Source organism: Leptodactylus fuscus, chromosome 3 (assembly GCF_031893055.1).
Source record: "Leptodactylus fuscus isolate aLepFus1 chromosome 3, aLepFus1.hap2, whole genome shotgun sequence".
In the NCBI taxonomy this organism is placed as follows: domain Eukaryota; kingdom Metazoa; phylum Chordata; class Amphibia; order Anura; family Leptodactylidae; genus Leptodactylus; species Leptodactylus fuscus.
Genome location: NC_134267.1, coordinates 155,846,451 through 155,990,629, shown reverse-complemented (window position 1 = coordinate 155,990,629; position 144,179 = coordinate 155,846,451). Strand labels below are relative to the sequence as shown.

At 40.9% G+C, this 144,179-nt stretch overlaps 1 protein-coding gene across 5 annotated transcripts; it reads left to right on the top strand.

The window, feature by feature from the left end:
• The first annotated feature begins 48,296 nt into the window (after positions 1 to 48,296).
• Positions 48,297 to 140,194, top strand: ATP11B (ATPase phospholipid transporting 11B (putative)). 5 transcript variants are annotated; one of them, XM_075268602.1, is made up of 32 exons: positions 48,297 to 48,562; positions 69,585 to 69,701; positions 73,951 to 74,040; positions 76,235 to 76,315; positions 77,517 to 77,624; positions 77,764 to 77,892; positions 80,002 to 80,105; positions 81,633 to 81,680; positions 83,738 to 83,802; positions 86,407 to 86,488; positions 88,559 to 88,709; positions 91,145 to 91,342; positions 98,644 to 98,802; positions 99,143 to 99,318; positions 100,749 to 100,817; positions 104,029 to 104,102; positions 104,834 to 104,937; positions 105,058 to 105,239; positions 105,459 to 105,662; positions 106,830 to 106,983; positions 107,171 to 107,273; positions 107,452 to 107,597; positions 108,927 to 108,986; positions 109,930 to 110,057; positions 111,152 to 111,290; positions 112,703 to 112,726; positions 116,644 to 116,709; positions 117,353 to 117,456; positions 121,982 to 122,147; positions 123,210 to 123,295; positions 132,788 to 132,910; positions 135,805 to 135,929. In XM_075268602.1, the coding sequence occupies exons 1-31, from the start codon at positions 48,512 to 48,514 to the stop codon at positions 132,870 to 132,872; spliced, it is 3,453 nt and encodes a 1,150-aa protein (XP_075124703.1). In that variant the 5' UTR covers positions 48,297 to 48,511; the 3' UTR covers positions 132,873 to 132,910; positions 135,805 to 135,929. The 5 variants fall into 5 exon arrangements, with proteins under 5 accessions (XP_075124703.1, XP_075124698.1, XP_075124702.1 ...); XM_075268597.1 differs by lacking the exons at positions 123,210 to 123,295; positions 132,788 to 132,910 and adding an exon at positions 139,782 to 140,194 and having other exon boundaries at positions 48,298 to 48,562; positions 135,805 to 135,938; XM_075268601.1 differs by lacking the exons at positions 112,703 to 112,726; positions 123,210 to 123,295; positions 132,788 to 132,910 and adding an exon at positions 139,782 to 140,194 and having other exon boundaries at positions 48,299 to 48,562; positions 135,805 to 135,938.
• The last annotated feature ends 3,985 nt before the right edge of the window (positions 140,195 to 144,179 follow it).

Genomic DNA, 144,179 nt, shown 5'->3' with positions numbered 1-144,179 from the left:
GTGTGGTTCTATTGTCTTATAGACAATGGTAATCTTCTGTAGTTCTTGCACCCATTTGTCTGTACCTGAAATATCGTCCTCCAAGTTAGATATTCTCTGTTCAGCTAAATCTTTGCAGTAGCAAGGCTGTCAGGCGACATTGTAGTAAGAGGTGTCATATTGGGAAGTTGTGTTAGTTCCACAAGGTCAGCCATGCGGAAGGATTTTTTGCCGCTTCCTAATATATAGGGATCCATACACAGAGTGAGTCAGAAACAACTTCCACCTCCTTCCTGGCAAGTTTATAGTATTATTCGTCTCGGAGACTAGGTTAATTGATACGCCATGGGAGTGGAGCGCTCTTCCTTGCAACTTCGTTTACCAGCACTGGAGCCGGAAGTCCCTAATTTTATATTTTATAGTTTAGCCATTTTCATTTGCAGTGATGCTTAACAGTCCCAATCACATCTAGCTTGTGTAGCTATATCACTAAGTATTAATAATCTGGCCTGCCCTAATATTATTTTCATTTTATTTTAGGTCTTTAAAATTCATTTATACACGCCTTTGATAAACACATCTACAGTACCTTAGAATAAAATGGAAATAATATAAGGGTGGAGTAGATGGCCTATGTGGCCTTTTTTGCCATCATTCTTCTATATTTCTATGTATAGAGAGAGAGCGGGGAAGCAAGAATATTTTTCTCTCGGGATCTATGGCAGGATTTTCCAGTATTTCTTTCATTACAATTTCATAACAATACAAAGTCAGAAATTACCTGGAAAATTTACAAAGGAAGAACTGAAAGACCATGTCTTGAGATTTCAATTGTATTTACAGCGGATGACATAAATGCTCTGATCGGCTGTTGTACTTTACAGTACCTGTGGCCTTTTGAAGAGACCACTATACGCATTCCAGAGCTATACAAGTCACCAAAGCAGCATTCCTTCTAAGGTATTCTCACAGCACTGGATTTATTCTCTGCTTTAATTATCAGATTCCAAGATATATTGTGCTGCATGTAGTGATAAATAGAGATGAGCGAACACTAAAATGTTCGAGGTTCGAAATTCGATTCGAACAGCCGCTCACTGTTCGAGTGTTCGAATGGGTTTCGAACCCCATTATAGTCTATGGGGAACATAAACTCGTTAAGGGGGAAACCCAAATTTGTGTCTGGAGGGTCACCAAGTCCACTATGACACCCCAGGAAATGATACCAACACCCTGGAATGACACTGAGACAGCAGGGGAAGCATGTCTGGGGGCATAAAAGTCACTTTATTTCATGGAAATCCCTGTCAGTTTGCGATTTTCGCAAGCTAACTTTTCCCCATAGAAATGCATTGGCCAGTGCTGATTGGCCAGAGTACGGAACTCGACCAATCAGCGCTGGCTCTGCTGGAGGAGGCGGAGTCTAAGATCGCTCCACACCAGTCTCCATTCAGGTCCGACCTTAGACTCCGCCTCCTCCGGCAGAGCCAGCGCTGATTGGCCGAAGGCTGGCCAATGCATTCCTATGCGAATGCAGAGACTTAGCAGTGCTGAGTCAGTTTTGCTCAACTACACATCTGATGCACACTCGGCACTGCTACATCAGATGTAGCAATCTGATGTAGCAGAGCCGAGGGTGCACTAGAACCCCTGTGCAAACTCAGTTCACGCTAATAGAATGCATTGGCCAGCGCTGATTGGCCAATGCATTCTATTAGCCCGATGAAGTAGAGCTGAATGTGTGTGTTAAGCACACACATTCAGCACTGCTTCATCACGCCAATACAATGCATTAGCCAGTGCTGATTGGCCAGAGTACGGAATTCGGCCAATCAGCGCTGGCTCTGCTGGAGGAGGCGGAGTCTAAGGTCGGACCTGAATGGAGACTGGTGTGGAGCGATCTTAGACTCCGCCTCCTCCAGCAGAGCCAGCGCTGATTGGCCGAATTCCGTACTCTGGCCAATCAGCGCTGGCCAATGCATTCTATTAGCCCGATGAAGTAGAGCTGAATGTGTGTGCTAAGCACACACATTCAGCACTGCTTCATCACGCCAATACAATGCATTAGCCAGTGCTGATTGGCCAGAGTACGGAATTCGGCCAATCAGCGCTGGCTCTGCTGGAGGAGGCGGAGTCTAAGGTCGGACCTGAATGGAGACTGGTGTGGAGCGATCTTAGACTCCGCCTCCTCCAGCAGAGCCAGCGCTGATTGGCCGAATTCCGTACTCTGGCCAATCAGCGCTGGCCAATGCATTCTATTAGCCCGATGAAGTAGAGCTGAATGTGTGTGCTTAGCACACACATTCAGCTCTACTTCATCGGGCTAATAGAATGCATTGGCCAATCAGCGCTGGCCAATGCATTCTATTAGCTTGATGAAGCAGAGTGTGCACAATGGTTCAAGCGCACCCTCGGCTCTGATGTAGCAGAGCCGAGGGTGCACAAGGGTTCAAGTGCACCCTCGGCTCTCCTACATCAGAGCCGAGGGTGCGCTTGAACCCTTGTGCAGCCTCAGCTCTGCTACATCAGAGCCGAGGGTGCGCTTGAACCCTTGTGCACACTCTGCTTCATCAAGCTAATAGAATGCATTGGCCAGCACTGATTGGCCAGAGTACGGAATTCGGCCAATCAGCGCTGGCCAATGCATCCCTATGGGAAAAAGTTTATCTCACAAAAATCACAATTACACACCCGATAGAGCCCCAAAAAGTTATTTTTAATAACATTCCCCCCTAAATAAAGGTTATCCCTAGCTATCCCTGCCTGTACAGCTATCCCTGTCTCATAGTCACAAAGTTCACATTCTCATATGACCCGGATTTGAAATCCACTATTCGTCTAAAATGGAGGTCACCTGATTTCGGCAGCCAATGACTTTTTCCAATTTTTTTCAATGCCCCCAGTGTCGTAGTTCCTGTCCCACCTCCCCTGCGCTGTTATTGGTGCAAAAAAGGCGCCAGGGAAGGTGGGAGGGGAATCGAATTTTGGCGCACTTTACCACGCGGTGTTCGATTCGATTCGAACATGGCGAACACCCTGATATCCGATCGAACATGTGTTCGATAGAACACTGTTCGCTCATCTCTAGTGATAAATCAAGAGTGCCACATAGTGGCATTTCTATAGCAAGCATGCCTGCAATGAACAGTGTATAATAGGTATTTTATGGAGTATGAAACATATCAAACATCAGTATGTTTTTCCATTCATCCAATGAACCATTTTCTCCAAGAGGTTTTCTCTTGGTACCAAAAAAATCTTTTAAAAAAAACCAACCTAATATTGTGTAGGTATCTCTCATTCAGTGTATATACAGTATACTGCTCAAAAAAATAAAAAGAACACTCAAATAACACATCCTAGATCTGAATGAATGAAATATTCTCATTGAATACTTTGCTCTGTACAAATTTGAATGTGATGACAACAAAAAAACAAACAAAAATCATCAATGGAAATCAAATTTATTAACCAATGGAGGCCTGGATTTGGAGTCACCCCCAGAATTATAGTGGAAAAACACACTACAGGTAGATGCTTTAGTCCAGGTCTGGGAGGAGATCCCTCAGGAGACCATCCGCAACCTCATCAGGAGCATGCCCAGGCGTTGTAGGGAGGTCATACAGGCACGTGGAGGCCACGCACACTACTGAGCCTCATTTTAAGGAAATTATTTCAAAGTTGGATCAGCCTGTAGTGTGTTTTTCCACTTTAATTTGAGGGGAGACTCCAAATCCAGGCCTCCATTGGTTAATAAATTTGATTTCCATTTGATAATTTTTGTGTGATTTTGTTGTCATCACATTCAACTTTGTACAGAACAAAGTATTCAATGAGAATATTTCATTCACTCAGATCTAGAATGTCTTATTTGAGTAATATACATATATATATATATATATATATATATATATATATATATATATATATATATATCCTATTAATATTATAAATGTGAAAGTCTGTGGGTTTGTGAGTTTGGATGTTCGGATGTTTGTTCCTCAATCACGCAAAACCCGCTCGACCGATTTGGCTGAAATTTTCCACAAACATAGTTAATACACCCGATTGTGCAATAGGCTACTTTTCGTCACAATACCGCACATACGTTTGTGCCAGGACCCCCACAAAACCCAAACTCACACCACCATCTCTGCAATCTCACACACTTTGGACCATAGCAAGCCACAAAATTCATATTGCCCTCTGGAGCCTAGCCCCTAACCCCACACAATCACATATACATAGACTTTACCACTTTGCCCCTCACCTTAACGATACTCCAGGAGGCTCTCTTTAACGCCCCGGAGCAGCCATATTTGCCGACCCCCACCGTTCTGACAATCCGCGACACCGCCCACCCATGTCAATACCCCTAGGCGGTCTAATAAATGCAAAAAAAAAGTTTAAAAAAAGTAAAAAAATAAAAATAAAAAATAAAAAGGATTAAAAATTCAAATCACCTCCCTTTCCCTAGAACACATATAAAAATAGTTAAAAACTATGAAACACATACATGTTAGGTATCCCTGTGTCCGAAATCGCCTGCTCTACAAAGCTATACAAATATTTTTCCTGTTCGGTAAACGCCGTAGCGGGAAAAATGGTCAAAAGTGCCAAACCGCCGTTTTTTCACTGTTTTGATTCTGATAAAAATTTGAATAAAAAGTGATCAAAGCAATAACATTTCCCGAAAATGGTAGAACTACAAAGTACACCCAGTCCCTCAAAAAAAGACGCCCTATACATCCCTGTACACACACGTATAAAAAAGTTACGGCTGTCGGAATATGGCGACTTTTCAAAAAAAAAATTTGAACACAGTTTTTTTTTTTTTAAGGGGTTAAAATGTAACTAAAACCATATAAATTTGGTATCCCCGGGATCATAACGAAACACAGAATACAGGGGACATGTCATTTTGGTTGCACAGTGAACGCCGTAAAACCAAAGCCCGTAAGAAAGTCGCAGAAATGCATTTTTTCTTCAAATCCACCCCATTCTGAATTTTTTCCTTGCTTCCCAGTACAATATATAGAATAAATAATGGTGGCATCATGAAGAAAAATTTGTCCCGCAATAACTAAGACATCATATGGCTATGGGAGCTGAGAAATAAAAAAGTTATGGGGTTTAGAAGGAGGGGAGTCAAAAACAAAAAACGAAAATCCAAAAATGCCATCGGCGGGAAAGGGTTAACTTCAAATACTTCTGTCCCAAAGACACTATGTACAGTTTCTCACAACACCATATATATAGCAGCTCAAATACAAATTACATTCAACACAAAAGTCTCACGTATTCTTTGAATTACAGCAACAACAAGATACAAAGTTACATGTCATATCCCATCCCTTATACACAGTACGAAAGCCTTACCCGCGCCTGTATATACCCACTTCTACAATCACCGCAGACGAAGTCGCGGGTACCAGCTAATATATATATATATATATATATATATATATATATATATATATATATATACAGTGAAACCTCTCTTCTCCATCTCTTGGAGAAGACCACCTCCTTGCTACTACATTTTCTGTGGCGGATTTTTAGTTTTGTATACTAGCCCTCTGCATTGAAGAAGCCATATCTCTACAAGACCACTTTTTATGCAAACTTTGGTGGTTGTCTCATAGAGGTTTCACTGTATATACATAAATATTGAAATTATTTTTTTCTCATGACTACTTGAAAATAGAAGTCAACTCAGTGAGGCAAATTTATGTATTAACTGTATCTGTGGAAGGTGCACTTCAAGGTGATTCCTCATAAATCAGGCATGCCATCTGCTTGGCTCTACACTGGCACAAGTTTTCAGTAAACTGTTTAGCAAAATGAGCATAAATCTTTTTTTTTTCTGTAGATTGTGAGTCAGTATGTCTTTGTAGAATGGGAGGAAATCCATGCAAACATGGGGAGAACAATCAAACTCCTTGCAGATGTTGTCCCTGGTGGGATTCGAACCCAGGACTCCAGCGCTGCAATACTAACCACTGAACCACCGTGTTGCCCCAAAATCAGCACAAACCTGGTGATTCCTGTGTCCTTGCTCATCTCATGCCACTTACCACGTCCCTTTTAGAAAAGTAGTGAGGGTAGCATAAAAAACATAAAAGTCACAATTTTTTTGTGCAAAAACAATTGTGAAAAATGTTAACACTAAGGGTCTCTTAAAGTTTTTTCAGGCAGATTTTGACGCAGAATCCGCCTGAAAAACACCTCCCCTTCATTTCACTGGGAGTCGCTAGCAGTTTTTTTTTTCATGACCTATCTTCAGGTGGATTCCGTCTGGAAAAACCCAATGAAGTCAATGGGAGGCGTAAAAATAATAACGTGCTTTTTGATGCGTTTTTTTTAAAAAAAAAAAAAACACTTCAAAAACTGTTAGCTTTTTTTAAAGAGAAGTTTCCAGGTCCATACAGTGTGCAGGTGCAAAAAAATGCGATGAAAAAAATGCAACAAAAACGCATCATGTAAAATAACGCTTCAAAAAAAAAAAACATTTCCCAATTCCTGAAGCAGATTTTTTCAGCTTGCAAAAAACTCAGTGTGCATATGCTTATTAACACAGGCTCCTAATACCACAGGCTCCTATTATCAACAAGTAAGTATGCTAATATGCTTATACTGGCGATTACAAAATTCTTCACAGTCACCAGCTGGGGAAAAGTGATGAAGGAGAGGGACAGAAACAGACTAGAAAATAGTAAAGAGAACCGGCAGCATACCAGGCTAACCAGCTTCTCACTGACCATCGAGAGAAGAATCCTGGAGAAATAAGAATCTATGGTGTTGAACCCAACACAACCACAGAACAATCCAGCTAAGGTAACTTAGAAGTTGTGCCAGTCATTTGTACCAACTACCATCAACCTATTGATTGTGAAGTCCAGTAGGAAAAATAGGGAGACGTCCATGAACACCTGGGTGCAGCCCAACACTAGTGTAGGAAGACAAAAAACCCAGTCTGTATAATGATGTATAATGATGCAGATCCCTGGTCTGCGAACTACTGACTTACTCTACCCGTACCCTTACATCTATACATTTCCCACCAGCCTACCCACCCTACACTACCTACCAGATTGTAATGGACTTCATCATGCACTGTACTATATCTCATTGTATCTCATTGTATTGCATTATATTGAATTCAGCTACTGCCATGGCAAACCAATATTCCCTCAGGTAGCAGCCCTGACAGCAGCTTGCTCTTTCTGAACATTACTAGTTGGTGATATTGCTGCTTTACTACGTATGGTTTGTAAGGACAAACAACTTCCTATACATTTCGGAGGAATAATTCTCCTTCCTCAGGAGTGGAATTCCTTGTCCTTTCTTCTATTTATGTAGACATCCATACAGACTTCATCATGTATGCCTGTATATGCTTCTGGGTATTATAGTTCCAAAGTGTATATTAAAATGCAAAGGTTCGATCTCGCTATCCAATCCTGCTGACATACAGGTATCTAAATTGAAAATCCAGGAATTTTTTATTAACAAAATCCCAACTGTTACAGTCATGATTACCTATTTTCAAGCGATTCACGCTTGATCCTGTGAACTGACCTTTATGTATGAAGCTTTATCATTATACATATATTCATTACGTCCCCTGTACATCAGACTCTTTGTATATAATATCCCATCTTATTACATAGAAATTTCTGGGAGCAGGTGTGGACACTACACAGAGAGAAGGTGTAAAGGAAAGACTTGTACATGTTCGGTGTTTTCTTGAAAAAAAAAAACACACAAAGAATTCTTTCAGTAATACTTCTAGCCCAAAGACCAACAAGGCCATCTCTCAATGCACTTACACTTAGTAGAAGGCCAATTATAACCACCCTGCAAAAAATCTGCTTTGAGCGCACAAAACACATTTGTTGGAACCCACTTCAGTTCTGAAGGGGATTTTGAAGGACTATATATACCCCGAACAGAAACCAGAACACAGGTGTGAACCTAGTGTAGGGAAGTTAAAATGAAAAATTACTTTCTTCCCAATAAATGATCACTTTAGTCCCAAATTTTTCATTTTCACACGTTGATAAAAACTGCTATCTGAGCACACAGCAGGCCGCAAAAAGGCGAGGAGCGCCAATAGGCTTTGAAGGACAGAATAATTTGCAGAGTCAATGTAAAGGAACGTACTAAGAAGTTACCTCATTTTGGAAACTGTACCCCTCAAAAATGTATCAAGGTATATAGCGATCATTTTGCAGCGAATAATGCAAAATGATCATTTAACTTTCCCAGATATCTGCTGTTTCAGGGCCCGATATGTCATGCCCAGCTTGTAACCCTGTGAGAAGTTAGGTCTCCATTCATCATGTCTGGAAATAGGACAGGGTTCAGAACTGAAAGAACACTGCGCATTGGAGGCCGACTTTAGACACTGACACTGTATTGGTGGGTAACTGCAGAAGCAGAGGTAAAATTAAAAACTGACCCCCAAAATATGAACCCATTTTGGAAAATACACACCTCAAGAATGTATTAAAGGATATAGTGAGCATTGTAAGTCCAGCAGCGCTTCCTAAACATTGAAAACTATTTTTTTTTTTTAAAGAAATATGCCATTTCAGTGCACAGGACACACTCCAAAAGCTCCAAAAGCTGTTAGGTGGGATATCCTAAATACAACAGCTTTTGGAGTGTTCATCATGCTCATCACTGATACTAGCTGGGCACAACACATTGACTACTGAAATGATGTACTTCTGGAAAAAATGCCATTTTACTTTTTCACCATCATTTGTACATTCATTTTGAAAAATAAATTAATTCAACACTTGAGGGTTAAAGCGGTTGTCTGGCATAAATTGAAAATTAATCTCTAAACTAAACCCCTTGCCCCACTTATCTTCTATTTGACTTCATTTAAGAAAAAATTATATTATATTTTTAATATATATATATATATATATATATATATATATATATATACAGTATATATATATATATATAATTTATATTTACCTACATAGCTTGGGCGGAGAAGTGTCACCTCCTCCCCCCAACCGTCCACACACACACACACACACACACACAAACACACCCCAGCACATTTTCTGATGTACCGGTGACGTTCCGTTTCTGCATTTCCGGAAACAAAGCATCACCAATATTCCCCGACCCCAACATACTTACCTATCTTCAGTCTTCTGACATGAAGCGTCACTTCCTCCGCTTTTGACGGCGCCTGTGCAGTAGAGTTTTATTACACAGTCACCAGCAGAAGTGAAGAGCGCTTAACACGCATATGCAAGAAGTCCACAAAAGAAGATGCGGGACCAAAGAAACTGAAACGCAAAATCAGAAAATCAGTGTGGCTTAAGGGGTTAAATAATTGTCACACAATACAAAACATTTTGCCAACCTTTAAATCAAGGCTTGTTGCAGGGTCAGATAGCAGTTTATTGAATGCAGAACAGAAATACCAACACAACAGGAAAACTTTACAAACGCTGCAACAACATGCAGGATAGAAAGAAACTCAGGCTGGGTTCACACCTGCACCCTCCGCCTGGGTATTTTGTTCCCCATTCCGCTTTTAAAATGCAGAGAGAAAAGTCCTGCTTCTCTCTGCATTTTTCCACCCTTTTCGGGCAAAAACTCAGCAAACCCTATTATTTTTTATTAGGTTTCTGAGAGGAACCCCCGAATGGACCCACAAAAGCAGGTGTGAACCTAGCGTCAGTGGTTGTTAAATAAAATAGATACTTCCCATCTTGTGGCCTTGAGTCAGTTTGGGACAAAGCCTGTGATCTACAGTGCTGCTCAAGTTTTGTTTTTTTTTTTGTCTGCATTGGCCTGGATTTTAGAAAGAGTTGTGAAAGTGAAGGAAACATTATTACTCAAAACCTCCAAAGATTGAAATGGAGTTCTTCCATTGCAGATTCATCAACACAGAGAAAGTATAAACATGTAATAGATCTGCTCCTAACCTTCTTCTTACTGTCACCCCTAATGAAGCAATATGGAAATCTGGAGAACTCACACAAATTAGTACACACTTAGATTAGCACAATGCAGTTCACCATTCAGCCACAAGATGGCGCTGCAAGCCCAGAATCAGTATTATAGCAACTAGTAACCATTATTAGATTGAGGGGAGCCATGCAATATCTGAGAATAATGAATGTCAGGAATATACTGCAGAGGGAAGGGTACATTTATTCACTAAAAGAATTTAGAGAAATATATTACTTTTTTTCTAATCTGTTTTTACTGTAGATTTTTACTTATTTAGCTCCATAATATTCCACAGCACTTCACATATATTGTCAACACTGTCCCATATAAGGGTCATAAACTAAATTCCCTACACAAACTGAAAGCAAAGTTATCAATAGTTTGTACCCTAAAGAATCAAACTATCACAATGTTTTTCTGACAATAATAATGTTGTGGATCTTGGAATGTGGTGAATTTTGTGAAAGAAAAATGTTTTTATTGTACAAAAGTAATAAAATCTAAGAACTAGTGGTAACATTACAGTGAATACAGTGAGTAACATTTTGTGGTGACTTACTTGAGGCATCCCTGACTAATCGCTCACATTTCCCGTCTCTTTCCTCTGGACGGCCATGACCATTTCTTCCAGCATGTGATTTGTCTCTGCAAAGTTTGCAACACAGACATCTTTGACTCCTCACTTCTCACCCATATTGTCCTCACCTACACAAAGCCCCTTAAAGAGGATCTTTCATGACTTGGGGCACATTCGGTTTTATACACCGCTGGAAAGCCGACAGTGCGATGAATTCAGCACACTGTCGGCTTTCACAATCTGTGCCCCAGGTGAAGAGCTATCAGTGCCGGTACCGTAGCTCTTCACCGTCAGAAGGGCGTTCTTGACAGTCAGTCAGGAACGCCCTTCCTCACAGCCTATAGCGCTGTACTAGCGCAAGTACATGTCTATGGACGAGCACTATCAGGAGGGGAGGGGGCGTTCCTCCCCGCTCTCACAGTACAGCACTATAGGCGCTGCTTTGAAGAACGGCGTTCCTAACTGACTGTCAGGAACACCCTTCTGACGGTGAAGAGCTATGGTACCGGCACCGATAGCTCTTCACCGGGGGCACAGAACGGGAAAGCCGATTGAACTCAGCGCACTGTCGGCTTTCCAGCGGTATATAAAACCGCATGTGCCCCAACTCATGAAAGGTCCTCTTTAAATAGTGCCCCTTATTAATAATACCCCCCTTATATTAATAATGCCCCTAATAGCCCCTATATAAAGTCGCCATATTCTGACACCTGTAACTTTTTTATACTTCCTTGTACGGGGATGTATAGGGCGTCTTTTTTTGCAAGGCCGGGAGTACTTTTCAGTTCCACCATTTTCTACTTTCTACCACTACACCTATTTTTCCGGCTGTTATTCAAGACCTACCAGTGAGCGCAGACCCCTGCCTTCCAGTATTCCATTAGTTCCACCATTTTGGGGACTATTTATTGCTTTGATCACTTTTTATTCAAATTTTTATTAGAATTAGTAGTGGTTCTATTAACCCCCAAGTGCAAGAATCACAAGTGGGTGGGAAAAAAAACAGTCCTCAAGCCCAAGGAAGGGCTAGACAGACATCCAAAAGCCCCCCTCTCCCTTCTCCAGCACCCCAAACACCCCCTCCCAGCACTCCAACCCCACCCATCATCATCAATATAGTATTTATCCTCTAGGGCAGGGGTAGGGAACGTACGGCTCTCCAGCTGTTGCAAAACTACAACTCCCAGTATGCATACTTACTCTGCTGTTCTTGGAACTCCCATGGAAGTAAATGGAGCATGCTAGGAGTTGTAGTTTCACAGCAGCTGGAGAGCCAAAGGTTCCCTATCCCTGCTCTAGGGGATAAATACTTGAAAATCACTTTATTTTTTTCAGCAGAAGCTTACCTGCTTTCTGCCCTTCAGCCTGCGCAGCGGTCTTGTAACCGGAGGCCGCGTAGGAGTGCAGGCACATGTCGGGTGCGGGCCTGATTACGTGGCCACGTCACCCGACATGTGGGGAGGAGGGGGTGGCGTCAGCAAGCAGAGAGCAGGCAGGGAGACCTGCTTTCTGCTAAGGATGAGGGGCGGCCGCTGCAGCAGCACTGCAGCTAATAGGTAAGAGATAAAGCAGCGCTGCGTCCACAGAGCCGCCCCAAGCCAGCACTCGCTTCCCCTGCCAGGCTGCCATAATGCTAAGCCAGTCCAGGACAGTTCGCACGCAACTTGTCCTGGACTGGCGTAGGTCAGTAAAAATGCCACCCCCCGCATTTCGCCACCTGAGGCAGTTGCCTCACGTCGTCTCATTAGAGGTGCAGCACTGCACTCAGTGATTGAGAACTATTTCTGTATGCACAAGCACATAGGAAAATACAAGTGGGGCTACTGACTGGACTTCTAAGTCCACAACTAGAAGGATTTTAGATTATACTATGGAAGCAGTGAACAGTAGTAGCAGGAGGGATCTTCAAGCAAGAAGGGGGCGGTGATAAACATCCAGGTTGATGACGCCGTGGTGCTTGGAGCACAAGGGTAATGCCCCCTGTGCTCCCTGAAGACTAATTAGCATACAAATAAAATGCAGGGATCAATAAAGGAGAAGTATGCCATAATATCCTCTCTAAAGGCTACATTAATATAGGCTTATTTAAAAATGCAGAATGGCAATGATACACTCCCTTAATTCATCCCCCTTTCCCTAGATTATATACAAAGATAAACAAATTTATCGGATATCTCTGCATCAAAAATGCCCATACTATTTAAATATAACAATATTTGTCCCAAATGGTGAACGCTGCAATGGGAAAAAGAATCTAGATGGTTATATCGCTGCTGCCCCCAATAAAATATAATAAAAAGTGATCAAATATTCAGACAGTCCGCAATAAAAACTAGATTTTGGCTCACAAAAATGGCCACTTATACATCTCCATTTATAAAAAAAATATTTAAAAAGTTAAAAAGAGTGTGACAATTTGACAATGCAAAGAAATGTTTGCTATGATTTTATTTCTTTTGTATGTATGAAAAAATGAAAAAAAACAATATAAATTTGGTATAATAAAGAATAAAGAGTACCCCTGAATCCCTTACTTGACACTTCTACGGGTAAGTCCCACATCTCGTATGGGGCGTTGAATAGGGTTAGAAAGCAATTGAACTCCATGCTCCTCTGTGATGCCTGGCGAATCCTCCACCCCTCTGATCGGGACTATTCCTTTTTCTCTTCTCCCCATGGTACATATAGTAGACTTGATTACATCCTTCTCTCTCACAGTCTCCTATCCTCTGTCTCTTTGGCCAAGATTGAGGTTGCCTTCCTTTCCGACCATGCCCCTGTGACCTGCGCGTTCCGGCCGCCTGTTATTAGCCCGCGATCTAACACTTGGAGGTTGAACGAATCGCTCCTTTTAGACCCCCAATGTCTGGAGGATTTGAGACTTTCTACCTCCCACTTCCTTCAGGATCACTCGTGTGACTCTACCTCTCTACCGATTCAATGGGAAGCCTTAAAGTGCGTCCTCCGCGGAGTTCTGATGAAGCACGGTGCTCGCCTGAAGAGAGAGGCAGGTCAGAAACTTCGCTCCCTCCTGACGGATCTGGCGACCCTTGAGGCGCAACACAAGCGTACGCTTCAGCAGGCCACTCTAGCTTCCCTAACTGCAACGCGACAGGAGATCAGGGCTCTTATTGAACGGAAACAACAGAGGCTTAGGCAACTGGGGAAGCGCTCGTTTTATGAATGGGGTAATAAAGCGGGTCGTCTGTTGGCCCGTGCGGTCCGGGAACGTCATGCGGCTCAACATGTAATGGCTGTCAGGAAACCTTCGGGCTCCGTCACTCATGCCACTTCGGAGATCGCTTCCACTTTTCGCGACTTCTATAGTTCCCTTTACCACCTACCCCCCCCCCCCCCCCCGCACTCAGTACACCCGGCTCCTGTCCCTACTCCCTCCCTCTCCCAGTATGTTGCCAATACTGCTCTTCCTTCTCTTTGCTCTGAGGCCGTGGCTTTGCTTGAGGACCCTTTTTCAGATAGGGAACTGGAACTGGGTATTGCCGCTCTCCCAAGTGGGAAATGCCCTGGTCCTGATGGCTTTACGGCCAGGTTTTTTAAGGTGCTGAAAACTGAGCTTTCTGCACCGCTACTGCGGGCCTTCAACTCCATTTCTTCCTCTACTCCTTTTCCCTCGGCCTTTCTTCAAGCCCATGTTACTGTCATCCCCAAGGAGGGTAAAGACCGCCTCCTCTGTGCCAATTATAGGCCAATTTCGCTCCTGAACACAGACGCTAAATTGTATGCGAAACTGATTGCCAACCGCCTGAGTCCGTTCATGGAAAGCCTTGTACATCCTGATCAGGTGGGCTTTATCCCCTGTAGGGAAGCCCGAGATAATACCCTGAGGGCCTTTTCGGCGATACATCATGCGCAACTCGCAAAGACCCCTTTGCTGCTATTGTCTCTAGACGCGGAAAAGGCCTTCGATAGGGTTGACTGGAAGTTTCTTGAGGCTACGTTAGCCCAAATAGGCATAGGCCCCGTCATGCTTACCCGTATCCAAGCCCTTTACAATTCTCCCCAGGCGCGGGTCCGAGTTAATGGTATGCTTTCCCCTCCCTTCTCAGTCCATAACGGGACTCGACAGGGCTGCCCGTTGTCCCCACTCTTATACGCCTTGGTTATGGAGCACCTGCTGGTTGCCCTTCGGCAAAACCCCGATATTCAAGGTTTGCGTGTCCGTAATAGTCATCTGAAGGTATCTGCCTTTGCGGATGATGTACTCCTCTTCATCACTAATCCTCTTATCTCACTTCCATCTGTCCTCAAAGAAATTGGTACATACAGTTTCTTCAGTAATTACAAGTTGAATTTGGCAAAGAGTACGGCCCTGAATGTTTCCTTGTCTCCGTCGTCTCTTCGCGCCTTGCAAGCCTCTTTCCCCTTCTCATGGTCCTCTAACTCTATTCGGTACTTGGGGGTACAACTCCCGCGCTGTCTTGCGGATACCTATGCCCTGAACTTTCTCCCGATCTTGCGCTCTTTGAAGTCGGATCTTGAGCGGTGGGACACTAAGGGTCTCTCCTGGCTAGGACGTATCAACCTCCTGAAAATGAATGTCCTCCCCAGATTAATAATAATAATAATACATTTTATTTATATAGCGCCAACATATTCCGCAGCGCTGTACAATTTATAGGGATTGTTGTATCTTTTCCAGACGGTCCCTATAATCTTGCCCTCATCCTTCTTCGTGACGGTCAATAAGGTATTTGGTAAGTTCATTTGGTCCTCGAGACCTCCACGTATAGCGCGTACTGTTCTGTCTAGGTCGAAACGCAATGGGGGTCTGGCTGTCCCGGACTGCTCAAACTATTTTCTAGCGGCGGTGGCTGCGCGTATTCTGGATTGGCATCATTCGGCGCGTTCCAAACTTTGGGTCGCTCTAGAGGACTCTGTGAGCCCTACCCCCCTCATGGCCCTACCCTGGCTTCGAGAGAAGTTTTGGACCGATGATAGGGATCATCTGCTCCCCTTTGTGGCGCGCCAGACTATGGGAGTTTGTCGTAGGTACAGTGCCATGCGGCTACTCTTCACAAATGATGGCCCGTTGACTCCCGTCACAGGCAACCCTGACTTCCCCCCGGCGTTTGGATCCCGCTTCTTGCTTGGACGAGTAGACTCCCCTATCCTTCGTTTTCAACATGTCACTTCATCCACCTCGCTCATTTCACGCACTGACCTTCTCACCCATCTGTCCTGTCCGGACACTGCTGCCTCCCGTTGGCAATACGCTCAACTGTCTCACTTCTACCTCTCCTCGAGATCTTCGCGGGACTTGCACAGACCTCTACGGCCTTTTGAGCGCCTGTGTGTTTCCCCTTCGCCTCCTTCTCATACTATTTCCCTTCTATATGGTCTTTTGTCGGATGGGGTGGGGGACTCGCCTCCTTCCTTTACTGAGAGTTGGGGTAGGGAACTGGGAATCTCCCTCCCCCTTGAGATGTGGTCGCAGGCTTTTAGTGCATGTCATAAGTTCTCTGTGTCGTGTAGGGCCCAGGAGACTAATTATAAGATTCTCTCTAAATGGTATAGGGTCCCTGCTCTGCTCCATAGTATCTACCCCTCGGTTTCTGACAGATGTTGGAGATGTCTTAAGGAGCGTGGCACGATGACTCACATATGGTGGGGCTGCCCCCTTTTGCGTCCCTTTTGGTCTGGAGTCAGGAGTTCTGTCGATCCGCACAATGGAGTCTCTGATTGCTGAACTGCATCCAGAGAATTCCAGGCATCACCAGACCTGGCTCCTTTGGAACCATTTCTATTATTCCGCTGACTTCCGCTCCCTCTTTCCCTCTGTGTCTCCTGTCTGATGTCTTTTTGTTTGTCTTGTTTGTTTTTCATTGTTCTGGTATAATACTCGCATTTTCTTATTGTTTATGCTCTATCTTGTATTCTTATATTGTATTGTTTCGTTTTTGATTTGTTGAGTCTGCTGCGCCAGACTCCCACACTTGGTTCTGCTGTATTATTTGCATTGATATATTGGCTCTGCTGCGCCAGAGCCGTCCCCCCCCCTCCCCCCCTCTAGGTCCCTTCTCCTTCCCCAACTTCTGTTAATGGCCCCTTGGTTTCCTATTTCAGAGACTTGCTCCATTCCAGCGCCCTCTTTCCTACTCCCCATACTCCCCCCCCCTTTTTCTTTTGTTTTTGTCTCTTTTTTTTTTTGTGTGTTTTGTGTGTTGTGTTAAAATTTGTTTGAAAAATTTCAATAAACTTTAATGTTAAAAAAAAAGAATAAAGAGAATGGGTAATTTTTATCACACAGTGAATGCTGTAAAAACTAAAATGTAAAAAAATGACACCGCTGCATTTTTTATAAAAAATTCCACCTCATTCTGTTTTTTTCCAGCTTCCCAGTATAGTGTATGGAATATGAAATGGTCATATCATCAAAAAAAATCTGTGTTTCCGCAATTGGAGCCTTACAAAACCTTTCTATGTATGTATGACAGATCTGAGAGATGTATTTGGGCAAATGTCAAATTGTCTTTAAAAGCAAGGTGCACATCTACAACACTTTTTTTACTATAGCAGAAAATTTCGGTATATATGAAATGCAAGTATATGTAGGCTACTATATTATCTTTATCAACACCAAATTACTACTTTATGTCATTGAACTCGTGTGTGAATATTGCAAAAAATACTTAGGTTCAAAGCAATTATTCCTAAATGCACCTCCTTTAAAGAACCACTAGGTGGTGCTCTTTGCAAATATTTAGAATTATAGTCTAAATTCTATTCAATATTATCTCACACAAGATAAAAACAGATAGGGCTTATTCACACATGTTGATCATGGATAGCACAAAGCCTTGTATTTGTGTTTTTGATCCTCTTTTGAGTGAAAAACTTATCAATGTTTTTGTCAATGTAATCTTTTCCCTTCTCTTTCTGTACAGTAGAAACACTTACTCCTAATCCATACAGATAGGGGCATAATTATAAGGGGTGCAGCAGTAAAAAAGTTGCTACCAGGACCTAGAACAGACAGGGTGCCACAAATGTCCCCCTGTCACATACCATATACCATTATAAAAAATGACATAGGGTAGGCAGATTGCAGATTTTGCATTGGGGCTCTTAAGTTTCAAGTTACTCCTCTGAATACACAGTGGGGTTACTGGATTGCTAGATGAATTCTACACTATAACAGCTATTTCTGTGGAGTGGCATATACATAGTATTGCATACATTGCTGTTTTACAAACATAAACAATCAGGGGCGGATCCAGGGCCAGGCGAGCCGGGCAACCGCCCGTGGCCCCGCGCCTAGCGGGGCCCCGCGGCGCGGCCGGGACCTAACAAAATGGTCCCGGTCGGCATGTCCCGATTCCAACTGAGCTCAGCGTTAAAGCAGGAGCTGACAGCTCCTGCTTTAAACGCCTATGTATTCGGCTCATCGGCGGTAGGACGCCAATGAGCTGAATGCATAGGCGTTTAAAGCCGGAGCTGTCACAGCTCAGCTCCTGCTTTAACGCTGAGCTCCGGGCCTCCGGCATTTGTAGCCGTGATGTGATGACGTCATCACATTGCGGCTACAATATGTGTATGAGAGAGGAGAGAGCTGCGAGGGAACGAGGAATGGTGAGTGTGTGTGAGAACGGCATGACACTGGGGCAGATGGAGGGGGGAGAACGGCATGACACTGGGGTAGATGGAGGGGGAGAACGGCATGACACTGGGGCAGATGAAGAGGGGGAGAGAACAGCATGACACTGGGGCAGATGGAGGGGGGAGAACGGCATGACACTGGGGCAGATGAAGGGGGGAGAACAGCATGACACTGGGGCAGATGGAGAGGGGAGAACGGCATGATACTGGGGCAGATGGAGGGGGGAGAACGGCATGACACTGGGGCAGATGAAGAGGGGGAGAACAGCATGACACTGGGGCAAATGAAGGGGGAGAGAACAGCATGACACTGGGGCAGATGAAGGGGGGAGAATGGCATGACACTGGGGCAGATGAAGGGGGGAGAACGGCATGACACTGGGGCAAATGAAGGGGGGGAGAACGGCATGACACTGGGGCAGAGACGGGGGGAAATGAAACTGTGGGCAGATAAAGGGGGAGAATGGCATGAAACTGGGGACAGAGATAGAGGGGGGGACATGAAACTAGAGGTAGATGAAGGGTGTATATGAAAATGGGGGGGAGATATAATTTACGAGTGACTGTAGGAGGATTATACTGTGTGGAATCACATGAAAATTGAATGAGAATGGGTGGAGTCAACATAAAAGTGGGGGGGCCTAATTTGTTGCGGCGCGCTGCTCGCGCCGCACGTTTTGTTCCCTCTTTCTAGTCTTCAACAGTTGGGAAGTACAGGTTAGAAGTGCAAGACCCCCAGTAAGTAGGGCCCCGCCAAAGTCAATTGCCCAGGGCCCCGCAAACCCTAGATCCGCCACTGTAAACAATAATAAATGAGTTTTGTACATCAAGGCCAAGTGTTATAGAAATGGAATGTCTCTTTCATTTCCAGGTTGCTTTTCTCTAAATCATAGATATGCATTCAGCAGAAAGACTACAGTCCTTGATAAGGGTGTACTGAAAACAAGGGTCAGACAACTTGGGTCAAATATCTGAAAAAGGATTGTTTGTCTATAACTTTCTGTAGTTCATCCTTCAGCTCAGGTCGGGATTAAAGGAGCTCTGTCATTGGGAAAAGTCATTTTTAACTAAGCACATACTTACATAGCCTTTAGAAAGACTATTCCACACATAACTTGTATATGTAAATTGACTCAGTAGTTTTTGAATGAGTCCGCTTTAATTTATATGCTAATTATCCTCCAGCGTGCACCCGAAAGTCTCAACGAGCACTCTCTCTCTCCTGTGTGTAAAGCACAGACTGCTGCTGCTGATGACTCATCTCCCTGATCTCACACAAAGCAGAGAGTGCTCGCTGACACTTCCGGAGTGTACGGTGGAGGCTAATTAGCATATGGATAAAAACCGTCTCCTTCAAAAACTACTGAGGTGATTAACATACAAAAGGTACTTGTGGAATAGCCTTTCTAAAGGCTATGCAAGTATATGTTTAGATAAAAATGACTTTTCCCAATGATAGAGCCCCTTTAACACTGCTTACATCAGCAGCTGCACTGCTTCTTCCAATGTAGAACAATGGGTCCCAGCAAACCTCGCAATACGTAGCTCTTAGGACTAATATGCTTTGATTATGCAGATGAGTAAGGGGTGTGTTAAGATACCCGTCCAGTCAATGAACTATTACCTTTTTTTAACACATGCTCTGTTACAATTGACATTTATTTTATTTATTTTCCAGTATTAATATACAGTATTATGATATTTTTTAATAAACACAACTTACTTAACACCCACTGCGTGTGTCAGGCTACCTCTCTCATATACAGTGTATATATATATATATATATATATATATATATATATAAATTAATATATATATATATTTGGATTACAAAAATTTGGTACCTCTTGACAATCAGAATTTTGAACCCGATTTGGGTTTCGATAACACATAAAACTTATGTAACAGAAGAAAGTTTACTATAATAAATTACATGTGATGTGATATATTTTAATTAACGTATCCTGTCTTAAGAGGTTTGTGTCTACAGGTAGAGATTGTCATGATTGAATATCTGTGTTGATAGATAAAACATAAAAGTATAACACATAGAAAGGTGTCGTTCACATCTGCGCTGGTATTCCGTCCGGGGAGTCCACATGAGGACCCCCCGAACGGAATGCCGAATGTAGTTGCAAGTGCTGTGCAGTTGAAAGCACACAGACCCCATATACAATAATGGGGTCCGTGTGCTTGCCGCCAGATCTCTGCAGGGATCATGCGGCCAGGAAAGTAGTTCACAATCTACTTTCCTGCATGTATGATTCATGCGGGCAGCACATAGCAAACACACGGACCCCATTATAGTCTATGGAGTCCGTGCTTTAACTGCACACCTGTTAGGGAAGTGCAGACAGCAGTTTCCCAGTGCTGAAGATGAACCCTGGAGGAAGGGGCACAAGAGACAGTGAGCCCTAAGCTGAAGCCCCCCACTGTCCCTTCCTGCTTGCCTAGTCCTATCCTATGTAATAGGCGACAACTTGGAGACGATCCCTTCCTATATACATGAAACATAAAATGCAGACAAGACAAACAACAACAAAGGGAGGTCAGCTAGCCAGGGGTGAGTAACAGATGAGCAAAGCAGTGTCAAAATCGATATCCAAAAGAGTAGTCAATAGGGAAAGCCAGAGGTCAAGATTCAGAATACATGAATAAACAGCAAGAGATAAAGCCAGCACACAAGAGCAACAGCAAGCATCAATGTGAATGTGAGCCAAGAATAAATAGGGAGGAAGAACCCGCCCTGAACCTGATAGGAAGGCAGGCTGTCAATCACAGGGCAAAACAACTTAACTCTTAGAGGAGCAGAAGGAAATGGAGGTGAAGGAGACCGGCGTGGTGGAAAATCAATTAACAAGGTGAAGGAATAGGACAGTGTTCAGACAATGCAACCAAAAACTCTAAGCAAGTTATCAAACTGCACACGCCTCCTCTGCCGCAGCATGCGAGCAGAGGGTGGCGCAGAGACCAGAACAGGCAGAGATGTTACAACACCGCTTGCAGTTGCGTTGGTATTCCATTCAGGGGGGTCCTTATGCAGACTCCCCCGGACAGAATACCAACGCAGATGTGAACCAGGGGAAAGCCAGGGGTCAAGGATAAAAAAAATATTTTTATTATTATTAGTTATTATTATTATCTTCTAATCAGAAGTAAAGTAATAAAAATAGATATAGCAGAAAATTGCTTCAGCCCTACAGGTATCCTCTGGCCAGGCAGCTGCTAGATAGAACAAATAGGCACACAAGAGTACAAACATATAATTGTTTTGCTAAAAATAAAAATGCTTTGGTGGAAGTCACCTGCACCTGGGTGCATGAGCAGCAGGATACTCACTCTACATATATTTCCATATATATATATATATATATATATATATATATATATATATATATTACTTTTCCTCCTCCTGTCTAGAATTTCTCTTTAGAAAAAAGTATAAAAACCAGAATTAATCTAACATGAAATGTGTAAAGTGCACCAAACAAAAATAAATCATTTGGATGAAATTTCATAGGTTTCAATCTTGAGAATAAGGATCGGCCAACTCCATCTTGCCACTGATGTGGAGAGGAAACCAAAATGAATTTCCTAAGTTTCCAATTTCAAAAATGGTCCAATTTCAAGCCTTGTCTTACTGCCACTTTGAGTAGAAAGGGAGAAAGTTCATGATATTAAATCCAAATTGACCTGAATCTGACTACTCAATATTTTGACCATATGGAAGAAACCCATATTGTAATTCATTCTGATGTGGATACCATCTAAGACACTGGATTGAAATGCCACTTCTGGAACCTATGGATCTGCAATAAACATCCAATATGTGAATACCCCTTTCCAGCACTGCTAAATATTTCCCCACAAAAAAAGACAATATCAAGAGTACAACAAACACACTATAGATCACTACAGTGTCCTTACTGTATATTTATTGATAGGGACATCAATGGATCCCTCCGTATGTTGTAGAGGTCCTAATTAGAGATTAGATCGCAGGCCTGCAGAAGTCACACACACACAGCTGATGGTGTACCAAGTGAATTTTAATTTTATTGTAAGAAAAAGGTAGTTTAACTACATTACAGACAAAGAGCTGGCTTGGCTATTCTAATTAGTATAACATGATTGGTCATAGAGATAGAAGATAAGCCTGGCACATGACTATTGGCTGAGGCTCATTATAATCTGCATCTCATTATAGCTTTCCAAACTGGGATGGACTTTCCCATGAAACAAAGAAGGATTCAAAATACTTATGTGTGAGCTAACATCCCAGACTGTCTATATGTATATATCATGGCAAAAGAGACAAGATGACATGTTCCAACTTAATTAACAATGAGCTACATAGATTCTGTGTCTGTACACACTCTAAGTGACCTTCATATACCATAAAATATGACAAAGTGCCCAGATACCATAAGATTAATACTTTTGTTGGTTATGTGTCCATACATCATGTAAAGGAGGTAAGAGATATACAAAGTCAGCTGCATCTTCTCAAAATGAGGCCCTTGAGAGATAAGGATTAGCAACCTATGCATTAACGTTCATTATCACATTCCTTAAAGTCTAACAAAGGGCCTCCTTGACTTAAGCAGAAAAATACATACTTATACAGTTTATATGTGAAAGAGTACAAGATGGCTGCCAAAATACAAGATTAGAGGATTTGACTCTCACAGTTCCCCCATTTTGAGATGGTTGAATACAGAAATTGACATGTAAGTACTTCAGTGACCTAATGTCCACTGCCGGATTTCCCAGATTCCCTACATGTGTTTTTCTGCATTTCAACCTTTATCTCAAAAAATCCTTATTAGGGGTCTGGCCTCTCAAGTCTTGTATTTGTCATCCGGTTGCATAAGTATTGTAATAGTTTAAACAAACAATAAAAACATAGGATTATTACTACAATTTGTATTATATACTATAATATTCCCATTAGCCATCCTCCTATTCCCTTGAACCAGTTTGCAGGATTTAAGAAGGAGAAAGCATTATTCCACCATTCAGCTCTATTAATGTGATGTTCTTTCAACCATTTATCCCTGAAGTTGTTAATCTGTTCAATTTGTGAGTGAACTAGCAAATTTCCATCAGGGTCAATGTAATGACAACACAGCTTTCCCACTATCTGACACATTCCTCCCTGAGCAGCAGTCACATAATCTAGCACTATTGTATGTTGATTAGTTACTACAATCAATTGTCTCTGTATGTAATTTGAAGCATTTACCACTTCCAAGACAAAATATATCTGATCATCTAAGTAATCAGTGGCTTCAACTAACTTATCCCATGTCTGCATTAACATAGGCCATACAAAGATAGTACTAACCATCTTGTTTCCTACCCCCATTTCTACTACACGACGTTTACCTTTTTTCGGGGTCTGTTATCTGCTGCTCGTTTGAATAATGTGTGATATGGGATACTGCTTATAGGTACTTGGTCATGTGACAAGATTATAGTTGCTGGGGTTAATCCTTCCAGGGTACAAGAACCGTTACTTGCTACAGGAATCCATTTATAAGCATTTTTACCACAGATCCAATAAACACTAGATGGTAGCTTCCATAGTTGTGAATGTCCCATACTAAATCGGTGTGCATAGTGAACTAGTCTTGTTACTTTGGACACTAGACACCATTTACTTTCTCCCATAGGCCTACAGTATCCTGTAGAGGTGGTACATCTGTTAAGATTTGGCGCATATGACATGTCAGACTGATTGTAATTTGGGCATACAGTATCAATTACATGTAAACATGAATTATTCCCCACTGTAGGAAAGAATTCTGCCCATTCCCAAGAGAAGTTGTGTATCCTTCTTTCTAACAAGACAGGATTCCATGCCATGGAGGCAGTACCCAATTTGTTGAAATTTCTCCCAAAACTAATTTGGATACCTTCATTAGGGACTTCTCCTAAGGGTAAACTCTTACTAAGAGTTCTGGGTACCCAACTACCCCCTTTGAAAGTCATCACTTGTGTACCCCCTGTGTTTAAACTGGTGTTTGCCTTCCACCAGGGTGATGACACCCATCCTACAATTGGTATGGGAATACTAGTGTTTATTTGTCTGAAAAATGTTCACAGGATACAGGACAGTGTCTTCAGCATCACATAAAACATTAAACATTTCCTCTTGTGTCAAAGGAGCAGCTACATATGGCATAGATGAAGCAGATACTGGACTGTGTGTGCATATCCAACAATCTGAAACATTTAAACCTTCATTTAAAATCATGTGGTGTTTGATGAACTTATTGTCCCACTCATTGTTGAGTGTCCTATGAAGGCCCATTATCAGGACCATCTGTAGCAGCATCATCAGAAGAATCCTCATCTTTGGGTGCTGTTACTTTCTTGCAATGTGAAGCGTGGATCCAATTAGGTTTTCCCTCAAGTTTCACCGAAGTGCTTGTAGTTAGCAGTACTTGGAAAGGACCATCAAACCTTGGCTCCAAAGTCTTTCTCACATGTCTCTTTACCACCACCCAATCTCCTGGCTCAAGTGAGTGAGTCCCTTGCAGGGAGTTTGGATCTGGAATAGAAGAGAACACTTGATCATGTGTCACTTTGAGTCTTTTACTAAGTGACTGCACGTAAGAGGTCAAAGTGCCGTGCTGCACTTGCATCTGCTGAGGATAGTACAATCCTAGTCTTGGGACACTTCCAAACAATATCTCATATGGAGATAATGCAGTAGCCTTATTGGGCACATATCTTACTGAAAATAAAGCCAAAGGAAGACATTCTGTCCAAGGTTTCCCTGTTTCTCTCATGGCTTTCTGGATTTTTAACTTCAGTGTCCCATTTAATCTTTCAACCTTACCACTACTTTGTGGGTGATAAGGTGTGTGAAAGGCTTGTGTTATACCCAGAGCTGACATTATGTGTTGCATGACTTCCCCTGTGAAGTGGGTACCTCTGTCAGACTCAATCACCTCTGGTACCCCATACCTGCACACAACTTCGCTTAGAAGTTTCTTTGCTGTTACCTGAGCTGTAGCTTTTGTTATAGGGAACCCTTCAGGCCATCCTGTAAACAAGTCAACACAAACAAGCACATATTCATACCTGCCCACTGGAGGAAGTTGAATATAATCTATTTGAATTCTCTGAAACGGGTAGAGTGGCTTAGGCAAGTGCTTTCGGGGTGTCTTTACAGTTTGTCCAGGATTGTTTAATGCACAAATCATGCAACCTTGTACAAGTCTTGCAGCTACAGTACTAAAACCTGGGGCTATCCACAGTTTGTCTACTGTGGCTATCATGGCTCCTTTTGACAGATGTGTATTTCCGTGGACTGCTTGGGCCATCATTGGGAATAGGGCTTGTGGCAGGCAGACTCTGGTAGAGTTTCTCCATATGCCATCCTTCTCCGTGGCACCCATTTCAGTCCATTTCTGTTTTTCTTCTGCAGCAGCCTGCAAAGACAAAGTTTTCAACACGCTTACCTCCACGTCCTTGATTGTAAGGATTTGGACCTGTTTCTCATTAGCATCTTCTTTCTTCCATGGTTTCAGTGCAGCTGCTTTTGCTACACCATCTGCTAAGGCATTTCCCTTTGCTTCAAGAGTGTCCTGTTTAGAGTGAGCTTTTACCTTAATTATAGCTACTCGCTCTGGCAATAGTAGAGAGTCCATGAGTTCCTTTACTGCTGCACCATTTTTGATGGGTTGCCCAGAAGAGGTCAAGAAACTCCTCGCTCTCCAAATTGGACCATAATCATGTGCAATTCCAAAGGCATACCTGGAGTCAGTACGGATGTTAGCAGTCTTACCCTTTGCCACCCTACAGGCTTCAGTTAGGGCCTTCAGCTCTGCCTCCTGCGCTAAGACATGAGGAGGGAGTGATTCAGCCAAGATCGTGTCATGTTGTGTGACCACAGAGTATCCAGTATAAAACCTTCCATCATCCCCTTGTAATCTGGAACCATCTACAAACAGCTCAAAATCAGGATTAGTCAAAGGTGTTTCAACAACATTTTCAAATCCTACTGTCTCTTGTTGCATCAAAGACACACAATCATGCTCATGAGTAGCATCATATAACTCTTCATCACTGAGGGACTTTGAAAATAAGCTTTCTCCTCCATCCTCCCCTCCTCCCCAATTTGAATCCAGAGAATCGATGGGAAGAAGAGTGGCTGGATTCAATGTAGTGCATCTTTGGAAGGTGATGTTTGGTGGCATCAGTAAGGCACATTGCATTTTGATGTGTCTTGCAAGGGAGAGGTGTTTTGGTTGTACCTGTGTCAAGATGCCCTGAATGTCATGTGGTGTGAGAACAATCAGAGGATAAGTCAAGGTAATGTCTGAGGATTTTTCCACCAGCGCCTGCACAGCAGCTATAGCCCTGACACGAGGGGGCTCCTCGGGTTACAGTGTCCAGTCGCACAGAGTAGTATCCCAGAGGTCTGGATCTACCATCGTGCCGCTGTGTGAGGATGCCTGAGGCATGACCAGACAGTTCAGTACAGAAAAGGGAAAAAGGAATAGAATAGTTAGGAGTTCCAAGAGCTGGAGAAGAAAGAATGGAGAGCTTCAAAGAGTGAAAATTCTCCTCAGCTTGGAGTGATAAGGAGAAAGGAGTAGAGGAGAGACAGTCATACAGTGGCTGCATTAGCAGAGAGGCAGACCTGATCCAAGGTCTGCAGTATGAAACCAGTCCAAGAAAAGTTCTGAGTTTTGCCACAGAAGTAGGTACAGGTAACATTTGAATAGCGTGTTTGCGTTCCTCAGTGAGATGTTTAGCACCATGAGACAAACAGTGACCCAAAAATACAACCTTAGTTTTACAAAACTGCAGCTTATCCTTTGATGCCTTACACCCGTTGTCCGCTAGGAATGTAAGCAGGCTGATCGTAGCTGTTTGGCAGATTGCCAGTGTGTCTGCACAAAGAAGCAAATCATCCACATACTGTAGAAGTACGACACCTAGTGGCTGGTCCCAGGACTGCAGGACAGACTGCAATGCTTGTGTGTACATGTTGGGAGAGTTTTGTGCCCCTTGTGGTAAGACAGTCCACGTGTATTGTTTACCCCTGAATGTGAATGCAAACAAATATTGACATTTAGGATCCAAAGGGACACTGAAATATGCATTTGCGAGATCGATGACAGAGAAGTGGGTAGCATCGGGGGGTACCTGTGCTAGCAATGTGTGTGGATTTGGGACCACAGGTGTGTCTAGCACTGTCACCTTATTGATTTCCCTTAGATCATGAACCATGCGGTATGTATCTGGGGCACCTTTCGGAGTCTTTTTCTTTACAGGAAACAAAGGTGTGTTTGCAGGGGACCTTGTTTCCCTTAAAGCTTCCAGTCGTACTAACTCATCCACTTGTTCACCTATAGCATCCTCTTGGGCAATGCTCAGAGGGTGTTTAATTCTAGGAGGAGTGCAACCAGGTTTCAAATGTACCATCTGCGGAGGCACTTGCAGCCTGCCGATATCAGTTTTTGACAAAGCCCATAGTTTTTCTGGTACCTGGGAAAGTTGGGTGGATTCCTCCTCAGTTAGTACAAAAACAGGAAATGACTCAGACAATGAGGCAGCCAGCATACAAAATTCATCAGTGGCAATAGCTGATGTTTCCACTTGTACCTCCCCACTAGGATCAAATTTGATATTGGCACTAAACACCTTTAACACATCAGTACCAATGAGAGAAGTTGGTACATCATCACTAACAAGCAATTTGGTGACAACATTTTGCCCTCTAAACTTCAGATTGAGTGGCACTGTTTCCTTTAAAACAATTCTTTTCCCCCCTAATCCAACACAAGATTGAGATTGACCAGTCCTCAGATCATAAGGTATGTGGCATCCTTTAATAACAGAAATGGCAGCCCCTGTATCCACTAAGAAGGGGATTTCTTCCCCCAATACCTCCCCTTTCATGTATATTGCCACACCTTCTTCTGATGGTTTTGCAGGGAGGACTGGTACAGGGTTGCCAATGTTTCATTGAGGGGTGTTAGCACATTGGTCAGTGCCCTGAGCTGGGGGTTCTCCAGCCTTGAAGGACCTACAGTCCTTTCTGAAGTGACCTGGTTTCCCACAATGATGACACTTATAAATGTGTTTTTGTTTGCCTCCTTGTTTATTGCACTTTCTTTGGCCAGAGTTTTGATTATTGGAGGCAAACAATACCCTTTTCTCCTTCTCAGACCTGTGATCTAACTCAAGGCCCTTGGCAGCTTGTAATAGGGGAGGGGATGCACTATGCCGCCATTCTGGTTTACAAGCTTTTAACTTTGATTGCAAGGGTTGTTTAAGACCTTCAACAAAAGCAGTAGCCATAAGGGATTCTCCCATCCCACCCATGTCATCATAGCCTAGATCACTCCACCTTTGCTGCAATCTAGAAAAATACTGCTCCACAGACTCTCCTTTCTCTTGGGTCACATCAGTGAGAGCTATGGACGTTTCTTTTAATTTATCCAATACCCATCGCCCAAGTCCTCTACAGAGTTTGTTACCAGAAGCAATAGTTCTTATCATGGCTGCAGAAGGTTCAACTTCAGTGCTTGTAATGGCATCCATTATAATTTTACCCATGGCTTCCCCAGCTTTAAGAGCTATAAGGGGGGCAAGATCACTCCAAGTGGCACTATATGTGGCCTGAGTCTGTACCATATGTCGGTAAAAAGGCATTGGTCTAGTGACAGGGTCAGGTAACTGGGAGATAAGGCTAGTTTGCTCAGAAGGAGACCAGGGTTTATAATCAACAACAAGTCTAGCCTGGGCTCCGGTCCTTCTAGGACTTTGAAGCCTGGGGGGACGGGAAGTGGTTGCCTCAGTGGAGTCGGCTTGTTCTGCAGCCACATTTGCCTCCTCCTCCTGTTGTGGCACTACATCCCCTGGGACATACACAGTTCTAGTTATAACAGGGTATAAGCCTTTTTGTGGCTTGGGAGGGGGTATTTCACAATTGAAACAATCCTCTTGACAATCAGGATTTTTCTGACCACATCTAATACATGTCCATCTGTCAGGATTACCTGAAGCAAATGGTGCAGGGTTTTCCCCATAGGGAGGTGGACTTTTCTCCGGGGGAGCATAATACATGACTCCCTTATTTTCCTTATTCCTATAACCCTCCCTTTCTATTTCCCTGCTTACCTGCATCCAACTATCCAATATCTCACCCAACTTGTGATCCTGAACCCAGCCTCTGTATTGAGAGGCAAATTCTTCCCAATGACTGCTGTTTAGCAGCCCAGTTGTACTACATTTTGCTTTCTTCAACAATTTATTGCATCCTCTTCCAACTGCTCTCTTCCCTGCTCTTTCTACAACTATCTCTTGGGCTGACTTCCACACTGACTGACTTTGCACTCCTCCCATTCTGTTCTGTGTGAATTCTTTCCTCTCCTCCTTCCCACTGTCTTATCCTGCCCCAAATTCCTATAAGACTTCCTCAGTACAACATATACTGTATCTTATTCAATGGAGACTTTAAAGATCAGTTAGAGGATTCCAGGGATCACTATTTCCCTTTATCACGTGACTAGTCAATTTCCACAAAACCCAAATGAGAAATACAACGAATGCACAACCACAACAAGTCAGCAGAACAATTTCAGCCCAAGTTTCCATCTACTTAACACTCATACAACATACTGCTCTTAGGTTCTTGCAAAAAGCTTGAGATATTTATATAAGGAACATATGTGTTTACCTCACACTCGGACAGGAAAACAAAGTCCTTAGAAACACAGATCAAATTGGTAAGATAAAAGCTCTTACCTTGCAGCGCTGACTTTGTGAATCTGTGGTTCCAAGAACTACTGTAATCACTGGTTGTCGGGGAGATCAGCAAACCTTCTCCTTATCTCTCAAGCCCACCCAGGGACGCTAGATTTGAGAGGGACATCAATGGATCCCTCCGTATGTTGTAGAGGTCCTAATTAGAGATTAGATCGCAGGCCTGCAGAAGTCACACGCACACAGCTGATGGTGTACCAAGTGAATTCTAATTTTATTGTAAAAAAAAGGTAGTTTAAATACATCACAGACAAAGAGCTGGCTTGGCTATTCTAATTAGTATAACATGATTGGTCATAGAGATAGAAGATAAGCCTGGCACATGACTATTGGCTGAGGCTCATTATAATCTGCATCTCATTATAGCTTTCCAAACTGGGATGGACTTTCCCATGAAACAAAGAAGGATTCAAAATACTTATGTGTGAGCTAACATCCCAGACTGTCTATATGTATATATCATGGCAAAAGAGATAAGATGACATGTTCCAACTTAATTAACAATGAGCTACATAGATTCTGTGTCTGTACACACTCTAAGTGACCTTCATATACCATAAAATATGACAAAGTGCCCAGATACCATAAGATTAATACTTTTGTTGGTTATGTGTCCATACATCATGTAAAGGAGGTAAGAGATATACAAAGTCAGCTGCATCTTCTCAAAATGAGGCCCTTGAGAGATAAGGATTAGCAACCTATGCATTAACGTTCATTATCACATTCCTTAAAGTCTAACAAAGGGCCTCCTTGACTTAAGCAGAAAAATACATACTTATACAGTTTATATGTGAAAGAGTACAAGATGGCTGCCAAAATACAAGATTAGAGGATTTGACTCTCACATTTATGCTGTATATACAGGTCTGTGGTCCCCTACTGCTTCAGTAGTGCTGTTCAGATGCTTGTCAGTGGAAGCTGGTGCATGAGAATCTGAATAGTAATAACAGCAGTTATAGGGAACCTGCACATGGAGTTTACGCCTGCTCATTCTGAACGTAAAACTCGTTCAGAGTGAGTGATGTAAAAAACAGATCCCATTGACTTGAATGGGTGCTGGCATACGCACGTTCCCCAGTGAAATCAATTGGAGGCTTTTTTTTACCTATTGCTTTCAATGTGATACGCGTGTATGCCGTCACCCATTCAAGTCAATGGGATCTGTTTTTTTACGCAGCTCACGCTGAAGGAGTTTTACGTTCAGAATGAGCGAGCGTACACCGTGTGTGCAGGCTCCCATAGACTGTGAGAGCCACTTCACAGAAGTCCAGGAAGATTTGCGCCAACATCCTCCGTCTCTCAACCCTTTGCAGCTGGGTGCTGCTGTACTGTGCCCTGACACTGTACAGCATCAGGACATAATGTACAGCAGCAGACGACGCCCTGACCTTATATGTCATTTTTCAATATATGTATATATATACCGTATTTTTCAGACTATAAGACGCACTTTTTTTCCCCAAAATTTGGGGGGAAAGGAAGGGTGCATCTTATAGTCCGAATGTGGCCGCCCGGCATCCGCTGTAATAGAGAGGTGGATGCTGGCGAGGGATACATGCCGGCACAGGTGCCGGGGCCTGAGACATCGCTACGCTCCTCTGCCCTGCATGAAGCCAGCAGTGGCAGGGGCGATTCTATTCCGCTCCTCCATCCCCCCGCCGCTGGCTTCATGCTGGGCAGGGTCTGTATTGGCGGCCCCTTCTCCCCCAGGGCTGGTCCCCACTATCCCCATACCTGTAAAGTTGCAGGCCGGCTCCTGCGTGGCGATATCGCAGGAGCCGACCTGTTCGGGTGACAGCCGGGAGCCTAATGAAGGCTCCCAGGCCTGTCACTGTTATATTAGTATTGCGGCTGAGTCTATGACCAGCCATAATAGTAATATACAGAATGTCCCATAGAGGGCAATACAGTTGCATTGCCGTCTATGGGACTTGCAATCAAGTGACTGCAGGTTCAATAACCCGGGGGGGGATAAAATAGTAAAAAAAAAAAAAAAAAAAAAAAAAAAAGCTTTAAACATATATAATAAAAAAATGAAATAAATAAAAGTTCTAAATCACCTCTTTTCCCTAGAATATATATAAAAGTAGAAAATCATATGTCAAACACATACACATTAGGTATCCCTGTGTCCGAAAATGCCCGGTCTACTAATAGTTTTCCTGTACGGTGAACGTCAAAATCACAAGTGCTAAACCGCCGGGTTTTTTTTTTTCAATAAAAGGTGATCTAAGCAATAGACATTCCCCAAAATGGTATAACTAAAAAGTACATCTGGCCCCGCAAAAAAAAAAAACACTCTATGCGTCCCCGTACAGCTGCAGGGTTACCTGTCAATGTGGCCTTGCAGCTGTTGCAAAACTACAACTCCCATATATTAAATATTTTACCATTTTTTGCTTCAAAATTTTTTTTCTATATATATACCGTATTTTTCGGACTATAAGACGCACCTAGGTTTTAGAGGAGGAAAATAGGGAAAAAAAATTTTGAAGCAAAAACTATATTTAAAATATTTAATGTATGGGAGTTGTAGTTTTGCAACAGCTGCAAGGCCACATTGACAGGTGACCCTGCAGCTGTACGGGGATGCATAGAGTGTTTTTTTTTTTGCGGGTCCAGAAGTACTTTTTAGTTATACCATTTTGGGGAATATCTATTGCTTAGATCACCTTTTATTGAAAAAAAACCCGGTGGTTTATGATATATGATTTTCTACTTTTATATACCGTATATACTCGAGTATAAGCCGACCCGAATATAAGCCGACCCCCCTAATTTTACCACAAAAAACTGGGAAAACTTATTGACTGGAGTATAAGCCTAGGGGGGAAATGCAGCAGCTACTGGAAAATTTCAAAAATTAAAATGGTCGTAGTTTTTGGGTGCAGTAGATGCTGGGAAAGGGGAGGGGGTGTTTTGGTTGTCTGTCTGCCCCTTCCCTGAGCCTGAGGACTTTTTTCCCCCCCCCCCACTTGGAATTCAGCCTGGCTGAATATAGGGTATCTGCAGTGCTCCTATTAACCCCTTCCTGATGGAACAGGAGCACTGCAGATAACCTATATTCAGTAGACAGGGCACTGTCAGACACAGGGATACCTAATGTGTTTGTGTTTCACAGTCATTTTCTACTTTTGTATGTATTCTAGGGAAAGGAGGGATTAAGAACTTTTATTTAAAAAAAATAAAATAAAATAAAAATTTGCACTATTTTATGGGAGATTCTATACATTGACATCGTGGCTGGTCATAAACCCCCCTCACCCTCAAAAAAAAAAAAAAAAATTTTTTTTTTTTTTTTGCTGACTCGAGTATAAGCCGAGGGGGGCTTTTTCAGCACAAAAACTGGGCTGAAAAATTCGGCTTATACTCGAGTATATACGGTATATATATTCTAGGGACAGGAGGTGATTTAGAACTTTTATTTATTTCATATTTTTATTATATATTTTTAAAGCTTTTTTTTTTTTTTTACTATTTTATTCCCCCCCCCCGGGGCTTGAACCTGCGGTCACTTGATTGCAAGTCCCATAGACGGCAATACAACTGTATTGCCGTCTATGGGACATTCTGTGTATTAGTATTACGGCTGGTCATAGACCCAGCCGCAATACTAATACAGCAGTGACAGGCCTGGGAGCCTCATTAGGCTCCCGGCTGTCACCCGAACAGGTCGGCTCCTGCGATATCGCCGCGCAGGAGCCGGCCTGCAACTTCAGAGGTACGGGGCTGGTGGGGACCAGCCCCGGGGGAGAAGGGGCCGCTGATACTGACCCGGCATCTGCTGTACTAGAGAGGCGGATGCCAGCACGGGATAGACGCCGGGGCCTGAGACATCGCTGCCCTGCCCTGCATGAAGCCAGCGGCGGGGGGACGGAGGAGCGGAATAGCATCACTACTCCCGCTGCTGGCTTCATGCAGGGCACAGGAGCGCAGCGATGTCGCAGGCCCCGGCACCTGTAATGGCGTCTATCATTTGCTGGCTTCCGCCTCTCTATTACAGCGGATGCCAGGCGCCACATTCGGCCTATAAGACGCACCCTTCTTTTCCCCCCAAATTTGGGGGAAAAAAAGTGCGTCTTATAGTCCGAAAAATACGGTATATATATATATATATATATATATATATATATTTATAGGAACTAAATATAACAAAATAAAATATTATTATTATTATTATTATTATTATTATTATTAGCTCTTACCACCAGTACATCTGGACAGATCCCATAATGCTCATAGCCACCGACATATTTCATGACTGAAGACTAAAGAAGCACTAGTAAAATTGAATGATAACATAATAATTCTTATTTAACAGCGCTTATAAGATCTCACAGGTTCAGACTGTGCCGTTTTTTGCACTCCACACGATGCCATATCTCTTGTGGTAATGCAATGCTTTTTCATTGATTATTTCATTCATTGTAATAGAATAAGTGAGATCCACAGCTCATTTTGCAACAAAATCACCAACAAAATCTACATGTGAAAAATACAGTTTGTATTGCAGACTTTAGTTTCAAATGGACCTGAAGAACGGAAACCCTTGCACAGATGTGAACCTGGTGTAAAATTAACTTGAGCATGGGCTAGTAAAGTGTTAACACTCTAATCTGGTTAATAATGCCCACTAAAGTCTGCAATACAAATTGTATTTTTTACATGTAGATTTTGTGGATCTCACTTATTCTATTACAATGAATGAAATAATCAATGAAAAGGGGTTGCATTACCACAAGAGATATGGCATCCTGTAGAATGCAAAATCGTCAGAATACCCAGAATTGCCAGGCAATTTTATTTTTATGGAGTCTGACTGTTATGTAAATACATCCTGACAGCTCTCATCATGACTATCGCTGCCAACATCACAATTCCACAACCACTACAGCACAGACTGATCCTGTGAGATCTCATAAGCGCTGTTAAATAAGAATTCTTATGCTATGATTCAATTTTACCATTGCTCCATTAGTCGCATTCATGATATACTGTATTATGTTAGGGAGTATGAGCACTATGGGATTCATCCAGATGTACTAGAGGTAAGAGCCACCTCTAAGAAGAAGAAGAATATATTTTATTTTGTTTTATATATAGTTCCTTTATATAAGGGCATGAAAAATGACATATAAGGTCAGGGTATCACCTGCTGCTTTATATTACACCCTGATGCTGTATAGTGTCAGGGCACAGTACAGCAGCACACAGCTGACAAGGGTGGACAGACGGAGAATGTTGTTCTATCAACAACTTGCTTCAGTGTTGACCCACTACAGCCAGCAATTGGTAAAGCAGACTAAGGGTGAATTCACACTGAGTAAACGCTAGCTTATTCTGAACGTAAAACACGTTCAGAATAAGCGGCGTCTAAAGCAGCTCCATTCATTTCTATGGGAGCGGGGATACGAGCGCTCCCCATAGAAATGAATGGGCTGCTTCTTTCACTCCGTGCAGTCCCATTGAAGTGAATGGGGAGTGCCCGCGTGTACGGCAAGCTCTGCTCATGCCGGAGCGTACACGCCGGCACTCCCCATTCACTTCAATGGGACTGCACGGAGTGAAAGAAGCAGCCCATTAATTTCTATGGGGAGCGCTCGTATCCCCGCTCCCATAGAAATGAATGGAGCTGCTTTAGACGCCGCTTATTCTGAACGTGTTTTACGTTCAGAATATGCTAGCGTTTACTCAGTGTGAATGCACCCATATTCTGTGTCTTAAAAAAGACCTGAAATTATAGGCAAATGTGAGACCTTGGAAGCATTAGACTACTTTTTTACCCAATATTTATATTGGCCAGGCAGCCCCATTAATTGTCACCAATGTTCTCATGCGAATACAGGCTGTGTTTTACCGAAGCCTAATATTTGGGATGTAGCTAGCTTGTAGGTGAATGTGGTAAGCCGGCTGCGGAAATGTACAAAATGCCACTAAAGCACTATATTCATAAACAAAACATCCCCTTTAATGATAGTGTATTAGATAAGTCAACCTGTTATTTATACACATGGAAAAAGAGTACTCCAAAGTGGAATTACACTTAAAGATAAAAAGCCATTAGATACTCAGTAAGCTAGGTATAGTGTTTCATGCCTTCCTAGGGCTTCCTTCTATCTAGGGATCTGCGAGCACAGGCACCCTGACAATGAATCTGAGCGATAGGTGATCATTCTAGCTGTAAATGAAACCTTCTGACGTAGGAGCATAGGGAAACCTTACAAGAAGATAAGCTGCTGGTGGAATTTACAGGGCAGCCCAATGTGTGGGGAAAGCTGTAATTCACACAGAGTGCACTGTTAAGGGCCAATTGAAAATATCACCTTTCTTTAGCTAGCAGCAGTCATGGTTTTGGTATAGTCAGTTTTTACTCCTTAAATAAATTGTAATAATTCTAAATCTGTTACATAAATCAAATTATTGATTCATATTCAGGACAACAATATATATCTTAAAAATAATATTGTAAAAACAATGTTTAGTATAAACTACTTTAATTTTTACATGGTCAGCTTTGTAACAGAACACCAAAAGAAGGTGATGGGGCCTTTCAATGTGTGAACCAATATGGAGCCAGATTCATTATTTATCCAACAGTGAAGAGATTGTGCTTCATTATATGCCACGAGCTGTTCTAAGGCCTAATGCACATGACCGAGCATGCCGGCTGAGGCTCTACGGAGAAGAGCATCTGATGGTCTGTTCTGTTCCAATGAATATAGAGCAGGCCCTATCCTACTGTCATCAGAGCAGATAGGATCTGAAGCTATCATAGAGGTGTGTACATCACGGAATGCACTTAGATGTCACTCCGAGTGTCATCCAAGTGCATTCCATTGCAACATTGGCCCACCCTTGGATGGCACACTCAGTCATGTGCATAGGGCCTACAGTAGAATATATCCTATATTGGTACATGGACTGACAGAGAATAATACATTTTATTATCTTGTTCTATAACATACCACTGCATAAAGCCAATAATACACATTTCTGGCACAAATTGAAATAACATATTTTTGCATTTTGCCTTAATTCTTTTATACCATACCCAATGTTTTGGAAGACTTTTCAGAATAAACTAGTATGTCTGTGTATGTGCGAGTAACAGAACATCTGACCCAGACCTTCATATCATTTGTATCCTACTTTATGAGCAGGCTGAATACAATCTTACCCCTCGTTCACATCTGCGTTTGTATTCTATCCGCAGAAGTCTGCATGGGGACCCCACGAACGAAATACCAAACGCAATTGCAAGCACTGTGCAGTAAAAGCACACGGACCCCATAGACTATAATGATTCTTTTTGACTGGGCCTCTTTTCTCCGTTTAATATCTACAAAGAGAGCTATAATTTGATTCCTCTTAAAGTTTGCAGCCACTAGGGATTATAATGGTCACAGCTGCACTCGGGCCCAGAATCCAAGAGGGCTCATAGGTCACCATTAAAGGGGTTAACAGCTGACCCAGAACACTGTGGTTCCCAGTTATGTTTATATACTGGGAACCACGCTACTCTTCACCATGCAAAGTCTAGCAGTGACATTGAAGTCTATAGGGCAGAGTTGAAGTAACTAAAGTTGCCATTACACTTTGTACAGCGAAAGAGCAGTGCTCTGTACAGCATGTAAACTCCTAGAGCAGCTGATCTATGGGGGTCCCAGGTGTTAGACCCTTGCAGAGCCATATTGATGACCTATCCTAAACATAGGCCATCCTTATTAGATTATGAATGGTCACTCTCCACTGAAGTGAATGAAGTTGCTCTAAACCAATAGTCATATGTAATAATCCCTTCTCAGAGACAAAATTAGACCTGATCAGTATAAATAATCTTATAAATGCCACTGATTTACCCAGGCTTCCACATACATTATTATCCAAGAGCCAATGTAAAACTTGTTAAACTACATATTTATGTTTTTCATTTCCAATAGTTTAAAATGCAAAATAAATAGAAAGTTAATTCTAAATATTAGAGAATTCATATAATGATAAATGGATCATTTGCTACTTTATCTCAAAGCAGCTTAAAAACAGATATACTGCCACCAGAAACTGAAACAGATGTCGTTCTGTGGGAACTGCTTTAATTTCAAGAACCATCCAGCAACAAAATAGCCATAAAATTTATATTCTTCATGCTTAAATGGAAACAGATTTCTAGTAGACTCTACTTTCACATAAATGCAGAAGGAAAATGTATAAGGGAAGCTTCAGAGATGCTGCCAAATCCTGCCATCATGTAACTGATATATCAAGAATATGCAACAGGTTATTGATTTGTGTATAGATTTATTGATACTTCAGTCCATGAACCAACCATGTAATCCTTCAACTTTACATATGGCACTCAGGACAAGCTAAATTCTCTGGGGCAGAAAAGATAAATTTAGGGTTGTTTAGAAAAAAAATATTAAAAATAGGAAGTATATTACAGGGACATATATTATTATCTAAAGCAGCAGAAAACTCATAGCTATACAGTCATACATGAAGCATTTCTCTTGCCTCTCAACACCCCTATGAAGAGACTAATAGCAATTGAGAATCTGTCAATCATTGGTGAGGAAGGCATTAGGAGGTTGGTGCTTGCCTTCACAAATACAGCAGAGTCTACTATATTCCGTGTTTGTCTTTATTAACCAAATAGTACAATATTTGTGCACTATTTGGGATCACTGTACAGTGGACCTGTCCCTATAATATCCTAGATGGATATTCTCACCTGACACAGTTATGGTATATCCTGGTATAAGTGTTTGATAGTGGCAGGCATAGCCTCTGAGACCTCTATCTATGTCCACCACCTGGGTATCCCAATCCTGTCAGAAAAATAAATGCAGAGGTGGGAAAAAATGCACAGAAATACACTGATAGTAAAAATAAAAAAAATAACACACCCAGATAGAATGTGAGATTGCTGCTACACTTTACATGCAATTATTTCATGCCCTCCTCAAGTAGAGATGTAGTGATGAGCAAAAAGGTAACAGCATTTTGAGCTTTTGACTTTCCTGCTCCATCTCTCACTATTCACAACAACTTCGAACGTGAGACTACCATCATTTTATGGAAAAGCTTGGCTAGCTTATACATACATTTGACTTGAAATTATTTAGCATATGATTAGTTATGCGGATTCTTGTCAGGTAACTGCATTGTTACTGTTTTGCTCCTGGTGGTGGAAAGAGGAAGAAGGCTTCAATATCATCAAAAGAAGCGTGAGCTCGAGTTTGCAGAAAAATGGACAGTAAAAGATTGGAAACAGGTGATTTGGAGCAATGAGATGAAAGTCAATAGACTGGGCTCTAGGTCCGGAAGAAAAAAAAGACATTGGATACTTGAACACGATCGATGGTGGTCTCAATGCTGATATATATGTGAGTATCCTACAAGATGATTTACTCCATACACTTGATTACTATAGGTATTAAAAGGACAACATTGTGTTCCAGCAGGACATTGACCTGAAGCATATGTCAAGATTAGCAAAGAGATGATTCAATGACAATGAAGTAGAGGTGTTGGATTGGCCCCCACAGTTCCCTGACCTCAATCCAATCAAACATTTTTTTGTGGCCGCAAGTGTAAGTGGCCACAAAAAAAATGACTGCGGGTATGTGCAGTCGGCTCTGCCCGAGGCCTGTTGGCAGAGCCGACTGAGCATGTGTAGAATTTTGAAGCCAGCACCTGAAGAAGATGCGGAGAGAGGCTATTCCAGACGAAGATGGAGGCAGCACTGGAGATTTCTCTCGCTGAAATGGGGATGCCCCCAGTGCTGTTTGAGTGCTGGGGACTACCCCCAGTGCTGCGAGAGAACTCATTTGCCTACCGAGGAAAACCGGGAATTTCTACCAAATGGCGGACGTGGGGAAGACATCTAAAGGTAGGAGGAGAATAGCCTTTCTTAAGGCTATTTCTATGTGTTAGGGAGAAGAAATAGCAATTTAATTTGGCTAGTCATCCTCCATTCTCATAGTTCCTACGATAACAGGCTGAGGTAAAGATGTCTGTCAATCATCTTGGTTCTGGAGACGACACTTGGATTTTTTTCTTCCAAATTGTGACAGCCACATCATCTGCACAGCAAAGTCTGCTGTATTGTCCAACCCGTTCAGCCTGACCTTGGGCTATTGTGCTAGGATAGGACACTAGGCCTTATGTTCTCTTCAAGTGATAGAGCGGCCTTGAGGAAGAAGAAAGACAGACGCTTCCTCTGCTCAGAAGAGTCTGCTATACTCTAAACAGAACAACCTCTGAATAGTACAGTCATATAGTTACCATGTAATAGACTATTCGAGGACAACATAATACATTCATACAATAAAAGTGCTTTCATTTCTGTCCACACAGTAGTAGTGCTCAGTTAGTGGTCTCAACTCCGCTGGTTCCAAAAAACAATAACATTATTCCCTTATAGCTATCACACAATAAAAGTGCATTCACTGTGTTAGCACGCCCAGTGATAGTGTCCTGAACATGGTAACAAAGCTTCCATTGTTTCTACACATAATAATAGTGCCCCCCAAGACAGTAATAGCATCCCTTTAGTTCCTTGCTGATAGTAATAGTGCCTTCTTAGTGCCTGCATCACAGTGATGGTCTCTCTTTACTGCCCCTATACAGTTACGGCTTAGTGCCCCCCATAGTAACCTTATACATTTAAAGTAGTAATAATACTATTAATGCCCACATTTTTACTGTATAAAGTGCCCCCTTATGATCCACACACAAGTAAAGTATTTCATGTAAGTCTTCCCACCATAGTTTCTCCAAAAGTTTGCTACTATTGCCCCCATACAGTGAAAATATCTCTACTTTTTTAAAAAAAAAAAATCACATAACCTTAACTATAATAAACAGAACAGCTTTGGCTAAAGGACTCTTTTCACTGCACACCGCAGGCAGATATGATGATGTTAATGGCCTGTGGCGCATTCTAAAGGTTATGGCAAAAAGGAGTTTCTACCTTGAGACCATCCTCTTGCATATGCCCCTGCAGCAGCATGATCATGTAAAAAATCATATACAGAATAGTAAAACACAGTATGCTGATTATGAAAGGGTTGTCCAAGATAAATTGATCTTTAGAATCTTAGCTACCCCCCCCCTTCTAAAGTACTAACTCTACTGAAAATCTATAATTACCTATATCGCCGGAAGTCCTGTGCCGAGAAGATCTTGCCTGGAAGACAGGTAAGTATGATTGAATGGGGTGGGGTGTTGTGGGGGTTGAGTTGGTTAGGAAGGGCTAATAGATAGAGGGCTAGCTAGGAAAATAGGGAGGGGGTGTGAGTGAGTGAGAGATGGAGTCAGTTATAAGCTAATCACAGGCTATTATGGTAGTTGTAGGAAAACAGAACAGGAAGATACCCATGTAAACAAATGCAGAAGATGCCAGGAGCTCACAGAGAACACCAGAAATCACTCAAAACACTGCTAAAAGTTTTTGGGTGCACTTTTTTGCCTGGAAAACCCCTTTAACCTTAGAGGTAGCATAGGGTTGCAGCTGTGATTCCTCTATAAGATGCATTATTTAGCCTAATATAGGTTAGGGTGCAGTAGTTGAATACTACTCAATGAAGCACAGTACTGTTCATAACATGATTATCTTATAGCCAAAGTGATACACATTTCTTCTAAAGTTTATATAGGTAAGGGCTAGTCCATCCTTGTGTCATGTGGTTTTCACAGACCAAGAGACATAAGTATAAAAAATAAAACAAAACAAAGTTGACCTACTTTTCACAAACATGAACAACCAACCACGGACAGCACCCCACCCACAAATAAGCAGATTGGGTGCTGTCCATGAATAACATTTATCTCACACTCCAAAGATGTGTGAATGAGATCTAAAGCATTCACTGAGAAGAATTTTATATCAAAAATAAAAATACATCTTTATTAGCAGATTCAAAAGACACACATCATAAAAACTATTAAAAACACTAACAAACACTAGGAAGCACCAAAGGCTATGTTCATATCTGCATTGTGCAGTCCGTTCTTCTGGTCATCCCTCTGGACCCTACGATATACACACTCATATGCATGTGGCCTAATATGAAGAGAATCCAAAAGTTCCTACATGGTCTATGTTGGGTTGGTGATTCTAAAACAAGCATTTTGTAAATCTTCTAGTGTCCTTACGCAGAGAGCCCACATTTCTGCCAATCTTCTAGTTCATTCTATTAAATTCGGCTCAGTTTAGAGTCGGTTTAGCAGTGTAACCATGAACTCAACTCTGTCATCATTAGAAAAGGTTGCACTAACAGACAAAAGCAAGAGAAGTGAAAAGAGGTTTACTATGACAACGCATTTACCTGAAACGAAACAAAACTCCTTTAGTTTTTGCCAACCCTTCTACAACATTTTTCAGCTTCAGGTATTTGTTACATATTGTATACACAGTGCTCGACTGTGCTATACCAATGAGATCATGCATATGGCACTCATGCAATAATGAATGTATTTTCATTATCCACAATGTATTTCACCCAAAACATTTTTGTTCCACCCATCTATACAGGTAGTACAAGTTAAAGGGATCATTCACTATCATTAAAACTCAATTTTTTCTCACTAACACATCGGACTAGCTTTAAGAAAGGCTATTCTTCTCCTACCTTTCTCCGCGCCGCCGTTCAGTATAAATCTTGGTTTTTGTCGGTATGCAAAGGTGTTCTATCGCAGCACTGGGGGCAGGCCACAGCACTCAAACAGCACTGGGGGCTTCCCCAATGCTGCGAGAGAACTCTCCAGCGCCGCCTCCATCTTCATCTGTAATGGCCTCTTCACGCATTTTCTTCCAGCGCAAGCTTCAAACTTCTAGCCTCGGGCCTAGGGCTAAGCCGACTGCGCATGCCCGCCGGCCACAAGAAAATGGCCACTTACACGGTATTGTAAAACAAAATTTACCCTTAAAGGGGCTCTATCATTGGGAAAAGTCATTTTTATCTAAACACATGCTTGCATAGGCTTTAGAAAGGCTATTCCACACTTACCTTTTGTATGTAGATTGCTTCAGTGGTCTCTGAATAAGTCTGTTTTTATTCATATGCTAATGAGCCTCCAGCCAGTACAGGAAGTTCCCAGTAGCCTCCTCTCTCCCATTATCTTCTATGTGTGTGAAGCAAACAGGAAGCGAGTCATCAGCAGCAGCAGGAGCCGTCTCCCATAGAAGACAATAGGAGAGGTGTGCACCTTCTATCGTGCACTAGTCTAATTAGCATATGAATATAAACGGACTTATTCAGAAACCAGTGAGGCAATCTACATGTAAAAGGTAGGTGTGAAATAGACTTTCTAAGGGCTATGCAAAGGTGTGATTAGTTAAAAATGACTTTTCCTAGTGATAGAGCCCCTTTAAGGGTAAGTTCACACAGAAGCCTGACGAAGTGCGCTAAGCACGAAACGATCGTCACTGTTTGTTTCTATGCATCATCCCGTCTTCTGTACCCCGATGGTCAAGGTTTGACCTTTTTAAAGAGGATGAAATAAAAACGAATGTTTTATGTATCCCGTGGTGGGTGAGTGCCCTGTTGTCTACATCTTACATGTGAGTTCACACAGAGTTTTTTGGTCAAGGTTTTGAGGCCGTATTCGCCTCAAAACCCTGACCAAAAAGACGGCTCCCATTGAAATCAATGGGAGCCGCTCAGGTCTTTTTTCCGGAAGCCGTTTTTTCCAGCTCCCAGAAAAAAGAAGCGAGATACTCATACTTCAGGCTGAGTCGCCTCGCGATTCAGCCTGAAGATACTCCCTCCTCCAGACTAGGTCCATTCATTGGGCATAATCCAGAGCAGAGTGTGCGGCTGAATGCCGATGCAGTGCACCAGCTTTCACTCGCGGCTACCCGGTTGATGCTGCATCGGCATCCCGTTGCAGCTGGCCGTGCGGAATGTTCACAAGGCAAGAAAATCCGCTGAGAAAAACTCTGTGGAAATGCATTGCTGTAGCGTTTTTAGCTGTGTTTCACTATGTGGACTTTGGCCTAAAAGTTCTCTGTCATTCAAAGTGTTACTTGTATCCCAGTTAAAAAGAAATACCACAGTCAAAGGCATGCAAAAAATGGTATGTGTAAAAAGCTTAAACAGTGGAAGTGCACTTCATTGCTTTAAGTGTTTGATTTGAACTTTTTTTTTTCATTTTTTTAAATAAATAGTTGCACAATAAATATTAAACTACTATAGTATAATGCTTCTGCATAGCATACTTCACACACATAAAAGAAAGACCCCTCACGTAGGTAGAGGCTATTGTATCATTGAACCCATTTGCATTGCAAAAGGCCCTTATTTTCCACCTATGTTATAAAATATAACTTTTATTACCGTATTTTTTGGACTATAAGACGCACCGGACCATAAGATGCACCTAGGTTTTAGAGGAGTAAAGTAGGGAAAAAAATTTGAAAGAAAATAATAGTAAAATATATAATAATGGGAGTTGTAGTTTTGCAGCTGTACAGGGATGCATAGTTGCAATCAGTGGGGGGATGTTAGTGCAATCACTGGGTTAATAGGTGCACCCAAATACCTTTAGTAGTGTTTGAGTGATTTCTGGATTTATCTGGAAGCTCGTGGTGTCCTCTGCATTTAAATGGGTAGCGTCCTGCTGTCTTAGCCTTCAACTACCATGATGCATTGCAGTTCACTCAGATCGCCCCTCTCATTTCCTCCCTAACAAATCCCCGCTTCCCTAGCTAGCCCACGGACTACTAGCCCTACCTACCTAGTTAACTAACTCAGTCCCCCAACTGCCTTACCATCCCAACATACTTACTTTTCTTCTTGTCCTGGAGGTCACTTTCCTCGGCGCCACTGTCCCCTCTTCTTTCCGCGCCTGCGCAATAGAGCCGTTCTATTGCGCAAGCGTGGGATGCCTCTGCTTCTCTTCTGTCAGTGTACTATTGTGCAGGTGCTGGGTCCCTTGTGAAGGAAGAAGAAGGATGCGAACATTGGTGAGTATGATGGAAAGGGGGGGGCAAGGAGTATTGGTGGCAGCAAAACAGAATGTCAACAGGAAATCAGAAAATGTGCCTGGGTCCCCAGGCATATGGGTAAATATTAGAGATGAGCGAACACTAATCGAAACAGCCGTTTTGAATAGCACGCTCCCATAGGGATGAATGGAAGTGGCTGGCACGCAGACTTTGCCAGCGGCCGGCCGCTTAACCCCCTGCGTGTCGGCTGCGTCCATTCATTCCTATGGGTGCCTGCTATTCGAAACGGCAGTTTCGATTAATGTTCGCTCATCTCTAGTAAACATAATTTTTTTTTTAAATGGAGTAAATTAGAAGTTAGGCGGGGGAAGGGGGTTTAGCTTAGTGTTAAATTTAAAATTTATGCCGGACAACCCCTTTAAGCTTTGTAATATCAGGAGAGCTGTATGCGGCAGGGGGCGTGATTCACAGCTCCAATCAGATGCAGCCAGTGTCAGAGCTCAGACTCATACCCCTTGTCTGCTCCTGCCTGACACCAATTACCTGATAGTACATCGCCTAAACAGAATATCAGGAACCAATACTTACAGCATTGATTGCTCATGAATGGTGGGGACTAGAGAAAAAATTCCATTTGTGCCAGAATTAGTAGAACAGCTTGTAAAGAGCTTGGAGTTGGTGAAAGGTCCTCTTCAGCGACAGTGAGGATGTTAGACAGAGAGTACATGATTGGTTATCTCATTCTCATAACGAAGCTGCCCAGGGCGAGGTATAACCAGCGAGCAAGAATATGTAGACTTCTGTTGCTCAGTCAGAGCAGAATAGACATGGAGTCAATTCATAGGGCACAGTACATTGAATGGTGAACCAACAAGCCTAGGGGTTCCCATCAAACGGCATGAGTAGGAAAATGGGGAAAGGAATTCCAGGCAAAAAGGTGAAAGGGGCAGATTTTTCATTTTCCAGGTCCCTGTGTTTTAGTTGTGTACCAGGTTGCTGAGTAGAGATGAGCGAGTACTGTTCGGATCAGCCGATCCGAACAGCACGCTCGCATAGAAATGAATGGACGTAGCCGGCATGCGGGGGGTTAAGCGGCCGGCCGCCGTCAAAGCGGAAGTGCCAGGTGCATCCATTCATTTCTATGGAGCGTGCTGTTCGGATCGACTGATCTGAACAGTACTCGCTCATCTCTATTGCTGAGTTTTAGTTGCGTACCAGGTTGCTATGTTTTAATTGTGTACCAGATCGCTGTGTTTTACTTGCGTACCAGGTCCCTGTGTTTTAGTTGGGTACCAGGTCGCTGTGTTTTAGTTGCGTACCAGGTCGCTGTGTTTTAGTTGCGTACCAGGTCGCTGTGTTTTAGTTGTGTACCAGGTTCCTGTGTTTTACTTGTGTACCAGGTCGGTGTGTTTTAGTTGTACAGTATATCAGGTCGCTGTATTTTAGTTGTGTACCAGGTCCTTGTGTTTTATTTGTACATAAGGTCGCTGAGTTTTAGTTGTGTACCAGGTTGCTGTGTTTTACTTGCGTAACAGGTCGCTGTATTTTAGTTGTGTACCAGATCGCTGTGTTTTACTTGCGTACCAGGTCCCTGTGTTTTATTTGGGTACCAGGTCGCTGTGTTTTAGTTGTGTACCGGGTCGCTGTGTTTTAGTTGCGTACCGGGTCGCTGTGTTTTAGTTGCGTACCAGGTCGCTGTATTTTAGTTGTGTACCAGATCGCTGTGTTTTACTTGCGTACCAGGTCCCTGTGCTTTATTTGAGTACCAGGTCGCTGTGTTTTAGTTGTGTACCAGGTTCCTGTGTTTTACTTGTGTACCAGGTTGGTGTGTTTTAGTTGTACAGTATATCAGGTCGCTGTATTTTAGTTGTGTACCAGGTCCTTGTGTTTTACTTGTACATAAGGTCGCTGAGTTTTAGTTGTGTACCAGGTTGCTGTGTTTTACTTGCGTACCAGGTTGCTGTGTTTTACTTGCGTACCAGGTCGCTGTGTTTTAGTTGCGTACCAGGTCCCTGTGTTTTAGTTGCGTACCAGGTCGCTGTATTTTAGTTGCGTACCAGGTCCCTGTGTTTTAGTTGCGTACCAGGTCGCTGTATTTTAGTTGTGTACAAGGTCCCTGTGTTTTAGTTGCGTACCAGGTCGCTGTGTTTTAGTTGCGTACCAGGTCGCTGTGTTTTAGTTGCGTACCAGGTCGCTGTGTTTTAGTTGCGTACCAGGTCGCTGTGTTTTAGTTGCGTACCAGGTCCCTGTGTTTTAGTTGTGCACCAGGTCGCTGTGTTTTAGTTGTGTACCAGGTCCCTGTGTTTTACTTGCGTACCAGGTCGCTGTGTTTTAGTTGCGTACCGGGTCGCTGTGTTTTAGTTGCGTACCAGGTCCCTGTGTTTTAGTTGCGTACCAGGTCCCTGTGTTTTATTTGGGTACCAGGTCGCTGTGTTTTAGTTGCGTACCAGGTCGCTGTATTTTAGTTGCGTACCAGGTCCCTGTGTTTTAGTTGCGTACCAGGTCGCTGTATTTTAGTTGTGTACAAGGTCCCTGTGTTTTAGTTGTGTACCGGGTTGCTGTGTTTTAGTTGCGTACCTGGTCCCTGTGTTTTAGTTGCGTACCAGGTCACTGTGTTTTAGTTGTGTACCAGGTCACTGTGTTTTACTTGCGTACCAGGTCGCTGTGTTTTAGTTGCGTACCAGGTCCCTATGTTTTAGTTGCGTACCAGGTCCCTGTGTTTTAGTTGCGTACCAGGTCCCTGTGTTTTAGTTGTGTACCAGGTCACTGTGTTTTACTTGCGTACCAGGTCGCTGTGTTTTAGTTGCGTACCAGGTCCCTATGTTTTAGTTGCGTACCAGGTCCCTGTGTTTTAGTTGTGTACCAGGTCACTGTGTTTTACTTGCGTACCAGGTCACTGTGTTTTAGTTGCGTACCAGGTCCCTATGTTTTAGTTGCGTACCAGGTCCCTGTGTTTTAGTTGTGTACCAGGTCACTGTGTTTTACTTGCGTACCAGGTCGCTGTGTTTTAGTTGCGTACCAGGTCCCTATGTTTTAGTTGCGTACCAGTTCCCTATGTTTTAGCATACAGCTATATTCACTTGTGGCAGATTTCTTACAGAAAGTTCCCATTGCTATTAATGGGGTTGTTTGGTGTCCATCCACATACATCTACTTCGTGTGAATTCACCTGTGTTCCTTCTCCTTATACCTAGCTACAGGCTGTAGAATAAGAACTGTAGAGAGCAGCAATGCTGAGCGGCTGCCAGCTCACTGCAGGAAGGACGAGCACATTGCCGCCATTTACTACCAAGTGCAGGGCGGTGAGGTGACGGCGACATTACACACCCTGCGCTCGCCAGTCTGCATTGAGCACTAGCTCCGGGTTCCTCGTCCTCCACGACGCCCAGTGAAGTGACGTTCCTGCCATTGGGCGGGATCCGGTCTTCCCCAGCTTTACCCCCAGTGCGCGCCCCCGGTGTCCTGTGCTACTGTCGCGTACGCGCACCGCGGAGGGAGCTGACTGACGGGGCCGGTTTCACAGCGGGGGGAGTCACCGCCAAACTCAACGTCTTTTCTCTGATGGCCATGTTGACGCGGTGATACTGGGCGCCGCTCGGCGATGGATTCCTGGAGGGACTGCTTTCTTGTGCGCTGGGTCTGGCAGCAGTTGGTACGTATTTTCCGCTCCTGTCCCGTCATACTCAGCGCAGTGATCGCGGGCAGCACTGCAGGATAGTCCGGGGATTTGTGTAGGCCTCAATCTCAGCTTGCGCTGAGAACTTTTTCCATGAAGCTTGTGTTTGTTGTGCCGCTGTCTTCAGGGGAAGTTGTGAGAAAGGTGTACAATGTAATGGCTGCACGGGCGGCTGTATAGGAAATGGACATGTAGAGAGTTACTCAACTTTATGTGTGAGCACTTCATGCTGTATCTGTGGAGATCATCACTGTCTGGCCTCATATGTGAGACAACCTCTATAGTAGTGACTGTGTGGCCTCATACGTGACACAACCTCTGTAGTAGTGACTGTCTGGCCTCATATGTGACACAACCTCTATAGTAGTGACTGTGTGGCCTCATATGTGACACAACCTCTATAGTAGTGACTGTCTGGCCTCATATGTGACACAACCTCTATAGTAGTGACTGTCTGGCCTCATATGTGACACAACCTCTATAGTAGTGACTGTGTGGCCTCATACGTGACACAACCTCTGTAGTAGTGACTGTCTGGCCTCATATGTGACACAACCTCTATAGTAGTGACTGTGTGGCCTCATATGTGACACAACCTCTATAGTAGTGACTGTCTGGCCTCATATGTGACACAACCTCTATAGTAGTGACTGTCTGGCCTCATATGTGACACAACCTCTATAGTAGTGACTGTCTGGCCTCATATGTGACACAATCTCTATAGTAGTGACTGTGTGGCCTCATATGTGACACAACCTCTATAGTAGTGACTGTGTGGCCTCATATGTGACACAATCGCTATAGTAGTGACTGTCTGGCCTCATATGTGACACAACCTCTATAGTAGTGACTGTGTGGCCTCATATGTGACACAACCTCTATAGTAGTGACTGTGTGGCCTCATATGTGACACAATCTCTATAGTAGTGACTGTCTGGCCTCATATGTGACACAACCTCTATAGTAGTGACTGTCTGGCCTCATATGTGACACAACCTCTATAGTAGTGACTGTCTGGCCTCATATGTGACACAACCTCTATAGTAGTGACTGTCTGGCCTCATATGTGACACAATCTCTATAGTAGTGACTGTGGCCTCATATGTGACACAATCTCTATAGTAGTGACTGTGTGGCCTCATATGTAACACAACCTGTATAGTAGTGACTGTGTGGCCTCATATGTGACACAACCTGTATAGTAGTGACTGTGTGGCTTCATATGTGACACAACCTCTATAGTAGTGACTGTCTAGCCTCATATGTGACACAACCTCTATAGTAGTGACTGTGTGGCCTCATATGTGACACAACCTCTATAGTAGTGACTGTGTGGCCTCATATGTGACACAACCTCTATAGTAGTGACTGACTGACCTCATATGTGACACAATCTCTATAGTAGTGACAGTCTGGCCTCATATGTGACACAACCTCTATAGTAGTGACTGTGTGACCTCATATGTGATACAACCTCTATAGTAGTGACTGTGTGGCCTCATATGTGACACAACCTCTATAGTAGTGACTGACTGACCTAATATGTGACACAATCTCTATAGTAGTGACAGTCTGGCCTCATATGTGACACAATCTCTATAGTAGTGACTGTGGCCTCATATGTGACACAACCTCTATAGTAGTGACTGTGTGGCCTCATATGTGACACAACCTCTATAGTAGTGACTGACTGACCTCATATGTGACACAATCTCTATAGTAGTGACTGTGGCCTCATATGTGACACAATCTCTATAGTAGTGGCTCTGTGGCCTCATATGTGACACAACCTCTGTAGTAGTGACTGTGGCCTCATATGTGACACAACCTCTATAGTAGTGACTGACTGACCTAATATGTGACACAATCTCTATAGTAGTGACAGTCTGGCCTCATATGTGACACAACCTCTATAGTAGTGACTGTATGGCCTCATATGTGACACAATCTCTATAGTAGTGACTCTGTGGCCTCATATGTGACACAATCTCTATAGTAGTGACTGTGTGGCCTCATATGTGACACAACCTGTATAGTAGTGACTGTGTGGCCTCATATGTGACACAACCTCTATAGTAGTGACTGTGTGGCCTCATATGTGACACAACCTCTATAGTAGTGACTGTGTGGCCTCATATGTGACACAATCGCTATAGTAGTGACTGTGGCCTCATATGTGACACAATCTCTATAGTAGTGACTGTGGCCTCATATGTGACACAACCTCTATAGTAGTGACAGTCTGGCCTCATATGTGACACAATCTCTATAGTAGTGACTGTGTGGCCTCATTTGTGACACAATCTCTATAGTAGTGACTGTGTGGCCTCATATGTGACACTACCTCTATAGTAGTGACTGTCTGGCCTCATATGTGACACAATCTCTATAGTAGTGACTCTGTGGCCTCATATGTGACACAATCACTATAGTAGTGACTGTGGCCTCATATGTGACACAATCTCTATAGTAGTGACTGTGGCCTCATATGTGACACAACCTCTATAGTAGTGACAGTCTGGCCTCATATGTGACACAATCTCTATAGTAGTGGCTCTGTGGCCTCATATGTGACACAACCTCTGTAGTAGTGACTGTGGCCTCATATGTGACACAAACTCTATAGTAGTGACTGACTGACCTAATATGTGACACAATCTCTATAGTAGTGACTGTCTGGCCTCATATGTGACACAACCTCTATAGTAGTGGCTGTATGGCCTCATATGTGACACAATCTCTATAGTAGTGACTCTGTGGCCTCATATGTGACACAATCTCTATAGTAGTGACTGTGTGGCCTCATATGTGTCACAACCTGTATAGTAGTGACTGTGTGGCCTCATATGTGACACAACCTCTATAGTAGTGACTGTGTGGCCTCATATGTGACACAATCGCTATAGTAGTGACTGTGGCCTCATATGTGACACAATCTCTATAGTAGTGACTGTGGCCTCATATGTGACACAATCTCTATAGTAGTGACTGTGGCCTCATATGTGACACAACCTCTATAGTAGTGACAGTCTGGCCTCATATGTGACACAATCTCTATAGTGGCTCTGTGGCCTCATGTGACACAATCGCTATAGTAGTGACTGTGGCCTCATATGTGACACAATCTCTATAGTAGTGACTGTGGCCTCATATGTGACACAACCTCTATAGTAGTGACAGTCTGGCCTCATATGTGACACAACCTCTGTAGTAGTGACTGTGGCCTCATATGTGACACAACCTCTATAGTAGTGACTGTGTGGCCTCTTATGTGACACAACCTCTATAGTAGTGACTGTGTGGCCTCATATCTGACACAATCTCTATAGTAGTGACTGTGTGGCCTCATATGTGACACAACCTCTGTAGTAGTGACTGTGGCCTCATATGTGACACAACCTCTATAGTAGTGACTGTGTGGCTTCATATGTGACACAACCTCTATAGTAGTGACTGTGTGGCCTCATATGTGACACAACCTCTATAATAGTGACTGTGTGGCCTCATATGTGACACAACCTCTATAATAGTGACTGTGTCGCATTATATGTGATACAACCGCTTTAGTAATGAATGTGGGGCCCCCATATTGGACATAACCTCTATAGTAGTGACTCTTTAGCCTTATATGTGACACAACCACTATAACTATGTGACCCCTATTTGTGACACAACCACTGTAGTAATGACTGTGTGGTCTCATATGTGACACAACCACTGTAGTAATGACTGTGGCTCCATATATGACAAAACTGTTATTGTCATGAGTGTGGCCTTTTATGTGACACAACCACTGCAGTAATGGCTGTGTGGCATCTTACATGACACAGAAGGTAGTGCAGATGCAAAAATTCAACTTATGGCATGTTGCATGGGATGACTTAAACTCCAGGGCCAAATGTTCACGCAGCTATGACTTATCACCACGTTAGCAGACTTTAGTGCAGGAAATAGTTGCACAAAAAGGTTTATTATGTTTTTTTTTTTTTATGTATCTGGTTTCTATAGAACTGTATATTGTGTTATATAGTTGTGTCCTTTTTATAAGTGCAGGTCAGTGTTCTAGTACTTTATGTTAACTGTATCACACGGTGACTTCCTTGAAGGCAGAAAGAAGTTGCGCCTAAGACTTTCATTACAGGATAAGTTGCTTGTTGCTGTCCCGTGGTGAGACAGGCATTTCCTAGGTTACTCAGGACACAAATGGCTCTCTGCTTAAGGGAGGGTTTCCTCATTTGGATGGGGTCGGCTGACTTGAAGGACTGCTTATGGGAGTGGAGTACAGCTTGGAGAGTGACTAACTTGAATGCTTGTTGAACTACATAGGAAGAGAAACCTCTTCTTAGCCATGGATGTTCCAAGAACTGAACACAGGCAGCGCATTCCCTGCATCAGCGGAAGCCTGCTGTTTATCGCTGTGGCTTGTGATCTTAAAAACTGGGCCTAATTCATGAACAAGTTTACATCTTTTTCATGTCAACATCTACCTTTGTAAAGAGGACTTCAGTGAAAGCAGAGTGTCTGTCCGTCATTGCCCGTGACGCTGGGTTCACACCAGCGTCTGGACTCCATTATCACGTTTCACCTAAACCTGTCATGCCGAGTCCGGCCGTGAGTGCCGGTGAGCGTTTTATGCTCTCCACGGCAAAACCTTTTTTTTTTTAAACCGGACACAGAGTACTGCATGTCTGACTGTGTCCGGTTTAAAAAAACGGTTTCGCCGCGGACAGCATAAAATGCTCACGGCTGGACATTTTTCAAACTCATTCAAATTAATGCGTTTGAAAACTGCCTGCAGGTTTCCGTCTCCTCCCCAGTTTTGTGCAGGAAACGGAAACCTGCAGAACGGAGTCCCGGGCGCAGATGTGAACGAGCCCTGAGGGGCATCAAGTGACATGTAAGGGTTGGTGTCAGAGTGGCTTCTTGGAAGAAGACAGGCCAGGTATAGCAGCTTCCCAGTAATAGCGATTCCTTGCCAGTGCCCGTATACAGCACATCCATTATAGTACTGACATGAATGTGGCCTCATGTGGCACAACCACTATAGTAATGACTGCGGCCTCCTACCTGAAACAAACACTAGTAATGACTGTGTCACATCTTACTTATCACATCTGCTAAAGTAATGACTGGGTGGCCTTGTGCATGACTTAACCCCCATTGTAACAACTGACCTTGTGTGTGACATCACTATAGTAATGACATGAATACGGCATTATACTGGAGGCAGCACTTAAGTAATGACTATGTGACCTCATATATGAGGTTTTATACCTGTCAACCACTATAGCAACGTCTGATATGTCTGATATGTGACATAATCACAGTAGTAATGACACAATTGTGACTTCACTCATGGCACAAAGACCATAGTAATAACATGAGTGCAGCCCTGCTTGGGGACTGACAAGCCTGTGATTGTAAGAGGATTTACCAACTGCTGTCCCTGGTCATGTGGCCTATATTGTTGCTCTTCTGTACACCATATACTCCTATTCTACTAAAGCCTTCTATTCAGACAAATTTTGAATTTTCTGGCAATATTTGTGTCACTAATATATTTTGAAATATATTTTCTTGACATTTTGGCTCCTTTCTCTGAAATTCTGTATTTTTTTTTTCCATGGCCACATATAAATATCCCAATCCTGACTGTTTTCAATCAGTGGTATAGCTGTAAATCATACAGGTCCATGCTTAGAATGGTATCAAAGATGAGATTCTCCTCGTTCATATGACAAAAATAAAAAAATAAAAATCAATTTTCTATGTGTTATAGTGCCTGAGATATAGCCATTTGAAGTGACCCTCCCCACCTTTCTTTTCACATCACACAGCCGGTACACCATACACAATGAGAAGTAGGGGCAGCGTTATAGAGAAGCAAGGGAAAGAGTGAAAAAGTGCAGGATTTCACAGAAAGGAGGCCAAATTTGTTTATAAAGTATATTACAAAATGTATAAATCGCACGAATACTGCCAGAACATGAAAAGTTTCCTAAAACTTTAGGTACGCTTTAGTAGCACTGGAATTTACTTGTCATGTTGCTAATATATGGTTAGCTAATGAAACGTTTATATTGTTCGATGCTACAGGTTGTTATGTATCTTGCATCTGGTCATTGTCGAAAAATGTCAGAAGGTAATTGGCAGTTGTAAGGCGAGGGCATATGGTGCAGAGCCATATGCAACTACATTTTTATTGTAATCAACACTTATTTATCACAGCAGTACCGGGGCTGTGGTGTTTGTAGGCCAAACCCTGACTAAGATATCCTTAATAAGATAAGATTTTTTGAAAAAAAATAGAGGAATCTGTTTCCATCACAATTTATTAAGCCATTCTCCTGCTTCTCTTCAGACCTGTCTGCTTGTATACATTAAATTCCTCTCTGTTTTCACCTCACACACAGAGCTCTATGGAGAAGGCAGGGGTGAAGTAGTAGTAGTAGTAGCAATTATTGGAGTGTTTCTTGTAGCGACCTCAAATCCCCCCCGCCTCCCATCTAGTCTAATATGTAGAAAGTAACTCTGGCTGAAACGTGGAGAAGAAAACCTATTTCTAAAACAAGATATTATGTGAAGTTTCATATATTAACCTGTACTATTCACTTATGAAGAGTTGTTTATAAGTGGATGTACACTTTAAATGAAATCTCATTCACTTTGCTGACATTGTAAAGCACAGTTTCTCTTTTCAACAGCATTTACACAACAGCTAAATACACTGCAATTCTGTAATGCAGTTTCCGAACCTTTTCAGACTCAGGGCAAAAAAACCCCTACTGCTTATAATATTGTATGAAGTCATGTGGTCATCTTCCTGACTCGAATGTTGCAGCTCCCGAGGTGCCACAGCACACCTGTTGGGAATCTCCATCTGTAGCGTGTAGCCACAGCCTTTGACCAGTTTCAGACAGGTGTATTCTGTCTGTGAAATGTGGACTGTATATTGGACCATGACCATGTGCATAGACCTGGTATCACAGCACCACAGTCATCTATGATTCTCCGAGTCACGGCCTCACCACAAGAATACTATCGCCTGCTGAAAGTATGGTTACAGAATGGGGCACTAACCCAGCAATGAGACAGTAACTTACAGAATCCTAGATGATAATGATGCTGTGTGGCCAGATTCCTCAATAGTGTTCTGTACAGGAAATACAGCCAACCTACAGTCAATATTACAGGGACCGATTTCTCCTGAATGGCATTTGGCTACTTTTTGACTAGTCTTGTGACTTGTATTATTTCCTTTTGTTGTAAGCTAATAGATAAACTCTTAGGGTATGTTAATACCTTGAAAATTTTCATTGATTTTGAGGTGGATTCTTCCCCAAAATCAGAGGCAGATTCTACTCTGGTTCTACCTTTCATTTGTTATCAATGAGAAGTAGTGATCGGAGCAAATTCTTTAGCTAATTCAGCTGCAGAGTTTGTGGCTCGAAACATTCTGCTTGATAGGCCCATTCATCTTCTCTGCTCCAGCATGGGGGAGGTGATAGTGTACCTTTAGTGATGACTCTAAAGGAGAAGAGAGATATGGGCAGCTGCATATCCGGAGGTCACTGGAGATGAGGCACATGCCAAAGTATCCAATACAAATTTATTTATTGGTGTAGGTAAAAAACAGATAGGCACGACCCGTTTCGGGCCAGGCCTAGGCCTTTTCTCAAGTGCAAAAAAATAACAGATCCCGTCGGGCCAGATGGACTTGACAGATTTGTGTGAAGAAAGCCTAAGTTTTTTTAATTGTATTTAAAGTAAGGGTCTGTCCAGGAATTGGAGCAACCCCTATGGAGGCGTGGGAAGCTACAAAAAACTCCCCAAAAACAAACCCAACACACACCTGTCCCCATCGTTACATTGTCTGTTGCCGCTGTCTGTTCTCGTGCTGGTGCCATGTTGTCAGAAGTCCTATGCGAATTAGCGACCTTAGCAGTCTCTGGTAATGAAGCAATGACATGACTCGTCCGTCTCCAGCGACCGCTTAGGCCACTGACTGGTCCTGGGAGGAGCAGGACTTCCAGCTGTGAGGTACTGGCATGAAAATATGCAATGAGGTGATGAGCACCAGTGAGAATCCTTTATACTTTGCACTTTCCCCAGTTGTCACAGGGGTTGTGAGCAACCTCTTTAGACAACCATGTGCATGTTGCTTGGCTGTGATTGAACGGCACATAGATGATGTTTGTGTGCCGCCTATGTCTTCATAGTCTCATTCAGTGAGTTCAGTTAGAACGTGCTGCAAAGTGACAGGGTTAGTGCTGGTCCTGGGTTTTGCTCATGACCCCATACACTGGACCGTGAAAATATATGGTTGTGTGTATGGGGCCATAGATATGAATGGGTTAGTGTGCTAACCATGAAAAACACAGCTAGCAGACTGACTGTGCACACAGTTGTGTGCATGAGGCCTTAAATAAATGTGTAAAAATTTATTTTGGATCCTTAACTTTTCAGTTCAGGAGCCAGTGGCTTCAAGGTATTTTTTCTTAGTCTGGAGCACTTCAGTGAGTCCTGATGTTACAATTCTAACTTGGGTTTGATACTTGCCAATACAGTGGAACCTCGACATACGAGTTTAATCCGTTCCAGACCGGAGCTCGTAAGTCGAGCTACTCGTATCTCGAACGGAGTTTTCCCATAGAAAATAATGTAAATAAATCTAATTGGTTCTAGCCCTCTAAAAAGTCCAAAAATTAGCCAAAATGCTGAAGAAAAACACATTTTTAATTAAATGTACAAGGTACAGTACAGTACTCAGTAATCTTACATTGGCGAAAGACAAGTGTGGCTAACGGAGTGAGGGGGAGGAAGGAGGAAGGACGAGCGAGGGGGAGGAAGGACGAGGGGAGGAAGGACGAGGGGAGGAAGGACGAGCGAGGGGGAGGAAGGACAAGTTGACTGCACAGGACAAAGGGAGCGTTCACACTAGCGTCGGTGTCCGACAGCTAGTGTCCGATGCTAATGTCCGCACAAGATTTTGCACGGACATTAGCAGTGGACACCGACCCTAGTGTGAACGCTCCCTTTGTCCTGTGCAGTCAACTCGTCCTTCCTCCCCCTCGCTCCCTTGGGCTACGTAAACAACACTTTCTTAAACTGTCAACAAAACAACAGTTGCATACAAATGACAATAAAATTGTAGAAATATTGAACGTACACTTTCCTAACTTTAAAACTTTTAAAGGCAGCATTCACACGGCGTAACGCCGGCGTGTGCTGTACAGTATCACAGCCATACACGCCGGAGCTACGGCAGGCTGCTGATCACTTCCCATTCACTTCAATGGGAGCGCTCTTAACAGTGGTGTTACGAGCGCTCCCATTGAAGTGAATGGGAAGTGTTCGGCAGCCTGCCGTAGCTCCGGCGAGTATGGCTGTGATACTGTAGGTACAGCACACGCCGGCGTTACTCCGTGTGAATGATCCCAAACTTTAAACTGAAGTTATGCTTAACTTTACGTGTGTAGCCTACGTTGTCACTACACTAATCATTTGTGTTTGCCTTTTTGCCTGCACTTTCAGCATCTTCACTTGGAGCAGTTCTTTTCTTCAGAAATGTATCCAGTGACATTTGCTTTTGTCTGCTCTTCAAAATGTTGCGGAAATGAGTCAATGAAGTGTCATTGAACAGTCCTGCTGAACGACTCGTAGCAACTTTCTCAGGATGATTCTTTTCAATGAATCGTGCAACACTCTCCCATTGTGCTAGCATTGATTTTATTTCACTTGTAGGAATAGGTTCCTGCAGCTCCTGTACCTCTTCCTCACTACCGCTCATCTCTTGACTCATCTCAGTCTGTTGCATCTCATGCAGCGCCTTCAGATCTTCTGTAGAGAGTGGTTCTTCATGCTCCTCGACAAGCTCCATGATATCGCCCTCGTCTACCTCCAGACTCATCGACTTGCCAAGTGACACAATCTCCTCCAATGGCATGTCGGTCTCTTCCGCCACCCCACCAGAGTCACTTGGTTCAACCGCAGCAGGCCACAGCTTCTTCCACGCCGAGTTCAGTGTCCGTCTTGACACTTCTTGCCAAGCAAGGTCAATCATGTTAAGGCATGAAACAATGTTAAAATGATCCTTCCAAAACTCACGCAATGTCAAATTGGTATTTTCTGTCACATCAAAACATCGGCGGAATAAATGCTTTGTGTACAGTTTCTTGAAATTGGATATAACCTGCTGATCCATTGGTTGCAAGATTGAAGTTGTGTTGGGTGGGAGAAAGACAACCTTGATAAATTGAAACTCTTCAAGGATGTCATCTTGAAGAGCGGGCGGGTGGCCTGGAGCATTGTCGAGGAGCAGTAAGGCACGTAGGGGGAGATTATTACTTAACAGATACTGCTTGACTGTAGGACCAAAAGCAAGATTTACCCAGTCAACGAAAAACTGCCTTGTTACCCATGCCCTTGCATTGGAGCGCCACATAACATGCAGTTTTTCCTTCAAGATCTTGTGGGTCTTGAATGCTCGAGGATTCTCTGAATGGTAAACGAGCAGCGGCTTCACTTTGTAGTCACCAGACGCGTTTGCACACAATGCAAGGGTTAGACGGTCCTTCATGGGCTTATGTCCTGGCATGTGTTTTTCCTCGGCAGTGATGTAAGTCCTACGGGGCATTTTTTTTCCAAAATAGGCCCGTTTCATCACAGTTAAATATTTGCTGTGAGACGTAGCCTTCTTCTTCCACTAGCTTAGCGAAATGCGTTATGAACTTTTCCGCTGCTTTCGTGTCTGCACTTGATGCCTCCCCATGCCTTACCACCGAGTGAATTCCAGTTCTCTTTCGAAATTTTTCAAACCAGCCATGACTTCCCTTGAACTCATCTTGATCTTCCGATGTTGAAGGTTGATTGTTTTTTAGGTCTGAGAATATCGCACGAGCTTTATCGCTGATGATTGCTTCAGTTACTGTATCTCCTGCGAGCTCCTTTTCTTTGATCCATATCAGCAATAACCTCTCCATTTCCTCATGTACTGATGTCCTAAGTTGGGATAATACCGTCGTGCCTTTCGCTGGTTTAGCACTTTTAATGATGTCCTTCTGCTTTAGGATCGTACAAATAGTGGAAGTACTCCGTTCGTACATCCGAGCAAGTTCTATAACACGAGTCCCTTTCTCATGTAACTTTATCATCTCCTGCTTCATTTCTATGGACATCATCCTTTTCTTCTTGTCAGCGCTTACTTTCTTCTTGGGACCCATGATGCAAAAGAAAATGGCCGACATCACCGGATGCAAGGGGATTCTAGGTCAGGTGACGCGCAAGCTGGGCTCGTATCCCGAATTTGAGCTCGTGTGTCGAACAGAAATTTCACTCGCATCGAGGCTCGTAACTTGGATTACTCGTATGCGGAGCAACTCGTATGTCGAGATTCCACTGTACTCATATGGTAGATCGGGTGGACATCCCTGAAGCTACAATTTTAATTCAAATTTTTAATCCAGACTTCAATTTAGATGCTTTGGGTCAATTAAAAGAACAAAGGGGTTTTTGTTGTTTTTTTTTTAACTGATGATCTGTGCACAGTAAAGATCAATCACTATGTGATCTGTTGTGGTGTGACACCCGGACCACGTACAAATCATCTATTGTAGCAGCCGCCAGGTTCCAGAAGCTGCTAGTGAATGGGTGGCGTGTGCAGTGCTTCTCCTATTCAGGTGATAGGACTGCTGTAGCAGCCCCACTGTATAGCAGTGCTTCTGGTGAACTGAAGTGCTGCGTCTATTACTTGTATAGGAAACGCCTGCACAGACTCCCCATCCTCTAGCATCTATGGCACCCAGTGGCTGCTACAACAGATGATCCCTGTGGGCTCTGGTGCTGGACCCTGATAGATTACATACTGACCTATGTTGTGCATAGGTCATCAGTATGAAAATTCGATTTGGGACTGGAAAACTCTAAGTGAGGCACCCACCCATTCCATCAGATTTATGCTGTTGATTTTTCTCAGGTTTGTGTATTTATCTCTGCTTTGTTTTCTAAGGGGAATAGATAAGTTATGTATCTGATGACATCTACAAGGTGCTTTCACTACGTATGAAATCTGACAGTGTATGCAGTGCTGGATCTCTGTGTCTGTAGTAATCTTCTTACATTACTTAATAACTTATATACATTGTAGTATTGTAAAGCGCAGAGTTGGATACTATTAATAAGCGTTTAATCCCCTCCTAACGTTTTCATTCAGCAGACAGAACGTGTACTCCTCCAGATAGGTTTAACCCCCTGTAATGACTGGCAGACAATAGGATTATGACACTGTGCATATGGTGTAGTCTTGTTGGAGCCAAAATAGCAAGGGGATATGACTGCAGAAAACCCAGGTCATTCCTGCAGCCCTAGTGACAAAAATGCAGCTGCTGCTGAAAATGAAAAGCAAGTGATACCCGACTATCAGACTGACACTAAGAAATATGCTAGGAAGTCAATAAACTAATACTGTTAGAAAGAGTCCAACTAGTGGTGGTCTGAGACCTGGACCCAGCACAGATCAGCAGTTTTGGCAGCCTCCGGGTGCCGAAAGCTTCAATAGTGGACAAGAGAGTTCCCCAGCACCATTGCTATATTGTGAATGGGGCTGCAGTTTGGCTTCTACTACTTGAATAGGAGCAACTGCACATGCTCCCTGTCCACTGCACCAGCCTCCGGTGACTGAAGGCTACCAGAACGGCTGATTTGTGTATGTCAGAATGAGAATAGTGTAAGAATTGAGAATAGTGCAGCCCAGACATCAGGCCATGGAGATGAAACAATGATTAATCCCCGTGCAGTGTTAATATTGTGCAAAGAAATGCCCCATTAGAAAGCCAATTGTAGTCCATGCATTTTTCAGGAAGTGTAACTCTTTCCCTTCATACTCGCCTTGTCCCCAGTGCTCTAGTGTCCTCCAAGTATGGTCCGCTCCTGCAGCTCAGCTACCTTTCTTGCTGTGGAATTTCTTGCCATCTGTGACGTCCCTGGTCCTATTCCTGAGGCCGGTGATTGGCCTCAGTGGTCACCTGCGGCAGGTACTTCTGCTGGGAGAGGACAATAGAGCTGCAGGACTGGACCACGCGGGAAGGCATTGGGGATAGTTGAATGATTTTATTTATTTATTTATTTAAAATAATTTTGGTGTCCATTTTAAATGTAAAACTTAAAAACCAAAATTTACCAAATATGAACTCTGATGTGTCGCGTAAAAACTGTCTCAGAATCACTTGCATTATGAAGTTATTCTCAAATAAAATAAAAGCTTTAGTTTTTCTCATAGAGAATGAAGGTTTGTGCCCACTTAGTGAATAAGAGCTAATTTACATATAATGTTCCAGGGACCATATCTTTGGAACGGATTTTAACAATAAATTTGCCTAATTGTTTAGGAGCATTAAATGATGTATGGTATTTAGTATGTGGTACTTGGTGACAGATCCTCTTTAAAGGGTGTTAATGGGGGGGGGGGGGGGGTACTTCCGTTAGTGTGTGTGTGTTTGGGTATACATATATATTACACACACGTAGCAGAGCGTTGCCTTTAGTCATGAAACCTCATTTGCTTACAGTATATGCTACTTGCTGTAAACAAGTATTTTACATTGTGTCTAGACCAATTTTTCTCTGCGATATTTTTAGAACCCAAATTGACAAATGAGTGAAGTAATAGATGTGTGCTCGCTTTCTTCATCCATTTTAATGAAGGGCATGTATTGTTGAAATTTAGATAATGTCTGGAAAGTGTTCTAACAAATGATGCTTGCACCATTGCGAGAATTCTGTCTGCTAAAGACATATTAAGGATCATGCCTGGGGTTACTAATATTTTTTTTTATTAGTATTGCTTAAAAACCGTGCAAAACCTTAAAGTGTGGTAACCCATAAGAGAAGGCGGACATCTGCATTGCAGATTTCATCATAAAAGATGGACAAACAAAATGTAGGATGTTGTAGTGTTTTTGTGGTAAAACAAAGCTCATGAGTTAAACCTAGTGGATCTCCGTTGTAGTCAGTGAAGTCTGTTGGGTGCTGTTTGTATCTGTCATAAGACGAATCTACCACATTATTTTTATTATTCTGTTCCTATAATAGAAGAGAAAAAAATGGAAATAACTTAACAGGTGTTAGCCTTGTCTATGAAGTAGAGAAAAAAACTTTATAGATATCTTCCCCAGGACACTTCATTACATTGTTTTGAATAATATTGAAGGGATTGTACGTGACCAGAAAAACATGGCCACCCTTACCCTGTTTACTCTCATTTATTAATCTTCCTTATTATAAACCTACCCTGCAGCTCTGTACAGAGATTATCTTCATGCACACCTGTCTATTGTGTTTATGAGCTATTTACAGCTAGTAATTCTACCGCACCACAAGGAGGTCCTGTGTGGCAGAATAGAAATATACACGAGTCACAGAGTAGCGTAGAATTCGGGTATGACTCGCCCCAGTTTGGCATGAGTTAAAGGGATTGTGTCACTAGAAAATAACCTATTGCTTAAAGGGGCTTTATCATTGGGAAAAGTCATTTTTACTTAATTACATCCTTGCTTAGCCTTTAGAAATGCTATTCCACACCCACCTTTAGTATGTAAATTGCCTCAGTCTTTTCTGAATAAGTCTGTTTTCATACATATGCTAATGAGCTTCCAGCCAGCACAGGAAGTTCCCAGCAGCACTCGTCTCTTCTATTATTTCCTGTGTGTGCAAACAGGAAGCTGAATCATCATCAGCAGCAGCCTGTTCTGTATACTCCCATAGGAGACAATAGCAAAGGGAGTGCAGGATTCATCATACACCATTCTAATTAGTATATGAATAAATAAAAATGGACTTATTCAAAAACCGCTGAGGCAATTTACATACTAAAGGTAGGTTTAGAATAGCCTTTCTAAAGGCTATGCAAGGATGTGATTAGTTAAAAATGACTTTTCCCAATGATAGAGCCCCTTTAAATTATGTTTATACAATAAAGTTGTTATCCAGTTTTTTTCTTTTTTTGTTTTGTTTTTTTTAAATAAGAGCCAAATAACAGAGTGCATCAATCCAAAATATTTCCTAATATATATCCTGTTTCAATTTGGTGCCAGTTGTCTGCTTAATTTTGACGTCATTGATCACAGCTGTGATGTTTCATTTGCAAGTTCAGTACCCCTTTCTGTAAGCAAGTCAGCCAGCAAGATCATAGCAGCACATTACCTCCTTGCTGCTTGAAGCCACTCATACTGACTAGAGATGAGCGAGTACTATTCGAAACTCCAGTTTCGAATAGCACGCACCCATAGGAATGAATGGACGTAGCCAGCATGGCTACGTCCATTCTTTCCTATGGGTGCGTGCTATTCGCAATGGCCGTTTCGAATGGTACTCGCTCATCTCTAATACTGACCTCACATTTGGGAGTGATGTGTTATATGGTCAGATATGTGGTGCTGCACAGACTGAAGAAGAAATGTGACACAACACAGACCCCAGGGAGGTAATTTGTGCACAGGCAGTGTGTGTGTGTGAGTCCTCTGATTTTATTCCAGGAGAGACTGGAGAAGGGAGTGGTACACAGAGATTGAGAGCAGGCAGGTGAATCATGGGAATTGTAGATTGTTCTCTGCATGTAAATAACAGTGATACAAGGAGCAGCAAGTAAAATAAAGCTAAACAAAAGGTAGGGAACCGTGAGTATTTAGAACTGCTCTGTATGTACATTCTGATCATTTTTGGAAGTTGGATAACCGCTTTAAACATTTTTAAAGAATTTTTGGTGATGTTTTTAATTTTCTGTGTTCTCTATATTTAAAATAGATCCTAAATATCTTGCAATTCCAACTCTTGCCATTGAGCCTAAAATAATCTGTAGATTGGAAATGGAGCATGGGTCATAGGAATAAATCTAAATCCTATTGACTTCTATGGGAGAGTTTTCTAGGCAAGCTATGAGATCTGTGCAGATGTCATTGTGTAGAGAAGCAGTGAAATTACCCATTGTGACTGATGGATTCTGTGTCTTAGCTATTATGTATACGTAAATAAGTGAGGTGTCTGCTGCAAAGAAATCTACAGCAAACAGGACGTCTCAGTGAGAACTGAAGGATTTTTAGGCCCCGTTCACACTGGGCACGGGACCGCAGATTTTGGTCCTGATTTTGACGCAGGAAGCCGCGTCAGAATAGGACCAAAATGCGACTGTCGCAGCTTCACACTCCAGAGTAGGCACGAATGAATGGGCCTACTCCGGAGGGTGCTGCCGCGAGGCGGACACCGCGGCTGGAGCAGCCGCGAAATCCACCTGAAGAAAAGGCAGCTCGCTTCTTTTTTCCGCTAGCGGGAACAAACCACTAGTGGAAAAAAAAGAATGTCTATTGTGAGGGGGCGGATTTAGAGGAGGATTCAGTGCCAAAATCCGTCCCCTCTTCCCCGCCCCCCCCCCCCCCCCCCCCCCCCGTGTGAACGAGCCCTTAGGATGTATCTTAAAAATCGATAATAACATGGAAAAGTTTAAAAAGCACACTCAAAATTCTTTACAAATATGTTTTTTAAAAAAGTAGGTGTCATCTTCTGGCATCATGTAAATATTTGAATTAAATTTGATTGGCCAAGTGGCAAGTAGAATGCAGAAAGAACAAATTGGTGCATGTTTGCTGCAAATATGAGTTGTGCCCCAAAGATGGGTGACCTCTAGACCAGTTTTCTGATATAAATATATGTAAATATAAATAGTATATTCCTCCCACTGTTCTGCAGCGCTGCTTGTCTGCGTAGTCCTCATAAACTAAGCCGAAGCTTTTGTGTAAAGCACTCTGTAAGGTCACATAGTGAATTAAAGTTCCATGGCAGCTATTAGATGACTTATACAACGTTAAAGGGAAGTCTGTGTTCACCTCAACTATGTTCACAATGGGGTAAAGCACGCCCTATTCTCAGGGGGTCCTAGTAGTTGGACCCCCAATAATTAGTAATTTATCCTGTATATTTGTGGCACAATCAAAACCCTCATAAAAAAAAAAACTATATAAAAATTAATTCATAAAAATACTCCATAAAAGGCCTAAGGCATCCCACCATCCATAAATGCCTAAACTATTTAAAAACAAAACAATGGACATTTCACAAAATGGTATAAATTAAAACTACATTGTGTGCCACAAACAAGAGACCTGTTACACAGTACATGGTGGGAAACATTAAAAATAGTTTTTTGTTTTTCATTATATTTAACAAAAGCAAGAAAAACGAGATTCAAATCCAAACTAGTCCATAGGATTGCAAAAAACACAAACTTTAATTTTTTTTCAAATTGTCCAGTTTTATTAGAGCATTAGCTGAGCAGATTGATATACAACTTTGTGTATTTTATAAATCTGTCTTCGTTCTGGACTTAGGAGTGCATTGACAGTGCTACAAAGGGATTGAAGGCGATCTTTGTATGCACACTTCTGCTAAGAAGGCTGTCTGTCAGTCATTGTCACTCCACCCAGTGCACTCAGAAGCCTAGAAAGAGAAGAGAATTAGAGGAATAAAATACAGGTTATACAGGTTGCCGACAAAGCTGTAGCAGACTGGACAGCCATTTCATCATGGCGAGTTCCTTTTAATTCCATTGTCTGGCAGCTTTAAGCTGGTGTAGGAGGCAGGAGAATTTATCTGGTAAGTATAACATAGTAGATATTGTGTAAGCTGCTGTATGTCATTGTCTGTTTCATTTACAGGAAAGGCATTTAGTGCAGGACATAAGTGGCTAATACTGTGTGACAGCAGCCTCCAGTGACAAGACTTCTTCTCATCTTGTGTAGTGTATCTGAGCAGTAGCCAGGCCTGCAAATGGCACATCTGAACAATTACGCTTAATGGCAAATGAGTCACCACATTTCTCTAGCTTGCTTTGATGGCTCCAGAAATGAGGTTTGGATGTGTAGCTCAGCACATTGCTCCCTGCTTTCCAGGGTTTGGTCACTGCAGATGGTCCTTCAGTATTTTGTCGGCAGAATGTATATAATTTAATATGTTACTTTAATTGATTGAATTATTGAAATCTATGTTTACGCACCATGATCCCTGCTTAAAATAACATAAATGACCATTTCAGCGTAATACTGTGTCTTAATGGGCAATGTAACAGAACTGGCAGAAATTATTGTACAGCTGATACTCAGCCGTCGCTTATGTTTGTGCACGGACTGTTTGCTTTAAAGAACTGCAATTTATGTAAACATTACTTATATGTAAACTTCAGTGTTCAGACCATGGTGGGCTGGAATTTCTCAATTCTGAACATTTTCTTGGCACATTAGTCACATTAGTTCAGTTACTAGAAGAGTTTGTCCACCAGGAAGAAAAATCTTGTTTTAAATGATTGGACTTACCGATATACTATAGAAATTAAAATTCTACCCAGAGGTCACAGTTATGCTTGTATAGGTGTCATAGATTCCTATACAGGCAATTTGACCCTTGAAAAAAGAATCACGCCTTTTAATGAGCATTGTCTTAGCACTTGCCAACATCTGCTGTACATATATGGTGGGTGCTGTACTCCATTTACACATAACACTCACCCAGGAGCTGAGCGGGCACCATTGTGTCACATCACCATTTGAAGGGTTCAGAACACTCACTGTAAAAGAACATAGGGGAGATTACTAAACAAAATTGCATGAAAAAAAATATCTAATTACATGTCTTGAACCACATTTATCAAGTGGTGGAGGGGCCTGGCTTTGCGGAACATGTGCTTGGCTTCATTGAAACGGGGGGCTGCCTAAGTTGTGACACCACATGCCAATTTTTGGTGCATTTTTCTCTTTTAAATGAAGCCAACTAATAGGAGGTGTAGAAAAGACAGTCGGATAATGTGACAGGTTTATCAAACCACATCAGATCAGATAGTATTATAAATCTAGTGCAGTTTATGACTGTCTAGTCTAGGTTTGCCACAGCAAAAAAGCGATGTGGGAAAAACTGCATTGCTTTTCGCAGGAAGTCCTCAGAGGTTTCCTCTGCTGACTTTCTATTTCAATTATAACTATAGAAAAGCTGCATTTCTGTAGGTATAATTGACATGCTGCGATTTCCAAAACGGCAACCGTTTTGGAAATCACAGCATTTTCGTGCAGGTATTTTTCTGTAATGCGTGGATGGGATTTGCTAGAATCCCATCCAATTTTCAAACGTTTACACCACGTGGAGCCCCTTCTTTAGACAGTATTAGTAAATCTGCTCTATAGTCTTGGACACAGTCTGCTGCTGCAAAATAATAGGAACTTTATAATATGTGACTTAAAGGGGTCCTCCAGTTTCAGCAAGTAAATGTTATTATACAATTTTCCAATATACTTTCTGTATCAATTCCTCAAGGTTTTCTAGATATCTGTTCGCTGTCATTCATTGTTTAGAGTGAATTAAAATCCGTCCATGGTCATGTGATATGCAACTGTGTCTCCATTACATGACCATGAAATTTATATTTATATATATATATATATATATATATATATATATATATATATATATAAAATTATTATTATTATATTATTATTTTTATACAGTGCATGTAACCAAAGAATGCCAGTAAGTAGAAATCTAGAAAACCATGAGGGATTAGTAGAGTATAGTAGTAAATTGTATAACTTTGTGTTATACAAACTATAACGTTTATTTGCTGAAACCAGACAACCTCTTTTAATTTTGCGCGTAGGAAGCAAATGAACCAAAAAATAAATCAGGTGTCCATAGCGTCTATTAGTGGCATGTCTTATATAAAGAAAGCTGCGAGCCTTGTACTATTAATATAATGTAGTGAGTTGCCTCTCAGAATGTCCTGGGCAGCAATATGACAGGTAAGTCAGCAAGAGGTATCAAGAAATCTGCTGACTGAGCAATGCCACAGCCTCCTGTTCAGAGAATGACATTGAAAAGGACACATCTGGCCCTGGTCTGTTCTTGTTTGCCAGTTTGCTGGCATATTGTTTGCCTTGTTCTAGAGCCAGTAGCGGTTATTACATGTACTTTGTTGTTACTTTACCGGTTTTGTCTTTCACGTATGGTGTACGGATATGTGCTTACTGCTTCCTCTGCTTTGTAATCCACCTCTTACCTCATCTCCTTTTTATTTCACATGCTTGTGAAGTAAATGTGTGTGTTTGTAGTGTTCATATGCATCAGTTTTTCCTCTTTTACAATACTGTTATTGACGTTAGAAAACCTTTCACCACATCCTTAAGTAGTGCTTCTTCACCGATTCCAGGAAAATTGTATTTTTTTTCTCTAGTCCTGTGCAATCATTTCTGTTACTTTCAGCACAGTCACACGTTGTGCTGTCAGGTGGGCGGTTCTAGGCTGGAGCAGAACGGCAGGGACCGCCCACCTGACAGTCCCAGCTCAGTTATACTCTGTTCTAACAGAAATGATTGCTCGTGAACAGTAGGGAGTAGAGAAAAAATTACAACTGTGCCAGAATCTTTGTAGAAGCATCTATTACAGAATGCAAAGAGTTGGAGGTGGTCAAAGGTCCTTTTTAAAGGGATTGTCGCAGAATTGCAACTTATCACCTATCTTGTGCAGAGGTGAGAAGTGTTTAATAAATGCGGTCTCACTGGTTATCTTTAATGGTCCTACATAGAGATGAGCGAGTACTATTCGAAACGGCTGTTTCGAATAGCACGCACCCATAGGAATGAATGGCAAAGTCTGCGTGCCAGCTACGTCCATTCATTCCTATGGGTGCGTGCTATTCGAAACGGGAGTGACTCCTACATACTGTTGGAGTATAGGACATGTATGAGACAATCATTCCAGTCTAGTGATAGAGGGAAGGGGCTATTTTGGCACCATTAGAGCTAATGAAAAATATTGATTCTGGAGCAACCCCTTTAATGGTTATTCAACAAAATAGTAATGAATATAGTTGTGGGTTGTAGCTGGACAAATAGTGGGAACATTATTACTGTTTAGAATTTTAGCTGTCTCGGTGAAGTAACCTTATAGTGCTCTTCCTTCTGTTCCTCAGGGATGTGACCCACCAAATCATAGTGAAACTCGGACAGTATATGTGGCAAATAGGTTCCCTCAGCATGGCCATTATGTTCCTCAAAAATATGCAGATAACAGAATAATTTCATCTAAGGTAAGTTGCTTTGAATTATGCTCTTCCGTACATGATGGCTTGTACTAAAGGAGGACCTGAAGTCTTGGTCTGTTCTGCGTGTTGGAATACAGAGAAGATGGAGTTAGCATTTGTACAGATTGTATGTTAAGCTGTAAGACGTGAGACTTAGGAAAATTCTACGTAGCTTAGATCGAGGAGTGAGTCACTAGGGTGTAAAGGTTCAAACCAGTGCAGAATTTGCTATTTTTAAAACTACCTGTTGCTGTGATGCCTGTGGTAGACGTGGCCATATACTATGCTTACTGATTTACTTTAGTTACTTGCATTGTATAACAATAGAATTGTATCATACAATACATTGCACTGCCAAAAGTCCAGGAAGATGCAATTATGATTTTTCTATGCACTCTAAATACCACTTTCATGTTTGTTTTTTTACTGCCCCTGATTAAGATAGGCCAAACTGACAATCTTCAAAGCCTTAGTCTGGAGCCCACGTTGCAGAAACACATTGTTTTTTTGTTCCAGATTTTACTGCCACAGGAGTATCCTATCCTTCCTCCTATCCTATCCTTCCTTCCTACTAATATACTAATACTATATACTATACTATATACTAATACTAATATTATAAATGTGAAAGTTTGGATGTTTATTCCTCAATCACGTAAAAACGGCTGAACGGATTTGAATGAAATTGTAATATAGGCTACTTTTTATCCCGGTAAATGACATGGATTCACAACTGTTATGAATTTTTGTTCACATACTATATTACACTGTTTTTATCTCACCTTCTGAGAAAGCCAGGTCTGTTATCTCTATGTGTAAGCACTCAGCTAACCCTCAGTGTTCATGCATTTGCATATTGTCTGATCTGCTCCAGTGCAGACAAAGTGACATGGGCAAACACCTTTAATCCAAATTGTCAGTTTGCCAATTTTCAAAATGCCTGGAAAAAGAAAATCTAATTTGTCACAAACAACGACAAATATGAAGGAAGCCAGAAGTCAACAGAGTTCTCCTCAAGTGCAGCTGAGGAGGATCATCGACGCCAACAACACACTCATTATATGGCATCCCAGTGAGCTGCTGAGATACCGGAACAATCACGGGCACGGCACCAGGAACGAGTTCAGTGGCATGCCAGCTTGACAGCTGCAGAAACGCTGGAGCAGGGGGATCATCGACGCCAACAACGCGCTCATTATATGACGTTCTAGTGAGGTGCTGAGATGCCAGAACTATCACAGGCACAGTGCAAGAAACAAGTTCAGCGGTAGGCCAGCGTGACAGCTGTCAAAACGCAGGAACATGTGGCTCATCAAAGCCAACAACACACTCATTATATGGTGTCCCAGCGAGCTGCTGAGATGCCGGAACAATCACAGGCACGGTGTGAGGCACATGCCAGCAGCAGGACAGCTTGCAAGATGTCAAAATGCTGGAGCAGGCAAACCATGGACGGCAGCAATTTGCTGAATATAGGGTTGCAGGGCCACCCCGCATGTTATAGTGACCTTGTCCATGGGTAATAGCCTCCATACATAAGTAATGCTAGTACCTGTGTGGGACACTATTACTGTAATAGTCCTCTAATTGCACCACCTACACAGGTAATAGTTACCACCCCACATAAGTAATTCTGTTACTTATCGGGGGTACTATTGCAGTAATAATGGCCTATCCGTGCCCCCCCACAGATAATAGACCTCCCACACAAGTAATGCTGTTACCTGTTAGAATGCACTATTTCTATAATAGTGCCCTAATAGCACCCCCCTCCCACAGGTAATAGTTCCTTCCCCCCACAAAAGTAATGCTATTACTTGTGGGGGCACTATTACAGTATTGGTGGCCTTATAGTCCCCCCCTCTTTAGTTACTAGCCCCCCCACATAAGTAAATCTGTAATCGGGGTGGGTGTGCAGGTGCACTATTACTGTAATAGTGAGCTAATAGCGTCCCCCCATCGGTAATAGTCCCCCTCACCCACATATCATTCCATATTCTGTTGCTATCTATAGGTATATTGTACTAAAAGAGCAGTGATGGGGAGGGCGGGGCCTCCTCTTCCGCACAGCCTGTGTGCATCTTCTATTTTCTTTCAATTGGAGGCATAGAATAGGGGTCGAGGTTCCGGGCTCGGCCGCCTCTTGCACGTAACCTGTGTGCAACCTCTACTTTCCTCTTGGAACCTTGACCCACTGTTCTATGGTACAACAGAGAAGGAAATAGAGGAACCGTACTGGCTGTGTGCACAACCCATCCATCTCTAGAAGTACAATAATTGTATATTTCAGAGCATAGAGAAGGTGATGCATGGCTTGGTACTGAGCCACGGCCCAGTGCTTGGGGACCTCTGGCATACAGAATATACTTTTTGTGTCAAAGTGCAATATTGTTGCAGAGAAAATTAAGTTTTAATCCGTATGCAAATTCGGATTGTGCACCTGGACATTGCCAAACCTGCCAGAGCACTTCTTTTCTCCAGTGGTCGCTGCTCAACACTGGTTAACCAACATAAAGGGAAAGGTGCAGATTTGTGATGACCATGGGTGAAAGGGGCTGGTCTGGAAGATGCAGCAATGCCGAGGTACAACGAACAGCTCATCTGCATTAAATGTTGCTGATCTTGGCAGAAAGATTGCACTTTGACACAGAAAAGGTATTTTGACTCTGTCGCTAATAGCTCCTATGACAACATGTAAGTGGTTCAGGAATGATTCTGCTGGGGGGTAGACTCCCTTTAAGAAATAATGGGTAATTCAGTCTTGCTAAAAACTGTGGATTAGTGTTAGCCCCTGAAAACTGACTCCGCTTTCGTATGACACCTGACCCATTTTTAAATAAAATAAATTATAAAACTGGAAATACAGCTATTTGGAGAACTAATTTCACTCCATTTTTTATTTATCTATTTTTTGTAAAGAAGCTTGTATTAAATGTGAGTGTATTCATGTTAGAATCTACATCCACAAATGCTGCTGCTTTTCAAATTAGTTTAGTTTTCTTAGTTGGAAAAGGAGACAGAACCATTTATGACCCATCAGTAAACTCGCCTAGCTGACCATTGCTCTGAGAGGCAAAGAACTGAAATGATTGTTTGCACATGAGATTTTCTGGGTTGCCTTATATCCTCAGGATAGCCATGACGGAAACACATCATGGTTTTTTTTTTTCCGTAGCGTTCTTCATGTTTTTGCAGTTTTCCTCTGCGGACATTCTGCCTTCATTATACCTATACAGAACACGCCAGCGCTTCCACAGGTATAATTGACTTACTGAGATTTTAAAAAATGCAGCTTTTCCGCTGCATATTTTTTTTCTGCAATGTGCGGATGGGATTAGCCAAAAAAACATTCAATTTGCAGGTACTGTAAATTGCAACATTTTCACAAAGTGGGGCCATTTTCCTAGAATTCCTACAAGTACACACCCTTGCTCTTCACCTTCTTTGCAGAACGTTCTGCTGCTTATACAGGATTGCATTGAAGAAGAAACCACTTCCTGGCTATTTTTCAGTGTAACAAGTAGATGAGTCTTTGCTTTAAAGAGGACCTTTCACCACTTTTGGGCACATGCAGTGTTATATACTGCTGGAAAGCTGACAGTGCGCTGAGTTCAGCGCACTGTCGGCTTTCCCGATCTGTGCCCGCTGTAAAGAGCTTACGGTGCCGGTACCGTAGCTCTTTACAGTCAGAAGGGCGTTTCTGACCATTAGCCAGAGACGTCCTTCTGCCTCGCGGCGCCTATCGCGCTGTGCTGTGGAGCGGGGAGGAACGCCCCCTCCCTCTGCTCACACAGCTCGTCCATAGACGAGTATTATCAGGAGAGGGAGGGGGCGTTCCTCCCCGCTCCACAGCACAGCGCGATTGGCGCCGCGAGGCAGAAGGACGTCTCTGGCTAATGGTCAGAAACGCCCTTCTGACCATAGAGCACTACGGTACCGGCACCGTAAGCTCTTTACAGCGGGCACAGATCGGGAAAGCCGACAGTGCGCTGAATTCAGCGCACTGTCGGCTTTCCAGCAGTATATAACACTGCATGTGCCCAAAAGTGGTGAAAGGTCCTCTTCAAATATCGGTTGTCCTCTACTGCATAGCGACAAGACACAGAAACTGTGGAAAATAAATAACTAGCTAGAAGTCAACCATTTTACATATAGTGTGCATGCAAAGCAGGCAGGAATACATTTCTCATAATTTTTATATGCAATCTCCATTTTCTATCTGTGCCTGCTTGCTGAAAGGATTTTTTCTTTACAGTACACAGTGTTGAACTTCATTCCAAAAAACTTGTTTGAACAATTCAGAAGAATAGCCAATTTCTATTTTCTCATCATATTTCTGGTTCAGGTAAGCCACCACTGACCAAAATGAATGTTTATGTACACACACATATTGATGTGCACACTGTAGAGGAAGGTTTTGTGATATGACTTTGTGATCTTGGAACCTTTTAGATATAAAGATGATGTGGATGATCTGTAGGATAAGAAAACTGAAAGTTTGACAGACCCATTAGAGTGATTTTTCCAGTCCCAGAAATGCCTGCAGTAAATCTGCCACATGTGACTTCATCCTCATAAGTCAGTGGGAGGATTCAGTTATCATCCATTACAAAATGTCTGTCCATTCCTTCATGGTTCCTGTAAAATCGAAAGCTGTGAGGCCTCTGTGGAAAAGAGAGAAAAAAAAAAGCTTGATAAATTGTTGAGCCAGTTTTAAAAAATATTTGTCCGGGTTTCCACATTAAGGTTTTGTTGCTGTTGTTGTTTTAGAAATTTTGGCTTTGGAAGCAATAAAAAAAACCTCAGAGCTAAGAAATCAAGAAAAAAAAAAAGTATACTTTTTTTTTTTTTTTTTTCATTTTTTATAAACGCAATTCTGTGCTTACATGTGTTTATATGAATGTGTTAGGCACTACCGTTGAATTCCGTTATGAAGGTGTCCGTTAAAAAAACAAAAAACAAAAAAAACCCCCGGACACCTATCATAACAGACCTTAACGGACACTAATTGGTGTTATTGTGTCGTTTTTTGTTTTTTTTTTAACTGATCCATTTAAAGGATCAATTAAAAAACAAAAAAAAACACTGACACATTAGCATCAGTTAGCATCAGGTACTGTCTATTAGTGTCTGTTTTTGCTTTTTTTCTCCTATACTTTTTTTTTTGTTTTGTACTTTCTGAGCATGTGCAGAAAAAAACGAACACAAAATAATGGACTGTAATTGATGGCTATCAGTTACTATCCATTATAAGTCCATTACCCATAGACTTCAGTGTTAAAAAAAATAACGGACACTTGCCATCCATCAAGAATCCATATTTTCAAACTGACAAAATTCCTGCATGTAGGATTTTTTGTCCACTGGAAAAAAAATGGATTTCTGATGGATTGGGTGTAATTGGACACAAACGGACAATAACGGACCCAAAATAAAATCCCATTGAAATGAATGGAAATTTTAACGTCTTACTGATGGTTCAGCTATGTTGCTAAAATCTTGTAATGGACAATAGCTACAGACACTGCTAATGGTCACCAACGGTGACGATTGAGAACTGCACTCAACATCAAGGATGTTTCTAGACCCTGAAAACACTTGGGGCACTGCTCTATGGGTACTACATTCCCAGCCCTGTAGTTGAGAGATTTTTAAATTCATTTTATGTCAAGTTATTCTGTGGATTTTAAGGCTAATGCTACATGGTGTTCATTGTAGCTTGATAGTTGGTTCTGATTTCATATGAGCTAAGCCATTTCCAGTGCTTCCAGTGTGTCCCAGTTTAAGGCCAGGGCTCCACGTCATGTAAACTCCGCGAGTTGCCCACAGCGGAAATGCCGCTAGAAAAATCGTGGCGTTTTACATTCAGGGCAAAGTGTGAACTTTCGGTCTAAAGTGCTGCAGGAAGAACCTATAAGTTGCCACCATGGTTTTTCCCACAGCGCTTTTTTTTGCTGCGGGACCTCCTGTGAGGCTGTAGCCTAAAAGTGGATTTGCTGCAGAAAAATTGGGTTCAGGTACCCTTAGTGTGGTGAAATAAAAAGTAAGGACTTTCTCACTGGAGCCACTTCTGACTTTGGCTAAAAATAAAAAAAAATTGCACTGACCTCTTTCCAAACAAACATTGAGGGAAATTTTCTATTAAAGGTTCACCAGAAAACTGGTGTAGAAGTGGAGCATCTTTCACACACTGCTGATTTTCTCCAAAGATGTGCCACCCAGCTCGCCATGTCTAAAAACAGTGACAGTAAAGTGACTGTGTATTATTGCAAGTTTGTGTATGGGGCTGTGAGACCAGGAGATAACTCAGGACAGGTCACTTTCCTTTGCAGCCTAGGCACACTGAAGCAAATCAAAGGGTCCATGGAGCTAAGCGTGGCACACTATCATCCATGTGCTGTCCGTGTCATTTTGCCACAGACCTAGTACATACATCTGTTGTTTCTGTTTTCGTGTACATTTAGCTTAAGAGATATGCCTCATTACTTTTGTCCATATAATGTGAAAATAGTGAATCACTGTGTCATTTGTTCTTCCAGCTTATGATTGACACTCCAACAAGTCCAGTGACAAGCGGACTTCCACTATTTTTTGTCATAACGGTTACAGCCATCAAACAGGTAAATGTGTATTATTCTATACGTAGACTTAATTTTCAGAATGTAAAACTGCTTTACTGCGTATTACACTTCTATGTACAAAGTTTATACTGCCTTCCTGATCATATTTGTATCCACGTATAGGTATATGCAGGATGATGTAACAAAAATCTACATACGTTACCCATAATATGACTGTGAGCTTTTTTTTCTTTCTTCGCAACCCCCACCCTCCAGTGGGATAATTAATTTATAACATAGCTTACAATTCTTATAGTGGAGTCCATTTTATGTATTCCTGTGCTGACCATTCAGAGTCTCCTGTACACACAGCAATAACCACTGGCTAACATTTTACTGTGTGTGGGACACTAACCTGGCATTATGGCAGATTGTATTGTGTGGGGAGCACTAACTGGACCGTGGTCAGGAGTTAAGTATTTCTCCCTATTTCTGCCATTATGAAATGCCCACAACAAAAAACAATGGGGTTCCCCAGACAGCTGTCCACCAGCGCTGCTCTGCGGAGAAGACTGCTTCTTTTCTCTTGCCCCAGTACTGATTTGATAGATCAGCGTGGGTCAGAGAAGGAGAAAAGTGTACAATCTGGGGGAAAGCTATGGGCCTGGGGGAAATGTAACCTCATAAATGATGGAAAGTTACTGGCCGACGACTACACCCCCTTTTTCAGGAAAGTGGTGGGAAAATCACTTTTTTTTTTTTTTTTTTTTTTTTTTTTTTTGTGCACTAACCTGTTTTGCGCAAAAACATTACACTTTTTATGCCAACTTACTGGCATACAAGGCATAGTAAATCTGGGTCAATGTTTCCACTTCTGTCAGAATTATAAAGAATGTATTACCATGTCTCTCCGAAAATAGGATCTACCCCGAAAATAAGCCCTAGCATGATTTGTCATTATTTTTGGAGTACGCTTGAATTATAAGCCCTACTCTGATAAGCTCTAGCTTCAGTTCTATATATAAAAAAATATATATTGTCTAGACAGCTATACATGTAAAAAAAAAAAAAAAAAAAAGACTTCCCCTGAAAATAAACCCTAACCTATCTTTCGGTGCAAAAAATAATGTAAAACCCTGTCTTATTTTCGGTGCAACATGGTAGATATTGTAGAGCCCACATCAGAAACTTTGTAATACACTTGTTTTAATAAATTTCTTGTATTGGCTTACTATCCCTTACTATTCTGCTTTTCCTTTAGGGTTATGAAGACTGGCTGCGGCACAAAGCAGACAATGAGGTCAATGGAGCTCCAGTTTACGTTGTCAGAAGTGGTGGCCTTGTTAAGACTAGATCAAAAAACATCAGGGTAGGATTCGGCTTTTTATTATCCTTGAGTCCTAAACTTGGATGTATTGAATCTTATGTGGAGAGGAAAATTTGTAGATTTAAAAAAAAAAAAAAAAAAAATTAAATTTTTTTTTTTGCTTCCCCCTTTCCCATTTTAGGTTGGTGACATTGTCCGTGTAGCCAAAGATGAGACTTTTCCTGCTGATCTTGTACTGTTGTCTTCAGACAGAGTGAATGGTTCATGTCATGTGACTACTGCGAGTCTGGATGGAGAGACAAATCTCAAGGCAAGGGTTTTTTTTTTTTTTGTCACTTTTTTTTTTTTTTTTTAAATCTTTGAGAGCATCGTAAGGTACTGATAGATCCCAGTTTCAATGCTCTATTACTTATGTGTGAATATGTTTGGATTTTAGAGACTTACAGGTTACTTGTTGCAGTGCTTTGCCATTGCTGTCAGGCAGGAGTCTGATGTGTTTAGAAGATTTAGGCTGAGTTCACACGGGGTATTTTGATTAGGATTTTGAGGCTGAATCCGCCTCAATCCTGACCAAAAAAACGACTCCCATTGAAATCAATGGGAGACGGTCAGTTCTTTTTTCCAGGAGCCGTTTGTTCCAGCTCCTGGAAAAAAGAAGTGACATGCTCTTTCTTCAGGCGGATTCACTCCTCCCGACTAGGCCCATTCATTTGGGCCTGATCGGAGTGCTGCAACTGGACTTGGTTCTAAGGCTATTGCTGGACACTTCCTGCTTGGCCTGAAGAAGACACCCACCCGGTGTCGAAACGCGTAGCTATTTTAAGCTGTTGTTCATGTCCTTGGAGCAATAAAACAGAACCAATTCATCTTTACCTTGCATATCGTCATTTTTATTTTATTTTTCAAGTCCATTACGGATTTTGCTGCCTTTAGCGCTCTGCCAGTTCCCGGTTTTTCTATATATCCTTTCCATTTTTTCACCACCCACTGTGTGGGACGGTGTCCGGGTAAGAGCTGCAATTGGCCTGAAGGGCTCCTGACTGGAGTCTACTATTTCCACCAGACGGGTGCCAAGTCACCCTTTTTTAACTTCTCACAGTGACTGGATGCCGGTGTACTACACCGGCATCCAGTCGTGGCTACCCATATTTTGGACCGGAACCTGATGCGGCCTCTGCATCAAATTCTGGTTCAAAATATCCCGTCTGAACCAGGCCATAGGCTTCCCCCTTGCTTTCACTGATGGTTTATCACTTTCTTCCTATACACAGTAGAAGAGAGAAAGCTGATTTAGCTGTGGATTCACTGTAGATAATATTGCATGTTAAAGGCTTGAAATCCACAATGAAAATTCATCACAGTTCAGCAACAGAATGAGTTTGCTGCATATTTAAAAATCCACAATAAGATTGTTCCATGCAAAATATTTCCACTAGTTGTGAATGGTGTTTCCATTACTTCTCATAACTGAAATTAGGTACAGATTTTGCAGTGCAGATTCATTACTAAAAATCTGCCATTTCTGAAGTCACCATAGGGACTTCATGCTTAAATTGTCCTAACAAAAAGTCTGTATTTTAGTTTTTTGCTCTGGCAGTTTTTTTTGACCTGGTAACCACGTCTGAAAATTTGTAATAAAACAAACAAACAAAAAACACAAGACAATAAATCAATTGGGGGGATTTATCTTTATTTCCTGCTCTGCTGCAGGATGCAGCTTGTAGTTGATGAAGATTTCACAGTCATTATTTATTGCAGAAAAATGATGTAAATGTAGATGAATCTGCTGGAGCTTCTTCTGGCCCCATGTTTTCCATGTCCTTCTTTTGTGTAAAACCATTGTAAAAATTTTCACAAGCAACTTTGTGCAAGTAGCGTTTAAAAAGTTTCAAACCCTTAGGGGCCACACGGTGGCTCAGTGGTTAGCACTGCCGCCTTGCAGCGCTGGGGTCCTGGTGTTCAAATCCCACCAAGGGCAAAAACCCATCTGCAAGGAGTTTGTATGTTCTCCCCGTGTTTGCATGGATATGGAATCCCATATTCCAAAAAGACATACTGATAGGGAAAAATGGACATTGTGAGCTCTATGTGGGGCTCACAATCTACAAAAAAAAAAAAAAAAGTTTCAAACCCATGGAGAAGATTTTACTCCCCCAATGTATGTAAAGGTTTTAATAAATTACTATTGACTAATCTGTAACTTCTGGATTAGGCATTATTCAGCAAAAAACCTGTAGAAAAAAGTCTGTGACAAAATCAACTAGCATGAATATATTCCATATGGGAAGTGATCAGATCTTTAATAACGTTCAGTCCTGCTCTTAAAAGTATACACTGTACTCCGATTAGTTGCTGCGGTCTTGTTAGAGCAGCCTAAAGCTGCAGTATCCTGTGTGTAATGCCCTTTGTTTCTTTTCAGACACATTTTGCTGTTCCAGAAACAGCAGTATTGCAATCTGTTGCCAATCTGGACACATTAAAAGCAGTGATAGAGTGTCAGCAGCCCGAAGCAGATCTTTACAGGTAAAGTATTTCAGAAGCTCTCTAGATTCAAAAACATTAAAAGGGCCTATGCTTTAGGTAACATGTATTTATTTATTTTTATATCCTCTTTTTTTTTTTTTTTTTTTTGAGGCGGGGCTTTTATTTACTATATCCATGTTTAGTTAGTAATGAACTGATGCAACAAAATCCTGCAAAATGTGTGTTTTGGAAGTTACAAAAGCATATCATGCAATGCATTACAATAATTACAGAAATACAGATAACGATTATGAAGGATCACAGCCTCTCCTTCACCTTTACAAAAAGAACTAAAGCTGGCCATACATTTTATATAGCTGTCTGCCAAGAGCTATCCTGCTTGACAGAGGCTAGGGTTCACACCTGCGCCTGCTCTCCGCTGGGGGATTCCATTCCCCATTCCATTTGAAAATGCGTAGAGGAAAGCTCTGTAAGCAGCGATTTTCTCTCCGCATTTTTCACTCTTTTTGGGCGGAAACCCAGTGGACCCCAGTATAGTTTTTGCGGTCTGCAGGCAACCGCTTTAAGTGGATCGTTTCTGTTTGGGGGGTTCCCCTGACCAGAAACCCAAACGCAGGTGTGAACCTAGCGTCACTAATGTTCATGCATGTACGGTAAAACAGTGCAGGTGTGCTCATTTGGGAGAAGACACTGCTAGACGTGGGAGCAAAAGGATCACTCCATCTACATGGTCATCTGTCCCATTGAAATCAACTGGTTCAAGTTCATCTAGGGTGTTTTACTAGCTTAGAGATGCAACGCACCCCCTTTTTTTTTTTTTTTTCTAATTTGCCCCCCTCGTTTTTTGTCCATGATCAAACGTTTATGTATTCACCACAGGGTAATGTCTAAAAGAAAAACATGGCCCATTCTTATCTCTTTCCTCAGGGTCATTCCTCCACTGTGATCCCAGTCACCCATCAGTCTCAGTTTCTATACTTAAAGGGGTTGTCCAGACTAAACTTTTAAAGTTTAAATCTGCTTAGGTTGTCCGGGATACCTTATTTAATTTATTTGAATATATATTAAGCCGGGGACTTGCCTGTCCCTGGTGCTCTGCCGTCTCCTAGCACGGTTTTGTCCTGCTGCTCTGGAGGTCCTCGCCGGCTGGGACATCTCGAGTCCCTTTCCATATGTCGCTGATTGACCAAGCAGTGATGTGCGACAGTGATTTCCCACAAGAAGAAAACACTGGAGAAACAGGGCCAGACCATGCTAGGAGACACCAAAGCATCGGGGACAGGTGAGGCTTTTTTTTCTTTTTTCTTTTTTTCCAACTGCTTTTTGGCCTAGATTTACTTTCAGATTACATCCTTTCTGTCAGGTGTCCATTTTGTGTCCAGTATGACACCAGATGGAAAGCAGCTTTCATTTTCTCCATCATTGGCTTTATTGGTATGACTGGTGTAAATGGTCTAAAATGACCAAATTCTCTACTGCAAACATAATTATTACTAAATGTAGCCTAGAAATATCATACTCAAAATATGTATGAAATCTAATAAAGCTATGGAAATGTTCACTTAGGTTTGTTGGAAGAATAACCTTGCGGGAACATTCAGAGGATATTGTAAGGTAATTTTGCTTAGTGTTCTTAATTTTTAGTTGTTGGTGTTCACACTGTACACAGGGGTCTGTCAGATCACTGCTTCCAATGTTAAACAATCTATGCAAAAATAAAAACCGAATTTTAGCTTGAAAGTATAATAAGATGGTACAGAGCATATGGAAAGAGAGGAAAATGAGAAGGACCTATAATAGAAAAATTCATCTGGTGGAAAACTATGTCTAAACTGAATATTTAGTGACCCTTGAAAAACAATTTTTGCCATATTGTGCGTTACCCAATCTGATGGTCACGTTGCTTAATTTTATATTAAAAGGGTTGTCCAACTAGGCTGTGTATTTTTTAGTTCAGCTGCCCAGGACACTAGTGGTGTCTTATCCATCCTGATGAGTGTGCTGTCCTGTAATATTTGGTTGCTGCACCGAGTTCTCTGAAGGAGAAGCCGCTCTGCTGTAGCTAATAGAAGGGGTCCTGAGCATATATATGTTTTATTTTTAATCATTCATTCTAAGATTTAACCAGTACTGATATATATCAGCAATAGATTTTCTATTGACTAAAAGTGTTTCAAATTATGTGTTTTAAATCCACATCCGTGTAATGGAAGGCACAGCCCAGCGTTCCTCAAAGCCCAGAGATGACACTAGATTGTAAAGCCCGCCCTTCTGAGAGTGGAGAGATATCTGTGCCAAAATTAATGGCACCAAAATCTCGGCACTCGTACTAGGAAAGCTGACAATGCACTGAATTCAGCTGTATAAAACCACACATCGAAGAGGACATGAAATGTTCTCTTTACTGGTATGTTCACAGAGTTTTTTGCAGGCTGAAAAAAATCTGCTTCATGAATTAGGAAATGGGCTTTTGACGCATTTTTAGCATGGTGCTTTTTTTTGTCATGTTTTTCGTTGCATTATTTTGCCCCAGCAAACTGTATGGACGTGGAAACTTCCCTTTAAAAAAAAAGCTTTCCATTTTTGATGTTGTGTTTTTTGTTTTGCTTTTTTTGGAAGGGGGGGGGGGGAGTGTCAAAAACCGCAACACATTATTCCGCCTTCCATTAATTTCAATGGGTTTTTCAAGGCGGAATCTGCCTGAAGATAGGTCAGGTTGCTTTGTTACTGACGCCCATCGAAATAAATAGGAGGTGTTTTTTGATGCAGATTTGGCCTCAGAATCAGCCTGCAAAAACTCCATGTGAATATACCCTAAGGCATAATTTGTAGCTGATTTTGAGGTGGAATCTGCCTTAAGTTGGGCACTAAATTCCTCCTTTTGAACAAAGACTTTTTTTCACGCTGTTGTTTTATCCATTGTTCTGAGCAGTTATAGAATCAGGACAGTGGATTGAAAAACTGATAAAATGAAGGATATAAATGGAGCAACTTCTGTCTTCATCTTTTAAATAAAGTTAGTCATAATGTAGCTTTCTTCCATCTTGTTTCTTATTGTTTTAAGCAGAACATTATGACCTGTGCACTAGAGATGAGCGAACACTGTTCGGATCAGCCGATCCGAACAGCACGCTCCCATAGAAATGAATGGAAGCACCTGTGACGCTGACTTTGCTGGTGGCCGGCGTCACAGGTGTTTCCATTCATTTCTATGGGAGCGTGCTGTTCGGATCGGCTGATCCGAACAGTGTTCGCTCATCTCTACTGTGCACGTAAAAAAAATTAATAAACCAAACATTTGAAGCTAGGTTCACACCAGAGCTTAAAGTTCGTTCAGGGATATCTTTCCCCTTGCCCTTTTCATGTGGAAACCCAGCGGACCCCAAACGTAAACCTGAAAGCAGATGTAAACCTAGCCTTAGTAATATTACAGTCAATTGTCCATCTGCATCCTTCATCCTATTTAGTTTTTCAGTCCCTTGCTTTGATGTTATGATGGATCAGAACAATGGACTAAACAATAAGCAGTATGATTGTAACCTAATTTGTACATAGTAAATCACTGTACATTTTACTTTTGTAAATGTATTATAGTTGTTATTGTGGTTGTACATAGAGATTTACTTATGCACAATGTTATCCGTATTTATTTTTTTTATATTTGTGTAAAGGCCTCTTGGACCAGAAAACCTTTTGCTTCGTGGGGCAAGGTTGAAAAACACAAAGGAAATTTTTGGTATGTTTTTATTGAAAACAATATAAAGACTGTTGAAAACCGTTTTTTTTTTTTTTTTTTTTTCTGTGGTTACATGAAAGTCTTTTCGTGGCCAGTGCAAAGGGGTTTACACAAAAAAGGTATTTTCACTGTCTTGCTTCCAAGTCAGTGTGTGCTTAAAGGGAATCTGTCAAGGCGATTTGAGTTACTAAACCATCCACCATTCCTTATAGACTTGGGATTTAATGTCCCAAATCGCCCTGTTATAAAGACATCTGTGGATGCATTGAAAATAAAAAATGCTTTATACTCACTCTGCCAGTGTAGTCCTCGCACCAGCACAGTTCTTCATTGAAGCTAGAGGAGAACACTTCGGCCTCAGCGTGCATGTCCTGTACCTCTGGCACATGCGCACTGATACCGGGGTGTATGTCCTTGGCTTCTCTGAACTGTGCACGCATTGGGAGAACCATAGGTGAGTCCATTGAGTCTCCTCGGACTCATCTCTAAGTAAGTAGGTGTGTAATATATATATATATATATATATATATATATTAATTTTTTTCTTCAAATGCTGGCACGGGTGGATTTAAAACTGGGCAATTTGGGATAACCCCCGGTCTACAAGAATTTGTCGTGACTTAGTGCCCCAAATCAAACTGACAGATTGAGTCCCTTTAAGTAAATCTCCCCAAGGTTCTTCTCAGATCATACAGTAACTGACTTCCTATGAAGTTGTCTAAGAAAAGGAGAGAGCCCTGTTTGAAACATTGAGGCAGATTTAGCTTGCCTTATATGCCAGTTTTCTGCTGTAGAATATATGTAAACATCCCAGTCTTTTTCACAGGTTAGCTTGTTGTGTGGAAATTTTGTAAAATAAATAAATAAATAAAAAGCCACACCACCCTCACCACTTTCCTGAAAGGCGATGTGCCATGTGTGGGGCTAGTGGTGCTCTTAATAGCAAGCATGATCTAAAACAGTGAGTTAGGAATGTTGCCAGGTTCTCCTTAAACTGGCTATACATCTGATTTTTAGTAGCCATCCTTCAGCAGTTAACATACATACATACATACATACATGCATACATACATACATGCCCTGATTGGCTGAACGTACATGAGTATTTCAACAAATGGAACAATAAGCCACTGACGGACAGGACTTATCTCCACAACAAAGGGAGACATGTTGGGTGGCAACTGCTTAGTTCAGTTCTCTGTGTATGACCAGTTTTAGTAACAAGTAAGATAAAGCAGATTGACAAATTATAAGCTTAGGTTTTCATACACGCAGTTAATGTCATCTGTTCATTTTCAAGTGCTGTGGAAGTTAACTTAAAATGGTGCTTTGATTTTTGCTGTGAGGAAGAACTTGTCTTGTGCATGTGTAGAGATTCTGGTCTATATTTTTTACCTATTTTCTAATGCTTGTATTTTCTTGTGTCTCTGTTCTCAGCAGTAGACCTGTATTTGATGGGTCTATCATGACTAAGGCTCGGTTCACACTCGCGCTCGGTCTCTGCTGTGGGGGGGGGGGGGATTCGCAGGTGTGAACCTAGCATGAGTTATTTGCTTATGACGTATAATACCAAGCTCTTGTTATAGGAGACAGTAGTGCCATAGGAATAACCGTGAACAGAGAGATCAATAGCATTGTTTACTTCTGACAGATGTTCTTAAAGGGAGTCTGTCACCAGAACTCAGCATATCGATCCAGTCCAAGATAGACAGGTTAGGGTCACCTGAATTAAACAGTGCTTTCCCCTCGTGAATCACGGCCTCAAATGCCAAGATATCATAGTGGTTTTGGTTTTTTGTTGTCAATATTCAAATTAGGTCTTTTAAGCAATGAGGATGTTACTGATACTCCAAAGAGGTAAGGGATAGTGCCCTCATTGTTCCAAAGATCTCATTTGCATGTTGGTGAAAACCTCTATCTGTGGGGCTGGTTGATACACTGGGTTCTGGTGGCAGACTCCCTTTAAGGGTCCTTTCATGGCATCTTTATGTCCGTAAAAAAGTTGGGCACAGGTGACACATGGAAATACACTAGGATGTACAACATTTATTGTTTTATAGTCCGCCAAACTGTTAGTGTAAAACCAACATAAGGGTGCATTCACACTGAGTCTACGCTCAGCTGATTCTGAACGTAAAACACGTTCAGAAATGAGCGTGTACAAAGCAGATACTATTAATTTCTATGGGAGCTGGCATACGTCCGCTCCCCTTTGAAATGAATGGGCTGCTTTTTTCCCCTATTCCTGTCAATGTATTACGCGCGTATCACATTGAAAGCAATAAAAAAAACCAGCCCATTCATTTCAGTGGGGAGCGCACGTATGCCGGCTCCGATAGAATTTAATGGGATCTGCTTTGTACGCGCATATTCTGAACGTGCTTTACGTTCAGAATCAGCTGAGCGTAGACTCAGTGTGAATGCACCCTAAGAGTGTACAATATATACAATGCTTATACCATTTTTTTTTTTTTTCCCTTTAATTTCCCACTGGTCAATTTCTTATCAGAATTAACCTAAATTTTTACAAATATGTCAGACCTGACACTGTAATTGCTCCTATTTTCATATACAATTACATTTACTTCTACGTTTATTTTACAGGAGTTGCCGTATATACTGGGATGGAAGCAAAAATGGCATTGAATTACAAGTGTAAATCACAAAAACGGTCTGCAGTGGAAAAGTATGTCCTTTTTTACTTTCCAGTAAAGATCATGCAAAGCACTATTACAGTTGGTTTCATTATTCTAATGATTATTCTAATGATTTCTACCCTAACCTATACAGGGATTTCATCAGTTTGACTGTAATGTACAAAACTCGAATGCTTTACTACATGGAACATGAATATAACGAAAACCTTGTTTCTTTTAACCCCTTCCTGCCATAACCATTTTCTCTCTTAGTATTTTATTGTTTGCATTAACATAGCTGTGAAATGAATTTGTCCTGCCTAAAGAGCTTTCTATTGGCACTTAATATGATTGTTCTTTTTATTTTTATTGTAGAACATTTAGTTGTTGGACTGCTGAGACCATAGACTGCAGTACTATAGTATTGCGTCTATGGAAAATTGTTGTATTGGGAGGCTTTCACACTACCATTAGAAGTGTCCGTTGCTAGCATCTGTTACAAAATGTTAACAACAGACACTAACAGAATCGTCATAAATCTGTTAACATTCCCTTTTATTTCATTGGGATTTTATCTATTGTCCGTTAGTGTCAGTTTACACCAAATCAATCACATGCCCGTTTTTTTTCACGGACATAAAAACCAAGGGCGCAAGATTTTGTGTCCCTTCTAAATAACGGATTTATGATGGGCGGCAAGCGTCTTATTTTTTTAACATTATTGTGTACGGCTTATGGACAGTAACTGACATCATATGTTATACTGTCTGTTTTTTGTTTTTCTTTTTTTTTTTTGGGGGGGGGGGGGGGGGGGTTGCGCATGCTCAGAATGCAGGAACAAGTGGAAACAGAAAGCAAGAAAAGTACACTCAATGATATTGTGACTGCCACCTTACTATTAAACTTCTTGCCACAATGCTTAAAAGTAATTTAGCATTGGTAGGCCTTGTTTCAATAGTAACCATACAAGCCATGAGAACAGGTGTGTGGAGGAGGGGAATGTGAGGGGCAAATTGATTGCCAGCCCCTCAACAGAAAATAAATTGTAAGATGTAGGGAAAAATTATATCTTCAAGTCTTTGCTATTTTGTACCTATTTAATGGCTAGCTGAAAAGAAGGAACATAGTGGTAAATGATATGCATGATGTGAAGCAGAACGATCAATATCAGGAGGTGAGCAAGCAGCACCTCATAGATAAGGGGTGTGAAAGTTTTAGTGTCCACTGACTGAGATCTGGTCCATGATTGTGGCGCCTCCATCTGGTCTTAAAGGCACATTCCTTAAAGGGGTTTTCCCGTCTCACTGTTTCAGAAGTTTGCCCTTTGTCTCTTTTTCTCATTTCCTGTATCCCCCTGCCCCCCAATTCCTTGCTGAACAGGACACTGAAGTATCACAATACTTATGCAGATCAGATAATATGCACTCAGCGTTATCTGTGTGTGTTTACATAGAGAGATAACAGACTCTGCTTTATCAGCAAACTGTAATTAGCTGAACTGATTGTCCTTCCCAGTCAGTGATGTCACTTGTCCTTTTTTACAGGTTCATGGTTATGGTAATGCTGTGTAAACAATGGGAGGAATAGGTTCACATAGCAGACAAATAAAGCAGCATTTCTAAAGCGATATATTTGGGAAAAGTCTTCAGTTTACATAAGCTACCAGTATAGCTGGGATCCTTGAGAAGGGACAAGTCCTTTAAGTGATGTAGATGATATAAACCCATGAGACACATTCATCCCTGTTCTGAATGTGTCAAATGGCAATGTGCTTTTTGTGGAGTATGGGAGCTATTGGCTGCAATACAGGAGCTCATCCCCAACACCCATGAGGGTCAGTTGTTTTACAGGAAGCCAATTTACCTATGTAAATTGGGAGGAAACTAAGGTACTTGGAGGAAACGCACACAAACATGGGTGCCGCCATCCATTGCCTTGAGAGAGTCCACTATTACATGATATTGTTGATTTACTGTATGTACCAGTATATATGAAGCTGCTTGTTAATTTAAGTTTATTTTTGATATTTATACTTTAATAACCTTTATTTGTTTTATTTTTCACTTTTTATTTTTTAGTAGATGATATTCTCAATTTCCTCAATTGATTTATATACACAGGTCCATGAACACCTTTCTGCTTGTGTACCTTATTATTCTCCTATTTGAAGCTATTCTCAGCACAATCTTGAAATATGCATGGCAAGCAGAAGAAAAATGGGATGAACCATGGTACAACCAGAAAACAGAACATGACAGAAATAGCAGTAAGGTATGTTAAAAAAATAACTTTTAGCAGTTGTTTCCATAACAGCTGAATTTTAAATTTGCTATGACTATGTCTATGACCATCATAAGGGTTTAACCTAATGGCAATTTGACCCCCCACCATACATACAGTGTTCCAAACTACATGTATTAATTCTCTGCTTTCTGCTCCAAATTCATAATGATCAGAAAGGGAATATAGAACTCTTAGTATTAAAGGGGTTGTTCCTATCTTAGACATCCATGATATATTCACATCCAAATAGCAGATCAAGGTACTATTTTGGGGTGGATCACTGGCCCCTGGAAATCTTGGGGCTGCGATCCATTCACACGACATCTGGGAGCCTATTGAAGGCTCCCAGATTCATCTCTCATTTACTTTTATTATAGTTTGTTCTTAAAATGAAATAAAAAAATAAAAATTCAAATCAACCCCCCTTCCCCATTAACACATATGAAAGTACTAAAATAAAGTAAAACGCTTAGACATTAGGTATCCAAAAAACATCCATTCTACAAAGCTATAAAAATATTATTCCCATACAGTGAAAGCCATAACGCCGGGGTTTTTTGTGTTTTTTTTTTTTTTTTGGGGGGGGGAGGGGGATGCTGTTTTGCCTCATATAGTTTGGATAAAAAGCGACCAAAGCAATAGACATTTCCTAAAATGGTATACCGTATATACTCAAGTATAAGCCGAATTTTTCAGCACAGTTTTTGTGCTGAAAAAGCCCCCCTCGGCTTATACTCGAGTCAAGAAAAAAAAAAAAAATTTTGACCAGCCGCAATAGAATCTCCCATAAAATAGTAAAAAAAAAAAGAAGCTTTAAAAAAAATATAATAAAATAAATAAATAAAAGTTCTAAATCACTCCTTTCCCTAGAATACATATAAAAGTAGAAAATGACTGTGAAAACACAAACACATTAGGTAACCATGTGTCTGAAAGTGCCCGGTCTGCTGAATATAGGGTATCTGCAGTGCTCCTGTTCCGTCAGGAAGGGGTTAATAGGAGCACTGCAGATACCCTATATTCAGCCCGGCTGAATTCCAAGTGGGGGAAAAAAACCCTCAAGCTCAGGGAAGGGGCAGACAGACAACCAAAACACCCCCTCCCTTTCCCCAGCACCCAGCAACTACTGCACCCAAAAACTTCGACCATTTTAATTTTTGAAATTTTCCAGTAGCTGCTGCATTCAGGCAGACGTACAAGCCACGCGAGAACAGACTGTGCCAGCACTGTGACCAGGGGGTCCTAGAAGACGAGACCCACTTCCTGCTACACTGTACCAAATACTCAGATGTGAGGGCCGTCTACTACCAAAGACTCTCTGCTCACATCCCAGACTTCATATCTGCAGACGAGAAGAGGAAACTCTACATCCTACTGGGAGAAGAAGAGGCCACTGTGGCGATCGCTGCCCAATACGTGTCCAGCTGTCACCAAATAAGAGGAAGATGAGATTCCACGGACTATTATATTTATCCCAATACACCTGCCCCACCCCCACCTCCCCATATAGCAGTCACCAACGAAGAGGAAGATGAGACTCCACGGACTGTTATACCCCAAACCACACACCCCACCCCCACCATACCCACCACTCACCCACCCGAGTCCAACTCCCCCCCCCCCACACACACTTTACTAGCTTTAGCAATGCCAAATATCTATTCGGACGTGCCAATAAAGCTTATTTGATTTGATTTGAAAACATAAATAAAACAAAATTTTAAATCTTACCAGACAATACAATACAGGTGATTTGGTTTGCACAATGAACGCCATTTAAAAGCCTGTCAGAAAGTCTCACAAAGTTTTTCTCCAATTCCACACCATTCAGAATTTTTTTTTTTTACAGCTTCCTAGTACATTGTATGGAATATTAAATGGTGACATTACCAAGTACTATTTGTCCCCCAAACAGTCCTCATATTGCTTTGTGAATGGAAAAATAAAAGTTATGGGGTTAGAGAGGCAGGAAGTCAAAATCATATTTAGTTATAGAGCCATTTGAAAAAGTCCTTGTGCCTATTAAAGTTGTTTTTTTTGTTTTGTTTTTTAATTGAAAAGTGGTGGGTTTTTATTGCTTTTGCTTTACATGATAATTTGTCAGTGTAAAATAACTGAATTATAAATTTATTTATTTTTTACTATAAAACCGGTTAATTCCTAATTAGTAATGATTCTTAAAAAGTTGTAAAGAGCCACTAGATTACTGCTACCATTAAAGTACATTGTAGTATCGATAACATAGTGCTGGTATGATGATTATGTTTATGTAATGTTTATCCATGTTTTTGCATTGATTTTTTTAAATTCTGCCACATGCTTTTTTTGCACCTAAGTTATTGAAATAATATTGTAATATTATTGTAATATTCAATTTTTTTTTCACTAATAAGTGTTTTTTTTTTTTTTGTTTTGTTTTTTAGATTCTAAAATTCATTTCAGATTTCCTGGCATTTCTAGTGCTTTATAATTTTATCATCCCTATCTCACTTTATGTGACAGTGGAAATGCAAAAATTTCTTGGATCATTCTTTATTGGTTGGGACCTTGATCTGTATCATGAGGAAAGCAATCAAAGAGCACAGGTTAATACATCTGACCTGAACGAAGAGCTTGGACAGGTAATGTTTTTTGACATTGAAATAAATTGAGGAAAAAATTTTTTTTTGCCGTTTTGTTCTTTTTAATACAATCGACTTGATTTATCAAGAACAACGTTTTCTGTCCTGCCGCAGTTTGTACCCAATTTATGATTAGGTGCACGCCTTGGCATAATTCACAGGCATCCAAAATTCTGTGGTATCGCCTTACTGGTGTAGATTTCTGGCATGTTGAATGTCGAGTGCCATGCAGTGAAAAACACATAAAGGGAATAGAAAACTTGGCTACTTTCTTTGAAAAATGACTCCACTTTCTTCCTCAAGATGCCATGACATCCATTGGTCACATGGTCATTCTGCAGCTGAGTCCAATTCAGAAAAATGGGATAGATTTGTATTACGGCTGTGTGACCAATAAACAAGTCACTGCCAGACAAAAGGAAATGGAGCTGTTTCTGAATTTAAAGAAAGAAGCCATGTTTTTTTTTTGTTTTTTTTTTTTAAATTGACTTTCACGAAAAAATTTAGCAACTTTTTTCTCATATGTAAGTTTTCTGGTGCATGAGCCATGATAAATTAGCCCCATTGTATTATTCTTGTGTTTTCTTTTATTACCTTTTTGTTATCTGTGAGTACCTGCTTCATGAATCCACTATGTCTTCTGTAAAGCAGCTGATAATGCCATCTCAAGCTTGCTACCCTCCAGCCTCAGACTACTGTCAAGAGGATTAATCTGTAGTGGCACTGTTCCCACTAGCTGAGTGCTGTCATACTGCAGTAGGAGTCATAGGTGATGTTACATCAGCAAGAATTGTAGCTATATTATGCACATTGCCTTCCATTTCCCACACTTTATTCTGAGCTGCTTGCTGTGTAAGGGGATATTCACTGGCAGCAGATTTGTTGCTGACATTTTTTACCTGAGAATCGGCTCTGTTCTTGTGAATTAAGTTGTTTCTGAAGCAAGCATATGTTTTGGGGTTTTTTGTAAGCCCCATTTAGGCTTGGTTCACATCTGCACCCGGTCTCCGTAAGGGCATTCCATTTCCCATTTTTCACCCTTTTCACCACGCAGACCCCGTTATAGTCTATGAGGACTGTGGATTTCCTAAGGTAACTGCTTTTTTTTTAATGCAGATTAGGTTTCCGTTCAGGGGGATCCCAAAGCGGAACAGAAACCCGTGCGGAGATGTGAACCAAGAGGTGTACCAAAATGAGTAAAACAGTTTTTGAAATTTCAAGAAATATGTGGCGTTGACCCTAATCTTATTAGGGTATACTCTGCAAATAGATTTATTTATTTTTTTGCTAAAAAGCAAGTAGGTGTCTTAAGAGGGTATCAACTGATTGAATGTGTAGAATATAAGGCTCCTTGCATGATAAAGAAAAGCCCCTATGTTTTTTGCTAAATCAATATACAGACTTGAACACCGTATACTCTTGCACCTTATTATGTGCTATTTGGTTGAGCAAGTGACTATAGAAACCATGGTGGCAAACCTATGGCATGCGTGCCAGAGGGGGCACTCAGAGCCCTCTCTGAGGGCATGCACACTGTCGTGCCAACCAGGTTCCTCAATTGCTTGCTAATGGGGAACCCTGGACAGCTGTTCCAGTTCCCCCAGCAAGCAAGCACTTCTTTCAGGTGTATGTGCAAATTCACATACACCTGTAAATTGTCAGTGTAGGCAGGTGGTTGCAGAACACAATGCAGGTGCGATGCTGTCATTTATCAGTGCCTGCATTTCGAAGGAAGAAGGTCGTCACCTGGCTCCTCTTCATGGAAGTGCAGGCATGTACAGGAGCATATTATACTGTGTGGCGGGCCACTGTGGAGCATATTATACTGTGTGTGGGCCACTGTGGAGCATATTATACTCTGTAGGGGCTACTGTGGAGCAGATTGTACGGTGTGGGGGCCCTTCACTATCTAGATCACATAGGAACTGTTTTACATCAGAATTGATTTTATTACAGAGTGTAATTATATTGCACAGTCACTATAAAACAGTATTAAGGTTAAATTGCCGTGTTGGCATTTTGCGTTAAATTAGTCGGTTTTGGGTTGCAATTTGTGCGCTCAGTCTCTAAAAGGTTTCCTGTAAATCCTGTAGACATCAGGGAAATGTCTTTACATAAATGGTTTAATATAATAATACATTAGGAAAATTGTGGTGTACTTTACACTAGATATTTCCCTGGATTCCAGCTATTTATTGTAAGAAATATTTTTCCCCAAATTTACTAAGGTTTTCATATTAAAGTTCATTTCATGAGCTAAAAAGCCCTCATAGATATTCTAATGTCTCGGACGGCATACCCATTGTAAAAACATATATATCACTGACTGGTATTTACTCGAGGCAGCACACTCAATACCGCGTCCTACCGTCAAGGGCGCGGAAAATGCGGTTTTAACGGCAAACTACATTGTCTCCCAAACACCATCCTCCTGATGAGCTATGACATATACTAGCGAAACACGTTGAGGAGATTTAGCGCAGGGGTCATTCCATATCAAGTGATCCAAATAGGAATATTTTTTTTACCTGACGTCTTTAGATTTTTTTTATTTTTATTTTTTATGAAGTACAACTTAAGTTAATTACAAATAAAAAGTTTTGAATTTTTTTCTTCATCAGTTAATTTTTTATAGACTTCTAAAGTTTTGAAAAAGTGTGAATTTTGGCCTGGTATGGCTTTACATTTTTTAACATATCTTGGGCTAGAATTAAGATAAATAGGTGGGAGAGGCATCATTTTTCTCAGAGCGGTACCGGCTTTCATTTGATATGTCACAAGACGATGTTTCTTTATATTTTGTTTTGGAGAAATCAAATTCAAAATTTTGATGCGCAATTGTGAAAAAAACGTATGTTTTAAAATTGTGAAAAAATGCATTTGTGTTACTTGTGTTCTTGGTTATATTTGTACAGGTTTTCAACTTGGGTCCAAATTGGGATCAATTATTTTTTTTTAAGCCTTGAATCATCTGATTTTCTGTTTGTGTGAGCTTCTTCCTTTTTTCTTTTCAAATTACAACTTGCTGAATTCAACATTTATATGCAACAATAAAAAAACATAAGCATTTTCAACCTGAATGCATTGAACAAACCAAAAGAAAAAAGCTGTTCATATCCTCAAGTGCGATTTTCTAAATAGTCTCATCCTAATTATATGTTAACAAGAGTACAAGAAGCAATATTTATAACACCTATTTCTACATGTAACAATTGTTTTTTATTATATCACTAAACATGTAATTTATTAAGATATATATATATATATATATATATATATATATATATATATATATATATATATATTATATTCTTTATTAACATTCATCTATAATAATAAGGGACATGCATCAAACATGGAGATTAGGACCTCCCTTCTTCTTGTTATCTGAGGTGCACTACAATAAGTGTCCTTCCATACTACCTAGTAATTGTACATTAGCATCAAGTCCTCAGTCATTCCTTACATCAGTGACTGTATCAACATATACAGTGGGGCAAAAAAGTATTTAGTCAGTCACCAATAGTGCAAGATCCACCACTTAAAAAGATGAGAGGCATCTGTAATTTACATCATAGGTGACCTCAACTATGAGAGACAAAATGAGAAAACAAATCCAGAAAATCACATTGTCTGATTTTGTAAGAATTTATTTGCAAATTATGGTGGAAAATATGGTGGAAAACGCCTCTCATCTTTATAAGTGGTGGAACTTGCACTATTGGTGACTGACTAAATACTTTTTTGCCCCACTGTACTGAGCAATGCAATATGAGAACATAACAACATGACTTCTGTATTAATTACTCTACTCTACCTTTAATAATAAGGGACATGCATCAAACATGAAGATTGGAACCTCCCTTCTTGTGGTTATCTGAGGTGAACTACAATAAGTGTCCTACCAGAAACACACCTCTGAGAGAGATGGTCCCACTCTAGTGTCATATTACAGGACCTGTATACTGCTAGTCTTACATTAGTTAACATTAAAATTTTGTGAGGTGGCTCATTCTCTGTACATATCTCACATATAGACCCCACACTTTTAGACCACAGGCTGAACAGATCTGAATTCAAGATTTTCGGAATGACACTGTAATAGTTATATTTTAAAATATTATCCCATCGCGATCCCAGCTTGAATTTTGTTACAGATGTGGCTAAGGGCATAGCAGGCCCATGTGCATTTTTTGAAATTTTTAAATAAAACGTTTTTTTTGGAAATGCGTTTTAAAATTTTGCGTTTGCATTCACATGGGTAAAATATTAACAAAGATACTCTTGTGACATATTTGGTGAAAGCCTGTATAGTTCTGAGTAGAATGGCGTTTATTTTGTTTCTCTTTTTTCTAGCCTAAGTTATGAGAAGAAATGTAAAGGCAGGCAACACAGAAATTCGCACTTTTTCTGAACTTTGAAAATCAATTAAAAATCCAAAAAAATTTCTAGAATTTTTTTTTCTTCACATTTTGCATTCTCTGACACACTATTACCAAATAACAAAATCTCAAAAGAATTAAAAATATAGAGGGAAAAATCATTGGTTCACTTGACACGGAATGACCCGCAGAGGGGATCTAGCGCAATAACTGGGACTGGATACGGCGTTCATGTACAATCTTGTGAAAGCCGTAGGGACAAATCAATATAGAAGTCAGCCTGATATGAGGTGATATTCCCCCGACTCTTCACCACATTTTTGGGGATATTCTCATACTGCTATGGGCCGGCTGTTCTACCCACTCCCATATCACCTACTAACATTAGTATTAGGGATAGGGATAATAAGAGGTTTGTCCAGACCAAAAAATAGGTTGATAAACTTTGAGAATATTGAGGAGATCCAGTGCAGAGTAGATCAAGTGCATGGATTGGGACTGATACAGCGTTCATGCTCAATTTTGTGAACGTTGTGGGGACAATATAATATTTAATTCAGCCTAATACATTGTAATTTCCCCCTGAATTATCACCACGTGTGGTGATCACTAAAGAAATCTGTGGGGACATATCTATGTGGTTACTGGCTGGTTGTCTCACCCACTCCCTATTACCTACTAATATTTAGTATTATAGGGGTGATAAGTGGGTTTTGTCCAAACCAAAATTACAGGTGGACAAACATGGGAACATTTACTGTGGGCTAGCTGCATTAGAAACGGCTGACCTCTCATTAGTTCAGTCCCTTTATCTGTGAGGTTTTTCCCACAGTTTTTAATTGAAGTTTAGAAGTTATTTTAAAGAAAAATAAAACTTATGTTTTATAAATAATTGTCTTTACTCCTTCAGTGACACTAAAGTCCATTTCAGCATGAATTTTGTAAGTTCAATGATTGTAATCACGTTCATGTTCTTGTACCCATTATATTCCAAACCATCAGCTTTTACGACTTTTATCATTTTTATCTACAAAAATTACCTCTTTATAGTGATGATAGTAAAGTGAAAGAGCCTTTCCATTTAAATTGTACTAGGAGAACTCGCTCCCCTGCTACCCCCTCCCATCACCTACTTCCTGGATGTCTGTTGTGTCTTATTGGGGAGCCTAGCTATAGATAAATAAAGCAGTTTACAGTGCTCTACTATACAATACTACTGGTTAATTTCCACATGGACAAGAGGTCCCGAAAATAAGCCATGCTGGATATAAAACCATATATAGCCTTTTTTTTTTTTTTTTTTTTTTTTTTTTAAGAACTATATATATAAATGTATAGCCCCTGTGAACAGAAGAACTAGGAAAGCAAATTTTAATATGTTTACGGGCAATAATATATAAAGACAATTTTGTTTTAGGTAAAAGGAGCTAAATTTACAGGGTTTTTTTTTATTCACATTTTATACCGTTCTACTACTAGTGAACAAAATATTCAACTTATTTAACAAATAAAGCTAGTTATTTCAAGCCATATGTGTCCTGAAAAACATGGTGAAATAGTTGATTATGCAAAGCCATTAAAAAGATATTGTTCTGTAAAGCAATGCATACAAAAGTGCTAAATTTGGCCTGAGCATTGAGGCATTAATGATGTTTGGTCCTGCAAGGGTTAATACATCTGACCTCAATGAAAGGGTCTAGCAGGTCATTGGACTGTTCAACACATGAAGTAAAAATTAGCCCAAAGGTGCAACAGAATCACTTACTACTTTAGATAACGTCTTATAGGTTTCTCACAACCCATACATTTGATAATAAGCCCTTAGGCTATATGTATTCTATGGATCAATAAAAACGGCATTGGTTGCATTGCTATCTGTATGTCATCCGTGGTTTTTCACTCAGCCATACATTGAAAATTAATTGACAGAGCTGCAGATATGAACATATATAGGAATTGCTACATATTTTGCGGCTTTTCAATTTGTCCCAGACAGACAGCTGCAAAACTTCAGCTGGGTGTATGGGTCCGTATTTTTATCCACAATATCAATAACTCAATATAAATGTCATAAAAAACAAAGTTCATCAAAGTTTGTTAAGCGCTGAGAAAAGTTGGATTGTAATATTGAATACACTGGTGCCAGAAGGATTAAACAAAGAATGAAAGTTTGGTAACTTAGTGGTCAGTTATTGGTAATTGTAGATTTGCTAGGGAAGTTGCTTTATTAATTTTTGCATTGTTTACTTGTATATTTTGTTGTATTATATATGAATGAGGGCTATATAATGCCGATTAGCAACCTATGTAATTGCACATGAAGAACGGGACGTGTCCGAAATGTCTGAGATGCTGGTTTCTCCCTGTCTGGATCACATCACTGTTCTCTATATCTATTTTTCTGTCTCTATTTATCTTTTATTATGGACGTTGCATTTATGGCATTTACATCGTTATTGACATCAGAGGATGTTATGAGGAATAAATTAGTTGGCTACAAATTGTGAGGAATCCCATTTTTATTTTTACAAACATTTTTCATCCTCTGACTGCTGATGTAAAATATTGTGTTGACCTTTATGCCTGAAAATCCATGTGTGGATGTACTCCAAAGGTATTACTTGCCCTACTTCGGGTCTTTTTGAGCTTAAATGATGTTTCTGTAATAAGGTTTCAGCCTATGCCATCACAACCCTCCACCTTGGTCACCAGCCGGCAGCTTCTATTGGTCGCTCCTCATATACCTTCCAGTGTTGACTTACTTGACACACCACAATGGCTTTCTTTTTTATCCCCAGTCTTTGTTTGCCTTCCCTTTTTTCTTAGCTTTTATAATTTTATACAACTTTTATATATTTGTTAAAAAGGTGAAAGGTTTGTAACATTAATAAAAATGTTCTTGTTTTCTTCTTCTGACAGGTAGAATATGTTTTTACAGACAAAACTGGCACATTGACAGAAAATGAAATGCAGTTTAGAGAGTGTTCAGTACATGGAATTAAATACCAAGAGATCAATGGCAAACTTGTTCCAGAAGGAGTGACCATAGACTATGTTGACGGAGCCTCTACAAGCTTGGTAGGCAAATGTGATATAGACTGTACCATAGAGTAAACCAGTCTGTTCTTAGTCTACGGTAGTAAATCTAAACAGCAGCGGTTATTCAGACTGTATTTCAGCAGAATGTTAGGGTAATTCAAAGCCAATACATCCCTGTCACTGCCCTACCTGTACTTTGGCATTTCTACGGAAATATTTTTGAGGACGGTCTCCTATGCTAAGAGTTAGTTAAAACATGTCTTGTGCTAGGATCACACTTGCATTATTTTTCCATTGTTCTGATATACGTATTTTCAGTCACGTTTTTCTGCACTGAATCTGCAGCATGTGAATAAATCCTTTACCTTACCTTTTTCAGAGTTTAGAGGAAGAACTTTTCTTTAAAGCAGTCTCCCTATGCCACACGGTGCAGATAAGTTATGACCAGCCAGATGGTTGTGTTGATGGACTGCGGTTCTCTAATGGAATATCCTCACAACTGGAGTATTATGCATCCTCACCTGATGAAAAAGCATTGGTTGAAGCTTCCAGAAGGTGAGTACCTGTCTTGCTATTATCATCACAATGGATTTTCCAGGCGTATTTGTTTATTTTTTTTTTAAATTTAGCTCTCTCATTCATGGACCTTTCGATTTCATATGATTTGAATGGGTATAGTTACGTTACTGCATGTTATTGCTTATACATTTGAACATATTTAACCCCTTAAGGACACAGCCCAAAAGTATGTTAAGGACCAGGCGTATTTTTTCAAAATTGACATATGTCACTTTAAATGGCAATAACTTTGAGACGCTTTAACTTACACAAGTGATTTTGGGATTATTTTCTCGTAACACATTATACTTCATGTTAGTGGTAAACACTAATCAATATTTTTGTATTTGTTTATTAAAAAAATAGGAAATTTGATGGAAATTTGGAAAAAAAATGCAATTTTCAAAATGTGAAATTCTCTGCTTTTCATGCAGATAGTTATACCACCCAAATATAGTAATAAATATTATCTCCCATATCTCTGCTTTATATCGGCATCATCTTTTGATTGTATTTTAATTTATTTTGGACGTTACAAGGCTTACAAGTGTAACAGCGATTTTCCAGATTTACGAGAAATGTAACTATGTTTGTTTTTTTGTTTGTTTTACACCTTTATTTTTTTTATTTTTTTTAAACTTTTTTACATTTGTGCTGTAAGCACACTAGAACCTGCGATCAGAGAGGATCGCTGGTTCTATACTAACTATAGACTTGCAATACACGTGTATTGCAGTCTATAGAGGAAGCTAGCTATGCAGATGCATAGACTAGCTTTCTCTCGTCCTGGCATCCAAGGGGTTAACCCTCCCCCCATCGGAGCTCGCTCCGATGGGGGGAGGGATTAAGGAGCAGTGTGTAGCTGTAAATTACAGCTCACACAGACTCCTTAGGCAGCTGGCAGCATGCTTTATGGCCTGCCAAACCACTAGGGTGCCATGATCACTATGGATCATGGCACCTTAAGGGTTAAACGGGGGGGGGGGGGGTGTCGGTGCAATCACCGTCCCTGCTGCTACAGGGGAAGCCTGGCTGTCAGATACAGCCGGCCTCCCATGGAGATCGCACGGGCACTGCTTCTGAGCCCGTGCGATCTCAATCACGTACAGGTACGTGGGAATGCGGGAACTAACCACATTCCCTGACGTACAGGTACGTGATTTAGCGTTAAGGGGTTAACATTGTATTAATTGGGCAAAATATTTTCTACAAGTATTGTATTGCATCTTAATATGTACATAGGCAACATATAGCAGCACATGCCGTGGCCTGCAACTCCATATAACGGAACTGTAAGGCATAAGATTCTTTGCATATAAGCTCTTTGTTTTGTTGCAGCCTATTCCTTCTGTTTTGAGTTAATGTGCAGTTATTATTTTTTAAATTTTTGTCCAAAATGAATAACTTTTAATTTCTTTTGCTTGTAGAATGGGTGTTGCATTTTCTGGTACGAATGGAGACATTATGGAAATTAAAATTCTTGGCAAACTGGAAAGGTAACACTATTTATAATAAAAGGGATATGTAGCAAAAGTAAGTCAACTAGTAGTTGCAAAGGTGAAAAATCTTGTTAGTTTTTTGAGACTGAATTTCTTATGTCTGTATGTTGAAGTATCATTATTTTTCTCCACTTTTGTGTTGCTTTAAAGTGTAGCTAAACTTTCAGACAACTTCTGATTTTCTGGCTGTATTTGTGTCATAAATAAATATTGTAATATACTTTATTAAAGGGATTCTATCATTGAAAAAAAAAAAAAAAAGATTTGAAACTGATACCATGTCAGAATAGCCTTTATAAAGGCTGTTCATCTCTTACCTTTACTGTGCTGGTCCTCGCCACCGTTTTTTCAAATTTTTCTCCTTTTTGTCTTTATACAAATTATGCTCAGAGAGTCGTCATCCATCACAGCACAGCCTCTGTTACTTCTTCCCGATGTTCCATTTGATTTCTCCACCTCTTCACTTCGTCAGCAGTGGGGAATCGAAATCCCCTGCATGTGCAGTCGGCTCTGCCACTTCAGTTTCAGGCAGAGCCAACAACACATGCTTCGTTGGCCATTTTGCGGTGGTCTCTTACACGAGCGTACTGCGCCTACGCTGTTTAGTTTTATACACCACTACAATATGCCGACAGAACATGTGCAGTTGGCTCTGCACGAACCTGAAGTGGCAAACTCAGCTGCGCATGCGGAGGAAATCAAATAGAGGCGTCAGGAAGAAAGACAGAGATGGTGTTGCGATGGATGACAATGCTGTGCTCGGAGCATGGAGGGAACGCCCCCTGTGTTCTCTGAGCACAATTTGTATAAAGACAAACAGGAGAATAATTTGAAACTGGTTGCGAGGACCAGAAAAGTAAAGGTAGGAGATGAATAGTCTTCATAAATTCTATTCCTATGTGGCATCAGTTTAAATGTTACCATGTGTGGAGTACAGGGTTGGAATATGGGGCTGTGTAACATGTAGAGAAAATGAGGGCAGGGGAGGGTCCCAAACAGTTATATCTTGGACATTATGAAAAGTACAAACTTTTGAAAGAAAGATTCTCTTCTTTCACATGACTATAAAGCAGCAGTGCTAACTGTATTATTTCCAGATATATCACTGGTTGAAAACACAGTTGGGATTAAAATTTAATGTATATGCATATGATATCTGATATCTCTGGAAATAATTTAGGTAGCACCGCAAGCTTCATATGAAAGAAGAGTTTGCATGTTTTATAATGTCCAAGATAAAACTGTTAGAAGTGTCTCTCCTCTCATTTTTACTACGTTATACAGCCCCATATTTCAAGCCTGCACAGCAGACACCGTAATATTCAGTGAAAGGCAGATACAGATATCAAGACAAAAGCAAGGGAGAGTATAAAGAGATTCAGGATTTTATAGAAAGTAGACAAAATTTGTTAATAAAGTACCGTATATTACAAAATTTATTAATGGCAAAAATACTACCAGAAAATCAAAAGTTGTCCAAAACTTTAGTTACGCTTTAAATCTTTATGCGCATCCATCTGGGAAATACAGTCCATATGAGGTTGCCCACGGCTGTGTATATGGAACTCACTACATCATAGAAATATATGACACTGTGAGCTCCCAAATGATCCAATCGATACTGTACTAGACTATCTACTGTATTTTTCGGACTATAAGACGCACTGGACTATAAGACGCTATAATAGGTTTTAGAGGAGGAAAATAGGGAAAAAAAATTTTGAAGCAAAAACTGGTAAAATATTTAATATATGGGAGTTGTAGTTTTGCAACAGCTGCAAGGCCACATTGACAGGTGACCCTGCAGCTGTACGGGGATGCATAGAGCGTTTTTTTTTTGTGGGGCCAGCTGTACTTTTTAGTTATACCATTTTGGGGGATATCTATTGCTTAGATCACCTTGTATTGAAAAAAAAAACAGGAAGTGATTTAGAACTTTTATTTATTTCATATTTTTAAAGCTTTTTTTTTTTTTTTTTTTTTTTACTATTTTATTCCCCCCCGGGGGCTTGAACCTGTGGTCACTTGATCGCAAGTCCCATAGACGGCAATACAACTGTATTGCCGTCTATGGGACATTCTGTATATTAGTATTACGGCGGCTGGTCATAGAGACCAGCCGCAATACTAATATATAGCAGTGACAGACCGGGGAGCCTCATTAGGCTCCCGGCTGCCACCCGAACAGGTCGACTCCTGCGATATCGCCGTGCAGGAGCCGGCCTGCAACTTTACAGGTACGGGGCCGGTGGGGACCGGCCCTGGGGGAGAAGGGGCCACGGATACTGACCCGGCATCCGCTGTACTAGAGAGGCGGATGCCGGGGAGGGATAGACGCCGGGGCCTGAGACATCGCTACGATCCTCTGCCCTTCATGAAGCCAGCAGCGGGGGGACGGAGGAGCCCCTGCCGCTGCCTGGCTTCATGAAGGTCAGAGGAGCGCAGCGATGTCTCAGGCCCCGGCACCTGTAATGGCGTCTATCACTTGCCGGCTTCCGCCTCTCTATTACAGCGGATGCCAGGCGCCACCTTCAGACTATAAGACGCACCCTTCTTTTCCCCAAAAATTTTGGGGAAAAAAGTGCGTCTTATAGTCCGAAAAATACGGTACTTTATGCCAGTCTAGTGCAGTTGTGATTGGGCCATTCAGTAGCTCGCTGCATCGTATCTCACTCAGCCAGGAAATATGGCCCTATGGACTGTGTTTCCAAGATGGAATTTGGTTCTGTGCAAGAAGCTTAATGCTGTAATTCAGTTAATACAATTTCTTTAAAGGAAAAATACTACAGGCTTTAACTCCTCAAACTATGTATCTAATTATTTATACAGTGTTAATTTTTAATTGTATTTTAGAACTAGCATTTTATTTTGAAGTCAGTCTGTAATTTTTTTCTCCATCCAAACTTAGTCTTGACTCCAGAGCCCTGTTTTGTCCCATATCATGTTAACTGACCTAGTAACCTGTCTACTCTGTGCTTGAATTAACCCTTTCCCACACTGCATTGTACATTTGCAGTACTTGGGCTTAGGAGTTGCGTCTGAACCATCATGGCTTCTCCATTCTCCATGTGGATGATATGAAGTTATTGCCATAACTCTCCCCCTCAGAGATGCCATTATTGTCCCACAAATCCTTGCTGTTGTAATCCAGTGTAATTTTTGCAACTAATATACAGGTCAAATAATCCTGTGTATTCCTTTTTGTAAGGTACAAACTTCTTCACGTGCTAGAGTTTGATGCAAACCGGCGTAGGATGAGTGTCATTGTTGAAAGTCCTTCAGGTAAATTTATACACAAGCTTTGAATTCCAAAAATGATTTTTGTATATGTTTGTAAGTTTTTAAGTTTGGAATATTCATTGCCTTCATTTTTAGACCTCTGAAGTGCAATTTACAGTTGGGTCTTTGTTTCAGACTTCCCTCTTGTAAGAGCGCCTTTTTCAGTAATACAGGTTGTTGTTTTTTGTTGTTTTTTTTTTGTCCAGGATGCTTCCTTCATTAGCTCTAATGTATCAGCACAGACTAAGTCCCGTACCGATTTTCTATTTCTACAGTCCATGAGGTGTCATCTCTCCTCTGTGCCAATACGTGCACGGTTGTTGAGTATGATCTCTCCTGCATACACTGACACTGTTGCGGCCTGTGTGTTCTCTATTCTCTCTCTCAGGATGGGAAAGAACAAAGATCTGATACAATAAGGATCAGTGTGCTGCCAAATGTCTGCTCGAACAGCCGCACAGCCAGCTGTGTACAGCAGTTACCAAGTCTCTCTCTACGGTAGCAAAATGTTAGGATATTGTAATGAGCACCATAAAGCAAGTTTATTCATTTTGCATTTACGAAGCAAACGAATAATAAAAGGAAATCACTGCAATATATATATATATATATATATATATATATATATATATATATATATATATATATATATATATATATCCTACATAAATAGCAATGCTTTTTTTTTCTCTTCATGATTCTCTATGAGCATGTTTGTTTTTATTTCTTTGCAGGGGAGAAGATACTTTTTACCAAAGGAGCTGAGTCTGCTATACTTCCCAATGCAAAAAGTGGAGAAATTGATAGAACAAGACTACATGTGGACGAGTTTGCTTTAGTAAGTTTTATTCCTGGCATAAGTTATATCTCGTCATTTAGTAATTGGTTAACATTTAACATGACATTTATGTGTCATTTAAAATGTTCTGCTGATTCAATGTTTATATACTTATTCCAGAAAGGTCTTCGGACATTGTGTGTAGCCTATAGGAGGTTCACACCTGAAGAATATCAAGAAATAGATCAGCGTCTTCATGATGCCCGTACTGCATTACAGCAAAGGGAAGAACGATTGGCTGACGTTTTTAACCTTATTGAAAGAGACCTGGAACTACTGGGGGCAACCGGTGTTGAAGACAAGTAAGAACCTTTACATGGCTTACGGGACATGCTTACTCTTAAAATCCTACTCTTCCATAATGTTCAGAATGTATGTTGTTTGAGCATAATTCTGAAGTAGACTTGTAGAAATTAGAAATCCATTTTATAATACATGAAGCTTAGATCCATTTCTTTTTCTCTACCATATATGTGTTTTCTGGTGTGTAAAGTCCAATATATCTTTGAAATCTTATTTAGGCTCCAGGATAAAGTCCAGGAAACAATTGAGGCACTGCGGTTGGCAGGAATAAAAGTGTGGGTGCTGACAGGAGACAAACATGAGACAGCTGTCAGTGTCAGCTTATCTTGTGGACATTTCCACAGAACCATGAATATTCTTGAACTTGTTCAACAAAAATCAGATCGTGAATGTGCTGAGCAACTGCGACAGCTTGATAGGCGGTAAGTGAACAAACAACATTTGGGATCCAGTTCCTCACTGTCTTTCTAGATGTCTAATGAATAATTCTTTTGTGAAGGAAAATGGGTTAAAAATGAGTGAATAAAGGGGTATCGCTCTCTCAAGAGTAGAGCCGAGGCGGCTACTCTACTGTTCTCATCAATTCTATAGAATGGAGAGACAGGTGTGCGCACTGCCACCTCATCGTTCACAGTGGCCAGTATACATGGGTCATGGGACCTTGTGGTCCTGTATCTTATTATGGCATATTCTCTGGATAGTACCCTTGTATACAAATGTCTACAATACACAAAGGGCTACAGTGCAACAGTTAGAAGGGTGGGATCTTTAAGTTCTTAATTTTCACTTTTAGTTTTGTATCTTGCAATAACTTAAAGGGGCTATCCACCTTTTAAGAACTGATAACCTACTGATAGACACACCATCAATTTTAGATTGGAGAGGGTCCACAGATCTTCTGTTTGACCAGGCATGCAGCTCTTGGAATTGTTTACATGCCAAGCACTGCGCGGCATGCTCACCTTATTTTTTTTATAGTGGTTGTAATGGCTACTGCAGTGGTGTCCCATTGTCTTCATAACCACTGCTGTAGTGTAGACTTCAATGGGGGTGAGAGCCCCACAATCTCGGTACAGGTGATCTCCAAGGCTCACGGTTGTTGGACCCCCTGCAGATTGAATATTGATGGCCTAACCCTAAGGATTCTACAAACCCCTTTATGGATAGCTACTAATTTTGAAGAGGTGGATAACGCATCGCGGTTCTTCCTGCAGCGCTTTAAACAGAAAGTTTGCATAGTTTTCCTCCGAACTTTCTGTTATAATTATACCTATGGGGAAACCGCCGGCATTTCCGTAGATATAATTGACGTGCTGCGATTTCCAAAGCTGGCGCGGTTTTGGAAATCGTGGCGTGTCTACACCTCTCTTTTTACCACAAAGTGGGCATGGGATTTGCCAGTATCCCATCCACTTTGCACTTACTGTAGAACGCTGCTATTTTTTGCAAATTCCCCACCCCTCCACCGCTGCAGTCAAATCGTGGCAATTCTGACCCATGGGGCCCCGACCTTAATGTTTCATATAAAATTATTTTGGATTGTTTCTTGTGTTTTTATAACTTTAATCTGTTATCTCTGTCTTATTTAGACTAAAAGAAGATCATGTGATCCAACATGGGCTAGTTGTTGATGGAGCTAGCCTTTCTCTTGCACTCAGGGAACATGAAAAACTGTTCATGGAAGTATGTAAGAACTGCTCTGCAGTGTTATGCTGTCGAATGGCACCATTGCAGAAAGCAAAGGTATGGCCAAAGAACTTTTTAAATAAATAATCCGAATTTTTGGTGGTTGCAGTTTGTGTTGGGTTTTGTTCTTTTTGGGGTTTTTTATTTATTTATTTTGAATTCTCATCTGTTCATCCAAAGCATGTCATTATGTAAATGTGTATATTCACCATGTGAATTGATTATACATTTCCCTTGTTTCCAGGTTGTAAGATTATTAAAAATATCTCCAGAGAAGCCAATTACACTTGCCATTGGCGATGGTGCAAATGATGTAAGCATGATACAAGAAGCTCATGTTGGCATAGGTGAGTTGCTGTTTTCTGATTTGTGCTTTTTTTTCTTTTGGATATAATTTATAGTGATTTGCATAATGTGCCCTATATATCTTTTTATAATAAATATATATTTCTTATCGATATGTATGTGTATATATGTAAACAGATGCCTTTCTATATAATTTGGACTGCTTTATGTTTTTTTCAGGAATCATGGGTAAAGAAGGAAGACAAGCTGTAAGAAACAGCGACTATGCAATTGCGAGGTTTAAATTCCTCTCAAAACTTCTTTTGGTGCATGGTCACTACTACTACATTAGAATAGCAACTCTTGTACAGTACTTTTTTTATAAGGTATGTCCATGTTTTAGTACAGTTATTAAGAGCCATGAATAAAATCGTCCTGCATTCCCAAATACATTCATGTACTTTATCATTTTATCATACCTCAGTATATATGTATGTGGTGCATGCATACAGAGCAAGCTGATAGGAGACTAGTGACAGTGGTATCAGCCCACAGTTGTATTGAATGATTTGTCAAGGGTGTTATTTTCAATATTGTGATATAGCTACGGAAAAAATTTAACTTTTTTGCACAAACTACTTCTGATATTATCAACATCACTTTGCACAGAGAAATAAATGATCCTGCTATGACTCCTAGTATCTCTCTATCTGCCTTGAGCTTGTATATGTTTCTCCCTTGCTCTATAATACTGTATTATCCAAGATACTGTACAGAATTTCCACATTGTGGCACTATTAAAGGATTATCTTATCTCATCTTATTTTTTCATAATTAATGGTGATCTAAGATATATACTTTTTTAATCTTCCTACTGATGATTATGCAGCATATTTCTAAATAAATGCATTGTTTCTTGTAGTCTGTTTAAAAAGTATGCCCTAAAAATGCTTTTCTTTTTCCACCTAGTCTCTATTATATTCTGTTATACAAATTACAACTCCATTATATTCTGTTATACAAAATCCAACTTCTCAAGAGGACAGAGGAACCCTGCATGCAGGGTTTTTCTGTCCGCTTGAGAAGTCGGACATCTTCTCTTGCGGACAGGAAAGGACGGGCACGGAATGCAAAAGAACGCACCCGATGCCCATTAAAGTGAATGACAGGTGTCACGGACACATCTAGTGTCCGCTCCTAGTGTCCGTGACAGATTTTGAGCGGACACTAGGAGCGGACACTACATGTCGGACACCGACGGTAGTGTGAACGCTCCCTAAAAAAAAACTGATCAGCAAGCAAATTTACATGGATTACATTTCTATGAATGAACCTTCCCTAGTAACGGGGTAAACAGCATATTAACTAGAAGGGAGATCTAGTGACAGGAATTTGAGGCCCTTTTCGACAAAGCGGCAACATTTTTGTAAAGCACAGTACATTTCTGTCTAGAATTTATATATATATATATATATATATATATATATATATATATATATATATATATATATATATATATGTATATATATCTCAAAAAGAAAACAATTATGGCAGAATCTGCAGTACAGGCTCTGAATACAGCTGTCCTCGCTGGTTGGTAAATCTGCCCCCTCTATGACTAACATGCATATGTACTGTGTTCAATTGCATTTTTTTAGATTTAATAATATAAGTTCTACTATATTTTGACTAAGTTTGTTATCTTTCTCTTTCAGAATGTGTGTTTTATCACACCACAGTTTTTGTATCAATTCTTTTGTTTATTTTCTCAGCAGGTAAGTTTACTTCTACTATTAAATGTTCTCTTCCAACAGCCCACGAGACCCTAGGTTATAAACTGAAATGTTGACTCGTGTTCAGAGAACATCCTAGAATAATCTGTCAAGTGTACAGGTGCCTAAGAGGTTTTACCTTGCTCTCATTCCTCAAAAGTGTTCAAAAGCTATATTGGCTTGTAGTACTTCACCTTTTTTAGGTGTTGTCCCATATTGAGTGCATATTCCCACTAGGGAAGGATCTGCATATTATGACTAGAAACTAGCCGTATAATGATATTTATCGGAGGACTCCGCCTTAAAGGGGTTGGCCACTCTCAGACTGAAATTGAGAGACAAATGTTATTGTTTATATAATAAAAAGTTGTACAATTTTCCAACATACATTCTGTATGAATTCTTCACAGTTTTCTAGATCTCTGCTTTCTGTAATTCATTATGATTAATTCGAGTGGATGAAATTCTGACCATGGTCATGTGATTTACTGTCTGTGGTCATGTGATGAACATTCATGACATGACCATGGACCGTAAATCACATGACCATAGTCAGAATTTATCCACTAGAAGTAACAAAATGAATGACAGCAAGCAGAGATCTAGAAAACTGTGAGGAATTGATACAGAAAGTATATTGGAAAATGATATAATAAAAAGTTGTACAAACAATAACATTTGTCTCTCAATATTGGTCTGAAAGTGGCCAACCCCTTCAATACTGTTAGGCTAACTATACTGCTATGCATTATTAGGCTACAATCTACTGTAGATTTTCTTAGGACATTGGTTTTATGCAATTGGCATATACATCTTATGTAGATTGTGACCGTACAGAGAAGGTGAAGCACTTCTAAATCATAAACCAGGCTGATATTTAAAATGATATTTAAAATATATGTAACCAGAATATTCTCTGAAACTGTGATTTTTGTTTCTTTTGCAGACACTGTATGACAGTGTGTATCTGACTTTGTACAATATTTGTTTCACTTCCTTACCTATTCTGATGTACAGTCTGTTTGAGCAACATGTGCACCCACATGTGTTACACACCAAACCTGGTCTCTATAGGTGAGTAGCTTGTAAATAGAAATGTTACAAAATCTGTTACACAGTCTAGGAAATATCAGTGTTTTGGCTGTGGAACCTGTGTCAGAAAACCAAGTCAAAGTATCTTGTTGCCCCCACAGTTACTGCCCTATGAATACTCAGTATCTGAAGCATGGAAAACGTCTTAAGCCTAAGGCCCCATGTTGCGGAAAAGCAGCGTTTTTGTTGCGGGTTTTGCTGTGGTTTTTTGAGCCAAAGTCAGTAGTTGCTATAAAAGGAATGGAAAATATAAAGGAAGCTCTTAGAGGTTTCCCTTCTGTTAATTCCACTCCTGTCTTTGGCTCAAAATCTGCAGCCAAAACAGCTGTGTTTCTGCAACATGGGGCCTTAGCCTTACAAATAGAAGCTTCAAGCAAAGTCACTAGATGAAGTCTTTACATTCCCAGAACTCATCAGAGTTGTATTAATGCCTATATTTTTATATTTTCTACAATGTGTGTATATTGGGATAAATTAGACAGCAGGGGAGATTTATCAAAAGTGACTTGTGATGTATGCTAAATTTGAAAAACACTCCCATAACAAGGTAGATGTTTTTCTCTTCTGTAGCGCCATCTTGTGGTTGACATATGTTTACACCATTATTTTATGAGGAAAAAAAGGTCTTTATTTTCACCTTTTAGCTACACCAATTGTTCTGGTCACTGTACAAAATTCTAATGGTAGTGGTAAAATCATCATAATGGATTTGTGAGGTTTTTATTGTATTTTGTTTTGCACTTGTTGATAATTATTTTAGTAATAAGAATAATGAATTAAGTGCAACTGGTTAAGTTTAGATTGTCTGCCATTAGACGTGACCTACTGTAATGTGTGTAATATAGATAGTGGTGTGCTGGAGTACATAATGCCTTTGTAGTGTTCTTCACACCTTCATCAGAAGCGTGCAGTTTTGCACCTTACATTTCTTCATATCCTGTAATCTTAACAACTTTGCAGCCATGTTTAGCAGTTTTTTTCAGATATTTAAATCTTGTCAGTATTACAATGCTCTTTACTATTCATATGGTATTATTTATATTTTTAATCTTGTGTTATTTTCATTGTTTCTGCAGAGACATTAGCAAAAATGCCCTTCTCGGTTTTAAACCGTTTATTTACTGGACCTTTTTAGGCTTTGGGCATGCCTTTATCTTCTTTTTTGGGTCTTACTTTCTTATGGGTGAAGATACATCTCTGCTTGGAAATGGCCAGGTATGTGTTTGTTTAGGGTTATGATGACTATTACTTGCAGGATAATGTAAGCACTCATCTGCAGAGTTTTGGATAGAATGGAAAGTGAAGTGATCATTTTATTTTGTTTTTTTTTAAAGCGATTTAAAAGTTTATAATGGTTGCAACATCTGAAGGAACATAATCTTAACAAGCTGTGGTAAATAGTAGCTCTTCATGTACTTTTCATGGAATACAGTTGGTCAGTAACAAGCTAGGTCGGAGCGCTCCATTCCAGGCAGCAGTTGTGCAAGCAGAATATTAAGATCCTTCAAAAATTAAATTTTATTTAAGTGCTTAATGTATTGTCGTAAAATATATTTATTTGGTCACTCATTGCGGTGCTGCTCCTTAGAATGGATTTGTAGGTGTGCAGGAGGGAATTTAAGTGTGCACCAGAATTGAGACAAAGATCCTTTTATTTTTAAATCCATGTTGGTATGTGGGTTTTTTTTTTTTTAACTCCACCTGAAACTATACCCAATCCCGTCTACTATACTGAAAATGTAAATTGCCATACGTTAGCTACCGGCAAATTTGTGATGTCTAATCAGTGGGCATTATGCTAGATGTCTTCCCAGCCTAAAGGCATTTTCTAGTAACATAAATATAATAAAGTAATTTATTAACAAAATAATGTAGTAAAAATTAATCAACTTTCTACTTTAGGTTGTTTGAAAATGTTGTGCCGCTTCTGAAATATAAAATTGCCTTTAGCCCATATTCAAATTCCAGAAAGTATTTACAAAACTTGGATTTTGTCCTAATTCTGGTTCTATGAGATATTGCTTAAAAATAAATCTCCATACACATGTTTATGTGTGGTTTCTCCCAATCACAATATCTAGGGGCTTGATATTTCAGGGGTTCTGTCACTTTTCTCCACTGTCACAGTTGTGCCCAAACATATCTTGAAGATAAATATGACACAGTTTCTAATATCAGTGGCTTCTTTTCCATGCTGATGTTGTTGGTTGGATGGATTTCATTAATGTTCACTTCAATATAGTTAATACAGTCTATAAAGTGTGTATCTGTTATTTCAATCTATTGTTTTGCTGTAATCCAATATGAGCTACTACTTTACAATGGATTTAATTAGAATATCTGTACAGATCTCTGTACTTGTAGTTTATGCAGCAACTCTTCCTTCGCTTCAGAGCAATTCAACTATAGGAACCATCCATGTAGCATTTAAAGCAACCATCCATCCACCATGGCCAATGGTTTATCACTGTCAGCAGTTTTGCAGGGTTAGAACTGCTCTTAGACTGCTTTGATATACAACCAGTGACCTTCCACTTTGAATGTTCATCTCTATGCTGTGCTCTTACTTTACCTCTTGGCTCTACTTCTCTTCCTTTTCCTCCTTTCCATGCTATGCATGCCATCAGATATTGAAGCCTAAAAGGCAACTGGTAAGAGTGTCACTGTAAGAGAGGAATAGATTAGCAGCAATGGTGTTAGTAAATGTAATTTAGTATCTGCATAGTGTTGCTATTCACACTACTCATAAACTGTAGCATTTCATGATGTAGAGATCTTAGGTTCTCTTGGGGTGTGTACACACTATATACCGTATATACTCGAGTATAAGCCGACCCGAATATAAGCCGACCCCCCCCAATTTTACCACAAAAAAATGGGAAAACTTATTGACTCGAGTATAAGCCTAGGGGGGGAAATGCAGCAGCTACTGGAAAATTTCAAAAATTAAAATGGTCAGAGTTTTTGGGTGCAGTAGATGCTGGGTGATGGGGAAGGGTGTTTTGGTTTTGTCTGTCCCTTCCCTTCCTTTTTTTCCCCCCCACTTGGAATTCAGCCTGGCTGAGCATAGGGTATCTGCAGTGCTCCTATTAACCCCTTCCTGATGGAACAGGAGCACTGCAGATACCCTATATTCAGTAGACAGGGCACTTTCAGACACAGGGATACCTAATGTGTATGTGTTTCACAGTCATTTTCTACTTTTCTATGTATTCTAGGGAAAGGAGCGATTTAGAACATTTATTTATTTTTGCACTATTTTATGGGAGATTATATACATTAATATTGTGGCTGGTCATAGACCCACCCCCCTGAAAAAAAAAAAAAAAAAAAAAAAAATTTTTTTTTTTTTTTTTTTTTGCTGACTCGAGTATAAGCCGAGGGGGGCTTTTTCAGCACAAAAACTGGGCTGAAAAATTCGGCTTATACTCGAGTATATACGGTGTATATGTGTATATATATATATATATATATATATATATATATTAATTATAATATGTATAAATTACCCATCTGAGAAAGCTGGAAGGAAATTGTAAAATGTTGGGTCAAACTGTAAAATTGTTTTATATACCCGACAAAAGGTGAGAGTTGCAAAAAAAAAAAAAAAAATAGGCTCACTTTTTATATACCGTATTTTTCGGACTATAAGATGCACTTTTTTCCCAAAAAAATTTTGGGGAAAAGAAGGGTGCATCTTATAGTCCGAATGTGGCCGCCCGGCATCCGCTGTAATAGAACGGCGGATGCCGGCGAGGGATAGACGTCGGCACAGGTGCCGGGGCCTGAGACATCGCTGCCCTACCCTGCATGAAGCCAGCAGCGGGAGAAGCGATGCTGCTATTCCGCTCCTCCGTCCCCCCGCCGGGAATATCAGCATCGCTCATGCCGCTGCTGGCTTCATGCAGGGCAGGGCAGCGATGTCTCAGGCCCCGGCACCTGTGCCAGCGTCTATCCCTCGCCGGCATCCGCCTCTCTAGTACAGCGGATGCCGGGTCTGTATTGGCGGCCCCTTCTCCCTCGGGGCCGGTCCCCACCGGCCCCATACCTGTAAAGTTGCAGGCCGGCTCCTGCGTGGCGATATCTCAGGAGCCGGCCGGCCGGGTGTTCGGGTGACAGCCGGGAGCCTAGTGAAGGCTCCCAGGCCTGTCATTGCTATGTTACCATTGCGGCTAGTCTATGACCAGCCGTAATAGTAATAAACAGAATGTCCCATAGACGGCAATACAGTTGTATTGCCGTCTATGGGACTTGCAATCAAATGACTGCAGGTTCAAGCCCCCCGGGCTAAAATAAAATACCGTATTTTACGGACTATAAGGCGCACTGGACTATAAGCCGCATTGCCCATGAGCGCCTTATAGTCCGTCTCGGTTCATATATAAGGCGCACCGGACTATAAGCCGCAGTCCGGTGCGCATTATATGTTATTGAAAGCGCCGGCAGGCAGACTTTGCCAGCGGCCGCTTAACCCCCCGCGTGCCAGCCGCTTCTATTGGAAGCGCTCGGCAGGCGAGGAGGGGCTCTATCAGCAAAATCATGCTGATTGAGCCCAACCGTAAAAGTTTGATTAAACTACCCCCCCCATTTTAAAATAAAAGCCTGAAACAGAATGTGAAACTTACCAAGCGGTGCAGGGTGGGCGGGCATTCAGGCCTCCGATGTTCCGTCCTGCTCCTCCGCCGCTCGCTAACTGATAATGGCCTGGGCGCATGCGTAGCCGTAGTAGAAGCATTATGATATTGCGCATTCGCCCCGGCCATTATCAGCGAGCGCCGGAGGAGAAGGACGGAACATCGGAGGAAGAGGAAGCCTGAATGCCCGCCCGCCCTGCACCGCTCGGTAAGTTTCACGTTCTGTTTCAGGCCGGCGTGACAGCAGGGCTGCCGGACACTTCCCATTCATTTCTATGGGAGCCGGCATGCGAGCGCTCCCCATAGAAATGAATGGACTGCTTTTTTCCATTCATTTCTATGGGGAGCGCTCGCATGCCGGCTCCCATAGAAATGAATGGGAAGTGTCTGTCCATTCATTTCTATGGGGAGCACTCGCATGCCAGATCCCATAGAAATGAATATGAAGTGTCCGGCAGCCCTGCTGTAACGCCGGCGTGTACGGCTGTGATACACGCCGGCGTTCTGTAGTGTGAATGCACCCTTACGGTGCCTTTTATGTATGTATGGAAGCGGCACGCAGACTTTGCCGCCGCTTCCATCCATATATAAGCCACACCGGACTATAAGCCGCACTTACGATTTCTGAGGAAATCGTAGGTTTTTATGTGCGCCTTATAGTCCGGAAAATACGGTAGTAAAAAAAAAAAAAAAAAAAAAAAGCTTTAAAAATATATAATAAAAAAATGAAATAAGTAAAAGTTCTAAATCACCTTCTTTCCCTAGAATACATATAACAGTAGAAAATCATATGTCAAACACATACACATTAGGTATCCCTGTGTCCAAAAATGCCCGGTCTACTAATAGTTTTCCTGTACGGTGAACGACAATATCACAATTGCTAAACCGCCGTTTTTTTTTTTTTTTTTCAATAAAAGGTGATCTAAGCAATAGATATTCCCCAAAATGGTATAACTAAAAAGTATATCTGGCCCTGCAAAAAAAGAAAAACACTCTATGCGTCCCTGTACAGCGGCAGGGTCACCTGTCAATGTGGCCTTGCAGCTGTTGCAAAACTACAACTTCCATATATTAAATATTTTACCATTTTTTTGCTTCAATTTTTTTTTAACTTAATTAATAATTAATTATATACTTAATTAAATAAAAAATACTACTTTAGAGCTTAAGCTAACCTTATACATTTATATAGCTGATGGGTGAATGCTCGCAATGCCCCTTCTTAGTGTGGTTGTCCTTTAGCTCAGAATCGCCCATGTAAAATAAGAAGTCAATCACCGCTGGTCCAGTTACTAAAGCAGTTAGTGAGCAGATGCTATCACTAGGGAAGATCATGGCCAGCGGCCAAAAGAGTGGGCATCCTAGTAAATAGTGGCCGACTGGGTCCGTCATAAGAGAAGCCACTGATACTCATTGGCCCTTTTCTCTGTCACATAGGAGGGGAACCCCTACCTGTTATGATGTTCATGTGCCCTACCAAGGCTTATGGACATGGGATATATGCATAAAACAATACAGAAGGTGTATTCTTATCATCATCTGAATATTCAGAATAGCACTTTATTCCTCATTTTATGGTAGTAGTAGAATCTTTTTTTTTTTTTTTTTTTTTTTTTTTTTTTTTTTTATATAAAGTTTCCCTTGACTTCTTTTTTGTAATATGCTAGCCATTATGCTGGGATGAGAAAACATTACTGTGTATACTAAACAAGGGGCTTTTTTTCTAGTTATTTTGGTTATCAGGGAGTGTAAGGTAAGAGAGGTGAACAAGTGGATGAAATAGCAATCTCCAATGCGTTTCATTCTTGGACATTGGACAAAAAGTTTTATTTTATTTCCCCATAAATACACTTAGAAAATTGTCTGTTGGAATTCCTGCATGCATAAAATACTACAATACTAATGTAATACGATGTCACTTTTCTACTTAGATGTTTGGGAACTGGACATTTGGGACTTTGGTGTTTACAGTTATGGTTTTAACTGTTACTATGAAGGTGAGTTTCAATTTTATGTTTCTTTGTTTTATATCCACTTTTCTTTTGAGCAAAGTTACTTGACTAAAGTCTCATAAATAGTTGAGTAATTGTATTAAATTATTTACTTATCATGTATTGGCATCGATGTGAATATTCTTTCCGCATTCCCCATCAGTATGAAAATATTAACATTTAATTGCTTTTTACAGTTTGTCTGTACCCCATATAATTGTCTCTTGAAGGGTACATAAAAATTTTGATATCAAGTATCCAGCAGAATTCTGAATTTAGCTTTCTGACTGACCCAGAAATAAAATGAGGTTTGGGGTGGATTCACATGGCCATAATAAAGCTGTTTTTATTTACAGAACATATTATGAATGCAGAGACCCAGAATTGCCATAGTTGGGTTCATTAGACCCCTGGCCAAGATGGGATTTGAAACTGTAATACAATCTGTAGAATACGGCCATATAATAGCCTTTTGAATTTAGCATAAAGACTAATACATGATCAATAAAGTAGAGTACTTACAAAGATTCTCTGCATTATATGTAGGCTTGAACTGTAGAAATGATGTGAAACAGAAAAATAATTTTCTTTTTAATAATTTCTATTGTGAATATGTGAACACTAACAGATTGCATTTATTTTTTTGCAGATGGCCCTTGAAACACAGTTCTGGACCTGGATCAATCATTTTGTCACCTGGGGTTCCATTGCATTTTACTTTATCTTTTCACTGTTTTATGGTGGAATTATCTGGTAAGAGCAGCAGCATAATAAATAATAAACATAAGTTGCATAAGAACAAGTAAATCCTGCTTGATAAAACAGCATACATAGTATTCAGTTACTTATTACAGGGACACTTTTGGATAGCAAGTATAAAAGTAGTAGCTGAAAAAAATATTTCCACAGCGGTTACAAAAACTCAGGTTTCAAATCTCTGTCTTTTACAGTCCCAGCAAAATGAATGCAATTTTCTTGAAGACTTGTCCCACTTCTTATTTTAACAGAATACAGTCTTAAAATAACAAATACTTTATATGTAGCCGTCTCTTTGGTCAGGGGTCTACCTAACAGTCTCTGTTTGGCACCTTGGTCTTTTATTGACACGCTGCTGTGTGGAACAACAGTGACTAAGCAGTGGTGCTGTGCCATCCACTGCCTCACTGCTGTATTCACCCGCTTGTGCACAGACAAACGGTAAGCAAGGAACAAGGACCCAAACAAAGATTGTCTGCTGTATCCTTGGCTAAACAGACAGGTAAGTATATACAATGCAGTCAGAAAATCTTCAGACGCTTTCACTTTTTTCCCATTTTGTTATGTTGCAACCTTGTAGTTATAAAATATATTAATAAATCATGTTCCCCCCCCCCCCCCTCATCATTCTGCACTCAGTAGTCTATACTGGAAACAGAATGTTAAAAATCTTTGCTAATTTATTCAAAAGGAAAAACTAAAATATTGCATTGCTATAATTAGTCATACCAATTAGAGATGAGCGAACACTAAAATGTTCGAGGTTCGAAATTCGATTCGAACAGCCGCTCACTGTTCGAGTGTTCGAATGGGTTTCGAACCCCATTATAGTCTATGGGGAACATAAACTCGTTAAGGGGGAAACCCAAATTCGTGTCTGGAGGGTCACCAAGTCCACTATGACACCCCAGGAAATGATACCAACACCCTGGAATGACACTGGGACAGCAGGGGAAGCATGTCTGGGGGCATAAAAGTCACTTTATTTCATGGAAATCCCTGTCAGTTTGCGATTTTCGCAAGCTAACTTTTCCCCATAGAAATGCATTGGCCAGTGCTGATTGGCCAGAGTACGGAACTCGACCAATCAGCGCTGGCTCTGCTGGAGGAGGCGGAGTCTAAGATCGCTCCACACCAGTCTCCATTCAGGTCCGACCTTAGACTCCGCCTCCTCCGGCAGAGCCAGCGCTGATTGGCCGAAGGCTGGCCAATGCATTCCTATGCGAATGCAGAGACTTAGCAGTGCTGAGTCAGTTTTGCTCAACTACACATCTGATGCACACTCGGCACTGCTACATCAGATGTAGCAATCTGATGTAGCAGAGCCGAGGGTGCACTAGAACCCCTGTGCAAACTCAGTTCACGCTAATAGAATGCATTGGCCAGCGCTGATTGGCCAATGCATTCTATTAGCCCGATGAAGTAGAGCTGAATGTGTGTGCTAAGCACACTCATTCAGCACTGCTTCATCACGCCAATACAATGCATTAGCCAGTGCTGATTGGCCAGAGTACGGAATTCGGCCAATCAGCGCTGGCCAATGCATTCTATTAGCCCGATGAAGTAGAGCTGAATGTGTGTGCTAAGCACACACATTCAGCACTGCTTCATCACGCCAATACAATGCGTTAGCCAGTGCTGATTGGCCAGAGTACGGAATTCGGCCAATCAGCGCTGGCCAATGCATTCTCTTAGCCCGATGAAGTAGAGCTGAATGTGTGTGCTAAGCACACACATTCAGCACTGCTTCATCACGCCAATACAATGCATTAGCCAGTGCTGATTGGCCAGAGTACGGAATTCGGCCAATCAGCGCTGGCTCTGCTGGAGGAGGCGGAGTCTAAGATCGCTCCACACCAGTCTCCATTCAGGTCCGACCTTAGACTCCGCCTCCTCCAGCAGAGCCAGCGCTGATTGGCCGAATTCCGTACTCTGGCCAATCAGCACTGGCTAATGCATTGTATTGGCGTGATGAAGCAGTGCTGAATGTGTGTGCTTAGCACACACATTCAGCTCTACTTCATCGGGCTAATAGAATGCATTGGCCAATCAGCGCTGGCCAATGCATTCTATTAGCGTGAACTGAGTTTGCACAGGGGTTCTAGTGCACCCTCGGCTCTGCTACATCAGATTGCTACATCTGATGTAGCAGTGCCGAGTGTGCATCAGATGTGTAGTTGAGCAAAACTGACTCAGCACTGCTAAGTCTCTGCATTCGCATAGGAATGCATTGGCCAGCCTTCGGCCAATCAGCGCTGGCTCTGCCGGAGGAGGCGGAGTCTAAGGTCGGACCTGAATGGAGACTGGTGTGGAGCGATCTTAGACTCCGCCTCCTCCAGCAGAGCCAGCGCTGATTGGTCGAGTTCCGTACTCTGGCCAATCAGCGCTGATTGGCCAATGCATTCTATTAGCCCGATGAAGTAGAGCTGAATGTGTGTGCTTAGCACACACATTCAGCTCTACTTCATCAGGCTAATAGAATACATTGGCCAATCAGCGCTGGCCAATGCATTCTATTAGCTTGATGAAGCAGAGTGTGCACAAGGGTTCAAGCGCACCCTCGGCTCTGATGTAGCAGAGCTGAGGGTGCACAAGGGTTCAAGTGCACCCTCGGCTCTCCTACATCAGAGCCGAGGGTGCGCTTGAACCCTTGTGCAGCCTCGGCTCTGCTACATCAGAGCCGAGGGTGCGCTTGAACCCTTGTGCACACTCTGCTTCATCCAGCTAATAGAATGCATTGGCCAGCACTGATTGGCCAGAGTACGGAATTCGGCCAATCAGCGCTGGCCAATGCATCCCTATGGGAAAAAGTTTATCTCACAAAAATCACAATTACACACCCGATAGAGCCCCAAAAAGTTATTTTTAATAACATTCCCCCCTAAATAAAGGTTATCCCTAGCTATCCCTGCCTGTACAGCTATCCCTGTCTCATAGTCACAAAGTTCACATTCTCATATGACCCGGATTTGAAATCCACTATTCGTCTAAAATGGAGGTCACCTGATTTCGGCAGCCAATGACTTTTTCCAATTTTTTTCAATGCCCCCGGTGTCGTAGTTCCTGTCCCACCTCCCCTGCGCTGTTATTGGTGCAAAAAAGGCGCCAGGGAAGGTGGGAGGGGAATCGAATTTTGGCGCACTTTACCACGCGGTGTTCGATTCGATTCGAACATGGCGAACACCCTGATATCCGATCGAACATGTGTTCGATAGAACACTGTTCGCTCATCTCTAATACCAATTAATTAAGTAGTTAGTTGAAGCTCCTTTGGCAGAGATAACAGCCTTCAGTCGTTTTGGGTATGCAAGCCACAAGGTTTGCTAACTTGGATTTGGGAATTTTCATTTCCACTTGTGTCCTAATAAATGTGCTTTAGGCCGGGGCCCCATGTTGCAGCATTTTACAGGACCCGCAAAGTTGATGGGATTCTGGCTAATCCCACCCACACCTTGCAAGAAAATATCCGCATCAGACATGCTGCTATTTTAAAAACGGTCACATTATACCTGTATGTTTTCCGTACAGATATAATAGAAGCGGAAAGTCCGCAGAAGAAACTCTGCAAACTTTCTGTGGAAAGCGCTGCAGAAAATCAGTGACTCATTTCCGCCACGTTTTTTTTTTTTAATTTAATTTTATTTTTTTACTGCATTGCTTTTTGTCTGTAGATCACTACGTGGGGCTTTAGCCTAAAAATAGAATCGTTAATGCATATCAATTTGAGGCTGGGTTCACACATTCCATTTTACATTCAATACCTGCCTGCAAACTAATGACCATTAATGTGGTTATGCTATTAAAATTATTTATCTCCTATCCATAATTTAAGGGATAGATTGCTTATTGCTGATGGTCTGACCGCTGAGACCCCCATTGTGAATATATGGGGGGCACCCGAAAAAGCCAGAGTGTAGCGATTGACTGTCTCCAGCACTCCTCTTGAAGTGAATGGAGCAAAGATGTGCATTCCGCTACATTGACAATGGGAGTAAAAACACTCTCATTCTCAGGATCAGTGGGGTCTTAGCAGTCAGTGCCCCACCATTGAGCCATTTGCTCCTTATCTTATGTATAAGGGGATACATATTTTTCATCGTATACTCCCTTTATTCTGAGATCCCACGTTGCTGAAAAGTTGTTTTGGTTTTTCTTGTTGTTGCAGAATTTGCTGCCGTTTTTTGAGCCAAACCGTGGAGCAGCAGTATACATCTAAGAAAAAAAAAAAATGCAGCAAAATCTGCAACAAAAAACAGCTTTTCTGCAACGTGAGGGCCTTAGCCTACGATTGAAAACCCTTTGCTTTACTGGCATCGCAAAATGTGCTACATCTGGCTGTGATTTAAAGAAGCGTGCAGTCATTAATGAAAAAAAAGCAGTGTGAATCCAGCCTTACTATAATGTGCACTTAAGTAAATTTGCATAACATTTTAGTTTAATGATTAGTTTATTGCATGGGTTAAGGGTAATGTTTTGTTGATAAAATGTAATACGTTTTCCTTTCTTTTTCTAATCTCCACAGGCCATTTTTGCACACCCAAGACATGTACTTTGTATTTGTCCAGCTGCTTTCCAGTGGGTCTGCATGGTTTGCCATAATTATCATCATCACAGCTTGCTTGTTTCTTGACGTCCTGAAGAAAGTGGTTTATAGACACCTTTATCCAACAAGTACAGAGAAGGCACAGGTATCGAGAACAGTACATGGCCATCAGACATTCTTTTCTGAGAGGTTTTATTGATGTGTCTTTGTCAGTGCTCAAGCACGTTTAACATTTTCATTACAGTTCCAAATTCAAGCCCTGTATTGTGCTATCCACAATATTCTGCATTGATCCTTTGTCTCGTAGTTTTTAACAAACTGTACGGAGATAGTCCAATCAAATTGCTGTACAAAAATAACTACATATGGATGTACATAAGAATAGAGATAATTATTAGACTGAATGATTTGTAAGTGCCTGCATCTGCTGCTAATGCAAAATTGACTATACTTTAGTAAGTGCCTGAGTTTGCTACTATTGCAATGTGAAGCATATATTTTTTATATGATTACCAATATTTATAACTGCACTGTAATTGTGCAGCCTGAGAGTACGATAGACAAGTGCCAAGAAGTATTTAGTGCAGGAGTTGGCAGTTGTATTCTGCAGCATTTTTAGCAAGACGTCTATGCTGTGAATGCCAGCTTCTTAAACCATTGTTTGTAAATGTGAATGTACAGCATGATCTTAAATCAATTTCCAAAAGTATTTTAATTCAAGGTCTGTTACATGTTCATACCACATAAATTTTAGTTTTTAAGCTACCTAATAAGTGTCAGTAATTAAACAATAAACTTTTTCCATGTACAAGTGTCCTTTGTATGTATGTATACATATATATACACCCCCGGTTTCTTCTTCTTCCTGTTTTACGTCTATTAGATGATTTAGAATCGTGTAAAATCACAGGATAATTTGGGAAAAGCTTGCAGAATTCTATGAACTTGGTCTTGTTCTTCAAATTGTCCTATTTGTGGTGCAGTGGGTTGAATAGGGTCACAATGTAAATGTGTACAGCTGCTGGTCTAGAACCTGGGGGAATAGCTGTCATTTCAATTAGTCAAAGTTTTTGTGCATGGTGCCATATTTTCTGTCTAATATTTCTATTCACTTTTAAATTTCAAGAAGTTCCTCTCCCATGTTTCCAAATGACTATTTCTTATTGATGTGTGTTGTATGTTACATACCTTTTCTGTCCATCTATAGATGTATCCAAACAGAGTTACTTTAAGTGACGAATTCATCGCCCTGCAGCCTCTGTCACGGGCAAGGAATCAGCTGAGCAAAATTAGGTAGAGTAGGAGGGGCGGCTCCTCATCCATTTTTTTTTTTTTTTTTTTTTTTTTTTTTTTTTAAATTTTTGCATGTTGAGGCTCAACTAACCAGCACTTACCGTATTTTTCGGACTATAAGACGCACTGGACTATAAGACGCACCTAGGTTTTAGAGGAGGAAAATAGGGAAAAAAAATTTTGAAGCAAAAACTGGTAAAATATTTAATATATGGGAGTTGTAGTTTTGCAACAGCTGCAAGGCCACATTGACAGGTGACCCTGCAGCTGTACGGGGACGCATAGATTGTTTTTTTTTTGCGGGGCCAGAAGTACTTTTTAGTTATACCATTTTGGGGAATGTCTATTGCTTAGATCACCTTTTATTGAAAAAAAACCGGTGGTTTATGACACATGATCTTCTACTTTTATATACAGTCCTATGAAAAAGTTTGGGCACCCCTATTAATTTTAATCATTTTTAGTTCTAAATATTTTGGTGTTTGCAGCAGCCATTTCAGTTTGATATATCTAATAAGTGATGGACACAGTAATATTTCAGGATTGAAATGAGGTTTATTGTACTAACAGAAAATGTGCAATATGCATTAAACCAAAATTTGACCGGTGCAAAAGTATGGGCACCTCAACAGAAAAGTGACATTAATATTTAGTAGATCCTCCTTTTGCAGAGATAACAGCCTCTAGTCGCTTCCTGTAGCTTTTAATCAGTTCCTGGATCCTGGATGAAGGTATTTTGGACCATTCCTCTTTACAAAACAATTCAAGTTCAGTTAAGTTTGATGGTCGCCGAACATGGACAGCCCGTTCTCAAATGATCTGAAAACAAAGATTGTTCAACACAGTTGTTCATGGGCAGAATACAAAAAGTTGTCTCAGAGATTTAACCTGTCAGTTTCAACTGTGAGGAACATAGTAAGGAAATGGAAGACCACAGGGACAGTTCTTGTTAAGCCCAGAAGTGACAGGCCAAGAAAAATATCAGAAAGGCAGAGAAGAAGAATAGTGAGAACAGTCAAGGACAATCCACAGACCACCTCCAAAGAGCTGCAGCATCATCTTGCTGCAGATGGTGTCACTGTGCATCGGTCAACAATACAGCACACTTTGCACATGGAGAAGCTGTATGGGAGATTGATGAGAAAGAAGCTGTTTCTGCAACCACGCCACAAACAGAGCCCCCTTAGGTATGTAAAAGCACATTTGGACAAGCCTGTGGACTGTTGAAACAAAGATTGAGTTGTTTGGTCATACAAAAAGGCGTTATGCATGGCGTCCAAAAAAAAACAGCATTCCAAGAAAAACACTTGCTACCCACTGTAAAATTTGGTGGAAGTTCCATCATGCTTTGGGGCTGTGTGGCCAATGCTGGCACCGGGAATCTTGTTAAAGTTGAGGGCCGCATGGATTCCACTCAGTATCAGCAGATTCTTGAGAATAATGTTCAAGAATCAGTGACGAAGTTGAAGTTACGCCAGGGATAGATATTTCAGCAAGACAATGATCCAAAACACCGCTCCAAATCGACTCAGGCATTCATGCAGAGGAACAAGTACAATGTTCTGGAATGGCCATCCCAGTCCCCAGACCTGAATATCATTGAACATCTGTGGGATGATTTGAAACGGGCTGTCCATGCTCGGCGACCATCTAACTTAACTGAACTTGAATTGTTTTGTAAAGAGGAATGGTCCAAAATCCCTTCATCCAGGATCCAGGAACTGATTAAAAGCTACAGGAAGCGACTAGAGGCTGTTATCTTTGCAAAAGGAGGATCTACTAAATATTAATGTCACTTTTCTGTTGAGGTGCCCATACTTTTGCACTGGTCAAATTTTGGTTTAATGCATATTGCACATTTTCTGTTAGTACAATAAACCTCATTTCAATCCTGAAATATTACTGTGTCCATCAGTTATTAGATATATAAAACTGAAATGGCTGCTGCAAACACCAAAATATTTAGAACTAAAAATGATTAAGATTAATAGGGGTGCCCAAACTTTTTCATAGGACTGCATATATATTCTAGGGACAGGAGGTGATTTAGAACTTTGATTTATTTCATATTTTTATTATATATTTTTAAAGCTTTTTTTTTTTTTTTTTTTACTATTTTACTATTGTATTGCCGTCTATTGGACATTCTGTCTATTAGTATTATGGCTGGTCATAGAGACCAGCCGCAATACTAATATAGCAGTGACAGGCCTGGGAGCCTCATTAGGCTCCCGGCTGTCACCCGAACAGCTCGGCTCCTGCGATATCGCCGCGCAGGAGCCGGCCTGCATCTTTACAGGTACGGGGGAGGCACAGGTTCGGGGGAGAAGGGGCCGCTGATACAGACTGCAGACCCGGCATCCGCTGTACTAGAGAGGCGGATGCCGGAGAGGGATAGATGCCGGGGCCTGAGACATCGCTGCCCTGCCCTGCATGAAGCCAGCTCCTGCTGCTGGCTTCATGTAGGGCAGAGAAGCGCAGCGATGTCTCAGGCCCCGGCACCTGTAATGGCGTCTACCACTTGCCGGCTTCCGCCTCTCTATTACAGCGGATGCCAGGCGCCACATTCGGCCTATAAGACTCACCCTTCTTTTCCCCCCAAATTTGGGGGAAAAAAAGTGCATCTTATAGTCCGAAAAATACGGTAGATGAAGCAAGGCATGGGTATGATTCTGTTACCAGCCTAAACTGCCAGCTGTTCATTTTGCTCTGTTTTGTTTCTCTATTTTGTTTTAGCAGGTCAAAGTGCCTGCGCTAAGAGTGCATGTCAAGCATTAAAACCCCTAGCATGACACTCTAACAGCATGGTCTGACTGCTTGTGGTTGAAGGAGAAACATACAATTAAAACTGCTGAGTATATTTGGAGCATGCTAGATAAGGCAGTACTTCATATGCCTATTTCATTTCTTGTTGCTTTTTTTAAATTTTACATAGAAAGCTTTATGACTGTGTGTTTGTTGACACTTAGGTTTTTACAATTTCTATGCCTAGTGCTTTTTTTTTTTTTTTTTAATAATAGTTTGAAAATCACTTAATATAATTTATATAATTTAGCCACAAACAAGAAGCGCTGCGGGAAAAACCCGTGGAGGAAATATGTTTTTTTCCCGCAGCTTTTCACAGGAAAACTCTGCGGACTTTCTGCTTCCAAAAAATCTATATAGAGACTTCTAGTGTTTCTGTAGCGATAATTGGCATGTTGCGATCTCCCAAAACACAACGGTTTTGGAAATTGCAGCATTTTTACTGAGTGTATTTTTCTGCAATGTGTGGATGGGATTCTGGCAAGTCCAATCCACTTTGCAAGTACCGTAAAATGCTGCAGTTTACGCCGCAGCCAAACCCCTGTGTTTATGCCACGTGGGTCCTCGGCCTAAAGGAATAGTCGTGCATCTCTCACCTACCTAATCTGATATCAGGAGTGGAAAGACGCTTAGGCCCTTTGGGGTAGACAGTTGCTAAGGCACCCATCTGATGTTCAGTAATTGTTGTGCACATATCCTATGGTAATTAATATTGTAATTTAATAGGATACATACATGATACATTATGGAAAGAAAAAACAAAAAAACAGCATCGAGCTGTATATGGTGAAGTATTGTTAAGTTGGAGGTGTAGTAGCAGGTTTAAGTGCACTCTCACCTGATAGAGTTGTGAAGAATTCACAACTACTGTAAATGCCTGGAAACCAATTCTAGGGGGTTCCTCCCTATAAGTGATTGAGCGACTGGGTCCTGTTCACCGATGGTGTGAAGGATATAACTCCCTAGTTATATGATACATTATGGGTACAGGACAGTTGCCTTGGAAGCATCTCTCCACACCCAATGTCAGATCAGGTGAGAGAGGGGATTCATTTTAGACAGGCCTGGCTTCACATGGTCCTCACATTTTTAGACAGTGTAGGCCTGGCCTCACATGGTCCAAGTTCGACCTTTAGCACGTTGCCCCCACTGCCCCTCTGTTGGTGTGACATTGTATGGCTGACCATAAGCATTAGACTGTTCTCCCACCCAACTCCCCCATACACTGAGTTCAGCATACATTTGTTCTGGAAGGGAGGAGGGGGGATGAGCCGCCACAGACACCTAGTGAAAGCTTATCTTCCCTGTAAGCAAAATAATTCATTGGTCTGATCCATCTCTCCCAATATCTACAGTTGGGGGAGAGTCTAAAGACCATCCATACATATTAATGCTAGGTTCACTCTAGTGTTCGGAGATTCCATACCCATTCCACTAGAAATATGCAGAGAGAAATGTTCTGCAAGCAGGACTTTTCACTCTGCCGATTTTGGCCGGAAACCCGGTGGGCTCCATTATAGTCTATGGGGTCTGCGGGTAATCGCTTTTTAAGTGGATAAGAATGGAAACCCAAACGTTAGTGTGAAACCTGCTGCCGTGGCTGACATTAATATTTATGGCCTTCCATAAAATAATGTAGAAATTTTGTGCTGTTCTAATCCAATCGTTATTGTCACTGTTTTCTTTAAAGGGGCTCTATCAGCAAAATTATGCTAATAGAGCCCCACATATGCGTGAATAGCCTTTAAAAAGGCTATTCGGGCACCGTAAATGTTGCATTAAATACCGTTCCCGTTTTTAAATAAAAGTATTAACATATATGCAAAACTTACCTATCGTGCACCATGGGCGGGGATAAACGATGTGACGTCAGCTTCGGGCACGCTGCCTCTTCTGTCTTCTTGGAGCGACGCCCTCTGGTTCTATGTCTTCCGGCTTCTTCTCTTTAAATCCCGCGCCTGCGTAGTAGCGCTTCCCTCCGAAGCGCTACTGCGCAGGCTCCATCGCCATTTTACTTAATGGCAGTTCGCGAGTGAGCCTGCGCAGTAGCACTTAAAGGCTATTCACGCATATGTGGGGCTCTATTAGCATAATTTTGCTGATAGAGCCCCTTTAAATACTTCTATATCTGTCCTTATGCATGTGTAAATGAAATATACATACAGAGATTAGATTCTAAATTGTGTCACACATGGTAGGTTCAGCATTACTTCCATTGCTTGGTTTAAAGAGTTCTGCAACACAGCCATTCGCTTAGCTATTAGAAAATGAAAATGACAACATGAATCCATCTGGAAAATAAGGAAGCTCCTTTAAGACAGGCTTTCACTTGCAGCCTTTTATCTAAATGCAGAGTAAGACAGGGAAAAATCCTTCTGTCTAAATAATTTCAGCTCCTTCTGACAATGTGCACAGTTGCATTTAGATCTTGCAGCGTTTATCAGTTTAGAGGTTGTTTTTATATCAGACTGAACTGGCCTTGTGTCACTAGAGATGTGTAGAATTCTAATAAAATACTTGTTACTGTCACAGACGCCTGGATAGTTCCTCAATATATACACTACTACTGTTCTACAGCACTTTAATATTGTAAAGGTTTCTCCAGATTAACTAGCATTAATTTAAAGGGGTGTTCCCATGTCAGACATTTATGGCACATCCATAAGATATGTCATAAATGTGCTACTGTATATCTGGGTCCCAAATGAAGACACCCCCCCCCCCCCATCTATATCACATGACTGATGCACTGTCGGCTGGTAGGCACTTTGAACAGAGAGATGGTCGTGCATGTGCAGTTCTTTCTGTTGATTCCTAGTTAGTTTTTAGAACTCCCTTACAAAGGAATAGATAGAGCCGCATGTGCACTGGAACATCTTCATTCATATCACATGCAACGCCACGTTCTCACAATGTAAGAGAGTTACCACCATCTTGTGACTGATATGAATAAGAGGGGTGGCCATGTGTGCACAGCTCTCTCCTTTCACTTCTATGGGAGTGTTGGAAAGTGTTTGTAAACCCCTGTGAAAGGGACTGGAGACATGAGTGCAAAGTCACCTATCCTATTCCTAATCCTTCTTTCTCCCTCATTCTCCAGTGTTCACACCTGTGTTTGTAAAACATTTATAGCATATCCTGCGAATATGTCATAAATGGTTCAGATGGGAATACTCCTTTAAGAATTAAAGCATGCAGTGACAGTTCTTGTGGCTGCTGGAATTCCTCATTACATTATTGAAATATTCAAGAATGAATCCATAACCTTAACTAGGTTCTAAATATTTGTGACTATTCTATGTAGCCACCTCTATTTAACTCTGCTCTTTGATATCCTGGATTTGGACATTTGGTTTTGTGCAGTTCTGTTACGACTGGACACGCATTATAAAAATTCAGGTGTGACTACAGTTTAATCCCCATTATTTGATCTGATACCAGCACATAAGATTGTTTTCTATTAGAGATTTGTTTTTATTGCCGTGCAAATGTTTCCCTGCAGTTTTATAGCTCTGCCAGAAAGTCTGCATTACTTTTTTGAAGAATAAATTTAGCTATTGATATATTATGCAGTGGGGATTTCTGACCTCAGCAACTTCTTTTGCTCTCTCATTGTGACATGAGAGGGAATGACTGCAGTCACATCTGAATTTTTAGTAAGTGTATTGCAGATAAAGAAAAAATGTTTTTCTGCTATCATCTTTTAACCAAATTAATTTCACAATTAAAAGGATTCACTCATTTGGACCTTCTATTCATATTGGTCCCTTTCACATTCATACAAGTTTTCTGGAGAGAAATATATGTCAACTGCTCTCCTCCAATTATATGGTTATCTCTGATGCTAGGTTCACACTAGCGTTCGATCTCCGTTCTGTGGTTTCCGTCTTCTGCATGCAGAAGACGGAAACCTGTCAGAGCGGGTCCGGACGTGAGCGGCGGTGAGCGTTTTATGCTCTCCGCCGTGAAACCGGATTTTTTAAATTGGACACAGAGTACTGCATGTCCGACTCTATCTCCGATTTAAAAAAAAAAAAAAAACGGTTTCGCGGCGGAGAGCATAAAATGCTCACCGGCGTTCACGGCCAGACATCTTTCAAACCCATTCAAATGAATAGGTATGAAAGAGTCCTGCAGGTTTCCGTATCCTGCCTCTTTTTTGTGCAGGAAAAGGAAACCTGCAGAACTGTTTTCAGTCAGTGATGTCCTTTCACCTGAGGAGCATTCATTTTGCTTGAAATCCTATATTTCCATTTAACTTAAGTCGAATGTGTATGGGTACCTTTATTTTCATTAAAGGAGTTGCCTGTTCCAGGCACCCTTGCAAGCTTTAATATGTTGTACTTTTCTTAAAGAGGACCTTTCACCACCTCCAACAAGTCCAGCTCTGTACATCAATTAAAAGGTACTGCTCCACTGATTCTGGTGCAGTTGGAATTTTTTCCTCTAGCCCCCATCATTCCCAATCAATCAGTGCAGTTAATTTTGGTGCTTCAGCTAACTGCACTTGTTGCTTGGGAATGGTGGGAGCTAGAGTGAAAATTCCAACTGTATTGGAATCAGTGGAGCAGCTCCTATTAACAGATCAGATGCTAAGTACTTGAATTGGTGGAGGTGGTGAAAGGTCCTCCTTAAATGGTTTCCTTAGAATTTTGCCCTGAAAATAAACTGATCACATCATATGCTACTGCTGATGACTTATCTGTTGGCAAATTTTCAGTTCAATGGGGAAAAGAAGTATTACATGATGCCTATAAAATTAGTCATTTGTGTTAAATATGGACATGCTGGGTTCTCACAAGAAAGACACTGTTTGGTGTACTCTGCTTCTCATAATAAGAGAAGACCCCCCTCTATTAACTCATTCCATAGTAGGGTGTTCATAAAAGTATTTTCTAAACTACACAGCTCCCTTTAAGGAATTATCATTAACATCACTGTAGGACTCCCTGCAATAACAGCTGTTCACATGGGCTCCTCGCAGCAGAACTCCTTATTATCACCTTCTATAAAGGAGCACTCCAGTTGAAAAAAAAAAAAAAAGTTGCCCTACTTGAAAATGAGCTTGTGTATACTGTTATTAGATAACTTACGGCTAGCTTTACTATGACGTTATGTCCTCTATGGAGCATGAACCACCTCTGATGTGCATAGTGTTTCCTGTGTGAACAGGAGGCCAAACTTACAATACAGGTCTATTAGAGCCTCATTATAACTCCTACATACCTTCACTGGGCGTAGAAGTGACATGCCGTATCATTGGCACATGGCCCCATTTGCGCCACAGTTGGCTTTCTGGCCTGTTTGTCGTCTTCATTTTTGGAGGACAGGGTGGGGATCAAAGTGAGCCAGGATGGGGGGCACCTTGGTTTGACAGATTTACTGTAACTCGCTCCCCAAAACTGGTATAGTTATATCTTTCAATTCTAGCACATGGGACTTCCAAAGATGCACCAAAACTATTAGGCTGCTTTCACACGGAGTAACGCGCCGCTCATTCTGACATGTAAACACGTGTCACAGTGAGCGCTGTAAAACAGAATCCCATTGACTTCCACGTGCTACACATTGAAATCAATGGGTTAAAAAGCCTTCTATTGATTTCAATGTGTAGCACGTGTAAGACAGCACTCATTGAAGTCAATGGGCTTCTGTTTTACAGCGCTCACTCTGACACGTGTTTACGGGTCAGTATGAGCAGCGCATTACTCCGTGTGAAAGCAGTCTTAATTAGCTGCTCGGTGTAGGAGATGCTTTAATAAATTTTCACCACTGTGTGTATCAGAGGAGGACAGTGGTTCAGAGAGGGGGTACATAACTTCACAAAGTTCTCAATAGTTATTTAATAACCTTACGTCACACACAGGCAAATTTTCAAACTTTGGGTGGGGTCCTAAATAAAAAATAAAAAATCTATAATAATTAGTGTTTATATGTCCATTTGATAATAGGAAGAATATGCCAATGTGTTTTCCAGGATGTAAATAGGAAACACATCAGATCGAAACGGCCATCCACAGTTGGGATGATACTGACTTGGCAAAATCCCACATCATTGCAATTAAAGGCCTGTTGGAAGGTCGGGCATGATGTTCAAGGGAGCTGCTTCCAGTAGAGGGCAGCATACTGAGGCAGTGTTTCCTATTTACATCCGGGGAAACACATTTGCATATTCTTCCCACAATCCCCTACAGTGGAGTGAAAATGGCTTTGTAAGACTCCACACACCTGCATGGTGGTCTCTCCCTAAGTGGTGACAATATCCCCTTCATTTGATGATAATCTAAATCCAGTCTCTTTTCTGGTAACAGTAAGTTTCTAGTCTTTGTAGCTTTTCGTTTACACTACACCACTTATATTTAGGTCCTACTGTGTTGTGGATTCATTTGTATATTCTTATTTGTATGCAAGTGGATGTTCATCCTTTCCCTATGTTTTTTTATGTCCCATTTCATCTTAACATGTCTCCCAATGATCATATAAAATCAGCTTGTTTATCCATGAGCTAGGGTCTAAGTTACAATTCAGACTGTCCTTATCAGCAATGATCTGTGTGTATGTGTGTAATAAGTATGCGTGTTCACTCCTTCATAAGAGATGTGTTTTGGTTTGCTTTTTTCGATTCTAAGATGTTATTACATTATCTAGCAGTAATTTTACCAGAATGTTACTTTTCTGTCCCTTTAGATGGAAGAGGATAAGGGTTCAGTCAGCTCAGCATTTGACTTTGCTGAAAACGAGCACAGAGGGTCGGACAATAGGCAATTGCTAGCTGATGCATCAAACCAGCAGAGCACTTGAGCAGACTAGGTAGTACTCCAACTGCACTGTGATCTCTAGCCACTCGTGGACCTTGTGTGAAATTTGATTCAGTGCTGGCATGTACTTGTTATATGATAGAAACACTGTGTTCCAGCCACATTTAGCCATTGTAGAGAACATTACTTCAATGTCTGTGAATCCATTCATTGGTGGACTTGTGCCTTAACCCACATTGTATGCTTCACATCTAGACAGCATGACAGACTAACAGTTTTCTTTGTTGGCTATAGTCTTTATTGTACATTGTTATACAGCGAAACCTCTCCAAAAGACCATATCTTTGTGAAGAACTTTCTTTTATCCAGAGCAGATTTCTTGTTACAGATTCCAAGTCCATTAAATTCTATGCACACTTGCCATCTTCTTTTAAGAGGGCCTCCTTTTAAGAACACCATTTTTCAAACAGATTTTACTGTATTAATATTTATTTGTTCATTGTTTTAAATTAATACAGAGGGCCGTAATCTCCACTTGAACCTTCATGCTACGATCAGAACTTACTGCATGATACTATACGATAGATCACGGTGATAATCTAAGGCCAGGGGTCTAAATGGGTAATGCAACCGTAATACAGTCTGGATAATCTGGACGTATCATGGCTGTGTTCAAGTATCTCCTATTTACTACCTTGATGTCCATTTGTCATTCACTGCCCTTTGTCATCGTTTGTCACAAAACATTAAATGACGAAAAGGAATCAAGGGGCACTAACCAAAAGGACACAAAGGTGCAATAAGTGGCCATAGGGTACCAGGGTGGCACTGAATCCTATGCCCACTTGCCATTTATTGTGGCCTTTAGGACATCAGAGCCCCCATTCACCAACTCAAAGCATAAAGTCTGTGACTAACCTGCTGGGTTTCTCACTTTTAAAAACGATTGCAACACTGGTATCGGTGCAGAATGAGATGGCCTTTGCATTCTGCTTCATTTCGTTCTTGCGTTCCGAATGATGTTACAGACATGGATGTCTCCAAGGGTATATCATCATTCAGTCCACAAGGCAGTAAGGAGGAGCCAAGGTGAAGGTGCTTTGGCGAGCAATGGCCACGGTCATCAGTGCATACAACGGTGTGGGAATACTTGATGGCACACCTAATAGTGTTCCAGGTGGAATGGACATCCTGTCAGTTGTGGTACAGGGAAGTTAGTAGTGGTGTTTAGCACTAAGACTGGGGCCAATAAATCTTATAGTTACACAATTCTTTTTAATAATTAAATTCGAGTAGTGCCAGTAGAAAAGGAATCTAGTACTGGTTTGTTGGAAGTTTGATTTTTAATTTTTTTTCCCCCAATCTCTTTTTATTTACTGTTTAGTTGTTTTGGTATTTTTATTTATTTGTTTTTAATTGGCAAAGCAAGTGAAATGAAGTGGCGTTTGGGTGACAGAGAATACTAAGGGCTAGATCACACAGGCACAGAGGGGGCGGATTATGGCACGGAATCTGGGTGACAGACCAGGGAGCTAAGGTGACATCCTGCCTGGCCCATTCAGTGATGGAAGGGAGGGTTGAAGGAGGGCATTCTTGGGCAGTGTGGGGCATTTCAGTTTGGAGCAACGGAGCCACCCTCAGGGTTCCAGATTGCTCATTTGAATACTGGGAAATAAGTGAATAAGTCTGTAACAGAAGTGTGAACGTTCATGGAGATAAAGGTCGGGCTGACCTGAGCATAACGCCTAGCTAACTGCTGACAGACTGCATTTCATGTCTTCAGAATTATGGGAGTAGTGATCACCTAGCTGGAGAGAGATCGCATTTATGTGCACAGTTACAATGCAGCTCACAGCTATACTTGGTTATTTGTTTTATAAGTAAGAAAATTGGGTTCATGATAATTAAGATAATTTTGCTAATGATTAGATAGTTTAAAGTATGACTGGGAAATTAAATTCATTTAATTAAATTGCCATTTAAAAGAAGCGCGATTTTCATCAGAATTGTGAAATTGAGATTGGCCCTGCGGTGGAGTCTGATATAGCACATGCAGGCGTTCTCCCACTACAGCTTCTTCACTGTAGTCAATAGCTGGGTGGAGGAGGAGGAGGAAGTCAGCATTAAATATATTGGACTTCTTCTCTCTATGCCAGCTCACTGATCCTTTGTTCTGATTTTCTTTAAACAAAACAAGAAAATCAAGATTGAATTCGAGGATTACCGTATCAGCTAGAAAAAAGAATTGAGATTTCATTTTTAGGCAGTAAAGTAGTATAAACTTAAGCAGTCTGAAAATGCGCCAGATTGATCACAGTGACTAGTGCTGAATGATAGAACTCGACAATCTAATCAGACACTAGTTACAAATTTATACTACATATTACTTGGCTCAATTGAGACTCAGATTGTTGTGTCTTAAGCCATACTGTATTTCATTTACGCCATTCCCCCTTGTCAAGCTAGATGGAAAAAAAAAATTGCCTAGATGTGACACACTGTACCTGTTTTAGGCCAAAATTGCACAATTGCAAATGTGACAGACACACTGCATCTGTTTTAAGCCATAGTATATTCCCACTATTTAGATATAGTTGCAATTTATTTGTCCTGTCCTGAAATATTTTTATTTCTAAACTTGTCCTCGGCTGAATTGTGAATGACCACACTTGCCTGACAGCATGGTCGCTGGTGCAGTAATACTGGTGTGCACGGTTATTTTTTTTTTTTTTTGTATTATTTGCAAAATGTTAAATGTGTTAATGGAGAGATTTTGTCTTGTAGGAATATATGTCACTATGTGAACTATTACAACATGTGATGCTAACATACTCTGCGGCTGTATTTTTTAACATTTTTAAGACTTGGTAGATGTTTCTCTAGCTGATAACAGTATAAGTACACTTGTAACGGCCCACTGCTGTCACGTTTCTATCTCCTCCTCAGCTTACTGAGACAGGATCAGGTATCAACTGCTTGGACTCAATGTGCTGCTACACAGGCGGGGAGACAGCGTGCGTGTCTTTTAGAAGACTGCTGGACCGAGTGATGGGGCGATGCACTACGCCACGGGTCACCAGGTGTGGAACCTCTCTAAATAGCCTTTGCTGCCAACGCTTCTCCTATAAACTGGAAACCGATGAACCTGCAGCTTTAGATGACTAGGGAAAATCTTTCTTGGGGATTTAATGAGAAAATACAATGCTCATAGGTATTGATAGCGAGGTGGAGCAACATGGGTTGATGAACTGTTCTTACTCTTATTTATTTTCCAATGTCTTCTGTACATTTTTATATAAGACATCTGTACTATGTGTGTCTTCTAATTGTCTGACCCTCTTTCTTTTGGTTTCCTTGTCTGCATATGTGTAATGGGCAACATTTCCTTGTATGATCTTCATTGATTGCCGGGATCCTTAACTCAGCATTTCGGGTTTTGGTTCTTACTTTGATACACTCAAGATGTTTCATCTGTCAGTATAAAAGATTCCTGATTTTTTTTTTTTGTTTTAAAAAGGGCAAAATACACAAAATGGCATCTGCACAGCAGCGGAAATTTCCTGTTATGGAAAGTCTTTTGTGTATCAAACTTCTTTGTACAGTCTCTATTTCATTCATTGCTTAAACTTACAAATATGATGTTTGCGATGAAAGTAAATAATGGTTATATTTTTATACGGTAAGTGTCATGTTAACATGTAAGTTACTATGGGGATACACCACAAGTTGTTTTTTTTTTTTTTTACTTTATTCATTGTTGACATATAATGCACATGTCACGCTATTTGTTCTTGAGGGAAATAGACAAGCTGTCATTTTAGTGTGTCGTCATATACATACGTAATGCTGCCCTTAAATATCTACACAACATTATTCAGGTGTGAAACATGTCTTGTGACCTTATTGCCCACAGCAGCCAATCAGAGTCCACGTTTCATTTTTCCTGCTGTAGTTTTGCTAAAGGTGAACCCTGATTGGTTGCTTGTGGCATCAAGGCCCGTTTTTGATAGCTCAGGCCCTTTTCTACCGTCTACTTTATTGATGTCACTAGGTCTAGTGGACAGCAGTTTTACGTTTGTTTGTTCAGCCCTGTGTGTAGCCAGCAAGTTTACTTTAGGTGTCGTTCATTCCTTTTATGTCAATGTCTCTTTCCAATAAGCAATATGCAAATTTGTTTTTGTTTTTTTTGTTTGTTTTCTATTTAGAACCTAAATGACAAGTTATAAAATGCATATTTTTATTTTAAATGACTGTATGTGTAGCTCAGAGCATCGACAAAGTAACTATTTATAAAGAACATGTTATAAACAAAGTGTAATTTTTTTAGTATTCTTATCCAATATCTCCATTTTCATAAATAAATGCATCTTTACAAAGTCACAAATGCTGTTTTGTTTGGCCAAATGGAAAAGTGGTTTGTAAAAAAAAAATTTGTTTGCAACATTTAAATCCTCTACTTGCTTCTTATTCACTCTGACTTTAAATCTTTTTTTTTTTTTTTTTTTTTTTTTTTTTTTCAAAAAAAAAAAAAAAAAAAAACACAATCTGTACCTTGGCTTAAACTATGGGTCCCACAAAGTTGTTATCCTAAGCTCATTTGCCCTCTTCAGTGATTCCATTCCAAATTTGGCTTAATTCTTTGACAAGGAAATTTTGGCAAACTTCCTGTTTTATATAGTGATATAAATCCTATATACTTTAGCACACATGATTGCATATTGTACATACATTAAAGCTTATGTGTAAATTAAATGTATCTGCATCAACAGTAACACCATTTATATAAGCAGGTTCAAGACCAATTCATGCCTCTTCCATTGGCATAGTATAACTACTTGTGGGTTCTATAGCTTCAAATCGTTGCGGATCATTAAAATGGAAAACTATTTCCTTTGTAGTGTCTACTACAGTCCTGGGTTTACTAGTCTAAGGCTGTGAAATGAAAGAAATTTTTTGAGAGAAGTCCTCAGTAGTTGATACCTTTTTTAATGGCTAACTCAAAAAGTTTTTTGATGACATATCGAACTTTCGAGACTCTATAGAGGTCTCTTCATCAGGATGGTAACTTCCTGATGAAGAGACCTCTATAGAGTCTCGAAAGCTCGATATGTCATCAAAAAACTTTTTGAGTTAGCCATTAAAAAAGGTATCAACTACTGAGGACTTCTCTCAAAAAATTTCTTTCATTTCATATCCACTGGCTAACATGGTACAAGGATATATATTTTTTCTTTTAGTTTAAGGCTGGTCATACACATTAGATTGCTGTCTGCTGGATACTTGTTCAGCTAGTCGCTTCTCCCGACTTTCCATCCCATACACATACACTCCCATGTCAGTGCAGGAACCTTCCAGAGCCCTGTGGTAGTGGCTTATATCCCTTCAGAACAAAAGGATTGGGCATGTGAAAATCCAACATCTGCCATCAGGTCAGAGTCAGGAGGTCCTCATCCATATTAGATGATTGGGCATGTTCATCGAAACCTGCCAGTTCCAGTCTAAAGTGTATGTCCAGCCTAATATATCAGAGTGATGAATGTTCAACAGCTGCATGACTTACAGAGTCAGCCATTGGGTGTAATTCTTCTTCTACACGGTGATGGGCATTAATAAGGGGAAGACATTTATTTCTCACAAGGTCTGGAAGCCAGAAGTGAGTGAATCAATGTGATCTTTATTTGCACTGCTTGCTTTGAAAATTGGTGGTGGGGAATCTCCTACTATAATGAAGTGGTTGAAGTCATTTCTATAAATATTTCCTTGCCTATTGAACTTCAGTATCTTATCTGTATTGTATGCTACATAATAAAGTGATTTCATCTAGTGGCAGACAATGTTTATTACTGGAGTAGGTGCCACAAATGAACTATATTATGTAGTATACAATGTTGTGTAACTTTCGCTTTTAAAATAAATGCATGTTTTTAAAAGGACAATTGTAACTTTGTAAAGCGTCCACTTAACATTCAGTTATAGGCAGAGAATGCAGAAGATACTATGGTTATTTGCAGGTAGTATCAATGATATATGAATCCAACAGACACTGCCACCCATTTTCCAAAAATGAATCTAAACCAAAATGCACAGACCTGCACTTTCCTGGAGTCCCATGATTCATGCCATGGTGTCAGGTGACAAGAAAACTTTAAAATGCTGTTGACAGAAGCTTAAAATTCTAAGGCCAGCCATGCACTGTAGATTCCGGATGGCTGTCGTTTGGCCATTCAGTTGAATATGCAATTGTTTATACAAATGTTAACAACTAAACTACCTAATATCAAGGTAATTGTTTTTTTTTTTTGTTTTTTTTGGCTGTGAACAACTATTTGTGTCATCTGCGTGATCATCGGCCGTTTCAGCCAAAGGAAATCTAATGTGTGTGGCAGACTTATTTATTGATATTGTTCTCCTGCTGTATCCTCCCTGGAATATCCCATAGCTTTTTAAGTGGACATTTTACATGCATTGCAGTTGTCCTTTATTGTTCCATTTGGTTATCAGTGCATTTGAAAACCTATAAATTTTTCTTACATATAACATGCAGCTATGGACAACCATACAGGCTGTAACACATCAATTTTAGAAAAAAAATTTAGCAGTGTATTTACAAAGAAACTCATAGGTTTTACGTAGAATCCTAAGGTCAACATATGCTATAGTGCTATGGATATTTGAGAAGCAGGCAGAAAATAGTTGTTTACTATACATTTATGCTTCACTTTGGTATGTTCCATTTTAAATCTGAAGAACACTGATGTATAGTACATATGTGTAGTTCATAATGTTTCAAGCACTTAAATCTTTACAAAAGGAATGAGTCCTCCAGTATCCAAGAGTCTTTCTCCAGAGAAGAAGATTAGGACACACTAATGTTATTAACAGAGGTTTCTTGGTTGCCCATTTGTTTCTTTTTGTTGCTTTAGATCTTGGAGCGAAATGGATCCCTTCTATTCAAACGACAGAAGCATCTTGACTCTTTCCACCATGGATTCGCCTACATGCTAAAGGGCAGTTTTTGCTGGTATAAATATCTTGCCAGTCCTCCTGTACATAACCACGTTGTCATATTTATTACATCTGGAATACTTGTCTTTTCTAACTACTTATGAAATGATAATACATACCTCTATAATATAGAATACTATTTATGCTTGTAAAGACAAGTGTAAGCCTGCCCTGGTCGTATGACCTCACAATAAGGGTTTCTATGAATGTGTATTTGGTGCACTTTGATGATGAAGAGAGATCCATGTATCTGTTATTTCTGGCATTTAACAATATATCGGCACTATAGTGGTTCCATCGTATGGCGATCAAAAAAATCTTTTTTTTTTTTTTTTTTTTTGTTTATATTTCTACTTGGTGAGCTGTTATCTCTTTCATGTGCAATATGTTTTGCCTAGCTATATGCAGGCATACTTGTTGACTTAAGTTTCTTTATTTTCGTTGCTTTTCACTTTTCTTTTTTTTTTTTTTTCGCAAAGCCAAATATACTGTTATCCAGTAGCCTGAATCCATTTAGATGATTGTATGGTACCATTGGTTTTTGTTGATGACCTTGGTGTTTTAAAGAACAACATACAAGGCAAAGTAATTGTTTCCCATTGTTATTTTAGACATATTAACTCATGATATACTTAGTTAAGAAAATGTCATATGGGCATGTTACAGTTGTGTTTTAGTGTCCAAATTACATCTGTGACACCCAGTCATTCTGCAGGTATTTCACATTTATTTCACCTTCCATAGGCTTGGCTTAACTGGGTTCCTATACAAATTATGTAACAGGGTCCCCTCTTACATGTGCCATTTATAGTACTGGCATCTCGTTGTGGTATAGAGATGCCTTTGGGTCCTCTGAAATTCCACTGCACCCCTTTTGTAACCTTCAATATGTTTGGTGATCAGTTCTGTTGAAGCTTGGTATAGTTAAACTGCAGAAAGTCTGGATGTTGCAAACATAACATAGACCATAAAAAGTGACTGCAACACATCTGTGTGAATTTCCCCTAATGTAAAGTTAAAGCAGTTAAAGGTCCTGTTATGATGTTAAATTCTGCGATCTAAGATTATATATTCCATATTAAATCAATGTATTTGTGTTTTGTTTTTTTCCTGGAGTATTTTACATAAATGTCTGATATTAAAGAGGCTGTGGCATCGATACAAGTGCCAAAATGTAAATCAAATATGCATTTTAGAGTAACTTCGTAAAGTTTTTTTTTTTTTTTTTTTTTCAAATCCCTGTAGAAGTAACACAATTACATGCTTGTAATAACATATAATTTTGACATGGTGGTCAAAATGTGCAGGTCTATGTATGTCAATCTAGGGTGTCCCTGCTAGTCATACATATCCAGGAGTATACAGCTCTTAGAATAGCAATTCTCTTGCTCAAGGCTGGTTTCAGATGTGAAACTTGATCCGTGTCTTCGCCATATTTACCAGCCTGTACACTATACCATGAGACTGATTCTTGGCATTATAGTTAATTATGATGCTAGAATTCCCGGTTTCTCCACAACATACAGTCCCAAATTTTAGCCACTACAGGAAAATGTATTGCAGGGAGGTGGAGGCTCATAGCATCACAGTTAACTATATGCTAGGAGTCAGTCTCCCAGTATAGTTTACAGGCCATAGCTCTGTAGTGTGAAGCCAGCCCAGTAGGAACAACAATGCAAGTGATTGCTCAGGATGGGGATGGAGCAGGACAGAATGCTCCATTACTCTACCCTGAATTGCTAGGAGTCTGTATCAGGATTACCTTTTACTGTTATATATGCTGCTGTCATGCTGAGATTTCTCTCTGAGAAGCGCAAAGAAAGCCTTTGTCCATTCTAAATGATATCCCTGCTGCTTTCACCGAGGATACAGCGGAAGCTGCACTGTAATGGGCATTCATCCGAACAGCGCCGCACCTCCCATGAGGCGACCTGAAGCGACCGCTTCAGGCGGCACTATGTCAGGACCCCAGGGAGGGCGGCATTTTTGATTACCTAAGCCAGTCCAGGACAAGCTGTCTTAGACTGGCTTAGCACCGAGCGGTGGTTTGGGGAGGCCACTGGAGCAGCGCTGCTCCAGCAGCCTCCCCTCACGCTCAGGCAGAGAGCAGGTCCTCCCCGTGCCTGCTCTCTGCCTGCGAATGGCGCTAAGCCCCGCCTCCTTCGCTCAACCATGCCCCCTCTGCCCCCTCCTCCCGGGGGGAAGGCGGCTTTCTGTAGTTCGCCTCGGGCGGCGAAGGGGGCAGGTTCACCCCTGCATCTGAGCCTCACTAGAATGACATACACAGACCTATAAGTTTTGAACACCATGATAGGCAGATCTTATGGGGTTTTTTTTTGTTTTTTTAAATTAGCTCAGTTACTCTAAAATGTATATTCACTTTACTTATTGCCATTGATGGAACAAACCCTTTAATAATTTGCACCAAAAACCACGGCCACTTGTGCCATGCAAACCAGCTTGTAAAACTAGAGTAAAATGTGAATGTGGCTGGCTGCTTCAGGAGGATTTAGACACATTTTTAAATTTGACTTTTTAAAATATCATACAAAGAATAAAAATAATTTTAATTAAAAAAAAAAATTATCTAGTAGCAAAAAAGGGAGGTTGCAATCATAAATGTCACAGCATAAACATAAAGTAGTCTAGGTTAGAAATTGTCTAAAATGTTGCCACTTGAGATCGCGTAATCTGGATATTGTTTTCTCCTCTAATTCGCTGAGCAGTTGTGCTTTCAATTAGTAAATTAGTAAGTAATTTTGCACTGATTATACTGCCCAAAGTAGAAGCGCGTGTGTGTGTGAGCGCGTGTGTGTGTGAGCGCGTGTGTGTGTGAGCGCGTGTGTGTGTGAGCGCGTGTGTATAATTATCTGATAGAAATACATAATACATAGAAGTTGATCAAGATTTATTCTCAAGGATACCTTGGAAATGTCTAACAGCTAGTATATAAGTTTCCATGGTTTCAAAGCCTTTCAGGGTCTCTCTGACATCAAGGGGCACTGTGGGGACTTTACCTACCGCTGCTCATCTTTCTACATCAGATAAGATGAATTAGAAATTCAGGTCAGAAACTCTATGTACTAAAGGAAAAACAGGTAGGTATTAAATGGTTTAGATCTATTTTGCAGTTCTGTTGTATTCATCAATTCGAAGTTTCTTTTAACAATGCAAACCAGGTGAGGATTGTTTAATTCTTAATCTCTATATATTTTCAAAGTGTCAAATTTTGTCACTATTTCACTGGCCAAAGAGAGAAATTCTTTCCTCCTGATGGCATAGAAGTCTTTCAAAACTTTATTTTTTAGACAATAGAAAACAGAATCTTTCTAAAGCTGAGACATTTTTTTTTTCCAATTTAGTTTTTATTAATAAAGCTGAGACAAATTGGTTTCATTTATTTTATTTTTTTTAATAATTCTCAATGTATTATTAAATACTTTGATGCATTGTTTTCTCCCAAAGATTTACCACTGTTTACTGCATATTACTTTATTAAAATGTTTACAGCCCAAACTAACACCTACCGTTTTATTGCATGTTCCTTTAATGATTTACTTATTTACTTGTTTTACTTAATGTATTACTTAGTTTGTGTTATGTCATGTTGACAATTTAGCAACTAAAATGCAAACTCAAACAATCATTGGTGATTTGTAAGTGTTTACAGGTATATTAAAGTGACTTTCCCTTATTAGACAGGACCTGTGATGAGGTTCATGCTGTCATTGTGGACAGAGAACTGCAGAGTTCTATAAAAAACCTATTTTACAAATGAGCCAAGGCTGTACAACTTCATTCCCAACCTGCTTGGCTTCATTAACATGGTCTTTGTCTAAATGAAGATCGACAGAAACTTTTAAGTCGAGCAAGGCAGGGTGAAGACACACAGCGGACCCTCTCTTCAAAATCCGGACTCCTCTCCTCTGCCTCATGAATAAATAATGGATCAGGAACCCTGCTGAGGAATCCATGCTGTTTTTTAACATAAATCATCTCTCCATGTACTTATTTCCTGGTGAGCCTTTGATAGACAAGTGTTCACATAAAGCAGTCAATCTGAAGAGGCTTTAATTTGTGTAATTGAATGGATGGTTGCTTTCATTTGTGTAATTGGGATCATTGTATCTGTAGCTGGGTGACATCTGTAAACATTTCATTATCTAGCCATTCAAAACTTGAATATTTTACATTTCAGTTGAGTTTTTAGTTTTTCTGTTCTGCCACAGGAGCAGTAAAGTCTAGAATGCGGATTCTATTGTATAATTGGTAATGTTCGTCAGACTCTATTGGCTTTTAAAAAGAAATGTATTACC

What these genes read in the sequence shown, in the direction of transcription:
- ATP11B (XM_075268596.1), top strand. Translation starts at nt 48,512, where the DNA reads ATGGATTCCTGGAGGGACTGCTTTCTTGTGCGCTGGGTCTGGCAGCAG. An exon ending in CACCATTGCAGAAAGCAAAG is followed by an intron (nt 106,984 to 107,170) that starts GTATGGCCAAAG and finishes CCTTGTTTCCAG; the next exon opens with GTTGTAAGATTATTAAAAAT. An exon ending in ACCAAACCTGGTCTCTATAG is followed by an intron (nt 110,058 to 111,151) that starts GTGAGTAGCTTG and finishes TTGTTTCTGCAG; the next exon opens with AGACATTAGCAAAAATGCCC.